General features: G+C 42.5%; 8 protein-coding genes, 1 long non-coding RNA gene and 1 other non-coding gene across 17 annotated transcripts; 5 read left to right on the top strand and 5 right to left on the bottom strand.

Moving 5' to 3' along the window:
- The first annotated feature begins 13,750 nt into the window (after positions 1-13,750).
- On the top strand, positions 13,751-18,918 carry LOC139546595 (neuromedin-U-like). The gene is made up of 7 exons (XM_071355149.1): positions 13,751-13,924; positions 14,181-14,227; positions 15,556-15,606; positions 15,707-15,733; positions 15,854-15,904; positions 18,147-18,221; positions 18,740-18,918. The coding sequence occupies exons 1-7, from the start codon at positions 13,852-13,854 to the stop codon at positions 18,770-18,772; spliced, it is 357 nt and encodes a 118-aa protein (XP_071211250.1). The 5' UTR covers positions 13,751-13,851; the 3' UTR covers positions 18,773-18,918.
- Positions 18,919-19,059: 141 nt separating this feature from the next.
- LOC139546594 (phosducin-like protein 3) lies at positions 19,060-22,129 on the bottom strand. The gene is made up of 6 exons (XM_071355148.1): positions 22,017-22,129; positions 20,985-21,117; positions 20,677-20,767; positions 20,311-20,454; positions 19,778-19,986; positions 19,060-19,607 (listed from the first exon to the last, which is right to left on the bottom strand). The coding sequence occupies exons 1-6, from the start codon at positions 22,020-22,022 to the stop codon at positions 19,462-19,464; spliced, it is 729 nt and encodes a 242-aa protein (XP_071211249.1). The 5' UTR covers positions 22,023-22,129; the 3' UTR covers positions 19,060-19,461.
- Positions 22,130-23,430: 1,301 nt separating this feature from the next.
- On the top strand, positions 23,431-55,441 carry LOC139546613 (TBC1 domain family member 8-like). Of its 2 annotated transcripts, none has more exons than XM_071355196.1 (20): positions 23,431-23,811; positions 26,142-26,252; positions 26,394-26,512; positions 26,705-26,933; positions 27,046-27,286; positions 36,470-36,677; positions 37,176-37,361; positions 37,513-37,665; positions 47,852-48,002; positions 50,046-50,260; positions 50,390-50,507; positions 51,195-51,480; positions 51,607-51,739; positions 51,837-51,935; positions 52,026-52,094; positions 52,232-52,478; positions 53,014-53,079; positions 53,267-53,353; positions 53,446-53,546; positions 53,649-55,441. In XM_071355196.1, exons 1-20 carry the CDS (start codon positions 23,685-23,687, stop codon positions 54,111-54,113), a joined length of 3,411 nt encoding a protein of 1,136 aa, XP_071211297.1. In that variant the 5' UTR covers positions 23,431-23,684; the 3' UTR covers positions 54,114-55,441. The 2 variants fall into 2 exon arrangements, with proteins under 2 accessions (XP_071211297.1, XP_071211296.1); XM_071355195.1 differs by having other exon boundaries at positions 53,419-53,546.
- A 3,285-nt stretch (positions 55,442-58,726) lies between these two features.
- LOC139546616 (large ribosomal subunit protein eL31-like) lies at positions 58,727-66,635 on the bottom strand. Of its 3 annotated transcripts, none has more exons than XM_071355201.1 (5): positions 66,505-66,635; positions 60,606-60,712; positions 59,941-60,066; positions 59,042-59,154; positions 58,727-58,794 (listed from the first exon to the last, which is right to left on the bottom strand). In XM_071355201.1, the coding sequence occupies exons 1-5, from the start codon at positions 66,535-66,537 to the stop codon at positions 58,763-58,765; spliced, it is 411 nt and encodes a 136-aa protein (XP_071211302.1). In that variant the 5' UTR covers positions 66,538-66,635; the 3' UTR covers positions 58,727-58,762. The 3 variants fall into 3 exon arrangements, with proteins under 3 accessions (XP_071211302.1, XP_071211303.1, XP_071211304.1); XM_071355202.1 differs by lacking the exon at positions 66,505-66,635 and adding an exon at positions 64,362-64,470; XM_071355203.1 differs by lacking the exon at positions 66,505-66,635 and adding an exon at positions 64,237-64,384.
- Positions 59,551-59,685, bottom strand: LOC139547425 (small nucleolar RNA SNORA5). The gene has a single exon (XR_011669495.1). It is a non-coding gene; the product is annotated as a small nucleolar RNA SNORA5 (small nucleolar RNA).
- cnot11 (CCR4-NOT transcription complex, subunit 11) lies at positions 66,063-71,621 on the top strand. Of its 2 annotated transcripts, none has more exons than XM_071355198.1 (7): positions 66,063-66,812; positions 66,943-67,107; positions 67,386-67,538; positions 70,142-70,356; positions 70,456-70,658; positions 70,769-70,865; positions 71,102-71,621. In XM_071355198.1, exons 1-7 carry the CDS (start codon positions 66,494-66,496, stop codon positions 71,297-71,299), a joined length of 1,350 nt encoding a protein of 449 aa, XP_071211299.1. In that variant the 5' UTR covers positions 66,063-66,493; the 3' UTR covers positions 71,300-71,621. The 2 variants fall into 2 exon arrangements, with proteins under 2 accessions (XP_071211299.1, XP_071211300.1); XM_071355199.1 differs by having other exon boundaries at positions 66,064-66,812; positions 70,142-70,344.
- Positions 71,622-71,843: 222 nt separating this feature from the next.
- On the bottom strand, positions 71,844-79,597 carry lcp1 (lymphocyte cytosolic protein 1 (L-plastin)). Its single transcript, XM_071355197.1, has 16 exons — positions 79,417-79,597; positions 76,504-76,580; positions 76,221-76,381; positions 75,957-76,086; positions 75,106-75,238; positions 74,904-74,985; positions 74,592-74,757; positions 74,283-74,425; positions 74,028-74,123; positions 73,646-73,841; positions 73,440-73,518; positions 73,224-73,338; positions 72,985-73,118; positions 72,725-72,845; positions 72,455-72,579; positions 71,844-72,356 (listed from the first exon to the last, which is right to left on the bottom strand). The coding sequence occupies exons 2-16, from the start codon at positions 76,568-76,570 to the stop codon at positions 72,224-72,226; spliced, it is 1,881 nt and encodes a 626-aa protein (XP_071211298.1). The 5' UTR covers positions 76,571-76,580; positions 79,417-79,597; the 3' UTR covers positions 71,844-72,223.
- A 4,950-nt stretch (positions 79,598-84,547) lies between these two features.
- Positions 84,548-91,629, top strand: LOC139546593 (leucine-rich repeat-containing protein 63). 3 transcript variants are annotated; one of them, XM_071355146.1, is made up of 10 exons: positions 84,548-84,759; positions 85,089-85,211; positions 88,261-88,758; positions 88,970-89,128; positions 89,245-89,399; positions 89,722-89,820; positions 90,259-90,395; positions 90,522-90,605; positions 90,764-91,003; positions 91,141-91,629. In XM_071355146.1, exons 2-10 carry the CDS (start codon positions 85,118-85,120, stop codon positions 91,352-91,354), a joined length of 1,680 nt encoding a protein of 559 aa, XP_071211247.1. In that variant the 5' UTR covers positions 84,548-84,759; positions 85,089-85,117; the 3' UTR covers positions 91,355-91,629. The 3 variants fall into 3 exon arrangements, with proteins under 3 accessions (XP_071211247.1, XP_071211246.1, XP_071211248.1); XM_071355145.1 differs by having other exon boundaries at positions 90,489-90,605; XM_071355147.1 differs by lacking the exon at positions 85,089-85,211 and having other exon boundaries at positions 90,489-90,605.
- Positions 91,630-94,331: 2,702 nt separating this feature from the next.
- LOC139546591 (GDP-Man:Man(3)GlcNAc(2)-PP-Dol alpha-1,2-mannosyltransferase-like) lies at positions 94,332-97,353 on the top strand. The gene is made up of 5 exons (XM_071355144.1): positions 94,332-94,459; positions 94,757-94,978; positions 95,096-95,467; positions 95,631-96,214; positions 96,333-97,353. Exons 1-5 carry the CDS (start codon positions 94,401-94,403, stop codon positions 96,611-96,613), a joined length of 1,518 nt encoding a protein of 505 aa, XP_071211245.1. The 5' UTR covers positions 94,332-94,400; the 3' UTR covers positions 96,614-97,353.
- LOC139546592 (uncharacterized) lies at positions 95,308-99,778 on the bottom strand. 2 transcript variants are annotated; one of them, XR_011669257.1, is made up of 5 exons: positions 99,393-99,778; positions 98,753-98,811; positions 97,944-98,631; positions 97,448-97,837; positions 95,308-95,442 (listed from the first exon to the last, which is right to left on the bottom strand). It is a non-coding gene; the product is annotated as an uncharacterized lncRNA (long non-coding RNA). The 2 variants fall into 2 exon arrangements; XR_011669258.1 differs by having other exon boundaries at positions 99,598-99,778.
- Positions 99,779-120,323: the final 20,545 nt, after the last annotated feature.

Raw genomic sequence — 120,323 nt, 5'->3', positions numbered from 1 at the left:
AGCTGAAAGTCCGTATTGCCCAGTGACAGCCCCGAAACCTGAAGGATCTGGTGAAGATCTGTATGGAGGAGTGGGCCAAAATCCCTGCTGCCGTGTGTGCAAACCTGGTCAAGAACTACAGGAAACGTATGATCTCTGTAATTGCAAACAAAGGTTTCTGTACCAAATATTAAGTTCTGCTTTTCTGATGTATCAAATACTTATGTCATGCAATAAAATGCTAATTAATTACTTAAAAATCATACAATGTGATTTTCTGGATTTTTGTTTTAGATTGCGTCTCCCACAGTTGAAGTGTACCTATAATAAAAAATTACAGACCTCTACATGCTTTGTAAGTAGGAAAACCTGCAAAATCGGCAGTGTATCAAATACTTGTTCTCCCCACTGTACATCAAACTTCCAAATTATATTTCATGACAATAAGAAAACACATCCTTCAGAATACATATTTATAGATGTAGAAACCTAAGGGAGTGACATGTCACTGGTTTATATTGCCCATCTTGAAATACCAGTAAAATACATTTAACATGTAATATCATTAGCAATAGGCATATAACAAGCCTGAGGTTTATACAGTCATCATAACAGGCTAGACCATCGAATCAATCAGTTATTCTACACAATGCTAACCTGTGGAGATCAGGGCCCGTATCCACAACGCATCAGAGTAGGAGTGCTGATCCAGGATCTGTCCACATAATCTTACTCACTATGATTGAAAAAGGCAAAAATGATTCTAGATCAGCAGAGATCCACAGCTGTACTTCTGAGGGGTAAAAGTAAATAAAAAGCCCCCTTTCTATCGACATTTTATACTGACACAATGTTAAAAACGGAAACATTAACATATAATTAAAAGGTACGCAGACAGACCATGTATGTATTAAACAAGCCTGCAAATGGATAAAATAAATTCACAAAAGAATTTTGAGTATAATGGCTTCCCTGTGTTTGGTTTTAGTATGCTGCCATTGCCCTGAAATTGAGAAGTCTCACGGTCAGATTTAAAAAGTAAGGGTGTGATCAAGGTGTGCTGGAAAAGAGCTTCAGATAGTGGACAGTCCGTGTCCACTAACAACTGCTGATGAATCTGACATCTTCAAAGACTGCTGTACTATAGTCTGTGTTATAGGCAACTTTATCATACATCAATGGTTTTGGTAATAGTCCGAAACGAAGAAAGAACAGGGCAAATCTGAAAGGAAAGGGTTGAGGCCTCATCCGCATGGTTTTTGATAAAGCTGTTCCCAGACAATCTCTCAGTTGTTTAGTTCCGTGAGAGATGCAATCACCACCTCCCCCTGAAGATATCATGTTTATAACTAGGGGCTTGTTGTTGAGCTTAAGAGGCAAACAGGGCTATGGGAGAACAACAGTCATGTTGGTTTTGCACTTCTTTAGCCTCAAATTGCCAGCCGTGACCACTTGATGAGGTGATTAGCCAGGGTTGGGATATGCCTTCAGTGGCTACACGTGATGTGACCACTTGATGAGGTGATTAAACAGGGTTGGGATATGCCTTCAGTGGCTACACGTGATGTGACCACTTGATGAGGTGATTAGCCAGGGTTGGGATATGCCTTCAGTGGCTACACGTGATGTGACCACTTGACGAGGTGATTAGCCAGGGTTGGGATATGCCTTCAGTGGCTACACGTGATGTGACCACTTGATGAGGTGATTAGCCAGGGTTGGGATATGCCTTCAGTGGCTACACGTGACGGTCAGGTCTGGTAACTAGGCTGACAGAGACTTGAGGCTGAAGAAAGCTATACTTCCTCTAATGGCTTAGTTCAATCAAACCTGTACTCCAGTATTTGCCCATTAGCTATTTTTCCCATTGTCAAATAAAATGACAGATTTTACATAAAAAACATTCTACCACCAGCCCAGTTAGATACCCTCACAGGTAGATACTGTACTTCCAGAATACAATCTCTCTCTCTCTCACTCTCTCTCTCTCTCACTCACTCACTCAGGAAGTGAAGGCTTAGCCACCAGTGCATTGGGCTGGCCCCATGTAATCCCCTCTAATCAAGGCTATGCCTATTTCATTGCAAGATTTATTTGGATTTGTGGAATGCCATTGGCATAGTTATTGTTTTGATTGTCATTGACTGCAACGTAATTGAATTGACACTACATATGACATTTATATATTTTATTTTAAACAGAATTTCTTCCATCTCCTTTTATTATTTTTATTGCTTGTCACTACTAATATGAATGGGTTTTTTTTGGATTGCGGTGGCATTTGGGCATGGCAATTTGGGGGAAATTAACTTCATTAAAAAATATATACAGTACCAGTCAAAAGTTTGGACAAACCTATTCATTCCAGGATTTTCTTTATTTTTACTATTTTCTACGATAACACATATGGAATCATGCTGTAACCAAAAAGTGTTAAACAAATCAAAATATATTTTATATTTGAGATTCTTCAAAGTAGCCACCCTTTGCCTTGATGACAGCTTTGCACACTCTTGGCATTCTCTCAACCAGCTTCACGAGGAAGTCACCTGGAATGCATTTCAATTAACAGGTGTACCTTGTTCAAAGTTAATTTGTGGAATTTCTTTCCTTCTTAATGCATTTGAGCCAATCAGTTGTGTTGTGACAAGGTAGGGGTGGTATACAGAAGATAGCCCTATTTGGTAAAAGACCAAGTCCATATTATGGCAAGAACAGCTCAAATAAGCAAAGAGAAACGACAGTCCATTATTACTTTAAGACATGAAGGTCAGTCAATCCGTAAAATGTTAAGAACTTTGAAAGTTTCGTCAAGCGCTATGATGAAACTGGCTCTCATGAGGACCGCCACAGGAAAGGAAGACCCAGAGTTACCTCTGCTGCAGAGGATAAGTTCATTAGAGTTAACTGCACCTCAGATTGCAGCCCAAATAAATGCTTCACAGAGTTCAAGTAACAGACACATCTCAACATCAACTGTTCAGAGGATTTTTGCTTCCAACCGCCGTGTCTTTGTGAGATGCAGAGTAGGTGAACGGATGATCTCCGCATGTGTGGTTCCCACCGTGAAGCATGGAGTAGGAGGTGTGATGGTGTGGGGGTGCTTTGCTGGGGACACTGTCTGTGATTTATTTAGAATTCAAGGCACACTTAACTAACATGACTACCACAGCATTCTGCAGCGATACGCCATCCCATCTGGTTTGCGCTTAGTGGGACTATCATTTGTTTTTCAACAGGACAATGACCCAACACAGCTCCACATTGTGTAAGGGCTGTTTGACCAAGAAGGAGAGCGATGGAGTGCTGCATCAGATTACCTGACCTCCACAATCACAATTAAGATGGTTTGGGATGAGTTGGACCGCAAAGTGATGGAAAAGCAGCCAACAAGTGCTCAGCATATGTGGGAACTCCTTCAAGACTGTTGGAAAAGCATTCCAGATGAAGCTGGTTGAGAGAATGCCAAGATTGTGCAGAGCTGTCATCAAGGCGAACGGTGGCCACCTTGAATAATCTAAAATCTAAAATATATTTTGATTTGTTTAACACTTTTTGCTTACTACGTGATTCCATATGTGTTAATTCATAGTTTTGATGTCTTCACTATTATTCTACAATGTAGAAAATAGTAAAAATAAAGAAAATCCCTTGAATGAGTAGGTGTGTCCAAACTTTTGACTGGTACTGTATATATATTTAAATGTATTTGGGTACATCTTCCCATACTAAGTCAACTAATATGGCATCTTAATTTTAAGCTTTTTTTTTACAATTATGATAACATTGGGCCACCAGTAATCGGTGTAACACCAATGATGAAATTATAGGTCATTTAGGATTTAATTTTCTTGAATGGAGGCCACAGATGCTCAAATCTAAGGTCATTAACCCATTACAAGACATTTACTCATTAACACCAATGACATAACACTTAGAGACACATTTTGTACAAAGAAAAAAAAGTAGTTTAATAGCCTTCTTTGTTTTTATTGATCTACAATATATTAAATATTTTTGTTTACATTGTAGCATTCAAGATAATAGATATCTATGGGAACAAGCCAATTTGCTTACCTTCAGAACTTTAAACAATGCACAAACACAAAGTTTTGCACGATAAAGGACTTGCATTATGTTTTATCATCAACAGTTCAATATTAACAAAAACATGGATGATGTGTAACTATTTTACATTTTAAAATGTTTTTCAGGGTTGCAAAAGAGAGAGATGCAAATGCCTACGCAATTCAACAACAACCCATATTTGTTTTGGGCAGAATCAAAAAAAATAATTCTGTAATTCAGAGTGAATACATACAATGTTATTTTACGGTTGTCCATTTCCCCAGTCCGTTTCACCACATGCAGTCCCAGCTGGACGAGGTAACCGGCCCCGCATGTCCCTGTTCTCTCTCTATGATCACCTGTCAGATTCTCTCCCACCTGCAGCACGGTCTCCTCACCTCCACCACGTGCAGCACAGCACGTGGCAGTCAGGGTATCATTAAAGAACACAGCCTCCCAGTCCTCCTGCCTGTGTTTCACTGAGGTTATGAAAGAAAATGCTACAGCAAAACATCCACAACAACCATCTATCCCACTGAGGGGCTGAGTGGGATGATTGTTTAATGAGTTCTTCTCTCTCACACTCACGCAGGCACACACACACATACACACAGCTGCAGTCAGGGGGTTTAGAGTGCTCATGGTGTTGTTGCTATGGCAGCAGTGTTCAGTTGATCCCCAGTGTAGCAGGTGTCAAAAATAAACCTAATTTTATATTATGTCGTATTCTATCCAGGTAAAATAGCAACACATTATCCTTGAGAATGACACATCAAATGCTCATCAATTTTACAAACCCTTTTTCCATTCCCTTGAGCATTTAGAGGTAATTGTATTTCCTGCCAAAAGCAATCATTATAAACTGTGACGTATGTTTGTGTCTATAGGCTACATGTTTTGTACTGGTGTTGACTATCTCATCCTCCTCAGAGCAAAATAGCATGGTCCATTTTTGATCTGTGTAATCTAAATTCATTTAAAGCGCAGTTTTTCTGTTGTCATGTGTGGATGACGTAGTCTCTAATAGGTTAATCAATGATTCACACTATGTACTGCCTATAGTCTCTTCTTACACTATAAATATACATTTATGTGGAGACCCCTTCAAATTTGTAGATTCGGTTATTTCAGCCGCACCCGTTGCTGACAGGTGTATAAAATCGAGCCATGCAATCTCCATAGACAAACATTGGCAGTAGAATGGCCTTACTGAAGAGCTTAGTGAATTTCAACGTGGCACCGTCATAGGATGCCACCTTTCCAACAGGTCAGTTTGTCAAATTTCTGTCCTGCTAGAGCTCCCCCGGTCAACTGTAAGTGCTGTTACTGTTAAGTGGAAACGTCTAGGAGCAACAACGGCTCAGCCCTGAAGTGTTAGGCCACACAGGCTCACAGAACGGGAGTGCTGAAGCGCACAGCGCGTAAAAATCGTCTGTCCTCGGTTGCGTCACTCACTATTGAGTTCCAATCTGCCTCTTGAAGCAATGTTAGCACAAGAACTGTTCGTCGGGAGCTTCATGAAATTAGTTTCCATGGCCGAGCAGCCGCACGCACACAAGCCTAAGATCAACATGAGCAATGCCAAGCGTCGACTGGAGTGGTGTAAAGCTCACCGACACTGGACTCTGAAGCAGTGGAAAAGCGTTCTTTGGAGTAATGAATCGCGCTTCAACATCTGGCAGTAAGACAGATGAATCTGGGTTTGGAGGATGCCAGGTGAACTCTACCTGCCCGAATGCGTAGTGCCAACTGTAAAGTTTGGTGGAGGAGGAATAATGGTCTGGGGCTGTTTTTCATGGTTCGGGCTCCTTAGTTCCAGATAAGGGAAATCTTAACGCTATGTCATACAATGATATTCTAGATGATTCTGTGCTTCCAACTTTGTGGCAACAGTTTGGGGAAGGCCCTTTCCTGTTTCAGCATGACAATGCCCCTGTGCACAAAGCAAGGTCCATACAGAAATGGTTTGTCGAAATCGGTGTGGAAGAACTTGACTGCCCTACACAGAGCCCTGACCTCAACCCCATCGAACACCTTTGGGATCAATTGGAACGTTGACTGCGAGCCAGGCCTAATTGCCCAACATCAGTGCCCGACCTCACTAATGCTCTTGTGGCTGAATGGAAGCAAGTCCCCGTAGCAATTTAAAAGATAATTATATATTTCACCTTTATTTAACCAGGTAGGACAGTTGAGAACAAGTTCTCATTTACAACTACGACCTGGCCAAGATAAAGCAAAGCAGTGCGACAAAAACAACAACACAGAGTTACACATGGGATAAACAAACGTAGAGTCAATAACACAATGTTCCAACATCTAGTGGAAAGCCTTCCCAGAAGAGTGTAGGCTGTTATAGCAGCAAAGGGGGGACCATCTCCATATTTTTGCCCATGATTTTGGAATGAGATGTTAGACGAGCAGGTGTCCACATGCTTTTGATCATGTAGTGTATGTAGTGTCCTGGGACATGGAGCATGGGGACTGGCATATTCTTGAGTCAGTAACATTTCAGTCACATAGTTCATTAGACTGCTATGTCCCTCATATGAAATAAACTAGGCTTTGATGAGATAGATGAAAAATCTTGCCAGAGCTCAAGCAAACACTAGTGCTTGTTTAGGACTTGTGCCAAGAGCTCTTAAACCTCTTAACATGTCCATTATCTGATTCTAAACAGAATAGGTTTGTCTACCACCATTTTACACCACAAGATGGCACCATGTCCTTTACTTCCTTATTCCAGTTTTGTTTTCATTTTACATTTTAAACCCTTTTATACCGTTGGATGTAAGACAATAAACCATTTAGTCATCAACAGATGGGTAGGTTCCAGCCTAGCATAAACTGAGAATATGACCTTTGTTGAAGAGAGAAGTGTTCTGTCATTGATTGGGCAAGGATAACAAACCTAGTCAATCTATATACAGTTTAACAGACTCATGATGACAGCATCACAGTGTCAAATTCCTGGAAGGAAGTTTTATGACCGTCAATCAACTGGATCATAAAATCTAGACTTGGCTCTTCCCTGTCCGGCCTGACTCACCCCTAGTTAATGTTGTACATAAAATATATTGTCATGGAGACTTGGCAACAAAGGTGGTTATGTGACCAATGGAAGTTTAAATAGCTGACTAGACAAACATTTTAAAAAACTAGAGTTGATGTCACCGCCCCTGCGGAAATCTAATTAGCATAATACAAAAATCACCATAATAATCTGTCTGTTTAAACTAGCGATATCTGTCTCAATCCACCGCATCCTCTGATGTCACACTTCCGCATCTGAGATAAAAGGTGACAGAGCTAGACTGGTGTTTGTCAAACCATGAGACTTCCCGAAAATCGTTCTTATCACAAGAAATCGTCTGTAGCGTCTGAACAGTTAGGACCCCTCTATGGAAAGATGAGACTCCCCACAAGTGTCTTGGGACTTGTCTGTAGTCGGTACAGCCAATCTGTCAAGTCCTGTCAGTAGCGCCCGAACAGTTTGGGCTACCCACTAATATGACCCCTCTGTGGAAAGGTGAGACACTCATGAACACTTACATGTCAGTTATTTTGCTCTAGGACGCACACATGCCTCACAGATCAGCTTTAATTTTGCAGATAGATTGTGGCTTCTATCAATGTAATTGTCTCCATCATTTCCAGTCCCACACATATATTTTCTGTAAATATATATATAATTTTAAATATATTTTTTTAAATATATTTTCCTTATTTATTATTTTCCTGTAACCCTACCACACCTCCCCTAATTGGAGTGAACAATGGACAACAATACTTACATATACATTTTATCGGACACAGTGTATTTTACATTAGTTATCTTTTGCTTGTTTTTAGTCCCAGCCCTCAGCAGGAGATTGTTTAGTTTTTTATTTATTTTATTTTATTTCACCTTTATTTAACCAGGTAGGCTAGTTGAGAAGAAGTTCTCATTTGCAACTGCGACCTGGTCAAGATAAAGCAAAGCAGTTCGACACATACAACAACACAGAGTTACACATGGAATAAACAAACATACAGTCAATAATACAGTAGAAAAAGTCTATATACAGCATGTGCAAATGAGGTAGGATAAGGGAGGTAAGGCAATAAATAGGCCATGGTAGCGAAGTAATTACAATATAGCAATTAAACACTGGAATGGTAGATGTGCAAAAGATGAATGTGCAAGTAAAGATACTGGGGTGCAAAGGAGCAAGATAAACAAATAAATACAGTATGGGGATGAGGTAGTTGGGCTATTTACAGATGGGCTATGTACAGGTGCAGTGATCTGTGGGCTGCTCTGACAGCTGGTGCTTAAAGCTAGTGAGGGAGATATGAGTCTCCAGTACCAAAAATAAGTGATTAAATACATGTAAAAAATATATATATAAAAAAAATAACAAATGTTTTCTGATCTTTCTTATGTCTCTCAGATATAGGACAGACACTTCAGAACAAACTTCCTATAGATTATTTTGGGGGACTATCGGTTGGTTGTTCCACATAGTGAATCTGTTTTTCAATGTGTTTGTATGGGCTAATAGCTGTATGGCCCAAAATATTTGTTCATCAAATCATTTTTTTATATATTTTTGGGATACTTCAACAGATCTTAAAATTCTAAATCAAATAGCTAAATGATCCTTGGTATAACCTTAAAACAATTACAAATTGCTTAGTAGAACCCCCTCCCCCGGCTTAGACAGGGCTTAGACTGTTATGGGTTAAATGCTAACTAATTTGCTCATAGACATTTGAGTGAGAATAGACACATAAGACGGTCCATGCTCTCTGTGATCCTTGGGACGTTCCTACCCCGTGGAAGTTGACATTTTAAATGGTTAGGGTTAGGTAAGGGTTATGGTTAAGGTTAGGCTTAGGCTTAGGGTTTAGGGTAGGGACGTCCCAAGGCAGGCCAAAACAGGCTGAAATTTCAGGTGGCCTTTTCAAACAGCTCTTACACTTAAGGACATTATCAACATTTTCACAGTTTCTGTCATGACTTCCGCCGAAGTCGGTCCCTCTCCTTGTTCGGGCGGTGTTCGGCTGTCGACGTCACCGGTCTTCTAGCCATCGCCGATCCACCTTTCATTTTCCATTTGTTTTGTCTTGTCTTCCCACACACACCTGGTTTCAATTCCATCATTACATGTTGTGTATTTAACCCTCTGTTCCCCCCCATGTCCTTGTCCGGAATTGTTTATTGTAGTGCTTGTGCACGTTATGCTGGTGTGTAACGGGTTTTGTTTACCCATTGATTTAGTGTTTTGTTTACTGTGGTTTTGTTTATTAAACGGCGCCGTTGTAAATCAGTTTTTGCTCTCCTGCGCCTGACTTCTCTGCCGCCAGTACGCACCCCCTACAGTTTCACAGTATTATTCCAACCACATAGTGTGGAAATATAAATAAAACACAGGAAATGCCCTGGGCCTTTAAGGCAAGACAACATTCATTTTCAGCTGTGAGACAGTGTGTTTGGAGTCATTTAGTCAATAAAACAATATTCACTGTCTGAAAGAACAGGGACAGGTGATTTGACTCCTTCTAGGGTTCCCCTGACATTTGACTCATTTGTGCCCTGTCCCTGGAACTGGTCATGTTGCTATGTGCTAATGTCATACTCCGTTATAGCCATGTCTCTCTGTGAGGCTAATTGACACACTGCTGAAGGACTCACACCTTCACTCAATTAGGTGTTCACACTCTCTACTCCCTCAGAGGTTAAGACCGAGCAATGACAGGGAGAGTGAGGTGGATATTGTAACATTTACGGACAGGTCTAAAACACAGGAAGGATTGGGAGCCAATAATTAAAGGATTGGGAGCAAATAATTAGTACATGATTAAGGAAACTCAACAATTTGTGTGATGTTAACTTTTACTACTCAGCTGAGTGTGCGTAGGAGATCAGGATCAAATCACATCAAATACTTGTGTAAAATTAAACTGAAATTGATTAATCATGGGAGATTCCATTGGAGTGCAGTGCCTGAGGAAAATCTTATTCCTCAGCCATCCCCATAGTCCCATGAAGGCCAATGGCAAATCGGGGACTAGATGCAGCCTAACACTAGTGTGTTGGGTTGCTACGCTGTGGGAGAGGTGCATCACTGTCCTTTGAGTCCTTCACTGAAATGGGTTAGGTCATCACTTTGTGTCTTATTGTTGTGCATTCATCTCTCCCCCAGCTGTTGTTAACTCGCTGTTTGACAGGGATGACCAAGGGAGGGCTTACTTAATCCCTACTGGAGAGCACAACACCCACACAACACAAACACATCCTTTCAAGGACACAAATACACACACTCTCTCCCACTCACTGTAACACACACACACACACACACATACACACGTAGGGCCGGCTCCAGGAATAAGCAACATAAGTGGTCGCTTAGGGTCCCCGGCCGCTGGGAACTCAGTCGTGGTCTCAGCTTAATGTTGAGAGTTAGAATAGCAGAATATACAAGGTGCAAAAGGGGGCCCCCATTGATTTTGTTAGACACTCTCACTCATATCATTAACATGGCATAATGCATGGCAAAATGTGTAGAATTGCAGGAAATTAGCTTTAAAGCTGCAAAAATGTCTCTCTGCCCGATGGCAAAATGAGTAGAACGCAAAAAACAACAGGTTTAATTGGTGTTCTGTATTCTGATATTTATGAAGGAGCAAGTGAAGAGTTTATTTCCAAAACATTATATCCACCAATGTTTCATCAGAAATGATTGCTTATCGGTACCTTCATGTGTGTGTAAAATATTACTGTTCTCAGATTTTTTTATTCATAGATTTTAGATGTGTATGAAAATTAGATTTTTTGCAAAACGCTATACTCAGAACAGCCTTAATTCATCGGGTCATGCACAAGGTGTTGAAAGCATTCCACAGGGATGCTGGCCCATCTCCTTTGAGTGGTGGCCATTGTTGATACACACAGGAAACTGTTGAGCGTGAAAAACCCAGTAGCATTGAAGTTCATGACAAACCGGTACACCTGGCATTTACTACCATACCCCGTTCAAAGGCACTTAAGCCATTCACCACCTGAATGGCACACATACACAATCCATGTCTCAATTGTCTCAAGGTCTTTAACCTGTCTCCTCCCCTTCATCTGCACTGATTGAAATGGATTTAAGTAAAATCAGTAGGGGATCATAGCTTTCACCTGGATTCACCTGGTCAGTCTATGTCATGGAAAGAGCAGGTGTTCATAATGTTTTATACACTTAGTGCATATTCATTGTTTAGCTGAAATGGAATGTTCGTATCCTAATATTTGACTGTGATATGGGGTTGTCTCACCTAGCAATCTTAGGATGAATGCACTTACTGTAAGTCACTCTGGATAAGAGCATCTGCTAAATGACTCAAATTTAAAATGGAAATGTTTTACATACAGATCTCATATTACTGTATTGAATTGAGGTACCTAGCAGAACTATTTATCTGGAAGTGAAGCGGATATACATATAGCATTTAGCAAAAAAATACGTGATTATTTGTCTCTGATATTAAACCATTAAAATGTCAAACAAATACATGTCTGTCATTGAACAACCCTATGCCATGATTAGATCATGAAAAAACACACCAATATCTTTCAGAATTTCTTTAAACAATAAAAGCTAATTTACCAACATTTCTGAAAATGTATATATACCGTTTTCGAATGAAACTCTTCATGTGTGCTATCATCGAACAGAGGAGCAATGAGTTCTGTGACGTGAACACTTGCGTCAATGCAACACTCAATAGTCATGCAGTGTCAAGCATATGCAAATGATTTAATCATCGTACAGTGTGATTGCCCTGAAAATAACAGCAACATCAAAAACAGGAATCTAGTGATGAAGAGGCGGTTTGAGAGAGATGGTGGCCCTCTTTAGAGGACTCTTCAGACCCTGAGGCAGTCTCAGCACTGCACATACAAAACAAGGTTCACCCTTGATGGGGAATATAAGCATAGGCTATCAGTCGGCTGCACTCTCTCTCATTCCACCTCTCTCCTTTTTGGCATTTCTTTCTCTGCATCTCCGACTCTATCACTCTCATGTGAGGTTTTAGTTTTATGTGTGGAATCTCTCTGGAGTTTCCTGTGGGAACAGTGGAAGCGATTAATAGAGTTGAACAGGAAAGGTTCCTGTTGATGACTAGCGGTGATTAGAATCAGTTGGACTAATTAATTAAATGCAGGGGGCTGATCAATGCCGAGGGTCAAGTCATCTCAGACAGTACACTCCTTTCTGTTTGTGCATTAATGTGTTTGCTTGAGTGTACGCTATTTTGTTTGTATGTCAGTCTGTGTGTGTGGCTGTGGGATGATTGGGGTGATGATTGCTGTCTCAAATGCTTTTGTGTGACGTGTGCTGTTTTACTAGTGTGGTGGGGATTGGGAAAGCATCTGATTGTTGATTGTAAGTTTCCATGAGGGAACACAAAACACAAAATATTCCTCCACAATGAATGTCATTAAAATAAAAAAAACTGAGGAAAGATAGACACACACACGGGTGTCCATCATGTCTCTGGGTTGGCTGTAGTTGGTCCCTCAGTCCAGATGAAAGTGCTGGCAAATCGATACAATGGCTTATTAATGGTATAAATCTCTCCCACCTGTCTGTGACTCGTCTCTAAAATGAACTGAAGAGTCCTTTCCAATATGGTTGATATAACATACAATCACCGCTCAGGGGACCTATAACAAAGACAAACATACAATAAAGACCCGTTCTAAATGTAATGATCAATATGTTGAGCTGAAGTGTAACTGCAAAAGCTCTTGTTTCTCTATTGGTTCCATCATAGAGCGCAGTGACTATAGGATTTCATAAGCATTCATAACCATGTTATATGCAACCATAACTACTAATTAACACAAACTGAACTGACCCAGAATAGAGACGTTATATGTTCGAGGGTGGGGGTCTGGTTCTCTCCCTTGAGTGTTCTACGCTATTTTCCATCCAAGGTCCACCGGGCAGGTACAGCTAATCCACAGTCTCTCTGGAATATTGTTTCAGATTAATCCAGGAGAAACTCGATTCACTGACCGACACATTCAGCTTTCATGCTTACACAGGGAAACCGGGCCCCAACAGTCACAATAACTCTCTCTAGTCAATCTAATGAAAAATACTAATTTTAGCAGTAAATGTACACAACACTGATAAATTGATGTAGTGAGATTAGAGGAGACAAATTATATGATAATAAATGTCGACATTTCAACTCTGTGTCACTTCCACAGGATCACAGAGTAAAAAGGTTGTTTATACAGTTAGGCCTACATAATACATTTATTTGGTAGCCTACTTCATGGTTTTGACTGACTGAACATGATCATCATCTGGTCATCCAAAGATCATTTCCTTGAATCAAGTGCACTGGGAAGAAATTGGAGACCAATTTTATAACCTCCATTTTGATGTTATATTCAGCGGCATCCTGTTTTTGATGAATTTTATTTTATTTCGTTTCCTATCTAAAAGTATTTAAAAACCATTATCAAAATTGACTTACACAAGTTGTTATTGTCTGACAGGCAAGAGAGAGGACACCTGCGCTCTAAGACTCAGATGATGATCAAGGAGACCAGTGGGACGTTGATTGGTCACTTCTACGTGGGAGATGATGCTTCTCCCATCAAAGTTATAGCCTATATAATTCTCTCGGTTTAGAAAGTCATTAGTGTTCAGTTCTAGGACCTGATTTGCGATATAACAAGACTTACTCCTGCAGCACCAAACCACACACAGAGAAGCTATACTCTCACCAAAGCGCATGAGAATCTGATAGCTCGAGATGAGCGCAACGTATCTGCGACAACTTTGCCTCCTTCATTTGGTCTGGTGCCTTGGATGTTGGAAGGTGACAGGTGAGAGAATATTATTTATATAATTTAAGTTAACTTCAATATTTCAATATAACTTATTTTAAACTAATCATTTAATTGTAAGTCTTCTAAAAATGGTTTTCAACATTCAATTGATTTCTCTTTTGGTTTAGCTATTCATTGATATTGTTGATAATAGTTGACAATTACATGCATTTTGTTAATGTTGATGTTGATTATAGATTAATAACATTATAAATATATGTTTTTTAAACTGACAATTTTTATCTATCTTTAGAAGCTAATCCCAGCAAAGAGTGTGAACATGGAATTGCTTTGACAAAGGTATGGGGAAAAGGGTACATTTACACAGGCAGCCCGATTAAGATTCTTTCCCGCTAGTTGGTCTATTAAACCAATCAGATCAGCTGAGAAAAAGATCTGATGTGATTGGTCAAAAGACCAATTAGTGAAAAAAAAGATCAGAATTGGGCATTGTGAAATTAGTTTTTAAACAAATAGGTTATTGTAAAATTAGTTTCCAAACAAATAATTATTCATTTATTACCATTACATTCCCTTATTTGATACCAGAGTCAACATTTTGAAGGTGTACTAGACACAAAACTATCAATATGTGCCTTGAATGCGTATCACTCTGGCTGCATTTAGACAGGCAGCCCAATTCTGATGTTTTTTTCACTAATTGGTCTTTTCATCGATCAACTCTGAAAAAATATCAGAAATTGGCCTCCCTGTCTATGAGCAGCCTTAAAGACGCTGCATTGGCCGTGAATCATTTACGTTGATACGACCTCTGCAGAAGTCAGGGCATTCATTATTTTCGCGCTTCACGAAGCAGCACAGAGCTGTTGAGTTGAGCTGTGAAGGAAGTTGTCAAGGAAGTGAGTTTGTGTTTATACACCACCTACCGTCAACCAATCATGTCAATGCGGAGCTATACAGAGCTATACGGAGCACTCTGCATTGTTACAAAAATTGGGAGGCGCATGGCATTGCGGTACGGAACTCAATTTGGCCTCTGCATACCTACGGAGCCTCTGACCACATAATCGGATCAAGCATAAGTTGGCTTTCGGTCTGTATCTTCGGCTGTCTTTACACAGGCAGCCCAATTCTGATCTTTTGCCACTAATTGGTCTTTTGACCAATCAGATCAGATCTTTTGCCAATAATTATTTTGCCAATATTTTGGCCAATAATTGGGCAAAATATCAGAATTGGGCTACCTGTGTAAACGCAGCCTCTCACTGTTTAAACATCATGGGCTGCTTTATTTGCACACCTCTAGAAAAATCTATTCTGTGTCTGAGTAGGTGGTCTGCAGGTAATTCCATTCAAATTAAATAGTTTTCTTGTGGTGGCTGGGGCAGGGTAGATGTGTTGAGGGGGTAGAGAACACAGAAGTGAGTCACACTGTAACTTGAATTAGATTGGTGGGGGATGAGAGGGACATGAGGGGCATAAGAACATTTATGACTTTAGCCTACTTTCATCAGCTGGATACACAGGTTACAGAGACATGATTATTACTTTGCAACCTGTATAGTATAGTACACAATGGATGTCATGTCCAACAGATTTAAGGTTTTCTTGGGTTTAGTGATGTCTTATAGACTTATGTTTGATCACCATTGGTTTGCCTGCTGCAGGGTCCTGGGATCCAGACTGATGTGGGAGATATGTGGAGAGATCAGAATGAGGTAAGGCTAAGTAACTGCATGACTCAATCTTACCACAAATAATTTATAATATCGGTTCTGTCAGGATGCTTACTCTCTCCCTTTCCCTCTCCCCTCACAGCAGCAAGTTCAGAATGTATTCAAAAGAGTAAGTTCCTCAACAATATAAAATTTTTATTCCTACCTTGTACATATATACCATATCCTTCAAAAAGGCAATACACTCTTTGGAACAGAGTGTTTACTTCGTATATTCTCTTTTGGTCAGTTCCTGTTTCACTATTCAAAGGCAAACTCGGTAGGCTCTATACAGCATGCGGTAAGTAAAGGAAGACTCCTCACTGTACAAATTGGCAACTTACAGTGCTTTCGGAAAGTATTCAGACTCCTTGACTTTTTCCACATTTTGTTACGTTACAGCCTTTTTCTAACATGGATTCAGTAAAAAAAAATCCTCTTCAATCTACACATAATACCCCATAATGACAAACTGAAAACAGGTTTATAGAAATTTTTCCAAATGTATAAAAAAAAAAAACATACCTTATTTGCGTAAGTATTCAGACCCTTTGCTTTTATACTCGAAATTGAGCTCAGGTGCATCCTGATTCCATTGATCATCCTTGAGATGTTTCTACAACTTGATTGGAGCCCAGCTGTGGTAAATTCAATTGATTGATTTGGAAAGGCACACACCTGTCTATATAAGGTCCCACAGTTGACAGTGAATGTCAGAGCAAAAACCAAGCCATGAGGTCGAAGGAATTGTCCGTAGAGCTCCGAGACAGGATTGTGTCGAGGCAGAGATCTGGGGAAGGGTACCAAAGCATTTCTCTGGCATTAAAGGTCCCCTCTGAATGCTCGGCTATGAAAAAACAACTGACATTTACTCCTGAGGTGCTGACCTGTTGCCCCTTCTACAACCACTGTGATTATTTTTTGACCCTGTTGGTCATCTATGAACGATTGAACATCTTGAAGAACAATCTGGCCTTAAATGGCCATGTACTCTTATAATCTCCACCCGGCACAGCCAGAAGAGGACTGGCCACCCCTCAGAGCCCGGTTCCTCTCTAGGCTTCTTCCTAGGTTCCTACCTTTCTAGGGAGGTTTTCCTAGCCACCGTGCTTCTACATCTGCATTGCTTGCTGTTTGGGGTTTTAGGCTGGGTTTCTGTATAGCACTTTGTGACATCTGCTGATGTAAAAAGGGGCTTTATAAATACATTTGATTGATTGATTGAAGAACACAGTGGCCTCCATCATTCTCAAATGGAAGAACTTTGGAAACACTAAGACTTTTCCTAGAGCTGTCCGCATAGCCAAACTTGGTCAGGGAGGTGACCAAGAACCCAATGGTCACTCTGACGGAGCTTCAGAGTTCCTCTGTGGAGATGGGAGAACCTTCCAGAAGAACAACTATCTCTGCAGCACTCCACCAATCAGGCCTTCACGGGTGGTCCCGTGTGGCTCAGTTGGTAGAGCATGGCGCTTGCAACGCCAGGGTTGTGGGTTCATTCCCCACGGGGGGACCAGGATGAATATGTATGAACTTTCCAATTTGTAAGTCGCTCTGGATAAGAGCGTCTGCTAAATGACTTAAATGTAAATGTAAATGTAGTTGCCAGACAGAAGCCACTCCTCAGTAAAAGGCACATGACAGCCCACTTGGAGTTTGCCAAAAGGCACCTAAAGGACTCTCAGACCAAGAGAAACAAGATTCTCTGGTCTGATGAAACCTAGATTGAATTCTTTGGCCTGAATGCCAAGCATCTCGTCTGGAGGAAACCTGGCACTATCCCTACGGTGAAGCATGGTGGTGGCAGCATCAGGCTGTGGGGATGTTTTTCAGTGGCAGAGACTGGGAGACTAGTCAGGATCTAGGGAAAGAGGAACAGAGCAAAGTACAGAGAGATCCTTGATGAAAACCTGCTTTAGCGCTCAGGACCTCAGACTGGGCCGAAGGTTCACCTTCCAACAGGATAACGACCCTAAGCACACAGCCAAAACAACATAGGAGTGGCTTTGGGACAAGTCTCTGAATATCCTTGAGTGGCCCAGCCAGAGCCCGGACTTGAACCCGATCGAACATCTCTGGAGAGACCTGAAAATGGCCATGCGGCGACGCTCCCCATCCAACCTGACAGAGCTTGAGAGGATCTGCAGAGAAGAATGGGAGAAACTCACCAAATACAGGTGTGCCAAGCTTGTAGCGTCATACCCAAAAATAATCAATGCTGTAATCGCTGCCAAAGGTGCATCAACAAAGTACTGAGTAAAGGGTCTGAATACTTATGTAAATGTAATATTTCCTCTTTTTTTTATACCTTTGCAAACATTTCTAAAAACCTGTTTTTGCCTTGTCATTATGGGGTATTGTGTGTAGATTGATGAGGGGGGAAAAAACAATCATATTTTAGAATAAGGCTAACGTAACAAAATGTGGAAAAAGTCAAGGGGTCTGAATATTTTCCAAATGCACTGTATCTTTAGATTATAATATTGCAACATTATGCAATTGATTGACATGTGATTGGTCTAACAGGCCTTTTCCCTCTCTAGTCCCATTCAGTGCACCCATTGATGCGCCTGTCACCAAAACTGTCTCAGAGGAGAAAGAAGCAGCTCCTGCTTTTGGTAAGAATCCTGTCCCTTTTCAACTTGAATGGTTAGCAGAATCATATTATTGAAGCTCAAGTTTAGGAAACTGAAAAAGTTCCTTTTGAGACAATGTTATTCCCTGTCAGCAATGCAGAGGACCACAGCCTGCACACTGGGCACAGACATCAGTTCAACATGTAGTTATTAATTTAGTTTGTAGAGTTATCAAATAAAATGATTTCAATGTGAACAACAAAACATTTCACCATGTCATTGGATTTAGGTTAAAAGCTTGGTGAAAGAGAACTACCTTACGTTGATTACTTTTTGCAAATCCAATTAGTTTTCCACGTTGATTCAACCAATTTTTGCAGTGGGTGAGGCCAGTCAGTAAGGCTCAATCAAGGCATACATAAATTTATTTAAGACACGCAGTATATGGAACCTCAGACCATTTAGCATCCCCAGACTGGTGTTAGGACCATTATTTTAAGGAAGACGATTCAAATGTACCAAAACTATAACTGAGGCTCTCGCTCTTCCCTGTTATACAGAAGCTCCGGGATCTCCCTGAAGGTGTGATGTAAAAATCTGACTGTGCAATAACTGGAAGGCAGACACCAGCAAGCTGCATACCCCTGAACACAAAATGGTGGACAGACAGAAGCAGCATTCTCAGCTCTCGCTGGCAATGGACTTGATATTTTTAAGAAATAAATGAAGATAAATGTGACTGCATTGTAGAATGTAAAGTGTCTTCCTGATTACCATTGGTGAACATAAATATGTTGTGATTTAAAATGAGGTGGCAATAACACATACAGGCATTAAGTACATCGCTATCAGAACAGTGAACATACACAAGAGTCAAATATAGCCAAAGCAGTCCTTCATGTGATGGTTACACAGATCACAGCGAACACTTTATTTAAAAAACTGTCAACTGTGATTACGGCATGGGTGAATGGCTACTTACATTTAATTTAACAATTAGATGTATACATTTTTATTGTCATATTATAAAATGTATATGCAAAAGAAATACAATCTTCAACCAAAGGTTCTGTAGAAACCCTATTGAAGAGTCCGATCTGATTTAGAAGAATGATCACTTAACACAAGAGATCCTTTAACCGGGAAGGCATAGAACTCTGATGGAGCCTTTCTGCGGTAAGCATAGGAAGAGGTGTGCATTTTAATACATCACCACAGGAGAGAGCCATCCCCATTCAGTGACAGTGGAGCATTAGATTAATGTTATTTGGAGGTTAGGGGGCTAGTTCTCTTCTTCTGAGTCACTGTCTTTCCGTGTGGGGAGAGTGGATCGAATCGACGACATTAGCTTGTCTTCAATCTGCTTCTTGGGGTTTTCTTCCAGGTCTGTCTTGACAGCGCCAGATTCCGATAACCTCCACTCCAGCTCTGAGGATGATAGGATAATGGATAGTTTAATATCTAAAAGATTGTCACTAATAAAACAAACAAAACTGAGGGTGTTATGCTAGATTTCATATCATGTAACTAATACCATCCTAACTTAGTATAAATAAAACATCCTTCTTGAGAGTATAGCTAAGGAGACTGTCTCTTACCGTCAACTTTGAGGTTCATGCCTCCGAAGACCAGAGGCCCGATGTACTGTGCCTTCATCTCTCCCTCGTGGTAGACAAAGATTGTGGGCAGGTTGTGGTCGGGGTAGTTGGGGATGCAGGTGGTGGAGATGGACTTGAGGAACTTGGTCTGGGGGAACTTCCTGGCCAGCTCTGATAGATGCTGGTTTATCAGGGTACACAGAGGTACTCTGGGAGGACAGAAGATTAGAACAGGACATGTTAGAGACAACAGATGTCACAATGAGTAAATTAGGTAAATCAGATATTTTGGTAGATAGGTCTATTCAGAGCAAATTAAAATGGACCACTGTAAATCAGGCTTAGGCTAAATGAAAACCTTGAATCATGATTTTCAAATAAGGTCTTGGTCATCAATGTTTTCACAATTTTCTGGTCTATCAGATCTTGTCAAAAATCAAACATCACTTTTTGAGAGCATGAATTGGTGTGCTCAACTGCTACTGCAATCCTTTGAGAGAGAGAGAGAGGGTAGAGAATGGCAGAAGACTCACCCCTGTTTGTAGAGATGGAGCACGACCCAGATTCCCTCTCCAGCTTTGTTCACCTCCTTGATGTAGTCCTGCCCAGATATCTCCACTACTTCACCGAAGCAATTCTTTATCTGGGTGGCTTTCCATTCTGCAAGCCTCTTCTGTCTGGTAAGAGGGAAATGCAGAGAGTCTAAAGAAAGGTAGGCTAATCAGAAAGATCAGTTTAGGGGGCTGAAAAACATCTGCCCAATGGGGCAAACAATCTCAGAACAGGGTCAACTTGCCTGATTGCTCAACTCACATGCCCCAGGCAATACGGCAGCCGTTCATTCTTATCAACCCCTGTTGTATGTACCATCTAAGTGATGCTTTAAAGAGATCACTGACCTGTACATCTCGACGGCGGCCTCGTCCTCTTCACTGAAGTCATCCTCGTTCTCATCCAGCTCGTCCAGAGTCATGCTCTCATAGGTTTTCACTGGTCACAAAACACCATATGCATCGCAAGTCAAAAAAAGTACCATTTAAGTTATTAAAACAACTAACATATGTTGCTCTTAAATGTTGGCCAAGAATCAGCCTTCCTAAACCATGTCCTGTTAGTTAAGAATAACATCAACATTTGTTTTCCCTAGATCAGTTCAGTAGAAACTTAGTCCCATAGAGGTAGCCAACTATAACCAGCCATCTCTTACCAACAGATGACTGCTCAAGAACTATCTGCTTCTCTAGAGCTTCCTCCTCAACCTCATCCTGAGTTTTCTCTTTGGGAGGAAGGACCCCCTTCTTTCTCAGGATGTCATTCCACTCGGTATCTGCATTAGGGTCCTGAGAAATAAGAGATCATGTTGGAATTTTATTGTAACTTGGCTGTTTGCCATTCTGTACTACCACAGAGTTTAAAAAAAAAACATCTATATAGCTAGGCTCTTTGGTATTACTGCTAGCGAACATTACCTAATGTTTAGCCATCTAGTTAGCCAACATTTAGCTCTCAAACTCTAAGCATTCTGCCTTCTCCCTACAGTTTTTAGTCATTAGCTTTGCCCCGACTGGCTCATGTGAACTACAATCCGGACACTATGTTTTAACTTTTAGAAACGTAAATCATCAGTGGCGATATGGCTTTCGAAACATGGCCCTTATCTTTCATCAGCGAGAAAAAAAATATTCTGATAAATTATACACTTTTACTGTAACAGTTTTTCACAGATTCATACTGCTAGAGAGGCCTCCATCAGACGAAACTACATTTCCCGAGTTAGCTTACATACAGGTGTTCGAGCACGCTCGATCACTAATTATCACAGATGGTCCGTGATCTTCCGTGATCGTAAACAAGCGCTGCAACATGGATATATCGCCATGTGGGAACAGTAACAGTGTGTGTATTCATGTAACATTTAGGTTTTTAGAAAATGTATTATCGCTGATATGAAAGATAAGGTCCTTATGCATCCAAAACCGTACCGCAAGAGACGCGTGTTAGTGTTCAGATTGAGCGTTGGGGCTCTTAACAAAACGCCCCTGTACAGAAGACGCCTTCCTCCAACAATGACTTATGTAACGTTATAGTGGAACTGGGAGTCATGATCAAGGGCTAAATAACGTTATGTGCCAATCGAGGTGGCGTGCGAACAGATAATCCTATTACTCGAAACATCGGCTATGTCCTTCATAACTACGATCAGAGTTATAGCTAGAAAAAGTTATCTAAGTTTACCAACCTGCATTTTTTTAACCGTTCAAACCAGACGCTGAAAACACCACCGCTCTTCCCAGACGCGGAAATAGAAGGACCTCACCCATATTTCTTCCGGAGTAAAACAAGATCTTTAATGTGACAAAACTTAAATACTTGTCAGATATCTCAAATATAGAATCATTACAAAATAATTTATTTTTCTGAGGACAAATCTATTCTATTACCTGTTTTATATGTATTATTATCATAAACCTGGCTAGGGCAAGACATTCAAGGGACAATAATAAAGGTTGCACCAATATCCGGTTTAGGTCCTGTATGTCTATATTAGGAGTGGGAACGCTGTACTACATTCCATGTGTGGCATCTGATTGAGACAACAGCTGCACCTGAAAATCACACTGCTGTGCTGTCAGTGTCTGGGTTGACCATAAATTTATGGGGGTGGCATAGAGGTCCAAAACATCTCTGAAAATTGTTGGCCTGTTTTTTGGTGTGTAGATGTGCTTCAATATGATATCCTTATACTGTATTTGTTTATTTTCAATGTAGTTTTGATGAGTAGAGGCAAGTATAGACAACGCATTTATGAATCATATACTTAGGTAAATTTTCTACTGTGCAAATATATTTTCAAATCCTTTATTATGGGTATGGTTATAAATCTTTATGTCAGTCTTGATCTTGAGACACTCAATAAGATTGCTGCTCTAAAATACGATCATTTTCTTAATTTCAGTGTTAGTCTACACCTGTTGTTTACGAAGCATGTGACAAATAACATTTGATTTGAATAGAGTATTTTATGATAGGGGCCTTTGACAACTCTGACCACGTGTGTTTATTCTAATCAAATCAAACATAGTTTAAAACAGACATCATAAAGAAATCCTGTATTTGTTGATTACATGTCAAGCATGCATGTTGCAGCCTCTATTTTAACACAGAAGTAGCCTATAGGGATGGATATATACGTCCATATAGAACATTATGTAAATTGTTATATTGTCTAGACTCTATAGGTACTTTATCATTGAAAAGCAAAGTGACCATGTCACCTACATGGCATTGATGTCATTAAATGAATATGTGGTATGATCAAAGACTATGACATTTAAAACTATAATATAAAGAGAATGCAAACAAATATTCTGTCATTGTAAGCATAATGCAGCATTGATATAATAGATACTGTACATCATCTTCTGACGTATTTTTTGCACACATCAGACAGCATATGGCACATGACTAAACCCCTTTAATATGGACAAACAATGTGTTTACAATCCAATTATATTCCCAGATTTAGTTTTGTATGATGTTCAGTGAATAGGCTACTACTACATAATAACTATTCACAAAGCAAAGGGACAGTGAAATTAAACTTCCTCGCTTTCGCCGGAACTATGGGAAGGATGTTGGGAAGGAAAGGTTGGGTTAAATGCGGAAATAAGACGCTCGCTCTGTAGGCTACAGTTGCAACCGGTGTGAGAGAAAATATGAGCACAAGACGCCTGCTATCTCGGACAGCGCTTGAGATCAGTCATGGATGATTCTGAAAATCACCTAATTTTCTCCGACGCGTGGAACTGCTGAAGAAGTGTGCATTCTATCAATAGCACAACAAAAACTACAATCGGCTTTGTTTTGTTTTCGTCCATTCTCTTTGTCAATCTCTTGTTTTGAAAGAATGTGGTTGAATCCGGAGGAAGTTTTGCTGAAAAATGCATTGAAGCTTTGGGTTACAGAAAAATCTAACGAATTCTTCCTTTTGCAGCGCAGAAGAGGGCATGGGGACACAGGGGGGAAATTTACAGGTAATACGCCCCCTCCCATCTTCATCTCACTGTCGTCTGATTTCAGCAGCTTTGGCAGCCTATATGGATACACCAGTCTACGGGATACACTTGCAACACAGTAACAAATCATTTATAAACAATGTTGCAATTTGCTATAATCGGGGCTACAATGTATCACTTTAAATAGGCTCAGGATTTTTACACAGCATTACTTGGGAAACAAGTGTTTTCTCCATATTTGGTGTCGTCAACACCTTGGAGCAATAACAGGCAACTTTTTTGCATATAGTATTTAGACATTTATTTAGTTTCAGGTCTTCCTTGATTTCTTTAAGTTCGATAAAATGTTTGTCTGATGATGAACTTTGATAAGGTGCCACCTGGTCTTGTTTTTATTTAATCATCATTGGGACTTTCATACATAACTGAACACATCAAGGACAGGAGGATAGAGAGTAGACATCTCATAAAAGGAACAATATAAAAACTTCCCGGCAATTGGTTATGATTTACAGTATTTGTTTGTCGCCATGGTGAAAGGTCAGATAAAGTCCAAGTTGTATTGGGGTTGGCTCTTCTTACAAAACCACACCATAGTATGTTTTGTTATATGAAGAGAATAACAATACAATATTAATTGGAAGAAGAAATCCATGATTCGATTAAGATAAAACATCAAAACATCTACAACCTCTATCATTTTGTGTCACTAGCTAAACTATCTTCTGCTTCCTATTTCACAAAGAGCACTTTGCTACAAGGGAATTTTTATTTATTTATATACATAGGGTTTATTTTCTCTCTACGTCTGAGCACACTGTACATGTCCATTGTCCACAGCCATACAAGCTCAGTGAACTATATAAGCAGAACAAAATACATGATTTACAGTAGTTTAAGTTGGGATTTACAATGTAAGCGGTTTGGTGACAAATAAGTTTGTGTTGCCAGGGCGTCATGGTTCAGAGCGGCAGATGGGCAGAGCTTATAGATGTGGTGTGGTCTGGAATGGAATGGGCAGTGCTCCAGGAGAGGGTTATTTGTCAGGAGTTCAGTTTGTCTTCCGTCCCTCTCCTCTTTTGTGGCGGGCGGTTGGGCGGGAGTGAGAATGCCAAACACTAGATAGTGATCTCATACAGACTAGACTGTATCCTATTGAACGTAGTAAGCCTAATGCCTTGTCTTGCCTGCTGTGTGCTTATTACACATTTGATTGGCCAAATCATTAACAGACTGTTCTTGCTAACTTGATTTTTTATTGTAGTTGAGGGATGTAATGTGTTGCTGTTAGGACTGTTTTTACTAGCTCTCCTTAAATGCTCCATTCTGTTGAAAATGGCAAAGAAAACCCAGAATTAAAACTAGACAAGAGGGACTAGTGTTTGGTGCCTTTGGCCTCAGTGGGAAAGCATGACCATGAATAGCAGTGGAGTTAAAGAGATACTATGATGATGAGTGTAGGCTCTGTTACCTCGGGGTATTAGTGAGCCTATCTGGTTCCATTAGGCTGATGACTGGTGGGGATGACTGGATGTGTAATTCTCCCTAAATGCTGGTTCCAGGGTTAATGTAGCCTTCGCAACGCCTAATAGGTACAAATTAGTTAGGTCTGGATGGAAATTGAAAGCTTGGGGTAGAGTAGTGCAGTTTCTCTTGAACGTCAACTGGGGTGTCACTGTCAAACATATTGGATGGGATGTTAGGGGCTCTGTTAAGTTTGTATTTTTTAGGCCCCGTCTTTGGGGCTTCATATGTGGAGGATATGGGTGGGGGGGGGGTCTCCAATCCAATACTATTAGCCATCGGTTCTAGTGGACCAATATAGTGACAAACAGAGAACCGCAATACTTGTGTTGAGTCTCTCAATAGCTTGTAAGCCTATGTTATGCTCTCACATAATGTGGCCATTATGAGACCGTTAGTGACCGTAAGTTGTACCAGTTTATGTCCTATCCAGTGCCAATCTTCTTCTGCTTGGCACCTCACTGTGGAATGTCTTGGTCTGTGATAGACATGGTAATGACTTTAGCCTTCTGCCGTTATGTGTAATAGGTACCTTTGTGCCCCATCTGCTTAAAGGCACAATCTGTAACCTTCCTGCTGTTCAAAAGTCATTCCACTAATGCTAACCATTGATTATGTATGTTAGAGTATATCTTATTAATGCCTTATGAGCTTAATACAACTGTCTTACCCTTTGAAAATGTGATTTCAGTTTATATGGGTTGGTATAATGTGGCCTCTCTCTCCCATATGTCAATGAGCTCATTGACATGTATGTGTTGTCAGATGGTATTTCTCAGTATTTTCTGGTCTCTTTCTGTGTCTGACTGCTCTGGTCTGTCCAGGTCTTCTGGTGGGAGCTCTGGACTCAGTGCTGGACTCCAATGCCCGGGTCACACCGTTCCGTATCCTACTACAGATGCCTGGGTCACAGGTCAGCTGGACTATAGCTTGTGGTAAGCTCTCTGACATTTCTCTCCTTTACTTTCTATCTCTCTGATTCTCATATTTGTCTGTCTCTCTCTCTAGCTCTCTCTCTTGCTCTCTTTGTGTATCTATCTCTCTGATGGGTGTTGTGTGTGTGTGTTGTTATACAGGTGCTGCTGTCGGAGAGATGAACAGACATTGGGACTGGCTGGTACAGAACCTACTCCACTCTCTCTCAGTATTTGAGAACAAGGAGGATGTCGCCAGCTTCGTAAAAGGGAAAGTCAAGGTACTGTACTATTAGAATAAGACCTACTATAGACCTGTGATACACTGTACTTTGTAGGCCTACTATCGAAAATCACAGTATTCAACCTAATCTCAACTTTTGATCTCTCTCCTCCTGACTTTCTTTTCTATTTGTGTCTCTTGCTCTCCTTTTATTTTCTCTTTCTCTCATTTATTTCTCCTCCTCCCCCAGGGTCTGATAGCGGAGGAGGTAAGGGGGAGGCAGGCGGCTCAGGAGGAGGAGCCTGAGAAGTTCCGGGAGGCGCTGCTGAAGTTTGAGCTATGTTTCGGCTTGCCCTCCTCAGAGAAGCTGGTCACCACCTACTCCTGCTGCTGCTGGAAGGGGCGGGTCCCCCGGCAGGGCTGGCTCTACCTCAGCATCAACCACATGGCCTTCTACTCCTTCCTGTTGGGAAAGGAAGGTCAGTCCCCTTAAATGCTCTTCCTTTCATTGGCACACAGAATAGCCCCCAGTCTTACTGGTTGTGAAATGGTTGTGAACTTTGAATGGTTGACCGCTTCTCTCTCCCTCAGTGAAGTTTGTGATCCCGTGGGCGGAGGTGACGAGGCTGGAGCGGTTCTCAACGGGTCTCATGACGGACATGGTGCGTGTGATGACGCGGCGGTGCCAGCGGGACTTCTCCATGTTCCTGAGCCTGGATGAGGCGTTTGGGGTCATTGGTCAGCTGGCTGACATCGCCCTGCGACGCCTGCTGGACAGTGAAGGCCTGGAGCTGGACCGAGTCCTCCAGCAGTCCTCCAACATCACCAAGAGGTCAGGAGGCAACGCAGAAAAAGTTTAAATTGTATCGTATTGTAGTGTAAAGGAGGGCAGGGGATTTTGTGTGGTTGTATCATTCGCTTTGTTCAGATTCACATCATCTAAGAGGATTAGAACAGTTGCTTGCCTGATTAATCAGTTTGATAAACAGTAATTTAATAAGGTTCTCATTCTTATCTGTTTTGGTCAAAAGAGACCTCATCAAGCGCTTCCTGAAAACCCCTCATATCTTAACTGATTTACTTCCCTTTAGTTTCCGACCATCCTTTGTATAACCATAGCATCATAGTGCAACTAATCTTCCTTTGAGCCGAGAGGGACGTTCAGTCATGTTCTTCAGACAGACATTATATGAGGCTGATGAGCTCATAAAGACTTGTAAATACCTAGACTTTGCCCCTAGGTGTTTCAGCCATAACAGGAATACAGCGTATCGTGTTAGTCTATGGGAAAATATATTTTTTTTTACAATGTTCCTTCCTTCCTTCCACTGCCTGTGTTTTGGGTTCCGTCTGGTCTCAGAACAGTTGTGTAGTGATTGATGGGCCGCGTTCCACTACACAGCACTGCACCATACGTTATAAATCAGTGTTTGTCTCAGTGTGACTGGAAGGCCCTTCACCTCTATCCTGTGGGAAATTATACCTTCGCTTGGAGAGGTAGCTCATAAATACACCCCTGTTCTTCGTTTAGTCTTAGTTCTGTGTGTGTGTGTACATGTGTGCATGCATGCATGCGTGTCTAAGTTCCACCTGTAGTACATTCACCATAACATTTTCAGTTTCAGGTTTTGTGTGTAAAATGACAGCTTGCGGTGGTAAACATTGTACTTGAGCTGGGCTAGAGCATTTAGTTCTCTCTCTATGGGTGTAACAGACTGTTTAATAATTAATTTGGTAACTTCCTCACATTCAACCCTTCCCAGATGAGTGATCTTTTTGTCCCTCCCCCATCATTCAAACTAGTGACTTTATGTAAATTCCTCATCACAATACCATAACAGGAAGTGAAAAATTACCTGATCTACATTGCAGTGACCAAAATAGTCTGCCTTTATCTAATTGTCTGTGGGTACATGTGGATTATTTCAAGAGCAACTCTTTTTAACATCATATTCATTATCTCCAGCACCAAAACAGTGTCTACATTACTTCTTCTAATTTTTCTCTTGCACAGGCTTGAGGTACACTCACTGAACTCTAGCCACACACTCACACATACTACACTGACACTCCAACACACACACATACAGTAGTGTAAAGTACTTACGTAAAAATACTTTAAAGTACTACTTAAGTCTTTTTGGGGGTATCTGTACTTTACTATTTATATTTTTTACTACTTTTACTTCACTACATTCCTTAAGAAAATATTGTACTTTTTACTCCATACGTTTTCCTTGACACCCGAAAGTACTCGTTAAATTTTGAATGCTTAGCAGGTGTAATGAATCCTCAGGTAGAAAAAGGTGTAGATTCACGTGCAGATGTTTATCAAGCCTTCGCAGAAGTCAGGAATCGTGGTCACAGGCAATGGTCAAACACAGGTAGGCAGTCAAAAACAAACAATACCTCACAACCATACAAACAGAAAGAACTGAACTAAATAGGGAGCTGGTGAAATCAATGACCAAAAATGAAAGACAGGGCTATGTTCCAGAACACAAAGAAACAGGGCTACGTTCAAGAACACAAAGAAAAATAACACAAGGTTGACTAAGAAAAGAAAATCAGAACCTTACAGCAGGACAGGAAAATTGTGAAATTCAAGCACTTATCAACCGAACATCCCTGGTCATCTCTACTGCCTCTGGTCTGGTGGACTCACTAAACACACATGCTTCGTTTTTAAATTATGTCTGAATGTTGAAGTGTGCCCGTGGCTTTCCGTAAATTAAAAAAAAACAAGAAAATAGTGTAATCAGGTTTTTTTAACATCAGGAATTTTTAATTATTTATACTTTTACTTTTGATACTTAAGTATATTTTAAAACAAATACTTTTAGACTCATACTCAAGAATAATTTAGCTTTTACTTTTACTTGAGTCATTTTCTATTAATGTCAGGATTTCAAAAGTGGTGAGTGAAGGAGTCAGGCGCAGAGAGCAGGGTAGTTCAAAAAGGACGTGGATTTAATATTCCAAAATACCAGAGAGACGGTCACGCCACACACACAAGGGCACGTAAAGTCCCAGTCCAAACAAACAGGACTAAACTGAATAGGAACAGACACCACAAGAATAAACGAAACACCACAAACAGAAAAACAAGCCCGCACAAAAGTCGGCGGGCCAACTGGGTTTAAATAGCCCACAATCAAACCTAAACACGAAACAGGTGCAACAAATTAGACACAACTAAATGAAACAGAAAAGGGGATCGGTGGCAGCTAGTAGGCCGGCGACGACGACCGCCGAGCGCCGCCCGAACAGGAAGAGGCACCATCTTCGGCGGGATTCGTGACAGTACCCCCCCCCTGACGCGCGGCTCCCGCAGCGCGCCGACCCCGGCCTCGAGGGCGACCCGGAGTGCGAGGAGCAGGGCGATCCGGGTGGAGGCGGTGAAAGTCCCTCAAGAGGGAAGGATCCAAAATGTCCCCCACCGGTACCCAGCACCTCTCCTCCGGACCGTACCCCTCCCAGTCCACGAGGTACTGCAGGCCCCTCACCCGGCGTCTCGAGTCCAGAATAGCTCGTACCGTGTACGCCGGGGACCCCTCGATGCACACCTCGTTTATCCTCCTCAGGACTTTAAATGGCCCCACACACTGCGGCCCCAGCTTCCGGCAGGGCAGGCGGAGGGGCAGGTTTCGGGCCGAGAGCCAGACCCTGTCCCCTGGTGCGAACACAGGGGCCTCACTGCGGTGGCGGTCAGCGCTCTTCTTCTGCCGTCCACCGGCCTGCTGAAGAGAGTCCTGGACTGCCCGCCAGGTCTCCCTAGAGCGCTGTACCCACTCCTCCACCGCAGGAGCTTCGGTCTGACTCTGATGCCACGGAGCCAGGACCGGCTGGTAGCCCAGCACGCATTGGAATGGCGATATGTTCGTGGAGGAGTGACGGAGTGAGTTCTGCGCCAACTCCGCCCATGGGACGTACCTCGCCCATTCTCCTGGCCGGTCCTGGCAATACGACCTCAGAAACCTACCCACTTCCTGGTTCACTCTTTCCACCTGCCCATTACTCTCGGGGTGATAACCAGAGGTCAGGCTGACCGAAACCCCCAGACGCTCCATAAACGCCCTCCAAACACGGGACATGAACTGGGGACCTCGATCAGATACAATATCCTCCGGCACCCCGTAGTGCCGGAAGACGTGGGTAAATAGAGCCTCCGCAGTCTGTAGGGCCGTAGGGCCGTAGGGAGACCAGGCAATGGGAGGAGACGGCAGGACTTAGAGAACCGATCCACAACGACCAGAATGGTAGTGTTCCCCTGAGATGGGGGAAGATCAGTAAGAAAGTCCACCGATAGATGAGACCAGGGCCGTTGTGGAACCGGGAGGGGCTGTAACTTCCCTCTGGGCAGGTGCCTAGGAGCCTTACTCTGCGCGCACACCGAACAGGAGGAGACATAAAGCCTCACGTCCTTAGCTAAGGTGGGCCACCAGTATTTACCCCTAAGACCACGCACCGTCTTCGCAATCCCCGGATGACCTGAAGAAGGTAGTGTGTGATCCCACCGAATCAATTGATCACGGACACCAAGCGGCACATACCTGAGGCCGGTCGGACACTGTGAGGGCGCAGGTTCCAATCACAACGCCCGCTCGATGTCCGCGTCCACCTCCCATACCACCGGAGCCACCAGCCTAGAAGCTGGAAGGATGGGAGTTGGATCGATGGACCAGTCCTCAGTGTCATAGAGACGGGACAGCGCGTCGGCCTTAGTGTTAAGAGACCCTGGTCGATAAGATATGGTAAATCTAAATCGGGTTAAGAACATGGCCCACCTAGCCTGACGCGGATTCAGTCTCCTCGCCGCCCGGATATACTCCAGATTGCGGTGGTCAGTCCAGATGAGGAAAGGGTATTTAGCCCCCTCAAGCCAGTGTCTCCACACCTTCAGGGCTTTTACCATAGCTAGTAACTCCCGGTCCCCCATATCATAGTTCCGCTCCGCCGGATCCAGCCTCTTAGAAAAGAAAGCGCAGGGGCGGAGCTTCGGTGGCGTGCCCGAGCGCTGTGATAGCACGGCTCCAACACCAGCCTCGGACGCATCCACCTCCACTATGAATGCTAACGAAGGGTCCGGATGCGCCAACAGGGGTGCGTCAGTAAACAGAGCCTTCAGCTGGCTGAAAGCTCCATCTGCCTCGGCCGACCACCGTAAACGCACCGCCCCCCCCTTCAGCAGTGAGGTAATAGGCGCCGCCACTTGGCCAAAACCCCGGATAAACCTCCGGTAGTAATTGGCAAACCCCAAAAACCGCTGCACCTCCTTTACCGTGGTCGGAGTCGGCCAATTATGCACGGCGTTAACGCGGTCACACTCCATCACCACCCCCGAGGTGGAAATGCGATAACCCAGGAAGGAAACGGCTCGTTTGGAGAACACACATTTCTCAGCCTTGACGTATAGGTCATGCTCCAGCAGTCGCCCAAGTACCTTGCGCACCAGGGAGACATGCGCGGCGCGTGTGGCAGAATAGATCAAGATGTCATCAATGTATACCACCACACCCTGCCCGTGCAGGTCCCTGAGAATCTCATCGACAAAGGATTGAAAGACGGCTGGAGCATTCTTTAACCCATACGGCATGACGAGGTACTCATAGTGGCCTGATGTGGTACTAAACGCTGTTTTCCACTCGTCTCCCTCCCGAATACGCACCAGATTATACGCGCTCCTGAGATCCTGTTTTGTGAAAAAACGCGCTCCGTGGAATGATTCCACCGCCGTAGCGATGAGAGGTAGCGGATAACTAAATCCCACTGTGATCGAATTTAGACCTCGATAATCAATGCACGGACGCAGTCCTCCCTCCTTTTTCTTCACAAAAAAGAACCTCGAGGAGACAGGTGACATGGAGGGCCGAATGAACCCCTGTCTCAGAGTTTCCGTGACATATGTCTCAATAGCCAACGTCTCCTCCTGAGACAGTGGGTACACGTGACTCCTGGGAAGTGCAGCGTTCTCCTGGAGGTTTATCACGCAATCCCCCCGTCGATGGGGTGGTAATTTGGTCGCCTTTTTTTTACAAAAAGCGATCGCCAAATCGGCATATTCTGGGGGGATGCGCACAGTGGAAACCTGGTCTGGACTCTCCACCGACGTGGCACTGATGGAAACTCCTATACATCTACCTGAACACTCCTCTGACCACCCCTGAAGAGCCCCCTGTCTCCAGGAAATGAGGGGATTGTGACTAGCCAACCAGGGAATCCCCAACACCACTGGAAACACAGGTGAATCAATAAGGTAGAAACTGATCCGCTCCCTATGATTCCCCTGCGTTACCATGTCCAGCGGTATCGTGGCCTCCCTGACCAGCCCTGACCCTAACGGTCGGCTATCTAAGGAGTGCACGGGGAAAGGTGGGTCTATCTGCACCAACGGAATACCCAACTTACGGGCGAGTCCGCGATCCGGTCCCCCTAGATTCAGCTCCTCCCAACTCCATCGGAGTTGGAGCGGGAGGGCTGGGAGGTGGAACTGACAGGACCCCCTCTGAACGCCCGCGGGCAGCTAGCACGTTTTTCCAGTCGGATCGACCTGTCTATAAGCTCGTCGAGGGAGAGTGTAGTGTCCCGACAAGCTAGCTCCCGGCGGACGTCCTCCCGAAGGCTGCATCGGTAGTGGTCCATCAGGGCCCTGTCATTCCACCCCGCACCAGCAGCCAAGGTCAATTAAGGTATTTTTACTTTTACTTAAGTATGACATTTGGGTACTTTTTCCACCACTGCAGATATACATTCACAATCCTTCACACTCTTCACATATGCTGCTGCTACTCTCTGTTTATTATCTATGCAGTCACTTTATCCCTACCTACATGTACACTACTGGTCAAAAGTTTTAGAACACCTACTCATTCAAGGGTTTTCTTTATTTTTACTATTTTCTACGTTGTAGAATAATAGTGAAGACATCAAAACTATGAAATAACACATGGAATCATGTAGTAACCAAAAAAAGTGTTAAACAAATCAAAATATATTTTATATTTGAGATTCTTCAAATAGCCACCCTTTGCCTTGATGACAGCTTTGCACACTCTTGGCATTCTCTCAACCAGCTTAATGAGGTAGTCACCTGGAATGCAATTCAATTAACAGGTGTGCCTTCTTAAAAGTTAATTTGTGGAATTTCTTTCCATCTTAATGCATTTGAGCCAATCAGTTGTGTTGTGACAAGGTAGGGGTGGTATACAGAAGACAGCCCTATTTGGTGAAATACCAAGTCCATATTATGGCAAGAACAGCTCAAATAAGCAAAGAGAAACGACAGTCCATCATAACTTTCAGACATGAAGGTCAGTCAATATGGAACATTTCAAGAACTTTGAAAGTTTCTTCAAGTGCAGTCACAAAAACCATCAAGCGCTATGATGAAACTGGCTCTCATGAGGACCACCACAGGAATGGAAGACCCAGAGTTACCTCTGCTGCAGAGGATAAGTTCATTAGAGTTACACACCTCAGAAATTGCAGCCCAAATAAATGCTTCACAGAGTTCAAGTAACAGACACATCTCAACATCAACTGTTCACAGGAGACTGTGTGAATCAGGCCTTCATGGTCGAATTGCTACAAAGAAACCACTACTAATGGACACCAATAGGAAGAAGGGACTTGCTTGGGCCAAGAAACACGACCAATGGACATTAGACCGTTGGAAATTTGTCCTTTGGTCTGGAGTCCAAATTGGAGATTTTTGGTTCCAACTGCCGTGCCTTTGTGAGACGCGGTGTGGGTGAACGGATGATCTCTGCATGTATATTTCCCGCCGTAAAGCATGAATGAGGAGGTGTTATGGTGTGGGGGTGCTTTACTGGTGACACTCTGGGAATTATTTAGAATTCAAGGGACACTTAATCACTGTGGCTACCACAGCATTCTGCAGCGATACGTCATCCCATCTGGTTTGGGCTTAGTAGGACTATCATTTGTTTTTCAACAGGGCAATGACCCAACACACCTCCAGGCGGTGTAAGGGCTATTTTACCAAGAAGGAGAGTGATGGAGTGCTGCATCAGATGACCTGGCCTCCACAATCCCCCAACCTCAACCAAATTGAGATGGTTTGGGATGAGTCTGACCACAGAGTGAAGGAAAAGCAGCCAACAAGAGCTCAGCATATGTGGGAACTTCTTCAAGACTGTAGGAAAAGGATTCCAGGTGAAGCTGATTGAGAGAATGCCAAGAGTGTGCAAAGCTGTCATAAATGCAATTGGTGGCTATTTTGAAGAATCTCAAATGTAAAATATATTTAGATTTGTTAAAAAAAAATATTATCAGGTATGAAGGTAAGACCCAGATGCAGACCACGTCGAATAAACATATTTCAACAGGGGCAGGCGATAGACAGGTCAAGGCAGGCAGGGTTCAGTAAACCAGATGTGGGTCAACAGTACCGGACGGCAGGCAGGCTCAGGGTCAGGGTAAGGCAGAGGTCGGTGATCCAGAGGGGGCCAAAGGGACAGGTTGGCATGCAGTCTCAGGTTCAGGGGCAGGCAGAGTGGTCAGATAGGCGGGCTCAGAGTCAGGACAGGCAAGGGTCAAAACCAGGAGGGTGAGAAAAGCAGACTGGAAAAAGCAAGACAAACTGGCAACAGACAAACAGAGAACACAGGTATAAATACACAGGGGATAATGGGGAAGATGGGCGACACCTGGAGGGGGGTGGAGACAATCACAAAGACAGTTGAAACAGATCATAGTTTGATGTCTTCACTATTATTATGCAATGTAGAAAATAGTAAAAATAAAGAAAAATCCTTGTGTGAGTAGGTGTTCTAAAACTTTTGACCGGTAGTGTACATATTACCTCAATTACCACGACTACCCCGTACCCCTGCACATTGACTCAGTACTGGTACCCCTTGTAAATAGCCTCGTTATTGTTAATTTATTGTGTTACTATTTTTAATTTAGTTTAATTAGTAAATTATTATTTTATTTATTTTTTGTCCACCTATTTCTCCCCAATTTCGTGATATCCAATTGCGATCCAGTTACGATCTTGTCTCATTGCTGCAACTTTTGAATGGGCTTGGGAGCGACAAAGGTCGTGTCATGCATCCACCGAAACATGACTCTCTAAACCGCTCCACTTAACCTGGAAGCCAGCTGCACCAATGTTTTGGAGGAAACACAATTCAACTGACGATCGAAATCAGCCTGCAGGCGCCCGGCCCGCCACAAGGCGTCACTAGAACACGATGAGCCAAGTAAAGCCCCCCCTGGCCAAACCCTCCCCTAACCTGGATGACGCTGGGCCAATTGTGCGCCGCCCTATGGGACCTCCGGTCACGGCCGGATGTGACACAGCCTGGGGTCGAACCTGGATCTGTAGTGATGCCTCAAGCACTGCAATGCAATGCCTTAGACCGCTGCGCCACTCGGGAGGCTCCAATTGGTTTGGTCCTGTTGTATTCGGCGCATGTGACAAATAAGATTTGATTTGAAAACGCGTTTCAATGATCATTGGTTAAAAAGATAAGAACAAAAGGTCCTAAAAAAACAGGGTAGGATTAAAAGTAAAGAAACTGTGATTTTCAAAACCTGCAATGAGTTTCTAGCCATAGGGAGGGTATTTTCTTGCTCCCCACGTCACCGTGAATCTCATAGTGTTTGAAAATCAATGTTTTTTTAAATGTTTAAACTTTTGATGATGTCATTGAGTAGAAGTAAATGTAGAAATACGCCATTTCCACATATGTAGACACTTGTATGGTGCTGGAGATAATGAAAATGAGATTGAAAATTGGTGGAATTACCATTCAAGTGTTCCTGACTCTCTCTGTCAGAAATGTCTGGGTCACTAAAGGCAACAAGGCCGTGAGGATTCACCCACAATCTCTCATTTACGCTCTCCCTCTCTCTATCATGGAGGTTGAATTCCTAGCTGTCACTCATTTGCAACAGAACGTTTCACTGTTTGTGTCACACTGTATCTCTTTCCCCCCTGCCAGCTAAGTATTTATTTCTGAGTGTCCCTCTAACTCTTCCCCCTCAGGGTTCTGGAGGAGCAGGCGTTAAGGACGTATGTCCTGGCTCTATTTCGGCTACCGCGGGGCGAACGTCTTCAGGAGGTGGCACTGTGTTCAGTGTGGACGCCCCATGCCCGCTGTCACACGACAGGAACACTCTTCACCACCGACAGCTACCTATGCTTCGCCAGCCGAGAGGAGGGCCACTGCAGCCTGCTTATCCCTCTTTCAGAGGTACCCATAGTACCATATTGCAGTGCCTCCCTATTTGATTTATAGAAAGGTCTCACACAAAAATCCCTCACAAGTTCCCCTAGCCTAGCTCTTAAGGTTAATCCAGCCTTCCCAGAGGAGAGCCTTTATCAGTGTACTGCAGTGTATTTTGTGCTAGAGGTGGTGTATTTTGGAGGGGTGGTGTATTTTGGCTACATACTATGTTGACCCTGCTTCTCTGCTGGTTAAAGTGTAATGCAGGTGGAATGTGGCTACTGCTGTTTACACAGTGTTGTTGGAAGTGTTAGAGTTTACACCTTTAGCTTTACAATGGTTATCTACATTATATACCAGTCAGTCATACATTAAGCTATATATAGATGTATGTATGGCTCTGCTATACATAAAAGTTATTCATGGTTTATTACTGTGTTATTACTGTTTTATAAGTAAATAGCGCTACAGTTATTTCTTTGGCTGTTCACCTCTGACCCCTGTCTCCTCCTGTTTTATTGTCAGGTGATCTCCATAGAGAAGGCGGAGAGCACCAGCCTGCTGCCCAACCCAGTGATCGTCAGCGTGAGGAGTAAGAAGGCCTTCCAGCTGATCGAGCTGCAGGACAGAGACAGCCTGGTGGACAGTCTGACATCACGCCTCAGAGCCCTGCAGTGGAAACACTCCATGTTCCGCAGCAAGAAATCTCTGGTATGCTACAGCAACACTACTAACTGCTAAATGTCTGTTGTCAATTACACACATCATCTCATGGTGATGCCCAACAGGCCTAGTCCACAAAGCAGAATTACTGTATATTAATTGTGTATATTTGACTAATTCTGGTGTTTGGCTGCTCCAGACCTCCTCGTCTCCCTACTACACCTTCTGCTATGACACCATGTACTGTGACGGGGAGGATATCGAGGAGAAACCACTACGTCAAACAGTGAACACAGAGGCTCTGATGGCATGCTACCATCACTCTCAACCTGACCCCAACAACAGCACGGCTGTGAGTATGGAAACTGGCGCACCATAGGCTGTAGCCCTGATATGAATAGGGCCTTTATTATTATGGTGTTTAGATAGCAGATACCATAATAATGGTGGCTGCAGCCATATCAGGACTACATTGGCCAATGAGTTTTCAGTCTAGGCTTGATGTTTAGCATTGTGAATTAGGACTGGTTTAAGGTTTAGCTTGGTTTCCAGTTTCTAGTTGAAGTAGGGTGATTCTTGAATTCCGGTGGTAAATGCTGTCCCTTGATTTTGGCACCATGTAAAAACACTTTAAAATTACAAAAAAATTACAAATAAATGTTATATTTATTTGACTGTTATTTAATAAGAGCATATGTAAGTCCTTTATACTGCAAAACATTTATTTGTATGCATTGTAAAAACTACTGGGGGCTAGCAAATTGGCTTGTCCCACTGGTGATATGTAGAGAGAGGTATAGTGACATGTTTTGGGGATTTAGAGATATCTATCTACTATTTTGAATCCTAGACAGTGAACAGAAGTATTTCATATATTGTATAGATCAACAAAAACAAATAAGGCTATTAAAATACCCTTTTTTTTAACAGTATAATGTGTGTCACTCAGTTTTATGTCATTGGTGTTACCGCCTTATTTACTGCTGCTCTTTAAATAATTAAAGAACAGCAGTAAATAACAATAGCTGGGCTATATACAGGGAGTACCGGTACAGAGTCAATGTGTCCATGTGTGGGGGCACCGGTGTTGAGGTAATATGTACAGTCGTGGTCAAAAGTTTTGAGAATGACACAAATATTAATTTTCACAAAGTTGGCTGCTTCAGTGTCATTAGATATTTTTGTCAGATGTTACTATGGTATACTGAAGTATAATTACAAGCATTTCATACGTGTCAAAGGCTTTTATTTACAATTACATGAAGTTGATGCAAAGAGTCAATATTTCCAGTGTTGACCCTTCTTTTTCAAGACCTCTACAATCCGCCCTGGCATGCTGTCAATTAACTTCTGGGCCACATCCTGACTGATGGCAGCCCATTCTTGCATAATCAATGCTTGGAGTTTGTCAGAATTTGTGGGTTTTTGTTTGTCCACCTGCCTCTTGAGGATTGACCACAAGTTCTCGATGGGATTAAGGTCTGGGGAGTTTCCGGGCCATGGACCCAAAATATCGATATTTTGTTCCCAGAGCAACTTAGTTATCACTTTTGCCTTATGGCAAGGTGCTCCATCATGCTGGAAAAGGCATTGTTCGTCACCAAACTGTTCCTGGATGGTTGGGAGAAGTTGCTCTCGGAGGATGTGTTGGTACCACTCCCTTGGATGAGAAGCAACCCCACACATGAATGGTCTCAGGATGCTTTACTGTTGGCATGACACAGGACTGATGGTAGCGCTCACCTTGTCTTCTCCGGACAAGCTTTTTTCCGGATGCCCCAAACAATCAGAAAGGGGATTCATCAGAGAAATGACTTTACCCCAGTCCTCAGCAGTCCAATCCCTATACCTTTTGTAGAATATCAGTCTATCCCTGATGTTTTTCCTGGGGAGAAGTGGCTTCTTTGCTGCCCTTCTTGACACCAGGCCATCCTCCAAAAGTCTTCGCCTCACTGTGCGTGCAGATGCACTCACACCTGCCTGCTGCCATTCCTGAGCAAGCTCTGTACTGGTGGTGCCCCGATCCCGCAGCTGAATCAACTTTAGGAGACGGTCCTGGCGCTTGCTGGACTTTCTTGGGCGCCCTGAAGCCTTCTTCACAACAATTGAACCGCTCTCCTTGAAGTCCTTGATGATCCGATAAATGGTTGATTTAGGTGTAATCTTACTGGCAGCAATATCCTTGCCTGTGAAGCCCTTTTTGTGCAAAGCAATGATGACGGCACGTGTTTCCTTGCAAGTAACCATGTTTGACAGAGGAAGAACAATGATTCCAAGCACCACCCTCCTTTTGAAGCTTCCAGTCTGTTATTCGAACTCAATCAGCATGACAGAGTGATCTCCAGCCTTGTCCTCGTCAACACTCACACCTGTGTAAACGAGAGAATCACTGACATGATGTCAGCTGGTCCTTTTGTGGCAGGGCTGAAATGCAGTGGAAATGTTTTTTTGGGATTCAGTTCATTTGCATGGCAAAGAGGGACTTTGCAATTAATTGCAATTCATCTGATCACTCTTCATAACATTCTGGAGTATATGCAAATTGGCATCATACAAACTGAGGCAGCAGACTTTTTGAAAATTTATATTTGTGTCATTCTCAAAACTTTTGGCCACAACTGTACATGTAGGTCAAATCAAATCAAATCAAATTTTATTTGTCACATACACATGGTTAGCAGATGTTAATGCGAGTGTAGCGAAATGCTTGTGCTTCTAGTTCCGACAATGCAGTAATAACCAACGAGTAATCTAACCTAACAATTCCACTTATACACAAGGGATAAAGAATATGTACATAAAGATATATGAATGAGTGATGGTACAGAATGGCATAGGCAAGATGCAGTAGATGGTATAGAGTACAGTATATACATATGAGATGAGTAATGTAGGGTATGTAAACATTATATTAAGTGGCATTGTTTAAAGTGGCTAGTGATACATTTTTACATAAATTTCCATCAATTCCCATTATTAAAGTGGCGGGAGTTGAGTCAGTATGTTGGCAGCGGCCACTAAATGTTAGTGGTGGCTGTTTAACAGTCTGATGGCCTTGAGATAGAAGCTGTTTTTCAGTCTCTCGGTCCCTGCTTTGATGCACCTGTACTGACCTCGCCCTCTGGATGATAGCGGGGTGAACAGGCAGTGGCTCGGGTGGTTGTTGTCCTTGATGATCTTTATGGCCTTCCTGTGACATCGGGTGGTGTAGGTGTCCTGGAGGGCAGGTAGTTTGCCCCCGGTGATGCGTTGTGCAGACCTCACTACCCTCTGGAGAGCCTTACGGTTGTGGGCAGAGCAGTTGCCGTACCAGGCGGTGATACAGCCCGACAGGATGCTCTCGATTGTGCATCTGTAGAAGTTTGTGAGTGCTTTTGGTGACAAGCCGAATTTCTTCAGCCTCCTGAGGTTGAAGAGGCGCTGCTGCGCCTTCTTCACAACGCTGTCTGTGTGGGTGGACCAATTCAGTTTGTCCGTGATGTGTACACCAAGGAACTTAAACCTTACTACCCTCTCCACTACTGTCCCGTCAATGTGGATAGGGGGGTGCTCCCTCTGCTGTTTCCTGAAGTCAAGTTATTTTCCTGACACCACACTCCGAGGGCCCTCACCTCCTCCCTGTAGGCCGTCTCGTCGTTGTTGGTAATCAAGCCTACCACTGTAGTGTCGTACGCAAACTTGATGATTGAGTTGGAGGCGTGCATGGCCACGCAGTCGTGGGTGAACAGGGAGTACAGGAGAGGGCTCAGAACGCACCCTTGTGGGGCCCCAGTGTTGAGGATCAGCGGGGTGGAGATGTTGTTACCGACCTTCACCACCTGGGGCCGGCCCGTCAGGAAGTCCAGTACCCAGTTGCACAGGGCGGGGTCGAGACCCAGGGTCTCGAGCTTGATGACGAGTTTGGAGGGTACTATGGTGTTAAATGCTGAGCTGTAGTCGATGAACAGCATTCTCACATAGGTATTCCTCTTGTCCAGATGGGTTAGGGCAGTGTGCAGTGTGGTTGCGATTGCGTCGTCTGTGGACCTATTGGGTCGGTAAGCAAATTGGAGTGGGTCTAGGGTGTCAGGTAGGGTGGAGGTGATATGGTCCTTGACTAGTCTCTCAAAGCACTTCATGATGACGGAAGTGAGTGCTACGGGGCGGTAGTCGTTTAGCTCAGTTACCTTAGCTTTCTTGGGAACAGGAACAATGGTGGCCCTCTTGAAGCATGTGGGAACAGCAGACTGGGATAAGGATTGATTGAATATGTCCGTAAACACACCAGCCAGCTGGTCTGCGCATGCTCTGAGGACGCGGCTGGGAATGCCGTCTGGGCCTGCAGCCTTGCGAGGGTTAACACGTTTAAATGTTTTACTCACCTCGGCTGCAGTGAAGGAGAGCCCGCAGGTTTTGGTAGCGGGCCGTGTCAGTGGCACTGTATTGTCCTCAAAGCGAGCAAAAAAGTTATTTAGTCTGTCTGGGAGCAAGACATCCTGATCCGCGACGGGGCTGGTTTTCTTTTTGTAATCCGTGATTGACTGTAGACCCTGCCACATACCTCTTGTGTCTGAGCTGTTGAATTGCGACTCTACTTTGTCTCTATACTGGCACTTAGCTTGTTTGATTGCCTTGCGGAGGGAATAGCTACACTGTTTGTATTCGGTCATGTTTCCGGTCACCTTGCCCTGGTTAAAAGCAGTGGTTCGCGCTTTCAGTTTCACGCGAATGCTGCCATCAATCCACGGTTTCTGGTTTGGGAATGTTTTAATCGTTGCTGTGGGTATTATGTCGCCGATGCACTTTCTAATGAACTCGCTCACCGAATCAGCGTATTCGTCAATGTTGTTGTTGGACGCAATGCGGAACATATCCCAATCCATGTGATCGAAGCAGTCTTGAAGCGTGGAGTGAGATTGGTCGGACCAGCGTTGAACAGACCTGAGCGCTGGAGCTTCTTGTTTTAGTTTCTGTTTGTAGGCTGGAAGCAACAAAATGGAGTCGTGGTCAGCTTTTCCGAAAGGAGGGCGGGGGAGGGCCTTATATGCGTCGCGGAAGTTAGAATAACAATGATCTAGGGTTTTACCAGCCCTGGTAGCACAATCGATATGCTGATAGAATTTAGGGCGTTTTGTTTTCAGATTAGCCTTGTTAAAATCCCCAGCTACGATGAATGCAGCCTCAGGGTGTGTGGTTTCCAGTTTACATAGAGTCAGATAAAGTTCGTTCAGGGCCATCGATGTGTCTGCTTGGGGGGGAATATATACGGCTGTGATTATAATCGAAGAGAATTCCCTTGGTAGATAATGCGGTCGACATTTGATTGTGAGGAATTCTAAGTCAGGTGAACAGAATGACTTGAGTTCCTGTATGTTGTTATGATCACACCACGTCTCGTTAATCATAAGGCATACCCCCCCCCCCCGCCCCTCTTCTTACCAGAAAGATGTTTGTTTCTGTCGGCGCAATGCGTGAAGAAACCAGCTGGCTGCACCGACTCCGTTAGCGTCTCTCGAGTGAGTCATGTTTCCGTGAAGCAAAGAACGTTACAGTCTCTGATGTCTTTCTGGAATGCTACCCTTGCTCGGATTTCATCAACCTTGTTGTCAAGAGACTGGACATTGGCGAGTAGTATGCTAGGGAGTGGAGCGCGATGTGCCCGTCTCCGAAGCCTGACCAGAAGACCGCTTCATTTGCCCCTTTTACGGCGTCGTTGTTTATGGTCGCCGGCTGGGATCTGATCCATTGTACTGGGTGGAAGGCAAAACACAGGATCCGCTTCGGGAGAGTCATATTCCTGGTCGTAATGATAGTGAGTTGACTATAAGTTGCTCTTATATTCAGTAGTTCCTCCCGACTGTATGTAATGAAACCTAAGATTACCTGGGGTACCAATGTAAGAAATAACACGTAAAAAAACAAAATACTGCATAGTTTCCTAGGAACGCGAAGCGAGGCGGCCATCTCTGAGGTAGAGTTATTAAATTCTATAGGTAGAGTTATTAAAGTGACTATGCATAGATATTAACAGAGAGTAGCAGCAGCGTAGAAGGGTGGGGGGGGAAATGCAAATAGTCTGGGTAGCTATTTGATTAGCTGTTCAGGAGTCTTATGGCTTGGGGGTAGAAGCTGTTTAGAAGTCTCTTGGACCTAGACTTGGCACTCCGGTACCGCTTGCCGTGCGGTAGCAGAGAGAACAGTCTATGGCTAGAGTAGCTGGAGTCTTTGACCATTTTTAGGGCCTTCCTCTGACCCTGCCTGGTATAGAGGTCCTGGATGGCAGGAAGCTTAGCCCTGGGGATGTACTGGGCCGTACGGACTACCCTCTGTAGTGCCTTGCGGTCTGAGGCCGCAGGCAGTGATGCAACCTGTCAGGATGCTTTCGATGGTGCAGCTGTAAAAACTTTCGAGGATCTGAGGACCCATGCCAAATCTTTTCAGTCTCCTGAGGGGGAATAGGTTTTGTTGTGCCCTCTTCACGACTGTCTTGGTGTGCTTGGACTATGTTAGTTTGTTGGTGATGTGGACGCCAAGGAACTTGAAGCTCTGAACCTGCTCCACTGCAGCCCCGTCAATGAGAATGGGGGCGTGCTCGGTCCTCCTTTTCCTGTAGTCCACAATCATCTGCCTTGTCTTGGTCACGTTGAGGAAGAGGTTGTTGTCCTTGCACCACACGGTCAGGTCTCTGACCTCCTCCCTATAGGCTGTCTCATTGTTTCTAGTGATCTGGCCTACCCCTGTTGTGTCTTCAGCAAACTTAATGATGGTGTTGGAGTCGTGCCTGGCCATGCAGTCATGAGTGAACAGGGAGTACAGGAGGCGACTGAGCACGCACCCCTGAGGGGCCCCCCTGTTGAGGATCAGCGTGGCGGATGTGTTTTTACCTACCCTTACCACCTGGGGGCGGCACGTCAGGAAGTCCAGGATCCAGTTGCAGAGGGAGGTATTTAGTCCCAGGGTCCTTAGCTTATGGTGTTGAACGCTGAGCTATAGTCAATGAATAGCATTCTCACATAGGTGTTCCTTTTGTCCATGTGTGAAAGAGCAGTGTGGAGTGCAATAGAGATTGCATCATCTGTGGATCTGTTGGTGAAGTATGCAAATTGGAGTGGGTCTAGGGTTTCTGGGATAATGGTGTTAATGTGAGCCATGACCAGCCTTTCAAAGCATTTCATGGCTACAGACTTGAGTGCTACGGGTCAGTAGTCATTTAGGCAGGTCACCTTAGTGTTCTTGGGCACAGGGACTATGGTGGTCTGCTTGAAACATGTTGGTATTACAGACTCAGACAGAGAGAGGTTAAAAATGTCAGTGAAGACACTTGCCAGTTGGTCAGCGCATGCTCGGAGTACACGTCCTGGTAATCTGTCTGGCCCTGCGGCCTTGTGAATGTTGACCTGTTTAAAGTTCTTACTCACATCGGCTGCGGAGAGCGTGATCACACAGTCATCCGGACCAGCTGGTGCTCTCATGCATGTTTCAGTGTTATTTGCCTCAAAGCGAGCATAGAAGTTATTTAGCTTGTCTGGTAGGCTCGTGTCTCTGGGCAGCTCTGGGCTGTGCTTCCCTTTGTAGTCTGTAATAGTTTGCAAGCCCTGACACATCCGACGAGTGTCGGAGCCGGTGTAGTACGATTCGATTTAGTCCTGTATTGACACTTTGCCTGTTTGATGGTTCGTCGGAGGGCATAGCGGGATTTCTTATAAGCTTCCGGGTTAGAGTCCCGCTCCTTGAACGCGGCAGCTCTACCCTTTAGCTCTGTGTGAATGTTGCCTGTAATCCATGGCTTCTGGTTGGGGTATGTACAGTTGAATTGGGAAGTTTACATACACCTTAGCCAAATACATTTAAACTCAGTTTTTCACAATTCCTGACATTTAATCCTAGTAAAAATTCCCTGTCTTAGGTCGGGGTGGCAGGTAACCTTGTGGTTAGAGCGTTGGATTAGTAACCGGAAGGTTGCAAGATCAAATCCCCGAGCTGACAAGGTAAAAATCTGTTGTTCTGCCCCTGAACAAAGCAGTTAACCCACTGTTCCTAGACCGTCATTGAAAATAAGAGTTTGTTCTTAACTGACTTGCCTAGTAAAATAAAAAAAGTTAGGATCACCACTTTATTTTAAGAATGTGAAATGTCAGAATAATTGTAGAGAGAATTATTTACTTCAGCTTTTATTTCTTTCATCACATTCCCAGTGGGTCAGAAATTGACATACACTCAATTAGTATGTGGTAGCATTGCCTTTAAATTGTTTAACTTGGGTCAAACATTTCGGGTAGCCTTCCACAAGCTTCCCACAATAAGTTGGGTGAATTTTGGCCCATTCCTCCTTACAGAGCTGGTGTAACTGAGTCAGGTTTGTAGGCCTTGCTCGCACACGCTTTTTCAGTTCTGCCCACAAATGTTCTATAGGATTGAGGTCAGGGCTTTGTGATGGCCACTCCAATACCTTGACTTTGTTGTCCTTAAGCCATTTTGCCACAACTATGGAAGTATGCTTGGGGTCATTGTCCATTTGGAAGACCCATTTGTGACCAAGCTTTAACTTTCTGACTGATGTCTTGAGGTGTTGCTTCAATATATCTACATAATTTTCCATCCTTATGATGCCATCTATTTTGTGAAGTGCACCAGACCCTCCTGCAGCGAAGCACACCCACAACATGGTGCTGCCACCCCCATGCTTCACGGTTGGGATGGTGTTCTTCGGCTTGCAAACATCCCCCTTTTTCCTCCAAACATAACGATGGTCATTATGGCCAAACAGTTTCATCAGACCAGAGGACATTTCTCCAAAAAGTACGATCTTTGTCCCCATGTGCAGTTGCAAACCGTAGTCTGGCTTTTTTGTGGCGGTTTTGGAGCAGTGGCTTCTTCCTTGCTGAGCGGCCTTTCAGGTTATGTCGATATAGGCCTCGTTTTACATTGCTATAGATACTTTTGTACCTGTTTCCTCCAGTATCTTCACAAGGTCTTTTACTGTTCTGGGATTGATTTGCACTTTACGCACCAAAGTACGTTCATCTCTAGGAGACAGAGAACGGTATAACGGCTGCATTGTTCCATCGTGTTTATATTTGCGTACTATTGTTTGTACAGATGAACGTGGTACCTTCAGGCGTTTGGAAATTGCTCCCAAGGATGAACCAGACTTGTGGAGGTCTACAATTTTTTTTCTGAGCCCTTGGCTGATTTATTTAGATTTTCCCACAATATCAAGCAAAGAGGCACTGAGTTTGAAGGTAGGCCTTGAAATACATCGACAGGTACACCTCCAATATACTCAAATGATTTCAATTTGCCTATCAGAAGCTTCTAAAGCCATGACGTCATTTTCTGGAATTTTCCAAGCTGTTTAAAGGCACAGTCAACTTAGTGTATGTAAACGTCTGACCATCTGGAATTGTGATACAGTGAACTATAAGTGAAATAATCTGTCTGTAAACAATTGTTGGAAAAATTACTTGTGTATTTGCACAAATTAGATGTCCTAACCGACTTGCCAAAACAAGAAATTTGTGGAGTGGTTGAAAACAAGTTTTAATGACTCCAAACTAAGTGTATGTAACCTTCCGACTTCAACTGTACGTACAGTCACTGAGGGGACGACGTCCTCGATGCACTTATTAATAAAGCCAGTGACTGATGTGGTGTACTCCTCAATGCCATCGGAAGAATCCCGGAACATATTCCAGTCTGTGCTAGCAAAACAATTTTGTAGTTTAGCATCTGCTTCATCTGACCACTTTTTTATAGACTGAGTCACTAGTGCTTCCTACTTAAATTTTAGCTTGTAAGCAGGAATCAGGAGGATAGAATTATGGTCAGATTTGCCAAATGGAGGGCGAGGGAGAGCTTTGTACGTGTTTCTGTGTGTGGAGTAAAGGTGGTCTAGAATGTTTTTCCCTCTGGTTGCACATATAACATCTGCTAAACAGTGTACATGATTGATTTATTTGTTCCAAAGTGTATTGGTGTTAGTCAATTTCAATGAAGGTAAATAACATTGTGAGCAAAATTATGAATCATATCAGTTTAGTAAATTATTTTTAAAGAATTTAACTTTTGTGGCATTAATTTCATAAAATACTAATTTACCTAAATTGTCTCATTGGTGTTACCATGATTCATGTTACTACTCCTAATGGTCGCACAATGTTATCATATTATAAAAAATTATTTAAAGTCATTAAGCTACCATATTCGTAGATTTAGGATGGGAAGATGTACCCGCATACATAAAATCAAATGCCAACGTAATTCAAGAACGACACAGCAACTCCTTTGTTGTTGTCATACCAAAAATGTAGTAGAACGCATCAGAAACAGACTGGAAACCAGGGTATGCTAAATGTGATATAGTGGCAGGTCTGGGATGAAGTTGTGACTCTGTACATCTCTTTTATTATTTACACATATTGATCCCTGTTCTCCCCCTGGCTGGCATCCTGGGTAACTTGACCTCCTAATACAGGCCACGGCTATTGTGGTTAATAGTGCTAAGAATGTGCTTACAGTACTATATTCAGCTTGCTGAAGGTTGTGTGTGTGTCCTGTAGACCATGGAGCAGGTGAAAGAGCGTTTGTGGGAGGACCACTTCCCGGAGTACGGTCGAGGCGTCCACATGTTCCGTACAGCGAAGATCCAGAAGCTGGTTGCCATGGGGATACCAGAGTCGCTACGGGGAGAGCTATGGATGACCTTCTCTGGTGAGGGACGGAGGAGTCTGAGGTCATTGGTTACTATAACAACAGGCCACATACACTACATGACCAAAAGTATTGGACACTTGCTCGTTGAACATCTCATTCTAAAATCATGGGCATTAATAAGTTGGTCCACCCCTTTGCTGCTATAACAGCCTCCACTATTCTGGGAAGGCTTTCCAATAGATATTGGAACATTGCTGCGGAGACTTGCTTCCATTCAGCCATAAGCATTAGTGAGGTCGGGCACTGATGTTGGGTGATTAGGCCTGGCTCGCAATCGGTGTTCCAATTCATCCTGAAGGTGTACGATGGGGTTGAAGTCAGGGCTCTGTGCAGGCAAGTCAAGTTCTTCAACACCGATCTTGACAAACCATTTCTGTATGGACCTTGCTTTGTGCATGGGGGCATTGTCATGCTGAAAAAGGAAAGGGCCTTCACCAAACTGTTGCCACAAATCTGGATGCACAGAATTGTCTAGAATGTCATTGTATGCTGTAACGTTAAGATTTCCCTTCACCGGAACTAAGGGGCCATGAAAAACAGCCCCATTATTCCTCCTGCACCTAACTTTACAGTTGGCAATATGCATTCAGTTAGGTAGCGTCATCCTGGCATCCGCCAAACCCAGATTCGTCCATCGGACTGCCAGACGGTGAAGCGTGATTCATCACTCCAGAGAACGCGTTTCCACTGCTCCAGAGTCCAATGGCGGCAAGCTTTACACCACCCCAGCAGACGCTTGGCATTGTGCATGATGTTCTTAGGCTTGTGTGCGGCTGCTCGGCCATGGAAACCCTTTTCATGAAGCTCCCGACGAACAGTTATTGTGCTGGCGTTGCTTCCAGAGGCAGTTTGGAACTCGGTAGTGAGTGTTGCTACCGTTGACAGGCAATTTTTACGCGCTTAAGCACTCGGCGGTCCCGTTCTGTGAGCTTGTGTGGCCTACCACTTCGCGGCTGAGCCATTGTTGCTCCTGGACATTTCCACTTCACAATAACAGCACTTACAGTTGACCGGGGCAGCTCTAGCAGGGCAGAAATTTGACAAACTGACTTGTTGGAAAGGTGGCATCCTATGACAATGCCACATTAAAAGTCACTGAGTAAGCTCATTCTACTGCTAATGCTTGTCTATGGAGATTGCATGGCTGTGTGCTCGATTTTATACACCTGTCAGCAACGGGTGTGGCTGAAATAGTCAAATCCACTAATTTGAAGGGGTGTCCACTTACTTTTGTATATATAGTGTATATTTAATGGCGGAGTTATGGTTAGGGTAGATATTTGTATATCCCCAAAGGAGAGAGAGAGAGAGTGCTGTTCTGTGTTGTGCTCGACTGCCTACTTTCCGTTCCTTTCCTGTGTACTGTACCATACCTAGCAATTCTAGTATGTGCCATTTTATCTTAAAGTTTGTGGAGTGGCTTTTACCAGGCAAGCAGTTCCCTTTTTTAGAACATTGTAGAGTCCATTCTCGGGGACCCTACTTTGCCATAACTGTTAGCATCAAATTTAATGTAATATGGAATCCAGAGCAGCAGGATTTAGTGGGCATACAAATAACTTGTGACCTCATATCCAATGAAAACAAGCAATTAGGTCTGTGAGCACCCTGCACACACTGCACCAGAAACAGACAGGCAACCGATTGTGGCTTCACCACTCACTGGGATAGAACTGAACAGACTGTTTTCTTTGGCCCCATATCAAACTATCCTAGGTCCATGTTTACTCCCTCTCAATGATCTGAAAGCATCCTTTCACATCCTAGAGGGGGAGTCAACAAAGGGAAAGAGCTAGTTTAAAAAAAAACAAGCCTTGTCCCAAAGTAATCTCGGTTAACCCAGAACTAAAGTCTTGCGTAATCCCAAAGTAACCCCTACCTTTTTGGTGTTTGCAGATCTGAAGGAACCGGAAAGGTGATTCATCCATTCCTTTTAGATCGAAAGGAAAGGGAAAGGGGATGTTGTTTGACCAGGCCTTCATGTATGTAGTTATATGCTGTTGCTGTGTAACACTGATACCTTTCCCCCTGGAAACGCAGATGCCTCATCAGAGTTGGCATCCCACCCAGGCTACTACTCGGGGCTGGTGACAGAGTCTACGGGGCAAAGCAGTCTGGCCACGGAGGAAATCGAGAGAGACCTGCACCGCTCACTCCCAGACCACCCCGCCTTCCAGAACGTCAAAGGCATTGCCGCGTTGCGCCGCGTCCTCACCGCATATGCCCACCGCAACCCCAAGATTGGCTACTGCCAGGTAAGGTACCCACCACCATACAGTATGTCACAGTGTATGCACATGTGTACAGTCAACTGTATAGTGTGTCCAGTGTCCATAACCATACAGTTACAGACAGTATAACTGACTGTCTGTCTGCCTTTTTAGTCGATGAATATCCTGGCATCTGTGCTGCTGCTGTACACTAAAGAGGAGGCGGCCTTCTCACTGCTAGTGGCTGTGTGTGAGAGAATGCTGCCTGACTACTTCAACCGCAGAGTCATAGGTGAGAGGTCAAACTGACCTGTATAGGTTTACCACTGCTACTGCTATTGTTACTACAGTACTTTTACTACAGCAATGGTTTGTTTACTTCAGCTAGTATTGTACATTAAAGAAGTACTATCAAAGACACAGCAGAGATACTATTAGTACACATGCATTTTCCTGTAGAGCTGTTCTGGTGTTTAGGTGATTTGAATGTGGTTTCCTTGTGGCATGTTTATTCTGTCAGGGCTGTTTTTCTGCCCCGACTGCCATTGGAGCCAACAATATCCAAAGGCTTTCTTTAGCCATGTGAAGCGTGTGCTGAAACACAACCTAATTTCCTCTGCTTTATGTTGCTATTTATTTATGGCGCAAATGAAATGCGTTCAAAGTAATTTCCTCTTCCTTTAACTGTTCTGTCTGAATGAGTGTCTGGCCTGTTCAGCTTTGAAACGGCAGTTGTTTACTTATTCTCCTTAGAAAATAGATTGTTAATCTCCAGGCAACTTCCTGGTTCAAATAGTCTTTAAAATAGAACTTATCTGGGATATTTCACAATGAGTATACATCATGAGTATGCACCCATAGTATTTCCATGAGACCAAAACCCATTTCCTTTGATGGGATAAAAAATATTTTTTATTTTATACTTCTATGTGTGTTTATCTATAATATTGTAGATTTCCACTTGTGTTTGAGTTTGCAGGTGCTCAGGTGGACCAGTCAGTGTTTGAGGAGCTGATCCGGGATCGTCTTCCCGAGCTGGCCGAGCACATTCCCGACCTCTCCCCCCTCTCTTCCATCTCCCTGTCCTGGTTCCTCACCCTCTTCCTCAGCGTGCTTCCCTTCCGCAGCGCTGTCTGTGTGGTAGACTGCTTCTTCTTCCACGGCATCAAAGCCATCTTCCAGCTGGGGCTAGCTGTGCTGGATGCTAACGCTACGGCGCTGTGTGCTAGTGCAGACGACGGCCAGGCACTCATGATCCTCACTGGGTAATGCTTGACGGAAACAAAAGCCTGCACACACAGGCACTCTGTAGACAAGATTGGCCAACCCTGATGTGTGGGATGTTAATAGTTAATCATGCCTTTTATTTTCACTCTTGGCTCTGTCTGCAGTTTTCTGGACCAGGTGAAGTACGATGAGGATCCATCTCCCCCTACCCCTCTCTCGTCTCAGAGTGGGGAGGAGGGCAGACCGCCTGTAAAACAACACACCCTGATCACTGACCTCATCGCTGACTCCTATGAGGTAAGACGGCACTGCAATACTCCCTCCACACCACCAGAGGGTTGTGGTGACAGTATGGAGCTGATCTTTGTTCTCGTTGTGTGTTCGGTCTTGTCAGAAATTTGGAGACCTGACGGTGAGACAAATAGAGAAGTTGCGATGCAGACACCGGATCCAGGTTCTCCAAGCACACGAGGACACCACCAAGGAGAATGCGGTGGTTCTCTCATTTCACATAAACAGTCACAAACCTTATGCTTTTCCTCTCCAAACTTCTCTGACCATTCCCCTATCTCTGTATATTTAGCTCAGGGTGGTGACCCCTGATGTCTCTCTCTCCCCTGAAAGCCTGGCTGATGTCTACGACCTCTTCAAGGTACTTCAGTTCAAATCAATACACCTTAATTTATCTCCCCATGACCACTAAGAAAGGCATTGCCAGAACACAATAATAACATCCTCTGCTTATAGTCCAACTGTACAACAACACTTCTGTTTCCGTTTGTCTTATAGACAGAGCACTTCATCAACCTGTACTGGGGCGATGGGGGCACCACATTGGCCCTCCAGCACCATGACCCAGGCCGGCCCTATGTGGAGCAGTACAGAGTGGACCGGGTCCAGTTTAAGAGCCTGTACATGCTGCTGGTTCCCTGGCTTTGTGGCTTCCATACTGACACCGTGGCCCACCGGACCTTCACACTACTGGACCAGGACAGAGACTCACTCATCACCTTCAGAGAGTTCGCTGGGTGGCTGGGTATGTGAGCGAGTGTTTGTGTGTGAAAGAGAAAGAAATAGAGGGAGGGTGTGTGTCTAAAGGGAGGGAGAGTGAGTGCCTGAAGAGAGACTGTGTGTGTAATATGAGTTTGTGTGCGTGACTGTGCCTGCAAGTATATACGAAAACCAAGAAAACATACACCAGGCTCTCTCACATCCCAATTCCCTTGTAAGGCATATCAGTCATGAACATTGGAAACCTGCCCACTATGCTTTTATGGGCATCTGGAATTCAGCCCACAAAGCTTTTATGGGAATCAATATCCAGCCAAGGCTTTTAGGAGTAGATGTTGTGTACAGTACAGTGAGAACCACTGAAGTAGAGTAAGATCAAGATTATGTAAATTCACCTCTTAAACTCACACATCTGAAGGGCTCCCTCTGTGGCCCTCTATCATTCAGAATAAACACTAACCTAGAATTTACTGACAGTATAAGCACTAACCTTTCATTTATTGACACACATTGTGATTTAAGGCCAATGACATTTCTGTGTGTGTGTCTCTCCGTTTCAGATACGCTATACTGTGAGGAACTGAATGAAAAGGTCAGACTACTGTATCGTTTGCACATACCTCCAGGTGGGTCACATAGCCTTCCTGTGGTGTTTTGCTTCTCTTTCATGTACTTTAGTTGGACATGCTATTATCTTTAAATAACATGTGCACTTTGTGACAACTGCTGATGTAAAAAGGACCTTAGAAAATATATTTGATTGATTAATTAACTAGAGATGAACATTCTTCATAATGGGACTGTTTCCTGTAGCTCTGACTGAGAGTGAGGATGACCCATCTCCACTGAAGAGCCCTCAGCTGTCCACTACCAGACCACTCCATGTAGAGCTGCCCAATGGTAAGTATTCACACACTGTTCCACATTCACAGCGCAGGTCTGTTTAGATTATCACGTTGATGTAGCTCCTAATGTGTGTGTTCATGTTGAAGGGGAGATGAGAGACTTTCAGGAACAGTTGAAACAGATGTTGAAAGACCTGGCTAAAGAGAAGGAGAAGGATGTGGAGCAACCTGTACCTCCAATGAACCAGGTACATACAATAAAAAAATGAATTAAATCAGGGATCTATTAAACAAAGAGTCATTGAAAGGTACTAAGTAAGTCACAATACTTGTATTATTGTTTTCTACAGAGGGAGTTCATCCAGTTCTGTAAGACCCTCTACAGCATGTTCCATGGCAGCCCAGACGAGAATGAGCTCTTTCAGGCCATCGCTACAGTGACCAGCCTGGTGCTGCAGATCGGCGAGGTCGGGCACCGCAGCCGCTGCTCAGGGTCAGAGGTCAGCAGCGAGGGTGGGGCCGGAGACGAGGTAGAGGACGATCACAGGGAGGGGAGTCAAGAAGACCATCCCGTCTTCAGCACCAAAGAAGAAGCAGGAGAGAGAAAGGAGGGGACCAGCAAGAGTTCAGGGTCTGAGAGTCAGAGCGAGTGGGCGGTCAGCTATGCTCAGATCCTGGCTTCTCTCCTCACAGAACAGCAGCTAGTCAACTTCTTTGAGAAACCGATGGACCTGTCAGCAAAGGTGGCTGAGGCAAAAGTGAAACAGTACCATGAAAGGGCTGGTCTGCTTATGCTCCAGCAAGGGACCAGCTGATTTCAACATGACCAACAGAACCTCGATGTGAGAACCACAGTGTGACCCAATACTGGGCTTCCAATCTAGTTTCTTATCTAGCTGTCCAGGCACCTTTGTAAGTGTTGTCTGTGTCCTCCGTCTTAAAAGGATGAGTGGGTACCAAGAGTCCGTATGTGCCTATATTGAGTCGTTGGTCTGTCGAGCACAAAGGAGAAGTAATGTAGATGTGTAGGTCTTCCACTCCTGATGTAGCCGTGGAGAAATGTGGCCTCATCTTTTGGGATCAACAACTGTCTGAAAGCAGGTTAACCAAAACCAAGACATGCATGATAATCAAGAGACTACATGATGTATCAGTCATAATCATATATACTACTGTGAGAATGTCCCACACACCATGCACTACACATAGCACCATGAAAAGGGTTATTTTTTATTTTTCGTTGCTCAGTATTTATACACACGTTTTCATTCTGCTTCATCCGGTCTATGAAATGGGAACAAACTCAAATGTGCCCAGTTTTAGTGACATTTTATTTGACTTAACATTGGCTGCCTGGTTGGTGATACACCTGTTTGCCATATTGTCCAATCAAGTAGAGCAGACAAGTGTTCTTTTCTGCCCAAATATTTTCTGCCTGTACACCTGCAGTGTATCATTTTGGCAAGCTTTTAATTTTCCTTTTATATATATATATAGCCCAAGGAGTCAAGGACTATTAACTGCCAAATGTTTGTCATACAATAATGGACATTGGAATCTTGCTTTTGTGTGCGACACATAAAAAATGTGCACCTATATATTTTGTCAAATCACAATCGCCACGGTTTACAGCAAGTAGAAAAGGTGCAGCAAAATACTTGTGCTAGCTCCTCAACAATGCAGTACATTAATGCATTTTGTTCTTTAAGAAGTCTTATTTTAAGTGTTCTAAAACTGTTTGAGCCTTATTATTCTACCAAGCATATTTCTTCATTCAAGCCTTAAATGTAAGTGACCAGTATTATGTTATAGACTAAAGTCCTACACACTTTCTTAAAATCAGTTGATACTAAACAAACTAAACTGCTGTGCCTCAGATTTAGTTGAATAAGTCTTCTATATAGAGAACTTGATTTTTCCATTTCAAATCAGTGGTGGTGTTAAATTGAGGTTTTGGTTATTCCAGAACCAGTCTGATGCCTTCTAATTGACTACAGATGCACCTTGATGTTATTCGTAGTGCACACTCACAAGTTCACTTGACGTGCATTATCACAAATCAGGCCATTTATCACTTCTTTAACGTGTCTGCTGCAAAATATCAGACATGGTTTGTTTGTAAATCATTAAAAACAATGTTGCATCCTTGTCTTATTCAATATATTGCATAGACCAGTGATTCCCAAACTTTTTATAGTCCTTTACCCCTTCAAACATTCACTGAGGTAAAGTTGCTTTTATATTCACACATTCGGCCATTCAACAGACATTCACCAAACTAGGTATGATTTATTCTATAAATGTCTGGCATACTTTTACAACCTTTGTTTTGAGGAAAGATTCCAGTTTTGATTTTATGGAAAAACATATCTATAAAATGCCATTTAAACCTATATAAATCAATAACGTTTTCACTGATTATGACAGAATCATCAAACTAGGTATGATTTATTCTATAAATGTCTAGCATACTTTTACAACCTTTCTTTTGAGGAAAGATTCCAGTTTGGATTTTATAGAAATACATCAAATCTATTAAAAGCCATTTAAAGCGGTATAAATCAAAAACGAATTCACTGTCACAGAAACATCAAACTATGTATGATTTATTCTATAAATGTCTAGCTTACTTTTACAACCTTTGTTTTGAGTAGAAATTCCAGTTTTGACATGTAAGAAATACATAACATCTATAAAATGCCATTTAAAGCTATAGTTGAAGTCGGAAGTTTACATACACTTAGGTTGGAGTCATTAAATCTATTTTTTCTACCACTCCACAAATTTCTTGTTAACAACCTATAGTTTTGGCAAGTCGGTTAGGACATCTACTTTGTGCATGACATAAGTCATTTTTCCAACAATTGTTTACAGACAGATTATTTCACTTAATCACAATCCCAGATGGTCAGTAGTTTACATACACTAAGTTGACTGTGCCTTTAAACAGCTTGGAAAATTCCAGAAAATGACGTCATGGCTTTAGAAGCTTCCGATAGGTTGATTGACATCATTTGAGTATATTGGAGGTGTACCTGTGGATATATTTCAAGGCCTACCTTCAAACTCAGTGCCTCTTTGCTTGACATCATGGGAAAATGAAAAATAAATCAGCCAAGACCCCAGAAAAAAATTTGTAGACCTCCACAAGTCTGGTTCATCCTTGGGAGCAATTTCCAAACGCCTGAAGGTACCACGTTCATCTGTACAAACAATAGTACGCAAGTATAAACACCATGGGACCACGCAGCTGTCATACCGCTCATGAAGGAGACGGGTTCTGTTGCCTAAAGATGAACGTACTTTGGTGTGAAAAGTTCAAATCAATCCCAGAACAGCAGCAAAGGACCTTGTGAAGAAGCTGGAGGAAACAGGTACAAATGTATCTATATCCACAGTAAATCGAGTCCTATATCGACATAACCTGAAAGGCCGCTCAGCAAGGAAGAAGCCACTGATCCAAAACTGCCACAAAAAAGCCAGACTACGGTTTGCAACTGCACATGGGGACAAAGATCGTACTTTTTGGAGATATGGCCTCTGGTCTGATGAAACAAAAATAGAACTGTTTGGCCATAATGACCATCGTTATGTTTGGAGGAAAAGGGGGGATGTTTGCAAGCCGAAGAACACCATCCCAACCGTGAAGCACGGGGTGGCAGCATCATGTTCTGGGTGTGCTTTGCTGCAGGAGGGACTGGTGCACTTCACAAAATAGATGGCTTCATGAGGATGGAAAATGATGTGGATATATTGAAGCAACATCTCAAGACGTTAGTCAGGAAGTTAAAGCTTGGTCGCAAATGGGTCTTCCAAATGGACAATGACCCCAAGTTGTGGCAAAATGGCTTAAGGACAACAAAGTCAAGGAATTGGAGTGGCCATCACAAAGCTCTGACCTCAATCCTATAGAAAATTTGTGCGCAGAACTGAAAAAGCGGGTGCGAGCAAGGAGGCCTACAAACCCGACTCAGTTACACCAGCTGTCAGGAGGAATGGGCCAAAATTCACCCAACTTATTGCGGGTAGCTTGTGGAAGGCTACCCGAAACGTTTGACCCAAGTTAAACAATTTAAAGGCAATGCTACCAAATACTAATTGAGTGTATGTACATTTCTGACCCACTGGGAATGTGATGAAAGACATACAAGCTGAAATAAATCATTCCCTCTACTATTATTCTGACATGTCACCTTCTTAAAATAAAGTGGTGATCCTAACTGACCTAAGACAGGGTATTTTTTACTAGGATTAAATGTCAGGAATTGTGAAAAACTGAGTTTAAATGTATCTGGCTAAGGTGTATGTAAACTTCCGACTTCAACTGTGTGTGTGTGTGTGTATATATATATATATATATATATATAAAAACGTTAAAAAAAAGAAATGTTTATCGCACTTTTATTTGGCGTACCCCCATACCCCAGTTTGGGAATACCTGTCATAGACTGATTCACCAAGGAGATTGAAGACCCTCAAAAGCACATGCAATGCGGCTGAAGTAAACATGCGGCTCCCGAGTGGCCTAAGGCACTGCATTTCAGTGCTAGAGGCATCACTACAGACCCTGGTTTGATTCCAGGCTGTATGACAACCGGCCGTGATTGGGAGTCCCATAGGGCAGCGCACAATTGGCCCAGCATCGTCCGGGTTAGGGTTTGGTCGGGGAAGGCCGGCAATGAAAATAAGAATTTGTTCTTAACTGACTTACCTAGTTAAATAAAAGGTAAAAAAATATATATAAAACATGCTTTTATATCTGAACAAAATAAAAAAGCTTTTACACCCAAATGTAACAGTATAGCTTCCGTCCCTCTCCTCGCCTTGAACCAGGGACCCTCTGCACACAGACAACAGTCACCCACGAAGCATCGTTACCCATTGCGCCACAAAAGCCGCGGCCCTTGCTGAGCAAGGGGAACAACTACTTCTAGGTCTCAGAGCGAGTGATGTCACCGATTGAAACACTATTAGCGCGCACCACCGCTAACCATTTCACATCGGTTACACTCACCCCCCTTTTGACCTCCTCCTTTTCCGCAGCAACCAGTGATCCGGGTCAACAGCATCAATGTAACAGTATAACTTCCGTCCCTCTCCTCGCCCCTACCTGGGCTCGAACCAGGGACCCTCTGCACATAACAGCCACACTCGAAGCATCGTTATCCATCGCGCCACAAAAGCCACGGCCCTTGCAGAGCAAGGAGAACAACTACTTCAGGGCTCAGAGCGAGTGACGGCACCGATTGAAACGCTATTAGCGCGCACCACCGCTGACTAGCTAGCCATTTCACATCGGTTACACAAACACTAAATCAGACACTTACTCTAGAAAGAAAATTAAATATAATTTAATGCAATTGCTCCACCAATTATCAAAATTAGTGAGTGCATAAACTCAGATTGAAAAAAATATCCAAGACTGCAGTTTCTTTTATACATTTATTTCAACACCAGTGAATAATTAGTTCTCATCCACATTGACCGTCTGCAGACCTGTAGAGAAAATAAAACAATCAGGTCCTCCACTTTGTATACCCATTTGCAGGCAGCCGATCTGAAAATAAGTCTGCCACAATTTGTTCATTAAGGTCAACCACAGGGGTATTTTGCACCCAGTGGGTGACATACAAGTATTGCTCATTTCATATACACCAGATCACCAACCTCAGAAATGCAAGTACACTTGTGGATACTATTCAGCAGTGCGCACAGCACACAGCCAAGCAAATGTTGGACTTACCTTTGTATGTTGTGACAGGAACGTATGTGACGAGGGTGTATAGTTTGTTGGGAGAGTCCTCGTCTTCATTGCGTTTCCTTGACAGGCGCACACGCATACGGTATGGGACATTCCTGAAATAACATACAAAATTTCAGTTAACATGGAGAAATGTGCTCAGTTTTAGTGCATGGGATTGTGGAAAACTTTACACGCCTCAACTTGTATTAATTGTGCCAACTCTACACCCATCGCCAAGCATAACAGGATATTACTTCGCTCTGAAGCCAGCACTGATGCTGGCTTGGTCAAAGTGGATATCGGCCTGGGCTAACTAGCCTCTACCCCTTGAAATCAGGACAACACTGCATGAAGCAGATAGGACAGGGGTGAGAGTGTTTTTTCTGCTGAGAGAGAGATAGAGGGAAAAATAGAGATAAAAGAAAGAGACTGGGAGAGATCCTGATTTTAAACTTTCAATTCAATTAGACGTAACGGACAGACAATGTACATCACTGAAATCAACAATCAATTGTCATTAGCACAAATTTATCCCCAACATTCATGGAAAATGAATGCGAGGCCCATGAACTAGTTTCACTATGGCAGCCATTTTGGCCAGTGCAGTCCATTGTAGAGGAAGCACTGAATTTGACACGGCTGCACAGCAATTTGGAATTCAATATAATCCAGTTCATACTACGGTTAAGTGCATATCGTCCCAACACGTATTGCACTTAAAGCATTAACCTGTAGTAGTATACTGTACCCTCAACTCAGTGTCACTCGAATTGGCTAATATGACAGTTTCAAGTATCAGTTTTGAAATATATCAGTCAATCAAGTTAAGCTCAACCTTTTCTGTACCAGTGACCAGCAGGCTATGGCCTCTGTCGCAAGAAACACAAGCGTTTGCTTACTTCACACCCTTGGTCCATACAGCCTTGTTCAGGCGAGTGTCGATGCGTACATCAGGGGTTCCCATCTCCTTCATGGCAAACTTGCGGATCTCCTTGAGAGCACGAGGTGCCCTCCTCTTGAAGGACCTGACGGGACAGAGCGAGAAGCAACGTTAATTACATGCACAGGATTATCAAAGAGGTTGATAAAATCATCACATTTGTCAGAGCAAGCAATGTCTATTTTTCTAAGCAATATAACAACGGAAGCCCTTGTGAAAAGGACCCTTATTGCAGTTCCAAAATAAGCATCCAGCAATGGACAACACTACACAGCTGCTTGTCCACCTATGACGACCTTGGAAAGAAAAATAGTCACAACGTAGCCTAAGCCCATTCACACTGGCAACTCACATTCTTTCTCATAAGCAACAGCACACTTCCAACATTCAGCATGTACAAAATCAAAATAGTGTCAACTGCCTCTGATAATTTTACCTCCACCATTCCCTTTAATCCTCTTCAGTGGGATAGCCCACCAAATTACCGTTGACCAGCCATCAAAGTAACAAAGACATCTTGCAAGCATACAAACAGAGTACTTCCTTCAAACCGTGTGTAGATAGCACACATCCATAACTCTATAGCAGCAGACTCAGTGCCATGCCCCCAGACAGTGTACTCACACGCCATGTATGCGCTTGTGGAGGTTGACGGTGTACTCCCTGGTCACAACCTCGTTGATGGCAGAACGCCCCTTCTTTTTCTCACCGCCCTTCTTGTTTGGCGCCATCTAAGAAAAGACATCACATAAAACATTGACTAACCTTTTGCTCATAACCAGAGACAAGACATGCATTCCTCAAGTGTCCACTGCTTATTCGCTTAAAAGGAGTGGCCCCCTACCAAGTCAGCACTGAGCTTAAAATGGAACTGACAGCATTTTAGCAACATTAAATCTTATTAAAATCTGTTCATATACACTATTGTAAATAAAATATTGTCTAGTCTAGGACCGGAGTCTACGCATATTGGTTCACCATGGACAACCAGAGATACAGTAGGCCTTTTGTGCATCATTCAATTTGAACTTGACTGTGTTTACCAGCAGTGTGACTTTAGATCATTAGAACGCATTCGGCAAAAGCCACAAAATACACCTGAATGGATATTTGCAAATATGTCTATACCACGGAGTCCTCTTACATATGGGAACTTTACAGTCCTATTTATCAAACAACCATGAAAAGGTATGCGCTCTCTCCCTCAGTTATGCACATCAACAAGATCAACAACTAATGCTAGTCAGAGCAAGATGACCTAAAACCAAACAAACGACCATTAGACAAATCCTCTCAAACTTTGTACGCTAGTTAGCCCTAAAGATTGCACTGATACACTACATCCTGACATCCTAACTGACTTGCCTAGTTAAAGGTAAAATAAATAAATAATTCTGCTGCTTGCCTACAACAAAACACCCAAGCTAAATTAATCAAGTTGGCTAGCTAGCTACTTCCAGGCACAAATTAAATTTGAGAACACCACACTGACCATCTTACGCGCCGTAGCAGAGCTGGATAGCTAGTCTGTTTACATGTTATCTAGAGCGTTCATGACTAACTATAAAAATGTTTTGCCTACGTTTACCGACACCAGTCATATTCAGCCGGTGTTGCGCCTTCAGTAAATTCATCAGTTATTCTACGCTCTGGTAGGCTGGAAACGCTTTTTTCTAAATAAATAAAAACTAGTTCATTGCATCCACTGTGGAGCCCAGTTTCATAACATGCCCATATTTCCCAGCTGCTTGCCGTCATTTAGAAGTAATCACGAAAAAGCAGGCCTCATTTTAGGGCATTTTTCGCCCTGCCGGCTCCTATTAGTTCTATTGAGCACCGTGGCACCAATTCGCCTTCCGAATGTTCCATTCCCAGCTTATTTTTCTATGTCACAATGCCTGCTTCGCTATTCTTGGCAATGAGACTGCTCACGTTTATAGTTAAAATGTAAACAAAAAATGACTCATGAAACTCAAGGAACCTGGGGCGGCAGGTAGCCTAGTGGTTAGAGCCTTGGGCCAGTAACTGAAAGGTTACTAGATTGAATCCACGAGCTGACGAGGTAAAAATCTGTCGTTCGGCCCCTGAACAAGGCAGTTAACCCACTGTTCCTAGGCCATCATTGTAAATAACAATTTGTTCTTAACTGACTTGCCTAGTTAAATAAATTAAATGTAAAAATCTCGAGGTTGTCCCATTGATTCCTATAGGGGAAATATGTCTGTCTATTTCACCAAATATCTCACAATGTGTATATTTAGATTTTTTCAAGTCGGGCACCATTTTAAAATCAGGAGAATCTCCTCTTTGTAATTACGTAAGTCTGGGCAGCGAGCTCGTTTGTCATCGATCACCAAACCAGAAATAAATCAGAAGTTTTAGTTTTTTCTTTACCATCTCATTACGCAGACATAAGCGCACAATCGAGGTGCGGATGTTAACTTTCTACACAAGTAGTTTTTTTCAGTTTCGTCAGACGAACAGATTGTGGTAAAATAAAAAGGGATCTTTTTTTATGCCATTTAGGCGAAATGGATTTCTAAGCATCACTCCAGTCAAAACAGGCTCTGCTAACGTTCGATTCCATTCATTTGCCCATGGGCTAGCGCTAGCGTTCCAGTTTAGCCAACGTTCTTTCGCTGTTTTTCAGCCTTGGGTGAACGTTGACTCGTTCTATTGTCCAGCCTAGCTCTGTCACTTGGAGGAGTGATCTGAAATCGGAGTAGATAGCCAGAGTGAATTTGCGAACGCAAGAGCTATGCAAACTGTACAACATTCGTTCAAGTTGTTGCTAGATAACCAAATTACACCTGCCACCGAAAACGAGGGGGAAAGTCAGTCACTCACCCACTCCTCCAATGACATGGCATCCTCCTAGCAGCTAGCGAATGTTAGGCTGTGTTTTTAGCTTGATAAATAGATACACTAGCCCATTATCTAATCAAATGGCTACCCAGACTATTTGCACTGCCCCCTCTTCTACGCTGCTGCTACTATTGTGTTATTATTTATGCATAGCCACTTTAATAACTCTACCTACATGTACATATTACCTCAACACCGGTATTTACTGCTGCTCTTTAATTATTTGTTATTCATCTTGTTTTATTATAGGTATTTTCTTAAAACTACATTGTTGGTTAAGGGCTTGTTAAGTAAGCATTTCACTGTTAGGTCTACACCGGTTGTATTCGGCGCATGTGACAAATACAATTTCATTTGGCAGATTTGATTATTGCCCTGCTAGTTTGATTGTATTGACAATAACAGCCTTAGTTACATTCCTCCATTTTGGTCCAACATACTGAGTAATTGAAACTGAAACAGTGCATCCCGAATGGAAGCAGCAAACAATTTACCAGGCCATCTGTGATTTACAACCCGATAGCAGTATTTCTTTGAACCACCAATAAATGTATTGGCAAATTATATTAATCATGCGTTGAACTGCATAAGTCTATTCAACCAACAATGCCTTCGTGTACGTGACGTCATGAAATGTTAAGTCAAATATAATCTAGTGTAACGACCCTGGGTTTATAAGCGCGGAAATCGCCTCTGCCGCAGGAGCATGCTTTTGCGGCACAGTGGATAGCGCGCCGGACCTCGGGCTAGAAGGTCAAGGGTTCGACACCTGACTCCCTGCTGTTTCATTACACTATTTTTAAAACCTCTTATAAAGTTGGTTTTGTAGCATAAACTGTTAATTTGATAGTTGACTGATATGATTGTCTGTGTTATATCGGCAAAATAGTTAAAAGGCTGTCAGTTCCACTTTAAGCCTGCTTTCATTGACATGAACATAAACAACCCCACGTGAAGTTTCATTAGTGATAAATTAGAATGCTGTAGAAAATACATTTCATGGGTTTACAATACCATTAACTTTCGCCATCTAGATACGTGTTTGTGGGGCATAAACAATGTATACATCTTTGGGTATACATCTGGCTGCTGACGCCAGGCAATACAGCCGGCTAGCTAATGACACTGGTATAGATCTGCCTTGCTAGTTTAACTAGCGAGCTACAGCAATTGGTTTCTGACTAACTTTACATTAGTAACAATGGGATGTTGTGAAACAGAAATTGGGGATCCCAGACAGACAGACCTAAACAAAGGACTAATACGCTATACAACCGAGACATGTATCACACAATAGTTCCGTTTAGCTGACTACTGGTTGTAGACGTGCGGTTAGCAGACTGCTTAGTGACTACACGTTTCAATTAATAATTTGGGAATATTCAACCACCATTGAATCGTTTAGGGAGTTCAGTGTCTCCTCTTGCAATTACGTAATTAAAACATTGGATTATATTAACACACGGTAAGGATGAAGTTAGATAAATAACACGCATTTGGCAAAGCAGTACTCACTCTGCCCGAGAAATGTCGGAAAGGAAGTTGCAAAGACTTGTGGGATTTAAAAGACAACGAAAAAGGGTTCACATCCGGGTCGTTCTAAAAGCACTAAAGAAATATTGGTGGATAAAATTTCAATTCAAGGGCTTTATTGGTATGGGAAACATGTGTTTACATTGCCAAAGCAAGATAAATAGATAAACACTTAGTGAAATAAACAATACAAAATTAACAGTAAACATTACACTTACAAAATAATAAAGATGTTTCAAATGTATATATATATATACAGTGTTGTAATGATGTGCAAATAGTTCATGTACAAAAGGGAAAATAAATAAACATAGATATAGGTTGTATTTACAATGGTGTAGCAAGGCTATACTCACTGAGTCTGTACATAGTCAAAGCTTTCCTTAATTTTGGGTCAGTCACAGTGGTCAGGTATGCTGCCACTGTGTACACTCTGTTTAGGGCCAAATAGCATTCTAGTTTGCTCACTTTTTTGTAAATATTTTCCAATGTGTCAAGTAATTATCTTTTTGTTTTCTCATGATTTGGTTGGGTCTAATTGTGTTGCTGTCCTGGGGCTCTGTTTGTGTTTGTGAACAGTTCCAGTGAAACTTTCTGCTTTTCATCTGCAGGTTTTCTTGTCATGGTCCTTAATTTATAAACACAATTTTTCTCCACACAGATATTATATATGGAATAATCGGGATATATTGTATAAAAATACTTCTTTGTTTTTAGAATATTGGTTCCGAAATAATATCCTATTGGTGAGCCAACTGGTAAATGCAGAGGGTCTTTTACTCAGTTATAAGGAATTCTTATCTCTTTACAAGGTCCCTGTAACACCTAAAGATTTTGCAATTGTTTTAGACGCCATTCCCTCAGGTGTTGCTCTGTTATTCAGGAACGTGTCAAGACCTGACCCTCAGAGCCTACCTTCTATTGACCCTGTTGACTCATCAGTAGGAAAGATTTGTTTCTCTTTTGGCCCATTCAACAACAGAGCGATACGAACCTTGTTTCAGCAGGATGTTGTATCTATACCTTATGTCATGCCTTATTGGAATGGATTTATTGATCATATCTGTTGGGAAAAAGTTTGGATGTTGCCACACACATACCTACTTCTTAACAAAATTAAGGAGGTTTCCTTTAAAATTATTCATAAATATTATCCTGCCAACCACTATATGAAGAAGTTTAAGGAAAACATAAACTAAAATTGCTCCTTTTGTAATGACCACCCAGAAACAGTGTTGCATCTTTTTTGGTATTGTATACATGTAAGAAAACTGTGGCAAGACATCAGTAGATTTATAATTGAACACATTTATGAAGATTTTACACTATTGTGGAGAGATGTACTGCTTGGATTCTTTACATACGATAAAAATAAGCTAAAAAATAAAAAATACAAATAAAAATAATAAAATAAATAAAGAAACTGGGTCTGGTCTGCTGAGTTTATTGACTTGTATATGAACCAGAAATAAAACAGCGAGTGGGATGTCTCGCTTCCTCTTCCGTCTCTGACACGAAATTTTTTGCAGTGCTTTTCCGAAACAATTAATCAATTACATCACATTTTTAAGTAATGTGTTATCTGTAATTTGTAGATAATGTTTGTTGTAGTCACGAGAAGTCCAGAGCAAGCAGAAATAAACGCATAATCTTCTTTACTACATCTCCCATAATGCACGGTGTTACCGGGGTCGAGTCAAAGGTCAAAACTCAACGCTGCAATGTTGTGAACGAAGTGGAAACTGATGGGAAAACAGCTGAGAAACGCTAACTTACTTCTTATTAAACATTTGATAATAATTAGATGCATGCTTTTACGACCAGTAAGTCTGGTATGCATTTTTTTAGTTGATCAAGGTCGAATTTGTTTAGCTGTATAACTTACTTTTACAATGACTTTGGTGACAAGCTAGCTCGTAAGCTAACTAGCATTTTCTAATTTATCTAGCTGCCCATATCTGCACTCCTGTGGAGTTTGTGGAAATGTATCTAGCTTCGTTTTAAGTATGAACTGAATAACGCGACCTACGTACAATTATAAAAGACTACTTGCAAGCAGTGATTTATCATTTTGGTCACATAGCTAAAAGCTAGCTATCAACAACATAGGTACAATGACACTTGCCCCGAAAGAGCTCTCCAACCTCTTGGGAATCATCTCAGAGGAAGCTTGCACCAACACTTTCGAAAGTCTATCATCCGCCTTTCATCATTACTTCGCGAAGGCCGAACATTTCCGAGTAGGATCGGTTTTGGTGATGCTACTGCAACAGCCGGACCTTCTGCCAAGCTCTGCACAGCGCCTGACTGCCCTCTACCTCCTCTGGGAGATGTACCGCACAGAGCCACTGGCCGCCAATCCTTTTGCCGCTGTCTTTGCGCACTTGCTGAACCCCTCCCCAGTTGGGGATGAGCAGGAAAAACAACTGTCTGGTGAGTGTCTGCTAAAATATAAAATGTAATCCATTTGGATAGTAAGAAGTATTGTCCAAAGTTTTTACCAGCAGTGTGTTGCTTTCATCATATCAACTCAAGTATATCCTGATCATGTGACTGTTCATAGGATTCCTGCCACCCATTACACAGCCCGAGAAGTTCTTCCTCTCCCAGCTAATGCTGGCGCCTCCAAGGGAACTCTTCAAGAAGACCCCCAGACAGGTGTCCTGCATGGACGTGGGGAACATGCCACAGTCCATAGACATTAGTGGGCTGCAGTTGGCATTGGCAGGTACAGTACCTGAATGTATGCACTTCGCATGTATCTTGTATGGAGGATGGTTACAGAATCTCAGGAATTTTAGACAACTCAAAAATAGTTACGTATGATGGGGAATTGTACATTTCTTGGTTAGAAATCCACCTATTGAGATGTGCTTGTGTTGAGACATAAAACCTCTCATATCCATACTGTAGTACAACAGACAGTTCTTTACACTTTACTATGCAGCAATTCTAACACTTCATATATAAACTTTCTTATTCCTCTCCCTCCCCTTTAACCTGCAGAGCGCCAGTCAGAACTACCCACCCAGAGTAAGGCCAGCTTCCCCAGCATCCTCAACGACCCGGATCCAGATTCTTCCAATTCTGGGTTCGACAGCTCAGTGGCCAATCAGATCACAGAGTCTCTGGTCACTGGGCCTCGACCTCCACTGGAGAGTAAGTGGAGCATTTCATCATTCAGTTTGTTATTAGTCTGTCTGTTATGTTTATGGATGACATAAGTAAGGTGTATGTTGACACAAAAACATGCACTATATACAGTTGAAGTAGGAAGTTTACATACACTTAGGTTGGAGTTATTAAAACTAGTTTTTCAATCACTCCACAAATTTCTTGTTTATAACAAGCTATAGTTTTGGCAAGTCGGTTAGGACATCTACTTTGTGCAATTTTTCCAACAATTGTTTACAGACTGAATTATAAGTGAAATAATCTCTGTGTCACAATTTCAGTGGGTCAGAAGTTTACATGCACTAAGTTGACTGTGCTTTTAAACAGCTTGGAAAATTCCAGAAAATGATGTCATGGCTTTAGAAGCTTCTGATAGGCTAATTCATAATTTGAGTATATTAGAGGTGTAACTGCGGATGTATTTCAAGGCCTACCTTTAAACTCCGTCCCTCTTTTCTTGACATCATGGGAAAATCAAAAGAAATCAGCTAAGACTTCAGAGCTTTTTTTTTTTAGACCTCCACAAGTCTGGTTCATCCTTGGGATCAATTTCCAAACGCCTGAAGGTACCACGTTCATCTGTACAAACAATAGTATGCAAGTATAAACACCATGGGACCACGCAGCCGTCACACTGCTCAGGAAGGAGACACGTTCTGTCTCCTAGAGATGAACTGACTTTGGTGCGAAAAGTGCAAATCAATCCCAGAACAACAGCAAAGGACCAGCAAAGGACCTTGTGAAGATGCTGGAGGCTCCAGTATACAAGAAAGTACCTTTCCCAGCATTACTCCTGAACCTGTATAAGCACACATCAATCAGCAACACCTGATCTGGTGCTGTGATTGTGTGCATCCCTAACACGAGGAAAGTAATCACTTAAATATCTGGGCGCAGGACCATAAATACTCCTGTAAACCAAACCTAGTCTAATCTGGGACACCCTAGCCTCAACAGGCAGCCAGTTTAGTTCCTGAAAGCAGCTCCTGCCTATGTGAGTACGTGGACTCACCTTCAATACTACCCTGATCAACTTATTCTGGGCTATCTGGAGCTTCCCCTTCATAAGTTTAGATAAGCCCCCAAACCAGGAAGTACTAGCATAGTCAAAATGGCATTGAATGAGGGCAGTAGCTAGCACTTTCATGGAGTCCTTATAAAGAAACTTGGACTTTCTAGCCAAAATCTTAATCCTGGCATTAACCTTCCCTAGCACCTTATTGGCCATGCTCACACCTCCCAAGCTTCCATCAAGGATACATCCCAAGTAGCTAACAGAGGTTTTAGTAGTCAGCACCTCACCCCCTAACTCCACTCTGATTTCAGACAACCTACACAATTTAGGTCTGGATCCAAAAAGAATTGCTTCAGTTTTCCCTAAGTGCAGAGATAGCTTATTATCTCCAAGCCATTTGCTAATGTTAGTAAGCTCTGTGCTAAGTATGCTTTCCAACAGTTTTACTTTTGTGAGACACCAGAAGTGTAGAGTCATCTGCATAAAGAAAAAGACGGCAAGAACAAGCATCTTTCATACCATTAATATACAATAAAAACAGCAGAGGCCCAAGCACGCTCCCCTGCGGAACGCCACAACTCATTGGTTTTGCCTGAGACCGTGAACCATTAACCTCTACTACTTGCTCCCTTCTTGATAAATAGGACTTTACACAGCCTAGAGGGATACTTAACCCCAGTGCCTCCAGTTTGGAGATTAGGAGACAGTGGTTAACTGTATCAAAGGCCTTCTGTAGGTCAAGCAGTACCATTCCACACAGATTTCCCTCATCAATCTCTTTCCTGATGAAGTCTGTCAAGTAAAGTATACATGAATCAGTGGAGTATGTTTTTCTAAAACCCGACTGAAAATCATACATTAGACCCTGTTTGTTAACATATTCATACATTTGCTCATGTACAATTCTCTCCAGGATCTTTGATGTTACACAGAGGATAGATACAGGCCTATAATTCCCAGGGTCAGACTTTATCCCCTTCTTATACAGAGGTATAACTTTAGCTTGTTTCATGTCCCTGGGAAAGGTGCCTTGTTCAAGAGAGAGATTAACAATGTGCGTAATACAAGGGCCAATTTTCTCAGCAGAATCTATTAGAAACCTTGCAGGAATATTATCCAGGCCTCTGGCTTTGGAGCATTTAAGCTCTGCCAGCATACTGACTATTTTGGCTGTTGCTACCTTTGCAAAAGAAAAAGAGTTTGGCTGAACCCCTAACTCTACATAATACTTCTTGACTTGGTTGCTTCCATACAAACAAGAACTGGTGGGCAGCTTGCTAACCAGCTTGCTGGCAACAGAAGTAAAACGAGTTGAATTCATTGGCAACCTCTGCCTTTTCATATACCATCTCCCCTTTGATGTTCAGTCCAATACGGTTAAGTTTGTTTTTGGTAGTACTACTACAGCCTAGTTCCTTAAATGATTTCCAAAGCTTTTGTATGTCTTTTCATTAGCTTGGTATTGTAATGACACAGGAATGATACTGTGAAGTATATACCATGTCACAAGTATCATGTAAGACAAGCCATATATCCAGCCTGTAATGCCTCCCTGTGACCCTACCTCCCCCAGGTCACTTTCGTCCAGAGTTCATCCGGCCGCCTCCTCCCTTGCACGTGTGTGAGGATGAGCTGGCTTGGCTAAACCCCACGGAGCCCGACCACCGTGTGCAGTGGGACCGCTCCATGTGTGTGAAGAACAGCACGGGTGTGGAGATCAAACGCATCATGGCCAAGGCATTCAAGAGCCCACTGTCTGCCCAGCAGCAGTCACAGGTGAGTAGACAGGTACACTGTCTACTCAACTGTATTTTATATATTTCAAACATGACCTTCGCTTGGGAGTTCAACCTGAATGTCTCTCTAAATATTGCTCTCTCCCTACAGCTCCTGAGTGAGCTGGAGAAGGATCCGAAGCTGGTGTACCACATCGGTCTGACCCCGGCCAAGCTGCCTGACTTGGTGGAAAACAACCCTCTGGTGGCCATCGAGATGCTTCTCAAACTGATGCAGTCCAGCCAGATCACGGAGTACTTCTCCGTCCTGGTCAACATGGACATGTCCCTGCACTCCATGGAGGTGGTCAATAGGTGTGGACTTTGGATAGAATTTGATTTATACAATTCAGTTGTCTACAATCTGTTTTAAAATGTGTTTATTTTTCTGTTTATTTATGTGAGGTTATTCTTTGTGTGCACAGGCTGACAACTGCTGTGGACCTCCCTCCAGAGTTCATTCACCTGTACATCTCCAACTGTATCTCCACGTGTGAACAGATCAAAGACAAGTACATGCAGGTAAGGAGGACTGTGGAAGGGCCTTGACAGGAGCCTGATGTTTGGCCTTTCAGTAACATTGAAATGCTTGTCTTACCAGAGGATGCATGCCACTTTCTCAGAAATTTGTAACAGGAAGTTCATTTGTGGGTTCTCCCTGCTCAAGATGACTGTTTCTTTTACTAAAGTTAGTCAGTGCTCCACTGTGTTAGTCAGTGGTCCAGATGTTTATGTAAAACCTCTGTTTCCATTTGCAGAACCGCCTGGTGCGCCTGGTGTGTGTGTTCCTTCAGTCTCTGATCCGGAACAAGATCATAAACGTGCAGGACCTGTTCATCGAGGTGCAGGCCTTTTGCATTGAGTTCAGCCGCATACGGGAAGCAGCTGGCCTCTTCCGCCTCCTCAAGACCCTGGATACAGGAGAAATCCCCCCAGAGGTCAAACCTGCCAAATAACGGTTTCATAGTACATAGAACGTGGCAAGTAGCCTGTTGTGCCAAATAACACCCCCCAGGTAGTAAGCCCACAGAGGCACAACCCGCTAAATAGCGTCCCAACCAAGAGAAACTGACCAAGGCTGTATAACCACCCAGACAATCCTCACAATCTCACCAGTACCCGCCTGGAGTCCAGCTTTGAACTCAGTTACTGTTTTTCATCTCTCTTTTCTGGACAAAGATGGACATATTTTGAAAATAGATTTTGAAACTGTTTTTTTTCCCTCCATAGATTGATGCTTGTTGCTTTTGTTTCATTAAATGGATATGTAATGAACCATCTGGGTTGTTGGATTGTATTTTCTACTGAACATGGTGAGACATACAGTACATGCAGATACAGGAATGTTGGATTCTCTTTTGAATGAGGGAACTAGATGATTTATGACATGAATAGGTTCTCAATGCAGAACAACTATTTGTAAGGGAACTGCTCATACTGATGTACAGGTGTAGTGCATGTGCATTATAATACATGTGAACAAAACCAAGACGCACAACATTTGTTTTAAATTATTTTATAAAATCTGTTTCCTTGATATCATTTCACAAATGTTAGTCTGAAAGCAAAATGGTCACAATTTGAAATTAATAGCATCAAGTAAAGAAGTTTCTATGTAAAAAAGAGCTAAATCTTATCAAAATAAGATGCTACATTAAATTAAAAAAATATATATATTTCCAGTATAACTCCAGGTACAGTATTATTATTTGTTTTCTGCTCTTCATTATCAGCCCTGAGTTTTGAATCACTGATTTCCAGACATACTAGCTACATTACTGAATTAGTATTGACCTAGTGAGCTGATATCTTCTGTAACCTGATTCTGGTTGTTCTACTGATCACCTCTTCATGTGATGTGTTCTGTGGGGTTGTGACCACTACACCCTCTTCATGCCTCGGGCCATCAGGCAGGCGAACACTGTCATCACCATCTTAGGTTTCACCTCCACTAGGTCCTCAGGCAGGGCGTACACCCGCGCTCCGATTTTCCTGGCCATGGAGATGGCATACCTGACAATAGGCAGGATTTAGGGGACATCTTAGCTGTTGTCCTGAACATTTAATTTCATCAAGCTAGTACTCAAATGTTATCATCACATGGTACGTACTTGGCATTATTGAGCTTCTCTTCCTCAGTCAGGTCCTCCACCTTGATTAGATCATAGCGGATGGAGCCTGGCTGGATGGCATCAATCAGGTCCAGGACTGGCATACTGGTGGTTATGGACCCATCCTACAGAGGTACACACACACTGAGCTATTGCTGTGGTGGATGCTTTATTTTTTACTTATTCTACTTGGAAAAGTAGAATGAAGTCTAGTACTTCAAAAAAGGTACCATGGTCAGGAAAATGTTAAACAGCAGAGTTACAGCCTACCTTGAATCCAGAGATGGTGCCTTTGCCAGCCTGTGTGAGTGTGTCGTTGACCCAGGTGACGATGGTGTCGTCATTCACCTTCTGCCCGTCACCAAGCTCCTCCAGAATGTTCAGCGTGTACCTGAGAGAAAGAGATGGATCCTTCTAAATGTGGAATTATGGAGATGGCACTGGGCCTGCTTATGAGTTTTTCCTGATCACTTGACTTGAACAGGGGAAAAAATATCTAAGGCATTTTTAATAATGTTCTGTTGCATTACCTTCTCATCAGCTGCCACAGCAGGGCCTGGGTGAGTTTTCGGTTGCCCTCGTTCAGGTCCTGTCCAGCAATGCCCACCAGGGAGAACTTAGCCTCATTCTTCCCCAGCTCCACTGCATAGTTACAGTTCTCCAACTGGCACAGACAAACGCATAATAAATCAATGAATAATAATTCAATCAATTGATCAGTTTAATCATGATCGCACTGTGGGAGAACACTTATTGTTCGTAGTCTCACCTTCTTCATGTTGCTGCCCAGTTTGGAGTAAGGGGGTTTGTTTACTTTGTCCCAATCCACTGGCACATTGATCTTCTCATAGAGCTGGAAGATGACCAAAGCATCATCTATGTCCCTGTAAAACATGCACACACATTACATTAGTGTGGTTTCCAAATGATTGTAAATGGTTGGAAATGGTGTATAATAAGATGGAGTGACCTGTACTGTACTTACACATAGAGGTGGTTGACACGAGGGTTGACCCCCAGGGAATTCATCCAGTTCCTGAAGGTGCGCTCCTCTCTGGTCTCACCTGTAAGTGACAGATAACATTACACACTGGTTCAGGCCTTGTACTGTATATATGGTTTATATTATTTAATCAGGAAGAGGGGATGCTCAGGAACTAGGTTATGGTTTGGGATGGTCCCAACCCTGACCCTCGATGGAGCTCCAGTCAATGTCCTGGTTCTCTGGCTTCTTCAGGGCAGGATACTTATTAAACAGGTTGGCAATGTACGCCAAGTTCAGCTTGGGGTTGCCGCGGACTACGTCGGTTGCTGTGACGAACTGTCGGCAGCCAAGACGGTCAGCCTGCTCCAACATGCACTCTGCTCTCTTTATGTCCTCTTTCTCCTGCAGGGGGCGGTAGGGAGAGATTTAACAGCAACATCTACTGTATCTATGATGCATCACTCATTGATAATATGGTCACTTTTAGGCACTTTTAACCAAAAAAGAAGAACAGCACTGTCTGTTGATCAGGTTGCCTAAAATGGAATTGTAATGGATGATGTTTTCTAGGGTGGGATGACCAGGTACCCTTATCCCTGAAATGTCGATGGCAATCAGAGGGATTCCCTCCTCATCTCCCTTAGGGGCCACTTGGTTCAGGATGTTGTAGTAGGCCTTAGAATCCTGTAATGCAAAACAGAAAATTTATACAATCACAAATGCACAAAAAGATCCAGGACCGACACAGTCATATGACAATCCAGTACCAACACAGTCATATGACGATCCAGGACTGACACAGTCATATGATAATCCAGGACAGACATGGTGCGTATGACCCACCTTGATGTCAGAGCTGAAGTTGTTGATCTTGGAGCAGCCGGCCTCCTCCAGGTGGTAGTTGGCCCAGCGCAGCAGCAGCTCCTCTGGGGAAAGCTTCATCAGGTCCTCCAGGCTCTCCCCATCCCTCAGCAGGGCTATCAGAGCTGCACACACACATCATTGAAATAACACACTCATTAACATACATAGCTACAGAGATCAAGTGATGTACAGTATTATAGATATACATACACACTCACATGTTATAAAGTTATAAAACACACCAAAACATTGAAAATCCATATTCAAATAAACATTTAACACACACACCTTCGTTTCTGCTGATCTCAATGTCTGCAAACAAGCCGATCTTGATGACCTGCCAGAGCAGGCCTAGGACCAGATGCTGCCTGCCTTCCTTCAGGTCCTCTGCTCCGATGTTTACCACGTGGCAGCCGATGGCCGACGCAGAGTTAAGAGCCAGGTTCAGATTCTCCTGTTAGAGCACACAAAACAGTATAGATACCTGTGCATGGCATACAGTATATACTGTATATAATGACAAAGAAAGGACTGTCAATGGGTTATACAAAGCTGCAGTCCTCTGAGTCAGCTGGTGTTGAACAGTCTGTAAAAGGTTACCTGGATGGTGAAGGGTGTGAGCTTCTTCTTGTTGATGGTTCTCTCATCGATGGTGTCCGGAACAGACTGATTGATCATCTTACTACCAGGTGAAGGAGAGGTGCATAGGTTGATATCAATGGAATATTTCTGTAGGGATTGATTTATATCATCAAGGTTGCACATACTCTAAAGTAAGTCCATGAGACCAGTTAGAAAGTACCATAGAACGATCCCATCTCCGACAGCGGTGAACAGGTCGTTAGTGGTGGGGTCCATGGGGAGGACATGCTTGCAGTCTGGGTCTTTCTCCAATGCCTTATTCACCCAGTTCACAAAAGCCACCTTCTCCTCCTCTGTCAGTGGAGAAATGTGTGGGCATGGGGGGAATGCACAACATTATACATGTAGGAGTATTTGTATTTATGGAGAAATATTTGTATACATTGGCCAATCAGAGACGTATAGATGTGTAACTTCACAGACCAGGAAGTCTTGTTGTACTGATGGATTGTTCCACATATAGAGATAGATTGTCACGACTCCGACCGAGGCAGGCTCTCCTTCCCGTTCAGGTGGCGCTCGGCGGTCGTCGTCACCGGCCTATTAGCTGCCACTGATCCTTTTCTCCCCCTCCTTATGTGTTTATTGATTACACCTGTTTTCATTTGTTGGTAATTAGTTGGGCTTATCAATCAGCCGGCCCGCCCGGTTCTTTGTGCGGGATTATTAGTTGTTAAGCGTGGTGTCTGTTTTGTACTACGTGTCTACGTGGTTACTGGACTGCTTTCATTCCCCCCGTGTCTGGGGTAGTTTTTTATGAGCACCCAGTATATTAGAAGGGTGACTTTAGTTTCTCTGTGTTCATTAAAAGGGAACATTTGTTATTGCACCCTCTGCTTCCTGCGTTTGACTTCGTACTCCGACACCCAGTCCTTACATAGATATGGTTCTGTATGCCTCATTGGAATGATAAGTGCTTCCTGTGTGATGTTGGCTACAGATGTATCTAGACAGACTGAAGTAGATATCTTGGGGGTATTCTCAGCCAGTGAAACAAGTAGGGACAATCACCTGAGTAGGAGTGCTGTGTGCCTGAGCTAGACTGCTCTGAGGTTCCTGCTACAGCATAGATGCCCTCCTTCTTGTTGATAGCTTTCTTGAAGGTCTTAGCCACCTCTGTGCTCTTCAGTCCATGGACCACCTTAGTGAATGAGAAGAGATGAGACCATGTATCTCTGGTGTCATGTCAAGATGTCTCAAAGTATGGTCTGCTCTTCTTTGACATTGACTTTCTGTAACTGCCATTGATTTTGACCTATTGACCTCTGAACTTACATTGGCAAACTCGTTGAAGGTGACTTTGCCGTCATGCAGGTCTCCTGTCTTGGTAAGATCCTGGATGATCTCTCGGACTCTGTATCCTGGCAATGGCAGGTTGGCAGCTTTGAACAGGTCATTGAGCTCATCTGTGCCAATGTGGCCGTGAGAATCAACATCTGGAATAAGAAATATAGGTCAAAGGTCACATAGAATGTAGCCTTGTTGAATGCAAAAATAATCAGGGACCCAGGATAAGAGTGAAGTGAGTCTACAAAGAATTTCCCTGTCAGGCTCTCACCGATCTTAGCAAAGGCTTCTCTCAGTTCCTCCAACTCATCCTGAGAGATCTGTGCTGGAGCAGCCATCTTGTGGAATCTGAAACCAGTTACACATAACTTCACCTTTTTTCACTAAAACCATACGGTACTGAACATACTCAACAGGGAGGAACTAGAATAAATATTAAATTTCAGCATTTTGTCATTGTGATAATTTCAAAAAAATGTGCTCTACCCAGAGGTTCTGGGCTCTGATGTCTATTTCTTTGTGAAACATCCTGCTTCTAGCGAGCTACTTCCTTCCTACTTCTGCTAAGGTGGTGAGGTCATTCACACGATTCATATCTTTATTCATGTCTTTATTTCATCTGCCTTAGGACTGAGTATACATTTCAGGCCCCAGTCTGAGTTGAGAGGGGAGTAGATGTAGCTGTAGTGATAACAGACAGGAAGAATGGCTGCCATTCACTGTGTGGTTTCAATGAGGCCGCTAAAGCTGTATACCACAGATACAGCGAGAGATATAAGGTCATGTTAGAGACAGAGACCTACTTCAAACTATGTCTGCTCTGCTTGCCTCAGAGGTGTGAAGTTTGGAGATGAGTAACAAATGTTTCTCTTTCCATTGTCACCCATCGCATCAGGACAAATCAGCTTGGCTCCTTGAGATTGCATCGATGGTTTTCTAAACATATAGTGTGGAGAAGGGTCTAGAGACCATTATTCATCTATTCATTATTCATCTTTGATTTAATTTCAGTTGAGTTTCTGTGACTTCAACGTGAAATCAACAAAAATGTCATCATGTCATTGGATTTAGGTTAAAAGTTGGGTACATTTTTTTTTTTAAATCCCTTATGTTGATAACTTTTTGCAAATCCAATTCGTTTTCCACGTTGATTCAACATAACATTACAATTTTTTGTTGAAATGATGTGTAAAAAAGTTGATTCAACCACTTTTTGCCCAGTGGGTATGTAGTAGCACAGTTTTGAATGCTCAAATAAGTAAAAACAAGGAAATCCGGGTTTTGTTCCCTTTCTCACACTATAGCTATAGAGGTCAGAAACAGAAGTGAAACTGATGTCTTTACACACCATGGCTCAAAATTACCAGCTTTGTCACTTTGTAAGCATTACATTCCAATCAGCACTGAAATACACTCTGATTATTCAATAAACCACACACTGGATGGCACAGTGTAATGTTCACTAATCTAACTATAGGATATTACTGCCTTTTTAGGGCTGACATTTACCCAGACTTTACTTTAAAAAAATATATAATAATACTGAACCTTTATTTAACTAGGCAAGTCAGTTAAGAACAAATTCTTATTTACAATGACGGCCTACCGGAGAACAGTAGGTTAACTGCCTTGCTAAGGGGCAGAACTACAGAGACTCAATCCAGCTACCTTTCAGTTACTGGCCCAACGCTCTAACCACTAGGCTACCTGCCTTTTAGATGATGAAGTAAATGTGTCTTTGCAATTTGATCATGAGGGGTGTTATCTTTCCTCAAGCAAATCCAGTTCCTTGATTTGAAATCCTTAAAACCATCATCAATCATCAAGGATTACCTGTGGTCTCAGCCACTAAAATCATCAAGGATTTCCTGTGGTCTCAGGCACTAAAATCATCAAGGATTACCTGTGGTCTCAGGCACTAAAATCATCAAGGGCCTTTATGGAAGTAAAACTGCAATACCCACAAACATCCATCATGGTACCGCGGATTTCACATGCAAATCTTGGTCATTACTGTTTATTTAATGAAAATAACTCCAAAATATATTTGTTATCTGAGCCTCCTTTGGCCCTTGAAATGCTCAGTCTGATCATGTGGATGTTAGGAAACAAATGTTAAGATATTTACATGCACAGCCCTGATCGGCTGATAGGATGGTCTAGAGCCCACCACCTTACCCAGATGAACAGTCATTGGTCTATTATAATCAAGATGTGGGCCAAAAGATTTGCACCACCTAAACAGGCTGAAATTTCAGGCATAAAAAAACCCCAGCTCTTACACAAAAAGGGCATTATCACCTTTTGCACAATTTAAGAGTGTTATTTCGACCTCATAGTTTGTAAATATCGTTAAAAAAAGGAAAATTAAGTTAACTGCACTGCCCCTTTAAGTGTAGTGTGTTATTAATTATTCAAGCACTATTGAAAGACAACATACAGTATGTATTATTTATTGTTCATAATTTCTAAATGAATACAGCAGTGGTGAGTTGAAGTTTACAGATGTGTATGTGCCAGCAAATTCCGCATGCTTAACATGTAAGCACACGTTATTGGATGACTAGTGATGATATGTTGGAAACTTTTAGAAAATGTAAATGTTTAACTAAGTTACTGTAGGCTTTCACATGTTAGAATTTTCAGCAGTTGCAGCAAGGCTAACCACAACCCAACTAACTTCCTGTTTAAACACTATGCAATGATTTAGACTACTTCTGCTCTCTGCCACCATGCTGATACTAAAACTAAAGTCATGACATGGCAATGCTTCTCCTGTGAACATCAGAATTCACTATAGGGCTATATAACAATTTTTGTAATACTGTATCAATGTATTATGTGACTGTGTAACAACAATCCTTGGATGATAAAGTAGCAAGAGGATACTTTATGATTATTAAGCATATTGTTAGGCTACTGTAAATCAATGCAAACTACAGATGCTGCCCTCAGATCCAGGAAGACACCATCTATTTACACACAGGACCATCTGTGAACACTTGTGGACTGTTAAAGCAACAGAAACTCATCATCCTTATCATCATCATTCATCTTCATCCTCATCAAAATCAACATGCAGTCACAGACCATCTTCCCAGTAGATTCAATGAAATACTGACACATGCAGAGGCACACACAGACACTGACACAGAGAGGCCCCAAGGTCAGGAGATTGAATTACCTTAGGGAGGTGAGTTGACTGGAAGGCCTGTCTTTGTGGTCTCTGACTCACTCTCCTTCCTTCAGTGTGTCTGCTGCTCTCACTGCTTGACAGGCAGTGCACTGTCTCTCCCTCAGAATCAACTGACAACGAATCTATTCAAATGTACTAGGAAGGAAGTGACATGCAACCTAGGACAACTTCACTAAGAGAAATGAAAGACGTTGTGTCTTTATATGGCAATCTGCTGCCTGCCACGGAGTCATCAAGGTGGGAGCAAGCAGGGCCTGCTCTGAGGTTGCCCCAATGAAAAAATAAAATAAAAAAAACTGCAAAATATTCCAGTAGCCTAAAACTGATTTATTTGGTTCCTCCACATTGCTTAAGTGAAAGATAGATAATTTATGGCATTTATGGCAGCCGTGCAAGTTGGGCCTGCTCTGAGAATTTATTTGACTCATAACTACCTAAAACTGATCTTTCTGGTTCCTCCCCATTGTTTAAGTGAAAAAATGACAAATTATGGCATTTATGGCAGTTGGGCAAGTTGAGCAACTCCAGCACCTGCAAAATGTACCTGGATGTGCATATGTTCTTCAGCTTTGTCAGGCAAGTTGAGCTGAGAATATATTTTACTGATAAAAGCCAATACTTATTTTTCACACTTCATATAACATTGTCATACTGTCACGGCCGTCGTAAGAAGTGGATCAAAGCGCAGCGTTGTGAGCGTACATATTCCTTTTATTAGAAATGACGCCGACAAAAACAATAAACAATACAAAACAACCGTGAAGTTTAAGGGCTATGTGCCACAAACAAAGTTAACTTCCCACACTGAAAGGAGGGAAAAGGGCTACCTAAGTATGGTTCCCAATCAGAGACAACGATAGACAGCTGTCCCTGATTGAGAACCATACCCAGCCAAAACATAGAAATACAAAATCATAGCAAACAAAAACATAGAATGCCCACCCCAAATCACACTCTGACCAAACCAAATAGAGACATAAAAAGGCTCTCTAAGGTCAGGGCGTGACACATACAGTACATACCTTTTCTGCCATATTTGCATTGGCATACTCTCAGGGTTGGGGAGTAACGGATTACATGTAATCCGTTTCATGTTACAAAAAACAGTAACTGTAATCCGTTAAATTACCAGCAAAAATCTTGTAATCAGATTACAGATACTTTTGAAAAACTATATGATTACTTTGAGGATTACTTTTAAATTCAGAAAGGATGCTTGCGAAAAGAAATCTTTGACACTTCTCGGTTTTCTCAAAGACATTCATATCAGCATTGACAAAAAGGGCAAGTTTAAGTTTGTTCCACCTGAATGAGTCTGACCACAAGTCAGAGACCACTATGATGACACACCAAATGTGTTTGATGGATCGCGGGAAAAGAGCAGGAATAGGCTTTTGTAGGCTACAGTCCAAGCTATGGCTTCCAATGGTGCAACGGCTGTCGGCATCCAAAGATTATCCAACTTGAATAAACGCTTGGAGGTAAAGATGACAGCGGTGTAGTCAACGGTGATACGGATATCACTTATTATTTATATCTACATAGCGCATTGATGTGAATCACACTGCTCCTCTCACATCAACACCATCATGCCAGAAACCCTAGATCCACTCCAATTCGCATACTACCCCAAAGGATCCACAGATGACGCAATCTCAATCGCATTCCACACTGCCCTTTCCCACCTGGAGAAAAGGAACACCTATGTGAGAAGGCTGTTCATTGACTACAGCTCAGCGTTCAACACCCTAGTGCCCACAAAGCTCATCACTAAGATAAGGACCCTGGGACTAAACACCTCCCTCTGCAACTGGATCCTGGACTTCCTGACGGGCCGCCCCCAGGTGGTAAGGGTAGGCAACAACACATCTGCCACGCTGATCCTCAACACTGGGGCCCCTCAAGGGTGGGGCTTAGTCCCCTCCTGTACTCCCTGTTCACCCACGACTGTGTGGCCAAGCACGACTCCAATACCATCATTAAGTTTGCTGACGACACAACAGTGGTAGGTAGGCCTGATCACTGACAACGATGAAACAGCCTACAGGGAGGAGGTCAGAGACCTGGCAGTGTTGTGCCAGGACAACAACCTCTCTCTCAATGTGAGCAAGACAAAGGAGCTGATCATGGACTATTGGAAAAGGAGGGCCGTACAGGCCACCATTAACATCGACAGGACTGAAGTGGAGCGGGTCGAGAGCTTCAAGTTCCTTAGTGTCCACATCACAATCAAACTATCATGGTCCAAACACACCAAGACAGTTGTGAAGAGGGCACAACAACACCTTTTCCCCCTCAGGAGACTGAAAAGATTTGGCATGAGTCCCCAGATCCTCAAAAAGTTCTACAGCTGCACCATCGAGAGCATCCCGACTGGTTGCAATACCGCCTGGTATGGCATCTGACCGGAAGGCGCTACAGAGGGTAGTGCGTACGGCCCAGTACATCACTGGGGCCAAGCTTCCTGACATCCAGGACCTATATACTAGGCGGTGTTAGAGAAAACCCCCAACAATTGTCAAAAACTCCGGTCACCCAAGTCATAGACTGTTCCCAAGTCATGGACTGTTCTCTCTGCTACCGCACGGCAAGCAGTACCGGAGCGCCAAGTCTGGGACCAAAAGGCTCCTTAACAGCTTCTACCCCCAAGCCATAAGACTGCTGAACAACTAAACTAATCAAGTGGCCACACGGACTATTTACATTGCTGCTACTCGCTGTTTATTATCTATGCATAGTCACTTTACAAATTACCTCCATTAACCTGTACCCCAGCACATTAACTCGGTACCCGTACCCCCTGTATATAGTCTTGTTATTGTTATGTACATTTCTTGTGTTGCCTATTGATCGATTCGATTTTTTTACTTTAGTTTATTTAGTAAATATTTTATTAAATGTATCAAATTTTATTGGTCACATACACACGGTTAGCAGATGTTATTGCGAGTGTAGTGAAATGCTTGTGCTTCTAGTTCCGACAGTGCAGCAATATTTAACAAGTAATCTAACAATTCCACAACAACTACCTAATCCACACAAATCTAAGTAAAGTGATGGAATAAGAATATGTACATATAAATATATGGATGAGCAATGACAGAGTGGCATAGGCAAAATGCAATAGATTGTATAAAATACAGTATATACATAAGGGATGAGTAATGCAAGATATGTAAACATTATTAAAGTGGCATTATTAAAGTAACTAGTGATCTATTTATTAAAGTAGCCAATGATTTCAAGTCCGTGTGTAGGCAGCAGCCTCTCTGTGTTAGTGATGGCTGTTTAACAGTCTGATGGTCTTGAGATAGAAGCTATTTTTCAGTCTCTCGGTCCCAGCTTTGATGCCTCTGTACTGACCTCGCTTTCTGGATGGTAACAGGGTGAACAGGCAGTGGCTCGGGTGGTTGTTGTCCTTGATGATCTTTTTGGCCTTCCTGTGACATCGGGTGCTGTAGGTGTGCTGGAGGGCAGGTAGTTTGCCCCCGGTGATGAGTTGTGCAGACTGCAAAATCCTCTGGAGAGGCCTGTGGTTGCGGGCGGTGCAGTTGCCGTACCAGGCGGTGATACAGCCCGACAGGATGCTCTCAATTGTGCATCTGTAAAAGTTTGTGAGGGTTTTAGGTGACAAGCCACAGTTCTTCAGCCACACTGTCTGTGTGGGTGGGTGGACCATTTCAGTTTGTCTGTGATGTGCACGCCAAGGAACTTAAAACTTTCCACCTTCTCCACTGCTGTCCCGTCGATGTGGATAGGGGGGTTCTCCCTCTGCTGTTTCCTGAAGTCCACGATCATCCCCTTTGTTTTGTTGACTTTGAGTGAGAGGTATTTTCCTGACACCACACACCGAGTGCCCTCACCTCCTCCCTGTAGGCTGTCTTGTCGTTGTTGGTGATCAAGCCTACTACTGTTGTGTCATCTGCGAACTTGATGATCGAGTTGGAGACGTGCATGGCGACGCAGTCATGGGTGAACAGAGAGTACAGGAGGGGGCTGAGCATGCACCATTGTGGGGTCCCAGTGTTGAGAATCAGCGAAGTGGAGATGTTGTTTCCTACCTTCACCATCTGGGGGCGGCCTGTCAGGAAGTCCAGGACCCAATTGCACAGGGTGGGGTTGAGACCCAGGGCCTCAAGCTAAATGATGAACTTGGAGGGTACTATGGTGTTGAATGCTGAGCTGTAGTCAATGAACAGCATTCTTACTTTGGTATTCCTCTTGTCCAGTTGGGATAGGGCAGTGTGCAGTGTGATGTCGATTGCATTGTATGTGGACCTATTGGGGCGGTATGCAAATTACAGTGGGTCTAGGGTGACAGGTAAGATGGAGGTGATATGATCCTTGACTAGTCTCTCAAAGCACTTCATGATGACAGAAGTGAGTGCTTCGGGGCGATAGTCATTTAGTTCAGTTACCTTTTCCTTCTTGGGAACAGGAACAATGGTGGCCATCTTGATGCATGTGGGGACAGCAGAATGGAATAGGGAGAGATTGAATATGTCCGTAAACACACCAGCCAGCTGGTCTGTGCATGGTCTGAGGACGCGGCTAGGGATGCCGTCTGGGCTGCAGCCTTGCGAGGGTTAACACATTTAAATGTCTTACTCACGTCGGCCACGGAGAAGGAGAGCCCACAGTCCTTGGTAGTGGGCCGCGTCGGTGGCACTGTATTATCCTCAAAGCGGGCAAAGAATGTGTTAAGTTTGTCTGGAAGCAAGACGTCTGTGTCTGTGACGTGGCTGGTTTCTTTTTGTAGTCCGTGATTGTCTGTAGACCCTGCCACATTCGTCCACATACACCTGTTGTATTCGGTGCATGTGACAAATAAAAATGTATTTGATTTGATTTAGCTATTTGCGCCTTACGGATTTGGGTTGTTACGGATGACTGTTGACAAATCTAAATGTGTATTTGAATCCAATAATGGTTGAATTCAAGAAGTTTAAGCTGCCTATCAATCATAGTTTTTGAAACCAGTGGACAGCCAGTGAAATATGTGCTCTTGCAACAAATGCATAGTGCAGATCCCAGCCTATGGAATAAAAGTGGGGCTTATATAGGTTACATTTCTCCAGGCCCATCCCTCAGCTTTTTACTAAAACAGGCGTGGCAACCGCATACTCTAGTGTAGTAGACAATCAAGCATACATAGAGATCCTATTAAATTACTATTTTCATTCTTAACTGATTTATATGCACGCATGCACGCACCCAATTTGACTCAGACTCTTGATTTGTTTGACGGTTGTTATGGCGGTTGCCAAGGGCTCTACTGAATCGGGAGGTCGACTCTCCACCATTTACATAGAGGCCAGGGAAATCTCAGCGGTAAGTTTGCCTCCAAAAAGGGACAATATGATGTAGCTAAGCTAGCTAGCTAACTAAATGTGAAATTAAGAATGTGATGTTTATATTGAACGTGTTTCAAATGTCATTATTTGGTAGATTCATAGCTACTGGTTGCTATTATTATATGACTGGTTGTTTGTGGTTGGTTAGCTTAGCTCTCTGCTTTCTTAATGTTGCCAACAACTAGGCTTGCCAGTTTTGCTCCCTCTGATTAGCCTGCAGCCTCCTCATGAAGATCGGTGTCATTGTCAGACATTTATGCAACTGTAAATGTATACAGCAAACTTAGCTACTGTACTTTTTGCCAGGAAATAGAAGCTTTCACCGTGGAGTCGCTATGCCATCAGAACGTGCAAGGCTTCTTCGGAGGCCTTTGCCCCCTAAAAAGATTCCCCCCATTGTGAAATCACTTCCTTCGCCTATACTTTCAGGTAGGTTACAGGGATTGAATACAGGGATTGCCCTATTGCCTGGGACAAGTGAATTGAGCAGTCCCGCAAATTCAGCCGGCTCGCGGGTTGCCCCATTGGACGATACAAAAAAGTGAAACTGAAAAGTCATTCCAGCAGTTTAAAACTGATCTTTCTGCCCAGTTGACAATTCTAGGGAGAGGGAACGTATTTGTAATGTTACCCCCAATGTTCCCCTAATGTTTGAGTGTCCAGTTTTCTGTTAGTTAGGGTAACAGCATTCAATCTATGTTAGCACAAAACTTCAGAGAACCGTTTTAGAATGTTTTGGTGTTAAAGTTAGGAGAATGTTCCTTTAATGTCAAGCAGAATTGATCTAGAACGTGGTTACAATGTTCTCAGAATATACACTGAACAAAAATCTAAAAGCAACATGCAACATTTTCGGATTTTACTGAGTTAGAGCTCATATACGTCAATTTAAATAAATTCATTAGCCCCTAATCTATGGATTATCATATGCTTGGGAATACGGATATGTATGTGTTGGTCACAGATACTTTGGATCAGAAAACCAGTCAGTGTCTGGTGTGACCACTATTTGCCTCATGCATCGCAACACATTTCCTTCACATAGAGTTGATCAGGCTGTTGATTGTGGCCTGTGGAATGTTGTCCCACTTCTCTTCAATCTCTGTGCGAAATTGTTGAATATTGGCGGAACTGGAACATGCTGTCATACACGTCGATCCAGAACATCACAAACATGCTCAATGGGTGACATTTCTGGTGAGTATGCAGGCCATGGAAGAACTGGGACATTTTCAGCTTCCAAGAATTGTGTACAGATCCTTGCGACATGGGGCTGTGCATTATCATGCTGAAACATGAGGTAATTGTGGTGGATGAATGGCATGACAATGGCCCTCAGGATCTTGTGATGGTATCTCTGTGCATTGAAATTGCCATCAATAAAATGCAATATGTTCGTTGTTCGTAGCTTATGCCTGCCCATACCATAACCCCACCGCCACCATGGAGCACTCTGTTCACGAGCGTTGACATCAGAAAACCGCTCGCCCACACAACTGCCCAGTACAGTTGAAACCGGATTAATCCATGAACAGCACACTTCTCCAGCGTGCCAGAGGCCATCGAAGGTGAGCATTTGCCCACTGAAGTCGGTTACGACGCCAAACTGCAGTCAGGTAAAGACCCTGGTGAGGATGACAAGCACGCAGATGAGCTTCCTTTAGACGGTTTCTGACAGTTTGTGCAGACATTCTTCGGTTGTGCAATTCCACAGTTTCATCAGCTGTCCGGGTGGCTGGTCTCAGATGATCCCGCAGGTGAAGAAGCCAGATGTAGAGGTCCTGGGTTGGCGTGGTTACACATGGTCTGCGGTTGAGGCCTGTTGGATGTACTGCCAAATTCTCTAAAACGACATGCTAGAGAAATAAACATTAAATTCTCTGGTAACAGCTTTAGTGGACATTCCTGCAGTCACCTCACATTTTAGAGTGGCCTTTTATTGTCCCCAGCACAAGATGCATCTGTGTAATAATCATGCTGTTTAATCAGCTTCTTGGTATACCACACCTAACAGGTGGATGGATTATCTTGGCAAAGGAGAAAATTCTCATGAACAGGGATGTAAACAAATTTGTGCACAACATTTAAGAGAAATTTGCTTTTTGTGCGTGTGGAACATTTCTGGGATCTTTTATTTCAGCCCACATGAAACATGGGACCAACACTTTACATGTTGCGTTTATATTTTTGTTCAGTATACAACATTAATGTTCTTGATGCGTTTCATGGAACGTTGCAAGAACATTCATGTGCCCAGTTTTTTTCAGGGTAGGAGAATATTCCATTAACGTCCCACCAAACATACACAGGACATGATTGCCATGTTCTCAGAATATACAATATTAATGTTCTAGACACGTTTTATGAAAAAATTGCAAGAACATTCCGAAAGACAGACAATTTATGTCAATCGGGCAAATTGAGCATCCTCTGAGAACAACCAAAATACAAAGAATTACAGTACTGATCTTTCTTATTTCTCCCCTATGTGTAGGTGAAAGGCAGGCAATATATGACACTTATGCATGTAAAAAGCGAATTAACATTTTCGGGCAAGTGATAATAATCTTCGGGCAACCAAAAAATATTCCTGATTTGATGGGCAAGTGCTTGTCAATCCCTGGGTTATATAAACTTCATTTAGCATGTCTCATTGCACTTGATAACTATAGAAATGATATAGACAATTAGCAGGAAGCATGCCATTCTTATCCTCCTTCATCTATGTTTTGTGCTGAGCAATTAGTGCTTTTTGAGGTCGGTTCGGTTTCGGGTTTGATTATTAAAAAATAATCATGTTTTTGATTCCGATTAATTGGGTTGAATGCTGTAACAGCACAGAATAAAACAATTAATAAAAGTCCCATGATGGTAGTGACTGCCCATTACTGCTTATCACTTATTAACCATTTGTTCACATTACTTTATTTTAATAAAATATTTAAGTTGTGTAAATCACATTTGTTCTCACTGCTGCCTATGCTTTCTGACAAAATCACTATTTTGTAGTTCTTCAAAGTAAATAAGGCATACTTTTATGTCTGCTGAATACCAACTATTAATCACTTAGATCATGTATTTTCAGGTAGAGATACCTTGCGTACAACTGCTCTCTATTTCCCCTCACAATTGCCCATTTGTAAAAGAAACACAGACTGGACAAGCAGATGCGCAATGGATTATGGTCATTGTAGTTAATTACCACGTTTTATGAGCTAAACTATGGAGAATATTGGCCTGTTGGAAACTACAACTCCGTACAACATCACACAGTTCAGGCTGGATCTGATTTATCTCTAGAGAGACTGTGCAATGTGTGCATTGAGCTCACAGAATAAAAATGAATGAAATGGAATTCAAATAATTGAATCGTTGGTCAATTAGTTGTTTAAAAAATGAAAAATAACAAAAATATTGGTCAGCACTATCTACGTTTGATCCAACTGTTAAAGTGCCATGGGAAATTTGTTTCTTCCAGGTACAATCATAGACTCATTGCCCTCAACAGAGAGAAGGGATCTGAAGGACAGTGCCACCGAGCGGAGTGAGTCAAGCTGCCACATGCTTCCTCTTTGGGACTATGACCCTGCAGCCTTTAGGGCGGCTCCCACTCCCCTGACCTCGGTCCCATCCATGCTAATACCTAAAATAATTGAGGGCTTCCCCTGTAAACCGCCACGCACTCTCCCCAAAATCCCCCTCCTTGACCTCCTCAAGACAGACCCCAGATACATCCCCTTTCCCCCTAGCTTTAGCTTCAATGACTTTCTGCGGGACCCTAATGGCGGCTGTGGGGCTCAGTCACTAGAGGGCCTGAAGAAAGTGGCCCTGTCTCGCTGCAACTACAGGAAGCTGGTTGGGCTTTTCCTGATGGAGCTGCACAAAGGGCAGCAGACTGAGGTGTCCAAGCAGCTGATGTCCACTGAGAAATTGCCAGAGGCCAAGACCAGGATCCCACAGAAGCAAATCATATGCGGTACATACTGCATATAATATGTTAAAAGATTATCTACCATTGTAGTAGGCTATAATCCAGATTGTGGTGTGTTCATTATGCACCAGTACTAGTGTATTATTTAGTGAGTATTGTGTGACAAGGATGCTTGCTTGTGTAAGTTACAGTGGTGTACTGTTTCTTCATGCGTATTGTGTGTGTTGTTAGCATTTGTTGTGTGTTATCTGATAAGAGCTGGCAGCATTGATCCGTATGGAGGTGCAAACTCAGATGATGTGTCGGCGGAGCTGTTTGGGAGATGGGACCTGCAGGTCTGAACAGAAGTCTGTGGAGATCTGGGTACCCCCAGGGGAAAGACAAGCTGTTCAGAAGCAGGAAAATCTATACCTAGGCAAGAACATGTTTGCCTTCTAACTTACTATGACAAAACTAACACTATTGAGTTGTTTGTACAAAGCCAAGTTCTGTTTTTCTTGTAGCAAATAAATCAACTTTTCCTTTGAGCAGGAACGGAGGTGATCCTGAACTCTGTGACTACCAAGCACTTCCAGGGCTCTCGGCGGACCCACTCCCCGTTCAGGCACTCTGGAGAGGCCATCAACCCATCTGAGCTGGCCATACTGGACTGTCTGACAGAGGGGGGCAAGGCACTCACCCTGAAGGTGCTGTGTGTTGCTTACTGTGTGTGTGTTTGTGTGGGTGTGTGTCAAATTCTACAAGTCTCTTTGCCAATTATTTATATATCATTTTCTTATTGTTTTATAAGTTATTCCTTATGTATTGAAAACCTTTGTTCTCAGACTCTTTGCAGCATTCTTGAGAGCGACAGAAACACAGACATCACTTATTCTGACTAACATTAAAAGGAAATGAAACAACTGTCTCTCAAATTTAGCATAACAGGAAGTTGAAGAGGAATATGTAAGCTAGAGCTTCCCTTTTTCTCTGAACCTTGACTGAGGAATTTACTGTGTGTTTTCTCAGGCCCACTTCATTGCCCTGCTTCCTGATCTGACTCCTCTGGCCCAGAGCCTGCTCTACCTCAACCTGTCCTTCAATGACTTCACTATCTTCCCAGTGGAGGTGAGATGCCTTATGAACTGAGGCAAACCATGAGCATGTCTTTCCAATATACTGGGGTAATTTTAGAGCAGTGATCATCAACTAGATATTTCAAACCTTGCTTACATTTGTATGCAATCACATACAGTATATCTCTCTATTATGTTTCGGAATACTTTGAAACAGATTTCCAAAATTAAAATCACTTGGAGCTGATTTGCTGGTGTTGTTACAGTCTTTTATGTCCAACAATAAAATAAAAAAATTAAATGCTCGGAAAAGTTGGGGGGCCAAATAAAATCACCCGTGGGCCAAATTAGGCCCGCAGGCCGCCAGTTGGGGAACCCTGTTTTAGAGCCTATTTATCTGAAAAGGGGTTCTGAAAGCATGTTGCAAAATGTCATTGCAATTCCATGGCAAGACAGCTTCCAAATATCTCTTCTCTCTCTCTTTAAACAGGTGTATGAGCTCATGCAGTTGGAGGTGCTGAAGATGAGAGACAACCCCATAGAGGAGATACCTACCGGCATCCACAGACTCACCAGGCTCAAAACCTTTGTCATCTCCTTCTGCAAGATCACCTCCCTGCCGTCAGAGTAAGCCACAAGGGAGCGCTACAGGGTTGGGAACTTGTTATACACAGTGTTATAAACCTACCCTGCTGTTAGAAGTCTCTGTCGGTCTCCCAGATCTGAGTCCTGTGCTGTTGGTCCTACCTACAGGCTGTACCAGCTGCCCACCCTGCAGTTTCTAGATGTATCCTACAACCTTCTCTCATCCCTATCAAATGACATCAGAAAACTCAGGTACAGTCTAGAGTAGGCAGTAAGCCTGCAAAGACCATGATATGGAGCTTTTTCCAAGGTCTTATATTGTATGGGGGTAACTCACCTACCACCACCACCTTTGTATAGTACCCACCTTGTGTTATTATTTAAATGTAACAGAACACCTCTGTCTGCAGGACTCTGGAGTACCTGAATGTGGAGGGGAACCAGCTGCCTGGCCTGCCCTGTGGGGCCCTGCGCCTCTCCCTCACCCAGCTCAGGATCTCCAACAACTACATGCACCCCTACTTTTGGAAGGGCTGCAGCTGGAACTCTCCCCAGGATCTGCAACACTCAGCCACTATGACCCTCTCTCTCACAGACACCTGTCTGCGCTACGCCAGCCTTCCCCCTGAGGCACAGTTGGCCCTTAGCAGGTAGCCTATTTACACGACCCTGATCAGATTCAACTAAATAAATACACAGTATAAAGGATGAACTCCATGTTTGTTTTTTTTAAGGTAAAAGAGATGACTGTTTCATTGATAGTGTGTGTGGTTTTTTTTGTCCCCAGGGTGGGTGTGTGTGACTGCTGTAGGGGTCCTATGTACGGACCTGGACTCAAGGTGATCCGGCCCTGCGACAATATCTTCGGACTACACAGGGTGCCCTTCATCTTCTATGCCTGCACCCCAGCATGCCACTGGAACTTCAAGAACCAGACCAAGAGTCTCTCCAGTCTTCTGTATGGAGAAGACACAACTCACAATAGTGAACGACTAACATGACTATGAAGGAACCAATACTGAGGCTACTGTATCTTGGCCTTAATAGCCAAAGACCTCTGAATATCTATCTCATCAGCTCTACTAATCTTGTGCCAAATTGTAACCTTACCATAATGTCTACTGATGTCACTGTCTTTATATAGCCTTGAGTAGTTATCTGCAAAACATGTAATTTGCACAGCAAGCGCATGTGAAAACTCCCATAATTATGGCACTTTTAATGTCTTTAAATTTTCCATTGACCTCCAATTAAAATAAAGTATTTCTGAATACTAGTTGTGTCGCTTTAAGTCTGACTTGTTATTTAAACAAACAACATATGGACCAATCACAGACATGCACCTCAACAGATAGCTTGACAAATTATTTTTTGAATGACTGAAGGAGTGAGACGAGTTTTGTAACTCTTTTTTATTAGAAGTGTAATGGCATTTTTAAAATACTTTTTTTTACCCCCGTCCAGGTGGTGGCGGCAATACAACATTAGTTGTAGTACGCTATAAAACCTTAGAAGAAAAAGAGAAGAAGATGTATGGTTGAGAGGGATGAGGCCAAAGTAATGGCAAATAAGTGGCTGCACAACTGATTGGCAAACACTGCAAATTGAGAAATCATCTAACTAAACTGAATAAAAAGAAGAAACTACACTATGAAACAAAGATAAATGACAAAGAATGATAGGAAAAAGTTTTGGAGCACCTTCAATGAAATTTTGGGCAAAAAGGCAAACTCTGCTCCATCATTCATTGAATCAGATGGCTCATTCATCACAAAACCCACTGGTATTGCCAACTACTTTAATGATTTTTTCATTGGCAAGATTAGCAAACTTAGGCATGACATGCCAGAAACAAACGCTGACTACCCATCCAAGTATATCTGACCAAATTATGAGAGACAAGTATTGTAATTTTGAATTCCGTAAAGTGAGTGTGGAAGAGGTGAAAAAATGATTGTTGTCTATCAACAATGACAAGCCACCGGGGTCTGACAACTTGGATGGAAAACTACTGCGGATCATATTGCCACTCCTATTAACCATATCTTCAATTTAAGCCTACTAGAAAGTGTGAGTCCTCAGACCTGGAGGGAAGCAAAAGTAATTCCTGTACCTAAGAATAGTAAAGCCCCCTTTACTGGCTCAAATGGCCAACCTGTTACCAACCCCTAGAAAACTTTAGGAAAAAAATTGTGTTTGACCAGATACAATGCTATTTTATAGTAAACAAATTGACAACAGACTTTCAGCATGCTTATAGGGAAGGCCATTCAACAAGCACAACACTTACACAAATGACTGATGATTGGCTGAGAGAAATTGATAATAAAAAGATTGTGGGGGCTGTCTTGTTAGACTTCAGTGCAGCTTTTGACATTATCGATCATAGTCTGCCGCTGGAAAAACGTATGTGCTATGGCATTACAGCCCACTGCAATATTTTGGATAAAGAGTTACTTGTCTAACAGAACACAGAGGGTGTTCTTTAATGGAAGCCTATCCTACATAATCCAGGTAGAATCAGGAATTCCCCAGGGCAGCTGTCTAGGCCCCTTACTTTTTAAAATCTTTACTAACAACATGCCACTGGCTTTGAGTAAAGCCAGTGTGTCTATGTATGAGGATGACTCAACACTAAACACCTCAGCTACTACAGCGACTGAAATGACTGCAACACTCAACAAAGAGCTGCAGTTAGTTTCAGAATGGGTGGCAAGGAATAAGTTAGTCATACATTTCAAAAACTAAAAGCATTCACTAAACCTAAACTAAATCTTGTCATGAATAATGTGGAAATTGAGCACATTGAGGTGACTAAACTGCTTGGAGTAACCCTTGATTGTAAATTGGCATGGTCAAAACATGTTGATACAACAGTAGCTAAGATAGGGAGGTCTGTCCATAATAAAGCACTTATCTGTCTTCTTAACAGCAAGGCAGGTCTTACAGGCCCTAGTTTTGTCGCACCCGGACTACTGTTCAATCGTGTGGTCAGGTACCACTTAGAGGGACTTAGGAAAATTGCAATTGGCTCAGAACAGGGCAGCAAGGCTGGCCCTTAGATGTACACAGAGAGCTAACATTAATAATATGCGTGTAAATCTCTCCCGGTTCAAAGTGGAGGAGAGATTGACTTCATCACTACTTGTATTTGTGAGAGGTATTGACATGTTGAATGCACCGAGGTGTCTGTTTGAACTACTGGCACACAGCTCAGACACCCATGCATACCCCACAAGACATGCCACCAGAGGTCTCTTCACAGTCCCCAAGTCCAGAACAGACTATGGGAGGCGCACAGTGCTACATAGAGCCACGACTACATGGAACTCTATTCCACATCAAGTAACTCATGCAAGCAGTAAAATTAGATTTAATAAAACAGATAACAATGCACCTTATGGAACAGCGAGGACTGTGAAGCAACACAAACATAGGCACAGACACATGCATACAAACACACGATAACATACGCACTATACACACACGTTCACATGTATTTTGTAGATATGTGGTAATAGAGTAGTGGCCTGAGGGCACACACTTAATGTGTTGTGAAATCTGTTGTGAATGTATTGTAATGTTTTTAAAATTGTATAACTGTCTTAATTTTGCTGGACCCCAGGAATCCATGACAAATGCAAATAGCTAGTGAATTCACACTCCAGAACAGTATGCAGACACAGCCCACACAGTAGGTGGAGGCATGCACCGCTAACTTAGAGTATGTTTGCAGACCGCCATAATACCATAGAAGAGGGAGAGCAGACAGCTACAGGAAAAGGCGAACATCTTCGGCTATCACTAACGTTACTTACCACAGCGGCAAAGTCAAAATTGGCTATATCGTATAAATTCTTTAAAATTAACATTTTCTTTTTGGTCTTACTAGCAGTGTGGTTAAGGTTGGTGTTCGGTTTCAAATCACGTTTTAAGAAGATTAATTGTAGAAAAAGTGTAGAAGTTTATGACGGTGGCTGTAACGACATATTTTTGAGAAAGCTTTACAACCACTTCCGGTGTCAAAGTTTGTGTTGTGTTGTCAAGATGGTTGGCCATGATCATCATCATGACTATCTGTCTCTGTGCTTATGTGACTTAATCAGGTAATAATCAATGAATAAATTATGCTGCTTTGTTTCTGATACCTGTCTAACGTTACAGTTCTCGCAACAGAAACTGGATATGAATAAAGAATGAAGTGACCGTCATAGCTACCTAACGTTAGTTAGTAGCCATATCTATGAAGAGAAGACATTTTACAATCGGAGTAATTTGTATAGACAAACCATTGTCAAAAACGAGTTTAATTCCTAGTTGGCTAGCTACTCAGAACCAGTCAGCCAGCCACCATGGTGTTATAGTTAGTATTATAACCTTAATTATTTTTGTCTTGAAAACAGATTACTGTGGTCCATGGTGCTGCCATGCGTGTATCTGAGCTTGGTGCTGGCGCTGCTCCTGTTTCTACTCGTCATGGGTGTCCGAATATGGCTGCAGAGGAGTCGGAAAGCCCGCCTGGCTCAGAACAGCTCCCCAACTGTGGCCTTCTTCCACCCCTACTGCAATGCAGGAGGGGGCGGGGAGCGGGTGCTCTGGTGTGCCCTCAGAGCGCTTCAGAATAGGTAGGTTTACGCAGTCTGAGCCTATAGTTAGATTTTAATGCATTCGTGGAGTGCTCATGAGCTTAATAACCTATCTTCTTGATATGCTATGTCTCTTCTGTTTCTTCCCTCCCGTAGATACCCAAACGTTTCATTCGTTGTATACACCGGTGACCAAGGGGTGACAGGGGAGCAGATCCTCGAGGGCGCCCAACAACGCTTCAACATCAGGCTGCCTCATCCAGTGACTTTCATATTCCTGAAGAACCGTCTCCTGGTGGAGGCTAGCTCCTACCCCCACTTCACCTTGCTGGGGCAGAGCATGGGCTCAATGTTCCTGGGCTGGGAGGCCCTCACTGCCTTCGTTCCAGACCTCTATATGGACTCCATGGGCTATGCCTTCACTCTGCCCATCTTCCGCTACCTGGGAGGATGCAGGGTGGGCAGCTATGTGCACTACCCCACCGTCAGTACTGACATGCTGTCTGTGGTGAGAGAGAGAAACCCAAGGTCAGAACTGTTTATTTTAATTGCATAAAGCATGTTGATATGGTTATTTATTGTGACACAGATAATGTATTCTTTAATAGTTTGGTTAATGTTTTTGTTATCAAACTTGTGATTTGCCTCTGCAGTATTTGTGATGATACACTCCCTCCTATAATCCCAACAGGTTCAACAATGCAGACTACATCTCTGCTAACCCACTTCTTAGTATGGCCAAGGTGATGTACTACTGTGCCTTCGCTCTGATCTACGGCCTAGCTGGCTCCTGCAGCGACGTCGTCATGGTCAACTCTACCTGGACACTGGGCCACATCCTGGCCCTGTGGCGCGCACCCAGCTGCACCGGTGTGGTCTACCCTCCCTGCGACGTCCGCTCCTTCCTCAACATCCCATTGGAGGATGAGGTGGAAGGGGAGGGGCTCGATGACAAGAAGTGCCATTCGATAGTGTCCGTGGGGCAGTTCCGACCAGAGAAAGACCACCGGCTGCAGATTAGGGCCTTCCGGAAGCTTCTGGACAGGAAAGGGGTAGGTCCAGGAGGGCGGGATTCTCTAAGGCTGGTGTTGATTGGTGGCTGCCGTAACCAGGAGGATGATGATAGAGTGCTGATGCTGAGGGGGTTGTGCCAGGAGCTGGGTGTGACAGAAAGGGTTGAGTTTAAACTTAACGTTCCCTTTGACGAGTTAAAGAGGGAGCTGGTGGACGCCACCATTGGTCTGCACACCATGTGGAATGAGCATTTTGGCATAGGTATGAATTTTTATCTATACCATCTTATTATCTTCTGTTTTTAATAGAAGTGTTGTACATTCCAAACTTATTCATCTGATCCCAGTTCCTACTCTCTGCATCCTCTCTCCTGTCTCAGGTGTGGTAGAATGTATGGCTGCAGGGACAGTCATCCTGGCTCACAAGTCCGGCGGCCCCAAGCTGGACATTGTGGTTCCCTATGAGGGCGGGCAGACTGGCTTCCTGGCCGACAGCGAGGACAGCTACGCTACTGCCATGGAGACCATCCTGGCACTGTCGCCGTCGGCACGGCTGGAGATCCGGCGCAATGCTCGACGGTCTGTGGACCGTTTCTCCGACCAGGAGTTTGACACCAGCTTCCTGTCTTCAATGGAATCTCTGATGGGAAAGCTGGAGTGATGAGGGACAACCAATCACTACCCCCTCACAGACTGAAACTCTTCCTCTCTGATGCACTCACAGGCCTGATTGGCTGGGAAACTGATGGTCTATCAGAGCTTTGCTGGCTTTATTCATAGGAATAAGTAAGGATGCTTGTCTAACTTGCTCTGTCTTGCTAGAGTTCCAGTGAAGTGACTTGCTGGAAATTCTATTGATGTTTACACTCAAAAAGCACTTGGTCCTTATATCTAGTCCAATACGGCAGAGGGATCAAACATTGTGCTATTTTTTTTCTCACTGTGATTTTTTTCTTGCTCTGTATGGGACTATGGCTCAGAATTGTAGATATTATACAAACAATGCTTTATTTTGGAAAAAGGAAATGTTTTGTTAATTTGTCTGAATCTTAAATGTAAACTTGTTGTACTTTGTATATAATTTTTATTTACTCTTTAAAGTTCCTCCAAGCAACAACGATACCGAAACATTTTCAATGCCCAAATAATTGACATCTTGTCCATGCTTGCTTATGTTATACTTTAACCTGTGGCAAGAATAGGTAGCCCTTGGTCAAAACTTTAACCTGCAGTTTAGAAAAATGCAAGACGCAAGATGCAAGTACTTAAAGCCAAGAGAAAAAAAATGCAAGTCAGTTGATAAATTATAAGGATAGGGCTTTTGTCTTTCATAGAAAAGCATCCATTTCCTAGGTCAAGGTCTTGTCATGGTCTCACAATAAAGAATAATATGAACACTAATTTTCCTGCTTTTGCTTATTATTGTCCTCAGTCTTTGTTGACTGAGGACACAATCTCTGTTTTGTAAAGTTTACGTAGCTGACATCAGGCAGACCTTTGTGAAACAAGAACCTTGTATCAGTGTGGGTATCAGCCGAGCGTCACACTCGCGTGTCGTCGTCATCCGACCTGGGCTCCAGGCGTTCCTTGTCCACTTCCACATCTGATTTACCATCCTCCTCCCTCTCTTCTGCTCCCCCATTCTCAGTCAAGGGTTCTAAGAGGGAGAAAGGGAAGCAAGAGAATTGATTCACTGTCCTAACCTTTCATGGCTCATAGTTGAAGGTCTTTCATATGTAATAAAGACTGCACAGAATGATGTCTTTGTGAATCTGTCCCTGTAGTGGGGTAGAGAGTCCATGGTGGTAGTTGGTGCAGCCTGGCAGAGGGCATGGAGCAGGCTGTCTCCTCACCCCTATAGCCTCCCCTTCTCCCTCTGCAGTGCCTAGGGGTAAGAGGAGAGTACTGCACTGACCCTTTAAAACACTTACACTAAATTACAGCCAAAACTGGAACTGCAACAATGTGTGTGCAGGTGTACCCTCACTCACCCAGTTCAGGCACAGCCATGGTGGTACACACTGATGACACGTCCATCTCAGCCAGGGCGTCCAGTAGGGTCTGTGGTGCTGCCTGGCCCTACCTCTTCCTCACTTCTAACCTGGGCGTGCCTTCAACCTGCGCCAATCATGCCCGGACCAATCCCTGTGCCTCAGCTCCTCCCCTGCCTGGAAGCTCATAGTCTTGTTCAGTGGGTCAAGCTCCTAGAGACCCATGCATGCACACGGTCAAGTGTGAGATGCTTGAGAGCCCTATCATTATTCAAAGTAAGGCACCATGTTGAAATGAACATACTCAGGCCACATGGTGACATGGAATCTTTTACCTCTTAATCAGCTTTTTTTTAAATCACAAACTATTATTTTATTGTCCATTTTCTCTTATTTCTCTTCATCCTCTTGAATAACTTCATCATTTAACTTGACCTGTCGTTCTGCCCCCGAGCAAGGCAGTTAACCCACTGTTCCCCGGGCGCCGATGACGTGGATGTAGGCAGCCCCCCCAACCTCTCTGATTCAGAGGGGTTGGGTTAAATGCGGAAGACACATTTCAGTTGAATGCATTCAGTTGTACAACTGACTACGTATCTCCCCTTTCCTTTCTTGTCTTTGTGCTCTGTAGTTCTTTCCTCTCCCGACTGTTCATCTGAATGATCTGTCTCAAGGTTCCTTCAATATCCTAAATGTTGCAGATAGAAATGTAATATATAGAGCTGAAATGGTTATTTCTTGTGCATGACATCTCTTTTCTACACAATACATTTCTATGTGAAAGTAAGGCATTAAGCCCCTGGTCTTACCTGGGCAGGTTGGGGTGTCTCTGGTGGCTCTATGTGTCTGGGCTCACTTGTGGCTAGGGCTGAAAATATATGCCTGTTCTGTTAATATCAATAACCACGTTTCCATGCGTGCAAAGTCATACTGTATAAAACAAATCACTACAGCTGTGATGGAAACAGTTTCGGGTAGAATTGTATAAATAATGACAGATAATTCGTTCGTTTGGCATGGTGGGATCTTTTTATCTCTTCAAATTAATTTTGCGAGAAATGATGGTGGAAAAGCCTGCATGCGCAAATATTGATATTAAAACCATATCGAAGGTAACTTGGAATCACAATGATATGATGTGTGTTGTCCTCCCACTACGACTCGGAAAACCATGCAGTTTATTAGGCTACAGACCAGCGGCGTAGCCACGGGGAGCCTGGGTCGTGGTCGTAGCCTACCCAGTTTGATCTCAGGGCTACCCCAAACAAGTTATTATTTTTCAATATACAATTTTATTTGTATTTATTTTATTTTATTTTTTAAAAGAAATGCACGTGATATTCATTTTCTATGGGTCATTTTAATATAATGTATCAAATAAATAGTCCGCGACAATCAACAATTCCGACTATTGGTTACATTAAAAAGAAAAATCATACGGTGGTTTACCTGAACAACGTCAAGTGGTTAAACTTTGTATCGCATAAGATAGCAAGCTCTACCGCGCTAGCTTACTGGAATTGACTCACCAGCCCAGCTAAGGTAATTCAGTAGTTCTAGCAATGGCAAACCAAATGTCGATCGCTAGGTTTTTCAAAGAAAGACGTCTGTAGGAAAAATTGTGTGTGCCAGAAAATAATTTGGATCAATCTACCGATAGCTTCCAGAATGAGACCAACCGCTAATGCCACGTTGAGTCAGGCATGCTTGCCTACCCCACCGTCTCCTCTCGTTCTTGATGCTGCGGGCGGGGGTGAACCTGCAGTAGGTCTACGGATAGATTTGTCTGCGGTTGATGAACCAGCCTGTCAACCAAAGCTAGTAAAGTTCCCTTCAAGTATGATAAATGGCAAATCACGCTGCTTCTCTTCGAGGTGGTATGACCAGTTCGTGTGGATTGAGTATAGTAAAGCAAAATATGCAATTTATTGTAAGTTTTGTAGGCACTTTCCTGGGGCAAATGTCTAATTCAGATTTGTACGAGATGGATTTAAAAACTGGATACTCACAAGAATTGCTTGCTGCAAACACGATAATAGCAAATTACATGCTAGTGCCCTTACAAAATGTGAATCCTACAAGGCGAACCATGGGCCTAGAAGTCGAGGGATTATGTTGAACCAAATACATGATGATGCAAACATGGATTTTATAGAAAGAAACCGTGTACATGTTAAAGTGGTCATAGATATATTTCTAATGTGTGCAAAGCAGGATATTCCACTCAGAGGACATAGAGCAACCGAAGAGGCAAAATACAAAGGTAACATTTTAGAAATCTCCAATTTCATCTCAAAGTATGACTCAGAAATACAAAACAGGCTTAATGAGCTACCTCTCAATGCCACTCTTATGAGCCCCGAAATTCAGAACGAGTTGCTGGAGTGTGCAGCGTCATTGTTACTGTGCATGATAAAAGATCAAGTTCATTCTGCGCCTTCCACGTATTTTGCCATACTAGCAGATGAATATAAAGAATAATCTAAACGAGAATTTATTGCTGTGTGCATCCGATACATTCATGCTGGGCTGATTAAAGAAAGAGCTGTTGGGTTTATGGAAACCGCTGATTTGTCTGCATAAGGAATTTCTCTGAAAATACTTGAAGTGCTGCAACCCCTGGAGTTGGATCCCACTCTGTGTGTGTGTTTTTGTTTCGATGGCGCTTCAGTCATGTCAGGGAACAGAGGGGTACATGTCCTACTAAAGCAAACATTTAAGCAAGCGGTATATGTGCATTGCAACTCCCACCGTTTGAATGTGGTTCTGTGTACCACGGCAAAAGTGTCGGGACATGTCAGATGCCCTCTTACAACAAATCTAGAACAAGACGTTTTTATTCCTGTTAGTCACGTTTAGTAAATTGTTTGACACTAGTGATTTTGCTACAAAGGGATTACAAAGCTCTACATTATCTGTGATGGACTGTATTGGTTTAATTGAAATCCTCAAAAGCTGCTTTTCTACGTTCAGAGATAACTCAGGGGGAGACTTTGATAAAGAGCTCAAGCTAACTCAAGAGATGATGATTAAGCATGATATTAGTAATTGGGATGTGAGCGCATCACGGCAGCGAAAACTGCTTGTAAAATTGTCAGACAGTGTAGTCACAATTTCATTAGGGAAAACATCCAGCATCAAGAGTGCCAGAGCTGCCCTGATGATATTTTCTCTAATATAAACTATCTGTGAAGGATCATTGCCACACTTCCAATGACATCATGCAGTGTGGAGAGACTTTTCTCAACAACAACTAGGATTTAAAAAATCATCTTCGCACATCAATGACAAGCGCCCGGCTGAACCACTTCAGTTTGCTGTCTTTTGAGCGTGAATTGACAGATACATTGGATTATGATGAAATCATCACCATATTCAACTCAAAGCCTCGCGGTCTGCGCCTTGTGATGTAGGTCACGCTTTATGATACGTCTACTAAAGGTAAGGTACCTTTGTATAGTACTACTGCCCGCCGTGGTATAAATGGTAACATCAAATATAGGCTTGTTTGCCCATCGAGATTAAAGTGTGCCTGAAGATGAGTTTTATGTTGTTGGCAACTGGTCTAAAGTTATTGTCTTATTTTAATATGCTGGGATATGTAATTATTTGTATATGTAACGAGGGTGCTCCAAGTACTATGCACTAGTATAAAACTATTGCATTACAAAATAATATACGGTGCACATCGCAAAATAAATGTAATAAACAAGTAGAAAAAAATGACTATCCAAATTTTTCTAGGCCTATACAAAAAAATATTCTGTCTACGCCCCTGCTACAGATGAAATAACTTAGGAACTTCACTGTGTGGTGAAAGTGCACAGTGATCTTGATGCTCCTTTGCAATAAATATCCAGGGTCTGATTCTAGTGGCATGACAAGTACAAATATTCTCGCTCTTATCCATAATAATGTGTAGACTAGCCTACACGCACTGTATCTGTGAGCTGTTGGCTAGAGCGCAAGTGCTAAAACCAGAGTCGACACATTTGCTATTTAACACAGCAGTTTCTGTCACAAAACTATCCGTAGAGTAAAACATGCGGTGGAACCACATTGAAATTTAGATTTTTATTCGGTACATGAAAACTGAAGCAAAAAGGTACAGTTTTTGTGCACTATGCCATCACGCACTGATTTTTATCTGAAACAAGTCAGTTTGGTGGAAACATCACTGGTGGATTTTCATTATGGATTTTAGAATATTCGCATGAAAATTGGTCGCCAATTGGATGGAAACCTAGCTATAGTCAATATACACTGAGTGTACAAAGCATTAAGGAAACCTGCTCTTTCCATGACAGACTTGACCAGGTGAAAGCTATGATCCCTTATTGATGTCACTTGTTAAATCCACTTTTTAATTAGTGTAGATGAAGGGGAGGATACAGGATAAATAAGGACGTTTTTTAAGCCTTGAGACAATTGAGTATATGAGTATATGTGTCATTCAGAGGGTGAATGGGTAAGACAAAATATTTGAGTACCTTTCAATGGGGTATGGCCACCAGTTTGTGTCAAGAACTGCTAAACTGCTGGGTTTTTCACGCTTAACAGTTTCCTGTGTGGATCAAGAATGGTCCACCACCCAAAAGACATCTAGCCAACTTGACACAACGGAACTAGAAGCACAAGCATTTCGCTACACTCTTATTAACATCTGCTAACCATGTGTATGTGACAAATAACATTTGATTTGATTTGATTTGAACTGTGGGAAGCATTGGAGTCAACATGGGCCAGCCTCCATGTGGAACGCTTTTGACACCTTGTAGAGTCCATGCCCCAGAGGGGGAGTGAGAACAGATATGCAACTCAATATTAGGAAGGTGTTCCTAGTTTGGTATACTCACTGTATAGACTGTGTTATGTTAACAACAGTGAGAATGGTATTAGAAATGTGTAGTGATGTTATGCAAATCAGTGGTGGAAAAAGTACTACATTCTCATACTTGAGTTAAAGTAAAGATACCTTAATAGAAAATGACTCCAGTAAAAGTGAAAGTCACCCAGTAAAATACTACTTGAGTAAAAGTCTAAAAGTATTTGGTTTTAAATATGCTTAAGTATTAAAAGTAAAAGTATGAATAATAAAAAAATTCCTTCTATGAAGCCAACCAGACGGCACACTTTTTAATTTTTTTACGGATAGCCAGGGTCACACTACAATATTCAGACATCGTTTACAAACAAAGCATTTGTGTTTTAGTGAGTCCGCCAGGCCAGAGGTGGTCGGGATGACCGGATGTTATCTTGATAAGTGTATGAATTGGACCATTTTCTGTCCTGCTAAGCATTCAAAATGTATGGAGTAAAAAGCACATCATTTTCTTTAGGAATGTAGTGAAGTAAATGTTGTCAAAAATATAAATAGTAAAGTACAGATACCCCAAAAAACAACTTAAGTAGTACTTTAAAGTATTTTTACATAAATACTTTACACCACTGATGCAGATATCATGTAGTTGTGATAAAGAATGGTAGGGCATAGGGAATGACAGAGAAACATTCATGTCAATATGTTGTCGTCTTTACCTCAGCGTCAGCTCTCTGTCATCTCATTATAATATTGCTGTCTGATGTGCTGCAACTGCCGCAGATACTACACATATATGAACCTGAATGCTTCACAAATAAACAATAAATCACGTGTCACTTTTGTACACCTTCTCCTTCCGTTCAGTTTTACCTGCTGCCCATCCTGCCTCTTAACGTGGGGTATGTGTGGGTGTGCAGAACGCCTTGCCCCTTGGTCCTGCTCAGGCTGTCGGTACCGCTCAGCGTCTGCTGTGGAGGGCCGCAGGCCCTGTGGCTCAAAACAGGAAGGTTCAGGGGTCAGATTCACAGATTTTTAGTTACCATACATCTGCAGCATATCCAGTTTTTCTAGTATTTAGCCGAAGCCAGCAGACTGCTGTTTCAGTGTAATACAGCCTGAAACCCTCTAGCTGTTTCTCTGCCATTAGCTTGTACTGGTTGGCCTCCTGTCTCCTCTGGAGGGATTCATTACGAGCAGCCACCCTGAAGGCCAAACATACACACACTAACAAATGTGAAGGCTTGAAGAACACTTCATTGTTCTATGGTTATGCTTGATTGAACACTCACAATTGATAAGGTTCTTTGCAGTTCTCTCTGTCATCAGAGTGCTCCACAGGTCTCTCCTGAACCACTGGAGGATGATGAGAAGAAAGAGGAGGATGAGGACGAGTAGGAAGAGCGGGCATCTCCTCTGGATGGCTTCCAGCTGGGCATGGTAGTGGTCATAGGAGTTGACTTCAGCCTGACCGTTCCATCTGCGGTCCTGTTGACTGTATTGTCTGGCCGATGGATCCACGAGCTGCACACCTGTGCAACTCTTGGAGGAAATGGCTGAGGAACAAAAAAACAACAAAAAGATTAGATGGAATAAGATCAAATTGGATTAGGAACATGCTTCCATGTAGTAGCTATGGTGAAACAGGAAAAACGTCTCTGCACACGTCCAGTGAAATGCACATTTATTTTTACATTAACTAAGCTTTCGGTCTGTCAACCTTCATCAGATGATCATTTTCCTGTTTCTCCAGTTTCCATTTAGCCTCCAGTACCTTCACAAATCAGTTTTGGGTGTGGTAGATTTGACCTATTATCATGATACAGACTAGGTTACTGCAGGAGTGCAGTAACTGATATAGTGGTAGTTCTAACAGGTAAGCTACTTTATGCCGTGGCATGACTCTGTAAGGGGGTTTCCAGTCTGATTTGAGGGGCAGTCCTTTACCGAGAGCCCAAGCTTTGGCCAGGGTGGAGGCCTCTCTGGCTTTGGGGACTATTTCTGGACCCAACATGGGATGAAAAATTAAAAAGTTACAAATAAAGAAGAACATTTAGATAGTTACATAATTGTGATGACACTTTGACACTCCCAGTCTACTCAACACTCTCTGAATGTTGCTATGATGTTAGCATAACATTACAGATGCCAGAAAGGAGATGTCAGCACTGGCATGCTTCCATAGAGAATGACAACAGTCTAATGATATTCACCTGATGATTGTACTCTGAGATTTAGAGATATGGTTGATGTAATTTACATTTCATGCCCAGGAATCTTTGAAATGGGCTCACATTTCAGTTCGGTGTAACTGGTTTTGATGCCAAAAAGCTAGAGCGAATGGAATATGATGAGGATCTTCAGATAATGGAGAGCAAGCTATGATACTGACCACCAGGTGGTGCTACTGTCAACATTTCCCCACGGCTACTGTGAAGCCAAGCCTACTGAATGCAAGAAGGAAACTATAGATTTTGGGTAATGTGTGGCTGAAACTAAGCAGAGAAAAGCTAATGATTCTGATAAGGGGAGGTTTGAACACAGATCTTTTAGCGTTATGTCCCTAATGTGTGTGTATCTGGGGTCTGTGCTGGAGCGGCCCATACTCTAGCCTGTGGGCCTACAGCAGCTCTCTTTCTGTGCAACATCATGTGGCTGAACTCCTCAATCACCTAGAAACATCCAGAACAGAGTGAGGAAACAGCACAATACCCTGAAGTGAACACACACACACCCCCGCACGCAAGCTAATTATATCTGTTCTTAACAAGAAGTCACAAGACTTCTGCAAAGTGTGAGGAGTTAGCACATTTGGCTTGTGCAAGTTTTGTTTAACTGTTTCAACCAGAAAATATTTGAATGTTAATTTCTGTAAGGAGAAAGTCACCTCACTGTTTATGATGATCTCATATCGCTGAGTCTACCTGTCGGAGGAGGAAACAGAGAAACACCAGAGATACAGTGCATTCAGAAAGTATTGACTTTTTCCACATTTTGTTGTTACAGCCTGAATTAAAAATAGATTAAATTGAGATTGTGTTACTTGCCTACATACAATACCCCATGTCAGTGAAAATCTGTTTTTCAAAATGCCTCGCAAAGAAAGGCAACTATTGGTGGATGGGTAAAACATTTGAAAAGTAGACATTGAATATCCATTTGAGCATGGTAAAGTTAATAATTACACTTTAGATGGTGTGTCAATACACCCAGTCGCCACAAAGATACAGGAAGGAAGGAAACCGCTCAGGGATTTCACTGAGGCCAATGGTGACTTTAAAACAGAGTTTAATGGCTTTGATAGGAGAAAACTGAGGACGGATCAACAACATTGTAGTTACTCCACAATAATAACTACTGTAAATTACAGAGTGAAAAGAAGGAAGCCTATAAAGAATACAAATATTCCAAAACATGCATGGTGTTTGCTATAAGGCACTAAAGTAAAACTGCAAAAAATGTGGCAAAGAAATTAACTTCATGTCCTGAATACAAAGCATTATGTTTGGGGCAAACACAACATCACTGAGTACCACTTTTCGTATACTTGTCATCAGCAAGGACTACAGAGTTTTTTTTAAAGATAAAAATAAACGGAATAGAGCTAAGCACAGTCAACATCCTTGAGGAAAACCTTGTTCAGTCTGCTTTCTAACAGACACTGGGAGACAAATTCACCTTTCAGCAGGAAAATAACCTAAAACACAAGGCCAAATATACACTGGAGATGCTTTTCAAGATGACATTGAATGTTCCTGAGTGGACTGGTTACAGTTTTGACTTAAACCACCTTAAAGATGTATGGCAAGACTTGAAAATGGCTGTCAAGAAATGATCAACAACCAACTTGACAGAGATTGAATAATTTCAAAAAGAATAATGTGCAAATATTGTACAATCCAGGTGTGCAAATCTCTTAGACTTACCCAGAAAGACTCACAGCTGTAAATGCTGCTGAAGCCAATACTAACGTGTATTGACTCAGGGGTGTGAATACTTACAGTATGTAGATTAGACATCTCTGTATTTCATTTTCATTAAATTTGCTACAATTGAAGAAAAAAAACATGTTTTAACTTTGTCATTATGTGGTGGTTGTGTGTAGATGGGTGAAAACATTTATATTTAATCAATTTTGAATTCAGGCTGTAACAACAAAATGTGGAATAAGTAAAGGGGTATGAATACTTTCTGAAGGCACTGTGTGTGTGTGTGGCAGTGCTTACTGGATGTCTGAGGGTACAGAGGTCATACAGGACAGCCCAGAGACCAGATATAATTATGTTGACTGGTCTTGTCAATACCTGCACAGGATGCACAAAAATACAAGGTACTCTGCGACTTGTACAGTCTTTCATACAATTGTCTACCTGGAGCCAAATACCATGAGTGTCATATTTCAACGGCCCGCAATTATTTGAGGGTTCTTTAGATTTTATGGCAATGTTACACTTCTTTCAATGGAATATTCTGGCCATGTTGAATCAAATGTTTAGCATTTGTGCAAAATTACCAAATGAAAGCACAGTTCATTTCTGAGATAGATGAAGTAACAGGAGCCCATCCAAACGATTGGTGTCAAACTCAAAGAGCCTAAAATTAGTCATACAAATATATTGTGTTTTCAGTTATTATTACATTATATTACATGAGAGACAATTGTATTGCAATAAAATGTTAGACGCCACAACATAAATATCAATACATACCTTGACGACATGGCTGAATCAATGATTGATGGAATGTACAGTACACAGAGTGTAGAAAACATTAGGAACACCTGCTCTTTCCATGACTTAGACTGACCAGGTGAATTCAAGTGAACGCTATGATCCCTTATTGATGTCACTTGTTAAATCTACTTCAATTAGTGTAGATGAATGGGAGGAGACGGGCTAAAGAAGTACACTGTATATACAAAAAGTATGTGGACACCCCTTCAAATGAGTGGATTCGGCTATTTCAGCCATACCCGTTGCTGACAGGTGTATAAAATTGAGCACACAGCCATGCAATCTCCATAGAAAAACATTAGCAGTAGAATGGCCTTACTGAAGAGCTCAGTGACTTTCAACGTGGCACCGTCATAGGATGCCACCTTTCCAACAGTTGGTCAAATTTCTGCTCTGCTAGAGCTGCCTCGGTCAACTGTAAGTGTTTATTGTGAAGTGGAAACGTCTAGGAGCAACAATGGCTCAGCTGCGAAGTGGTAGGCTTATTCTATCTCTAATTTATCTTAGGTCAAGGGGTATGAATACTTTCTGAAGGCACTGTGTACGTGTGTGTGTGTGTGCGTGCGTGCGTGCGTGGCAGTGCTTACTGGATGTCAGGGTGCAGAGCTCCCTGAGCAACAGAAAGAACCAGTATTATTGGAAATGGCAAAAACCACATAGCATTACACTCTGGGTGTTGGTGACAGTGAAACTCTGTAACGCCAGCTAGTATCAAAACAGCCCAGTCCTGGAGAGCAGAACAAAGGTTTGATGTAGCTACAGCCAAATAGTTGATTGATCAGACCGCTAGCTAATGCTCTACAGTCCCTCCTGCCCACACAACCATCAGGTAAAATATCACCACCTACTGATCTTATACTGATCGTATACTTTTTAGGTTGTCTAAACATATAACAGAATAACATTTTATTTTTTATTTCACCTTTGTTTAACCAGGTAGCCTAATAGAGAACAAGTTCTCATTTACAACTGCGACCTGGCCAAGATAAAGCAAAGCAGTGCGACACAAGCAAGAACACAGTGTTACACATGGAATAAACAAAGATACAGTCAATAACACAATAGAAAAAAGTCTATATACAGTGTGTGCAAATGGCGTGAGGAGGTGAGGCAATAAATAGGCCATAGTAGCGGAGTAATTACAATTTAGCAAATTAACACTGGAGTGATAGATGAGCAGATGATGATGTGCAAGTAGAAATACTGGTGTGCAAAAGAGCAGAAAAGTAAATAACAACAATATGGGGATGAGGTAGGTAGATTGGGTGGGCTATGTACAGCTGCAGAGATCAGTTAGCTGCTCAGATAGCTGATGTTTAAAGTTGGTGAGGGAAATAAAAGTCTCCAGCTTCAGTGATTTTTGCAATTCGTTCCAGTCATTGGCAGCAGAGAACTGGAAGGAAAGGCGGCCAAAGGATGTGTTGGCTTTGGGGATGACCAGTGACATATACCTGCTGGAGCGCATGCTACGGGTGGGTGTTGTTATCGGGACCAGTGAGCTGAGATAAGGTGGAGCTTTACCTAGCATAGACTTAGAGATGACCTGGAGCCAGTGGGTCTGGCGACGAATATGTAGCGAGGGCCAACCAACTAGAGCATACATGTGGGCGTGCCAGGTAGACCCTCCATAATTCACTTCACCAAAACACTGATATTTTGGCTTTCACTTTGTAGGCCTAGACACAGAGAGAGAAAAAGAGGGGAGGATGATACAGTACATATGTTTTGTTGTTGTACGGTCTATTCTCACAGATCTCAGGATAAAGGTAATATGGCTTCCCAACACAGGTCCTGGCTAGCTCTATGGTACTAACCAATCACAATAAAACAAACTTGGACTCATTAGTCAACAGTTTCATCTAAAAATATATAAAAGTCATAAAGTGATCCAGACTCATTATTTGCACACCAATGTTCTTTTCACATTCTTATAACAATATAACTGTATGGTTGTACAGGCAGTAAAATGTTAATAGCATTTCTCAACCACGTTGCAGCTCTCTGTAATCAACAATCGTGGAGAAAAGTCATGGGGAAAATACCAGTAGTCTTCCCTAGGTGCGCGTCTTCTGCCACTATCATAGTAACTCACTAGTTTAACATTCTTGCGATGCCAAAGTCTCCCAGCTTGGCTTTCATCCCACAATATATTCTAGAGGAAAGCAATACAGAAACAAAACAATGATTAGTGTAGATCAAGTCGTTATAAGCTGTATCTGTGCTTTGATATTTCAGTGGCTTTTAACTGAATATGACAGCTGTTTAATACCTGTGCTTTCATGTCGCTGTGCAAAATCTTCCTGTTGTGGATGTGCTTCAGTCAGAGAGATCTGTACGAACCATTCCACTATCTGAGAGTGGAAACAAAATAGTTTACATGAGTCTGTGTGTGTGTGTGTGTGTTTGGTTTTACTATCCTTGTGGGCACCAGAAGTCCTCACAAGAATAGTAAAACAAGGAAAATTAAGACAAGTGGGAACATTTTGCCAATCCCCTCAATGAAAAAGGCAATTTTAGGCTTAGGGGTAAGTTTTAGGGTTAGAATTAGGGTTATGGTTAGGGATTAAGGTTAGGTTTAGGGAAAATATGATTTTTAATGAGAATCAATTGTTTGGTCCCCACAAGGATAGTACAACAAACATGTGTGTGTGTGTGTGTGTGTGTGTGTGTTTCTGTACCTACTCCTCAGTAAACAGAACCCCTCTTTGCATACTGATCTTCATCAGATCTCCTCCATTACAGTACTCCATCACTATGTACAGGCTAGTCCTCTCTATTTCAGACCGGAGAAACCGATCAACATCACACACTCAAGATTGTGCACACACATTTAAACTGGATACATAACACCACACCTAAGAAAACAGTGGGAGAGATGTAGTGGTTTTGAAAAACCCCAGCTATCATACATTTGCAATTTATTATTGTGGTCTCAGCAAATGAGACGACCTCTCATAGAGTAAGTACACACATGGGAATGGTTTGGATTTTATAATTTATCATTCCATTCCACATTTAGTTATAGATAGATGTAATGGCGGATGCTAGCCAGTGCTTCTCCTGTAATTGCATTGGTTGGCGATGGGACAAATCAGCTGTCAAAACCGATGATACAGTTGAAGTCTGAAGTTTACATACACCTTAGCCAAATACATTTAAACTCAGTTTTTCACAATTCCTGAAATTCAAACCTTGTAAAAATTCCCTGTCTTAGGTCAGTTAGGATCACCACTTTATTTTAAGAATGTGAAATGTCAGAATAATAGTAGAGGGTGATTTATTTCAGCTTTTATTTCTTTCATCACATTCCCAGTGGGTCAGAAGTTTACATACACTCAATTCGTATTTGGTAGCATTGCCTTTAAATTGTTTAACTTGGGTCAAACATTTCGGGTAGCCTTCCACAAGCTTCCCACAATAAGTTGGGTGAATTTTGTCCCATTCCTCCTGACAGAGCTGGTGTAACTGAGTCGGGTTTGTAGGCCTCCTTGTTCGCACACAATTGTTCAGTTCTGCCCACACATTTTCTATAGGATTGGAGGTCAGGGCTTTGTGATGGGCACTCCAATACCTTGACTTTGTTGTCCTTAAGCCATTTTGCCACAACTTTGGAAGTATGCTTGGGGTCATTGTCCATTTGGAAGACCCATTTGCGACCAAGCTTTAACTTCCTGACTGATGTCTTGAGATGTTGCTTCAATATATCCACATAATTTTCCTACCTCATGATGCGATCTATTTTGTGAAGAGCACCAGTTGCTCCTGCAGCAAAGCACCCCCATAAAGTGATGCTGCCACCCCCGTTCTTCACGGTTGGAATGTTGTTCTTCGGCTTGCAAGCCTCCCTCTTTTTCCTCCAAACATAACGATGGTCATTATGGCCAAACAGTTCTATTTTTGTTTCATCAGACCAGAGGACATTTCTCCAAAAAGTACGATCTTTGTCCCCATGTGCAGTTGCAAACCGTGGTCTGGCTTTTTTTGACGGTTTTGGAGCAGTGGCTTCTTCCTTGCTGAGCGGCCTTTCAGGTTATGTCGATATAGGACTCGTTTTACTGTGGATATAGATACTTTTGTACCTGTTTCCTCCAGCATCTTCACAAGGTCCTTTGCTGTTGTTCTGGGATTGATTTGCACCTTTCGCACCAAATTACGTTAATCTCTAGGAGACAGAACGCGTCTCCTTCCTGAGCGGTATGACGGCTGCGTGGTCCCATGTTGTTTATACTTGCGTGCTATTGATTCTACAGATGAACGTGGTACCTTCAGGCATTTGGAAATTGCTCCCAAGGATGAACCAGACTTGTGGAGGTCTACAATTTTTTTCTGAGGTCTTGGCTGATTTATTTTGATTTTCCCATGATGTCAAGCAAAGAAGCACGGAGTTTGAAGGTAGGCTTTGAAATACATCCACAGGTACACCTCCAATTGACTCAAATGATGTCAATTAGCCTATCAGAAGCTTCTAAAGCTATGACATCATTTTCTGGAATTTTCCAAGCTGTTTAAAGGCACAGTCAACTTAGTGTATTTAAACTTCTGACCCACTGGAATTGTGATACAGTGAATTATAAGTGAAATAATCTGTCTGTAAACAATTGTTGGAAAAATTACTTGTATCATGCACATAGATGTCCTAACCGACTTGCCAAAACTATAGTTTGTTAACAAGAAATTTGTGGAGTGGTTGAAAAACTAGTTTTAATGACTCCAACCTAAGTGTATGTAAACTTCAACTGTATATATTTTTACACACTTATACATACATAATAGATGACTGATAGGGGGCGCTTGTTGAAGCCACCGTGCCGACAACTTGGCACTCCCTCACCGTTGTAAAAAATATTTTGAAAGGTATAGAAATTAATTAATTATTTTCTACATTAGTTTTTGGCACATTTATTCTACTACAGATGCCTTAGTGCATACTTGGAAAAAATGTGAGCTAAACAAAAAATGTAATATACTTTTTTTGAGATGACTAATGTTACTGTCCCCACTACAACAAAAACAAGAAATACTTAAATTCATGTTACTTTGTCATCTAAACATTTATTGGAAATACTGTAGAATTCCATTCATTCCTAAGGAGGACTGCTCCTACTGGGGAGTGACAATATGGCCGACCGGTGGCTTCAAAGCCTCAACTGCCAATACATTGAATTCGCAATCCAGGTTTCATATACATCATTGGCCAAAACGCCAGGCGTGGGCGTTTTGGCCAATGATGTATATGAAACCTGGATTGCTAATTCAATGTATGCTAATTCACAAGCCTATTACCATGGCAACAAATACACAGAGACTAAATGTACTAGACAGCTAGCTAGCAACTTTCTTTGGTGTACTATTGGGTTTTTCTTCACATTTAAAACAAACAAATAAATGCTCTAAAAAAGCCAAGAGACAACAGCCCCTTTCAAATACATATTGGAGGGAACACTGTGGTGATGTGTGTCAAGAACTGCAACGCTGCTGAGTTTTTCCATGGTCAGTTTCCCCATTTGTATCAAGAATGGTCCACCGCCCAGAGGACATCCGGTCAACTTGGCACAACTGTGGGCCAGCATCCCTGTGGAACGCTTTCGACACCTTGTAGAGTCCATGTGAATTGAAGCTGTTCTGAGGGCAAAAGGGGGTGCAACTCAATATTAGGAATGTGTTTCTAATGTTTAGTACACTCAGAAAAATAATTGCATTATTAATATACACTATCTCTAATTTATCTTTGACTGGTAATCTGGTATGAGCATGGTGGGAAATACATTTTTGGGTCCACCAGCCACTGTGGCAAGTATATACCTGGTATATATTGTGGCAAGTATATACCAGTCAAAATATATAAATTTTTGCCATAATTACACCCCAAAAAATTGGATAAGCATGCTTTTAAAATGTTTCTAAAACAAGGTATTGTTAGTAAGAAGTCATGGGGCATATTGCTAGTTCCAGCGTCTTTTAACCAATTTATGTTAAAATAAATAATTTAGATAAAAAGATAGTGATATGGCTTATTTATTATTATAGTTCAGGACTCTGACATTTTTTTAACAAGGAGTAGATGTGTTGCTAATTAGAAATGTAGAATTACACAAATAAATCTGGGAGAATAATTAAAATATTTTAGTGTTAAATGATACAAAATGACAAAGTTCATTAATACAATCATTAAGTGAGACAAATGTTCAGCTGCGACTTTAAGGGCCTGGCTGTTACCGTGGTAACATGGGCACTGTCTGGTCTGTGAAAACACCTTAAATAAAATTATGGGAAAAAAAGCCAACTCGGCTCCTTCATTCATTGAATCAGATGGCTCATTCATCACATGACCCAATGAACTACTTTAATGACTTTTTCATTGGCAAGATAAGCAAACTTAGGGATGACATGCCAGCAACAAACGCTGACACTACACATCCAAGTATCGGAGCAAATTATCAAAGACAAGAATTGTACTTTTGAATTCCGTAAAGTCAGTGTGGAAGAAGTGAAAAAATTTGTGTTGGCTATCAACAATGACAAGCCACTGGGGTCTGACAACCTGGATGAAAAATTACTGAGGATAATAGCAGACGATATTGCCACTCCTATTTGCCACATCTTCAATTGAAGCCCACTAGAGAGTGTGTGCCCTCGGGCCTGGAGGGAAGCTAAAGTCATTCCGCTACACAAGAATAGTAAAGCCCCCTTTACTGGCTCAAATAGCCGACCAATCAGCCTGTTACCAACCCTTAGTAAACTTCTGGAAAAAATTGTGTTTGACCAGATACAATGCTATTTTACAGTAAACAAATTGACAACAGAATTTCAGCATGCTTATAGGGAAGGACACTCAACAAGCACTTACACGAATGACTGATGATTGGCTGAGAGAAATTGATGATAAAATGTTTGTGGGGGCTGTCTTGTTAGATTTCAGTGCTGCTTTTGACATTATTGATCATAGTCTGCTGCGGGAAAAACGTATGTGTTACGGCTTTACCCCCCCTGCTATAATGTGGATAAAGAGTTGTCTAACAGAACACAGAGGGTGTTCTTTAACTTTTTATGGCTGCAGGGGCAGTATTGAGTAGCTTGGATGAAAGTTGCACAGAGGTGCCCAGAGTAAACGGCCTGCTCCTCAGTCATAGTTGCTAATATATGCATATTATTAATATTGGATAGAAAACACTCTGAAGTTTCTAAAACTGTTTGAATTATGTCTGTGAGTATAACAGAACTCATATGGCAGGCAAAAACCTGAGAAGTTCCACTTCCTGTTTAGATTTTTTCTGAGGCTGCTAGATTTTCAACCAAGCTCCCAATGAAATTACAGCGAGATATGGATGAGTTTTCACTTCCTACGGCTTCCACTAGATGTCAACTGTCAATAGAACTTTGTCTGATGACTCTAATGTGAAGGGGGGGCGAAGGAGACAGGAATGAGTAATCACTGCCATGAGGTGACCACGCATTGAACACGTTCACGTGATAGGCAGCTCCGTTCCATCTCTCAACTGAAGTCAATGTAATTCTCCAGTTGGAACGTTATTCAAGATGTATGTTAACAACATTCTTAAGATTGATTCAATACATCGTTTGACATGTTTCTACTGACTGTTACGGAACCTTTGGACATTTCGTCACGTTATAGTGACGAAATGTGGCTTTGTGACTGGAATTGTTTACCAAACGCGCTAACCAAAGTAGCTAATTGGACATAAATAACGGACATTATTGAACAAATCAAGCATTTATTGTGGACCTGGGATTCCTAGGACTGCATTCTGATGAAGTTCATCAAAGGTAAGGAAACATTTATCATGTATTTTCTGGTTTCTGTTGACTCCAACATGGCGGCTAATTTGGCTATTGTTCTGAGCGCTGTCTCAGATTATTGCATGGTTTGCTTTTTCCGTAATTAATTTTTTTTATCTGACACAGCGGTTGCATTAAGGAGAGGTATATCTATAATTCCATGTGTATAACTTGTATTATCATCTACATTTATGATGAGTATTTCTGTTGAAACGATGTGGCTATGCAAAATCACTTGATGTTTTTGGAACTAGTGAATGTAACGCGCCAATGTAAACTCAGATTTTTTTTATATAAATATGAACTTTATCAAACAAAACATGCATGTATTGTGTAACATGAAGTCCTATGAGTGTCATCTGATGAAGATCATCAAAGGTTAGTGATTAATTTGATCTCTATTTCTGCTTTTTGCTATATTTCGCTGGAAAAATGGCTGTGCTTATTGTGGTTTGGTGGTGACCTAACATAATCGTTTGTAGTGCTTTTGCTGAAAAGCATATTTGAAATCGGACACTTTGGTGGGATTAACAACAAGATTACCTTTAAAATGATATAAGACACATGTATGTTTGAGGAATTTTATTATGAGATTTCTGTTGTTTGAATTTGGCGCCCTGCACTTTCACTGGCTGTTGTCATATCGATCCCGTTAGCGGGATGCAGCCATAAGTTAATGGACGCCTATCAAATATAATCCAGTTAGAATCAGGAATTCCCCAGGGTAGCTGTTTAGGCCCCTTGCTTTAATAAATTTTTTACTAATGACATGCCACTGATTTTGAGTAAAGCCAGAGGGTCTATGTATGCAGATGACTCATCACTATACACGTCAGCTACAGCGACTGAAATGACTGCTACACTTAACAAAGAGTTGCAGTTAGTTTGAGTTTGCGGCAAGGAATAAGTTAGTCCTAAATATTTATAAAACCTAAAATCATTGTATTTGGAACAAAACACTCACTAAACTCTAAACCTCAACTAAATATTGTAATAAAAAGTGTGGAAATTGAGCAAGTTGAGATGACTAAACTGCTTGGAGTAACCCTAGATTGTGAAAACTTATTGATGCAGTAGTAGCTAACGCGGAACCCAAACTGGCTGCGCGCATGCGTCATCGTGCGCCATCGTGCATAAATGTATTTTGTCCCCCCACACCAAACGCGATCATGACACAAAGGTTAAAATATCAAAACAAACTCTAAAGCAATTACATTAATTTGGGGACCGGTCGAAAAAGCATTAAACCTTTATGGCAATTTAGCTAGCTAGCTAGCTTGCATTTGCTAGCTAAGTTGTCCTATTTAGCTAGCTTGCTGTTGCTAGCTAATTTGTCCTGGGATATAAACATTGAGTTGTTATTTTACCTGAAATGCACAAGGTCCTCTACTCCGCCAATTAATCCACACATAAAACGGTCAATCGAGTAATTTCTAGTCATCTCACTTCCTTCCAGGCCTTTTCTTCTCTTGACTTTATATTACGATTGGCAACTTTCATAATGTAGGTGCATTACTGCCACTGACCTCGTTCGTCTTTCAGTCACCCACGTGGGTATAACCAATAAGGACATGGCACATGGGTACCTGCTTCTATAAACCAATGAGATGGGAGAGGCAGGACTTGCAGCGTGATCTGCGTCAGAAATAGAACTGATATTTTAGCCCTTGGCAACGTAGACGCTCGTTGGCGTGCGCGAGCAGTGTGGGTGCAATAATTGAATAACATAGATTTCTACATTTATTTTGCTACGCGAGCGGTGTGGTCAGCCTGTTAGATAAGAAGTCTGTCTATAATAAAGCAATGCTCCGCCTTCTTAACAACACTATCAACAAGGCAGGTCCCACAGGCCCTAGATTTGTCGCACCTTGACTACTGTTTAGTCTTGTGGTTAGGTGCCACAATAAAGGACAATTGGCGCAGAACAGGGCAGCACGGCTGGCCCTTGGATGTACACAGAGAGCTAATATTAATAATATGCATTTCAATCTCTCCTGGCTGAAAGTGGAGGAGAGATTGACTTCGTCACTACTTTTATTTATGAGAGGTATTGACATGTTGAATGCACCGAGCTGTCTGTCTGAACTACTGGCACACAGCTCAGACACCCATGCATACCCCACAAGACATGCCACAACAGGTCTCTCTCTTCACAGAGATGGGAGGCACACAGTACTACATAGAGCCATGACTACATGGAACTCTATTCCACATCAAGTAACTGACGCAAGCAGTAAAATTAGATTTTTAAAAAACTTAAAAATACACCTTATAGATCAGCGGAGACTGTGAAGCAACACAAACATTGGCAGACACATGTATGCACACATGTTACGCCCCTGAAAAAGGGGAGAAATGATCACGAGAGTGGAACGGTATTGTTTACCCATTGAAACCTTTAGTGCAAATCCTTTTACAAAAGTAACACATTACAGAACAACAGATCTACAGGAAATAGATAGGTTTGTAGGGTACAAGGCTTATTCAAGTCACAACAGTATACACTGTAATTCACTGAAACAGATACTAATTTCAATATAACTGTCAAGCACAAAGCTTTAACTCAGTAAACCATAACTCAATTTATCAACAGGCAAAAAAGTGTTTGAAAAACCATTATACAAATAACACCGCAAAATATCTTATTAACAACGCACATGTTCATTCACAATCGACATAAAATTGCAGCTACTCTCAGTACGAAATAGCTTCGCTGCAACCGAGCAGGGCTCATGTTATTCTCTGCAAACTTAACTAACTTCCTCAATATGTTACTAAGACACACCTTAAACACTCTTGACATGTTAGCGAGTTATTACATTTAAATTACTCTTTTTTTATCATCAATAACGTAACTGAAAAAGGGAAGAAATGATCACGAGAGTGGTACGGTATTGTTTACTCATTGAAACTTTTAGTGCAATGAGAAAAAGACCGCAATTTCTCCGGGAACTTGAGTGGAGACCAGAGCAATCGATCTCAGGCTCATAGATTAAGAGCATTTAGTAGATCACAGATTAACACTTTTACCCACGACAAAATAAAGTAATCAACATAACGTTTACACATTCCTCTCACAATTCGTACCCTTTGTACGCTTGACGGATTTTAACACAATTATATGAATGTTATCAATCTCTATCAACTAATACTGAATGCATGATCTTCTTAACCTTAGATGTTTTAAGATCCTCACATACTATGAACTTACTAATACTTTTTAATGTATAACAGGCTATGAGTATTTCCTTTAACCTGTCACACTCTCCCCGACAAAATAAATGTTGTCCCAACATTACCAACATTGTCTTCTTCAACAGTCTGTATGCACTGGACCTAGAAAATCCTCTTCTGTAAGGAAGTACTTGAGCAGAGGTCAAGGGTCACAGTTCAAATATAACTAACAAGTTATATTCACAGTCCATATCTGTTGACCAGCTGTATAACATAAACAGTCTTTTCTCATACTATTGATCAACAGTCCATCAATTTTAATGATCTATATGCATAGTCTGCAAATTGTCTCTTGTGACAGTCTGTGAAATCAGTCAGTAGTCCATGGTCAAACATGTCAACTCTGTAGCCTCATGTTTGCTGAAGCCCATACATGTAAGGTGGCTGAAAGTAACATTGCTGTAGTGATGGCCGCCATGGAACCAGTCCTGGTGCAGAGTAGACAGGGAACAACTCTGGCTGTGGCTGGATACTGTAGCAGGAAGGGATACCAAGCTGATCATAGGTGATACGTCTTGGAGGCTGTCTCTCTCTTTGTGGCAGCTGGTAGGCTGGTTCCTCAGGTTCAGCAGCATCAGTTAATGAAGGAAAAGCACTTGGTGGACGATCATCAGGCAAATTTTCAGCAGGCAAATTCATCTCCTCAGCAGGCAGGTCTTTAACTGTTGTTGTCTCCTCTAGCCTCTTTTCAACAAGAGGCTGTGCTGGTAGCGTATCAGGGACTGGCACCGCAACTGTCTGTTTCACTGGTGGGGGCCTGTGTTCCCACTCTCTCACTGGTTCAGCATTCCTCTCCTCAGGTACTGTAGGAGATGTGGGAACCTGTAGCGGCTCATGATGAAGGTCATATTCATCCCCGCTGTCTTCATCAGAATCTAGAGGCTGTGATGCAGGCTGATGTCTCCTTTTTCTCTGACTTTTGTCATCTTTGGTCATTTCTGGTTGTGTCTCAAAAGGTAAGTGGTCACAGGACATGAGCAGGTTTCTGTGCAGGACCCTGGAGCGTCCCCTACCCTTTTCTGGTCTCAATTCATAAATCGGCAGGTCTGAACCCATTTGTCTCACTACTGTGTGAATTGTCTCACTACTGTGTGAATTGTATCTTCCCAATAGTTACGGAGTTTGCCTGGTCCTCCTCTTGGTGTCAGGTTTTTAATCAGAACTCGCTCGCCAGGCTGTAGCACTGAACTCCTAACTTTAGTGTCATAGTACTTCTTACTTCTTTCAGCGGCTTTCTGAGCATTTTAATTTGCAATGGCGTATGCTTCTTCCATCCCTCGTTTCCAGTTCTCCACGTAGTCTCGATGGTTACTGGAACCTGCCTCTGAGCACAATCCAAAGAGCATATCAACTGGAAGCCTGGGTGATCTCCCAAACAGAAGATAAAATGGTGAATAGCCAGTCACTTCGCAACGGGTGCAGTTATAGGCATAAACCAGTTTGTTCAGAGACTCCTTCCAATTTGACTTTTGTGTCTCAGTTAGTGTCTTTAACATTTGCAACAATGTTCTGTTCATGCGTTCCACTTGACCATTCCCCATCGGGTGGTAGGGTGTTGTTCTGGACCCCGCCATGCCACTGAGTTTCTTTAACTGATGGAACAACTGATTTTCAAATTCTCCCCCTTGGTCATGGTGGATGCGGGACGGGAACCCAAACTTCAGGGCAAAGTCATTGAAGATGAGATTTGCAGCAGTTTTACCTGACTTTGATGTGGTGGCGTAGGCTTGAGTGAAACGTGTAAAATGATCAACAATCACGAGGATGTACTCATATCCCCCTTTGCATCTGTCGAGA

Source organism: Salvelinus alpinus, chromosome 20 (assembly GCF_045679555.1).
Source record: "Salvelinus alpinus chromosome 20, SLU_Salpinus.1, whole genome shotgun sequence".
In the NCBI taxonomy this organism is placed as follows: domain Eukaryota; kingdom Metazoa; phylum Chordata; class Actinopteri; order Salmoniformes; family Salmonidae; genus Salvelinus; species Salvelinus alpinus.
The sequence above is the reverse complement of the archived record's forward strand: the minus strand, read 5'-3'. Positions and strand labels throughout refer to the sequence as shown.

What these genes read in the sequence shown, in the direction of transcription:
- LOC139546595 (XM_071355149.1), top strand. Translation starts at nt 13,852, where the DNA reads ATGAGCGCAACGTATCTGCGACAACTTTGCCTCCTTCATTTGGTCTGG. An exon ending in TGGATGTTGGAAGGTGACAG is followed by an intron (nt 13,925 to 14,180) that starts GTGAGAGAATAT and finishes ATCTATCTTTAG; the next exon opens with AAGCTAATCCCAGCAAAGAG. An exon ending in TTCAGAATGTATTCAAAAGA is followed by an intron (nt 15,734 to 15,853) that starts GTAAGTTCCTCA and finishes TCTTTTGGTCAG; the next exon opens with TTCCTGTTTCACTATTCAAA.
- LOC139546594 (XM_071355148.1), bottom strand. An exon ending in TCTTGAGCAGTCATCTGTTG is followed by an intron (nt 20,768 to 20,984) that starts GTAAGAGATGGC and finishes TTTTGTGACCAG; the next exon opens with TGAAAACCTATGAGAGCATG. An exon ending in GCCGCCGTCGAGATGTACAG is followed by an intron (nt 20,455 to 20,676) that starts GTCAGTGATCTC and finishes CCCTCTTACCAG; the next exon opens with ACAGAAGAGGCTTGCAGAAT.
- LOC139546613 (XM_071355195.1), top strand. Translation starts at nt 23,685, where the DNA reads ATGTGGTTGAATCCGGAGGAAGTTTTGCTGAAAAATGCATTGAAGCTT. An exon ending in TGCTTATCCCTCTTTCAGAG is followed by an intron (nt 36,678 to 37,175) that starts GTACCCATAGTA and finishes TTTTATTGTCAG; the next exon opens with GTGATCTCCATAGAGAAGGC. An exon ending in ATGTCTACGACCTCTTCAAG is followed by an intron (nt 52,095 to 52,231) that starts GTACTTCAGTTC and finishes TTTGTCTTATAG; the next exon opens with ACAGAGCACTTCATCAACCT.
- cnot11 (XM_071355198.1), top strand. Translation starts at nt 66,494, where the DNA reads ATGACACTTGCCCCGAAAGAGCTCTCCAACCTCTTGGGAATCATCTCA. An exon ending in GCCTCGACCTCCACTGGAGA is followed by an intron (nt 67,539 to 70,141) that starts GTAAGTGGAGCA and finishes TACCTCCCCCAG; the next exon opens with GTCACTTTCGTCCAGAGTTC. An exon ending in TCCATGGAGGTGGTCAATAG is followed by an intron (nt 70,659 to 70,768) that starts GTGTGGACTTTG and finishes TTGTGTGCACAG; the next exon opens with GCTGACAACTGCTGTGGACC.
- LOC139546616 (XM_071355201.1), bottom strand. Translation starts at nt 66,537, where the DNA reads ATGATTCCCAAGAGGTTGGAGAGCTCTTTCGGG. An exon ending in CACAAGCGCATACATGGCGT is followed by an intron (nt 60,067 to 60,605) that starts GTGAGTACACTG and finishes CTGTCCCGTCAG; the next exon opens with GTCCTTCAAGAGGAGGGCAC. An exon ending in TCCTGTCACAACATACAAAG is followed by an intron (nt 58,795 to 59,041) that starts GTAAGTCCAACA and finishes TTTTCTCTACAG; the next exon opens with GTCTGCAGACGGTCAATGTG.
- lcp1 (XM_071355197.1), bottom strand. Translation starts at nt 76,570, where the DNA reads ATGGCTGCTCCAGCACAGATCTCTCAGGATGAGTTGGAGGAACTGAGA. An exon ending in CCTTCAACGAGTTTGCCAAT is followed by an intron (nt 76,087 to 76,220) that starts GTAAGTTCAGAG and finishes TCATTCACTAAG; the next exon opens with GTGGTCCATGGACTGAAGAG. An exon ending in TGGGCAGCAACATGAAGAAG is followed by an intron (nt 73,119 to 73,223) that starts GTGAGACTACGA and finishes TGTCTGTGCCAG; the next exon opens with TTGGAGAACTGTAACTATGC.
- LOC139546593 (XM_071355145.1), top strand. Translation starts at nt 85,118, where the DNA reads ATGCCATCAGAACGTGCAAGGCTTCTTCGGAGGCCTTTGCCCCCTAAA. An exon ending in ACAGAAGCAAATCATATGCG is followed by an intron (nt 88,759 to 88,969) that starts GTACATACTGCA and finishes TTATCTGATAAG; the next exon opens with AGCTGGCAGCATTGATCCGT. An exon ending in GCACAGTTGGCCCTTAGCAG is followed by an intron (nt 91,004 to 91,140) that starts GTAGCCTATTTA and finishes TTTTGTCCCCAG; the next exon opens with GGTGGGTGTGTGTGACTGCT.
- LOC139546591 (XM_071355144.1), top strand. Translation starts at nt 94,401, where the DNA reads ATGGTTGGCCATGATCATCATCATGACTATCTGTCTCTGTGCTTATGT. An exon ending in TGCTTATGTGACTTAATCAG is followed by an intron (nt 94,460 to 94,756) that starts GTAATAATCAAT and finishes TCTTGAAAACAG; the next exon opens with ATTACTGTGGTCCATGGTGC. An exon ending in GAATGAGCATTTTGGCATAG is followed by an intron (nt 96,215 to 96,332) that starts GTATGAATTTTT and finishes CTCCTGTCTCAG; the next exon opens with GTGTGGTAGAATGTATGGCT.